This window comes from Lissotriton helveticus, chromosome 11 (assembly GCF_964261635.1).
Source record: "Lissotriton helveticus chromosome 11, aLisHel1.1, whole genome shotgun sequence".
Classification (NCBI taxonomy): domain Eukaryota; kingdom Metazoa; phylum Chordata; class Amphibia; order Caudata; family Salamandridae; genus Lissotriton; species Lissotriton helveticus.
Genome location: NC_136072.1, coordinates 508593433 through 508737611, shown reverse-complemented (window position 1 = coordinate 508737611; position 144179 = coordinate 508593433).

Genomic DNA, 144179 nt, shown 5'->3' with positions numbered 1-144179 from the left:
AATTCATCACAAACAAAATGTGGCGCACAGTATAAAAAAAAAGGAGGTCAGAACCAGAAATACAGAGGAAATCACACTAAACAAGCCGCGTCTAACATACCCATTTCTAAATTCCAGCACCGGATTTCATTTAATGATTTCACAAAACTCTTATCTTTGACTTCAGGACCTCCCTCATTGTTGTTGGGGCATCCTTCTCTGAGGTAACCAGTTCAAAGCTTTCCTCAAATTCTTCAATGAGTCCGCTCACAATGGCAGTTGTTTCTGTTTGGTATCTCGGCCCTAGAGCTTTAGTGGTACCAATGCTTGGAGTAATGGGGACTGTGGTAACTGTGGATGCTGCTACCGGGGCAATAGCAGTAGCACTTGGAACTACAAATAGTGGAACTGGTGTAACAATGGGTAAACCTCCCTCAGGAAGATCTTGATCAACAGGTGCAAATACGCTTATTTAACCAATGGGTAGCGGCCCTATAGATTCCTGGTTATCTCCTGCCTGTTGGTTCTCTCCAGCGATTTGTACAACATTGTACAAATGTGATTGGTAAGATAGCAGATTATCTAAAAAGTCATCACTGGAGTCACTGTCACTATTCTCACTCTTTCTTTCTTTCTTTCTTTCCATCTGCTCTAATGTTTTTTATCTCTCTGTTCTATCTCTTGATCATGTCCGATACATTCTTAGACCCCTGACTACATCTCTCCCTCCATTCTTTCTGTTTTCCATCTACTCTTGCTTCAATTCAACTACAGACCATATTCTTTGTTTTGGTCTGATATTTCTCCTTCATTTTCGCATGTGTGTCATGCTCCCACACATTCAGAGACTCCTATTGTGCAGGTCTGGGTAGGGGTTTCACTCATTCAACACGCCTCAAATTCTCAATTATTTTCAGATTAAAGGTACCATGTGCAGGAAACTACAAGGACCCTTCATTCACCGTTATTTTATTCCAGTGTTTTATCCAGATACACATTCATAACCCAATTTTGGTTAACATGTAATTTGTGGGCGTGTCTTGGGGAGGGTCCTCCTTACCCTCACAGACAGGTATTCTAATATCTTTAAGCAAAGCTCTTAATTTCTTAAAAATTTTATTTTTATTTTACATGCAATGCAACACAGATTCAATAACTTCAATTGAAATAACCATCAGTTCTCAGTAAATCACAATGAAACACACAATGGCCCTAACATCCAACCACAGTACGGCACATCCTGATTTGACCATCCACAGTGCAGCACTCTCTGATCTAATGAGCAATCCAAGCATGACACACCGACCAACACCTGCTTGGCGCTACACAGGACCTTTTACTCAACAGATATCAGCTTCTCAATAAAAAATGATTGAAACCACTAAATGAAAATTCCAAGGGCCTCAATTATGAAAAGTGACACATCCCTGCGTGAAAACAGGGATGCACCACTTTTCATTGCGCCCTCCTTGCGACACCAATGATGCATCATATTTACAGAATGACGCATCATTGCGCAAGGAATTACAGATTTGTCAGTATTTCTGACGTATCTGTATGGCGCAAAAGTGACGCATTGCTGGAGTGTGTCACAAAAGTGACGCAACTCCAGCAATGTGTCCTTTCACTTGGGGCAAGCCACATGTGAATGGCCTGCATCAATCTTACGCCTGCTGTGAGGCAGGCGTAAGAAATTGATGCATTTGCATCCTAGAAGTGGCGCAGTGAAATCTTATAGATTTCACTGCGTCACTTCTATGACCTTTTCTTGCGTCAGAATGCCCCCTGCATACATTATACCTTGCACAGGTATAATGTAGCGCAGGGGTTTACAAAGTGACGCATCTACCGAGATGCGTCACTTTATAAATATGGTGCAACAAGGCATATTTTTTACGCTGCTGGTGCATCACAAAAAGTGACGCACCGGCGGCGTAAAAGTGACGCACGGCCTCATAAATGAGGCCCCAAATCTTTTCTGTTCTACTAAAGGAGACTTCAAAGTCACCAATCACTCTAGGGGGACAGGGAATAACACTCTCTAGGTGCTATCACACACACAAAGTGACATCTCGACCACAGGAAAATCACCCTAAGTAGAGCAGTGTAGTACTTTGAGCAAATGATTTACCAAACACCATTCTCAGTTAGTACACATTTACAGCAAAAGTTTAATAAGTTCTTATCCATGTGCAGCCGACAGCACTTCACAGTCTGACACCACAGATCTTAACATATAATTTACAACTTAGTATGCCCAATGTTTATCCTGGTATCTAAGACTTAAGAGTCCAATAACAAACTTCAACTCTTGCAGCAAGCATGTTTCTCTTCATAAGCAAAATCAATACACATAAAGCAGCTTTGAAAATCACAGCTTCAAAAAAGAGGTCTTCTAAACCCAAATGGACATCATACCATGAGACATACTGACTTGTTCAAACCTGCACGCGACAATGCTCAACAACACACAATAAACAACATAATCTTAATCTTAGAGGTGGGTGGAACTCACAGAGTTTCACAATGTGGAATTCCGCAGAGTTACAAAAAACTCCACGAGGTAATGGGTCATTGTCTGAAATATGATTGCCACACTGTAGGCTGTAATTTTGAGCCAGGAGCAACACTGTAAAATCAGCACAAACTGCACCTTGCGTGCGTGAGAGCACACAGCTATTCAAGTTGATTTTGCTGCAGCTCGAATAGAAAATATACTCTAGCGGCAGAAAATCTACTGGAGGACCAGCCCTTTGACCACAAACCCCCAAGACCTCCTGCATTAGAAAATGGAACCAGGGGATCGCATTTCTAAAAGTTTGCTGGAAAAATTTCCATCATACAGCGATAGGTGGGATTTGGCCGGAACTTTGTGTTACAAATCACCAAATTGCACCATCCTTTGTTCCTCTTATTTCCCCTGTTCCAACCACTCAATCCCACATGCTACCTTTATATAACTACAAATCTATCCCTCACACTAGTTTCAAATTGGTGCTAATGAGAGTATCTGGAACACTCCTATCATGCTCCTCCTGGCCTATATATTTCATACTATACCCACAGCATTTACCTCTTCCTCTGCAGAGTGATCATCTTACAAAAACTTAAATCACGTTGTTTAATGAGAGCAATAGGTTTTACAGGAAATGTCTTCAGCCTCACAGCAATGCATTTGCACATCTAACATGGGCTTCAATTGGAATTCATAGAGCATATTATCAAGGCCATTATCGCCGCTTCATCTGCAGTTTCCTGCTGATAAAAGCGGCGATAATGTATCGCCTGTCCTTGATAATATGCCCCAATATTGCTGGTGGTCGCAGCTCTGGACTAAAACGCGATATCACGCATTAGAGGGATTTTCAGCTCCAGCCAGTTTTAGTGCGAACCAGCACAGGTCACGGAGAGGAGTCTGGTCGCCATGGATCTTTGAACCTGCGCCCGACTGAGCTGTTCACTTTAGCAACAATTAGAAACACTGTAACAGCTAGCTGCTTCAGGCCCATGCGTGGCTGAGTGTGCAAGATGTTTTAGAGTTCTTAGCTGCTAATGAAGTAGGAGATGTTGTGTTCCCAGTCCTTATATTTTCTGAAAAGAAGGAACCTTCTTATGCCCACGGCCCTCTGCACAGGACCTACGCATGGTGACCGTGGTGCTACAGTACTCGCATTAGCCCTCTAAGCCATCTAAGTGCTGCAGCACCACATCCTCTTGCAGCTTTTCTCTGTCCAGGCAAAAGGCACACAGATTATGGATGGAATGCAAAGCAAATCAAACAGTCCCCCCCAGTCAAGAGATCTTGGTTAAATCTATTATTTTTTTGCTCACCCTGCCTCCCTAGTTTAGACATAGCCATATGCAAATCAGTCTTGACCCTGTGCCTCATGGGAACAGTCCATCCCGAACTGCCAAGCCATGTCCTCCCTGGACCAGAAACAAGCATCCTGGGACCGTTCAGGCTGGACTGTTCCCATGGTGAACAGGGGCAAGACTGATTTGCAAATGGCTGGTCTAAACTGAAATGGTGTGGCGTGCAAAAAAACAATGGAATTAACCCAGATCTGTGACTGGGCATGAATGTTCAATTGATTCAGCATTCCATCCATCCTCTGTTCTTTTTGCAGTTCTCTGTCCAGGACCATTCCCTCTTTCTGCTGCAATGCAGAACTGGGCCCAAGACAACTTCTTGACTCTAGCATACCTAATTAGTGTAGTCCGGGCACATTTTGTTTTGGGACTACGCATGACCCATGTTAGCAAGATCTTTGGGGCATATTACCAAGCAATAGCGATAATTATCGCTATTGCTTGGTTAGAGACAAAATTTTACCGCTGAGCTGCGGCGATTTTTATCGCAGATAAACCTTGGTATTACCAAGGTTTATCGCAAATGCGATAAAATACGACCGCAATGCATGAAAAGTCAGCGATATTCCTGCATTACCGAGCTAATGCTCTTAGCCATGTTATCCACCTCTCATTGGATAACATGGCTAAGAACTGCTCAGGGCAGGTGTTAGCTTTTGGAGATATTCGCGCTTAGCGCGAATATCTCCAAAAGTTGGTAATAGGAGATAGCGATGTTAGCGACTGTTTCCAGTCGCTAACATCTTGGCACGCCCACTTTGCATGTCATTAGTGATAAATATCACTGAATGCAAAGTGGGGCCCAAGATGGTCGCTATCTCCTGCTAGCTGTCGCTAACTGGTGTTAGCGACAGCTAGGTAATAGGGAGATAATTTTATCTCCGCTTTCTTGGCTTTTAAAGCCAAAAAAGCGGAGATAAACCCCCTTGATAATATGCCCCTTTGTTTTAGCATTTGACAAAAAAGGTCAACAAATTTAGGTACAGCGTTCACAAACTCAAACTCGACTCTGAAAGAGAGACACACACTGATCTCTACCCCCAGTCTTCAAACCAAAGAGATTATTTCTCAAGTTCCACAGTGGTGGCTGGTGGGCATCAGTGCCATAAATTGTGCTACGGGGTTCAGGTACCAGACCTCAACCCTGTAAGCTATTTTGCAACACATTTTGATAGGGGAGCCGGTGGCAATTGACACTAGTCCCTTGTGGGTTTGCAGAAAATCAGGAGCGTTCTTCATAATCAGGTTATTGTGTTTCTATTTCAGTTTTTTTTGCAGAAGTTTCAATGCCTATTTGGATCCTCTCATTGCTTAAATGTGGGCAATTTCTAATATTTCTATCTTTACCTGGACGTCATCTCTAGGTTTTACTTGCAAAAAAGTATCACTCAAAATGTCACACATTTGACAGTAGAATGTTACTCACATGCACGCTGCAGCAATGGAAATGCCACACATAAACAATTTGAGAACTTGGTAGCTATGCCAGTCTGTAAGTGTGAACTTAATAATTACCTACTAATAATTTATCTCTATTACCTTCCCCAGAACTACTCTCAGGTTGTCATACCTGCTAGCGGTATTTGTGAGCGTGTGGATAACAGCTGCTGGATTTGTGCACCTGGTAGGTAACCAACTACACTCGTTCTTGCTTTCATCGCTGAGGTTTTGTTTTCCGGAATTAAAAAAAAGCATTTGCATTTTGTATCCTATGAGGCAGTTAACTAATAAAACCACTAGATGTCACCATAACACCACGTAAAATTGACTTCGTAAGCATCTTTGCGTCATGCCTTCAAAGCTTATATTTTTATTTAGAAACTGTAGTTAGTCTGTGACTTCTAAAGGTTATACTTTTAAAATTCTATATAGGAGCTTTGCGGTGGCCTGTTTAAAACTGCACCCCATACACATTCACGGCCACGTTTATCATTATTTCACGCAATTCAAAGCAGCAAGACACCTTTCTGCGCTGCTTGAAAGGGAGAGCGCAGAAATGCACAATATCTATCAACATATGGGGGCAGATTTACAATTACTAGCGCATTCCTGCATATCAGCAGGGATGCGCCAGTAATTGTGCGCCGCAGCTCCGTCACCCATGATGCGCCGCGTTTACAATGCGGCGCACCATAGGGCAAAAATGGCACAGATGCATGACGCATCTGTGCCGTAAAGGCTGCGCATTGCTGATGTTGCGTCGCAAGCTCGACGCGGCTCCAGCAATTCTCTGGCGGGCCTAGTCTTCCAATGCTGCGTCAAGCCTTACGCCTACTTCAAGCAGGCGCATGGTTTTGACGCAGCATTGGCCTAAAAGTGACTGAGTGAAATCTTGTAGATTTCACTCAGCCACTTTTAGGAGGTGTTCCTGCGCCGGAACACCCCGCTCTGCGCAGGAAGGCCTATATGTGGCGCAGGGCTTTACAATGTGATGCATCTCCCAGATGCGTCACGTTGTAAGTACCTCGCACCATGCCGCTGCGGCACAAAAGTGACGCAACGGTGGCGTAAATGAGGCGCAAGGGATTTGTAAATCTGCCCCATGGTACATTTCTGCTCTCTGCCTGTACTAGTGCAAAACCTGCAGCCTCAGGCACCCTTGCACCATGGTGCAAGCATGCCTGCGTCCATCATTTGTTTGCTGTAACGCTTTTCGCCCTAAGTGGGATGGGTATGCCCAGACATGGGTTCCTTGCTCACTGTGCCACTGGATTCAAGCTAGCCTGGCTGAAGAAGTGTGACATACCCTGAAACCAGTCCCAGCATGCTTGTTTCTGGTCCATGAAGGACCTGGCCTGGGAGTTCGGTCTGGACTTTTCCCGTGGGGCACAGGGTCAAGACTGATTTGCATATGGCTGGGTCCAAATAGGAGTGGCGTAGTGGGAAAAGAACATAAGATTTAACCCAGATCTTTTGACTGGGTGAGAATGTTTACATTGTCAGCATTCCATCCATCACTCGTTTGCTGAAACACTTTTCGCCCTAAGTGGGATGGGTATGCCCAGACGAGGGTCCCTTGCTCACAGTACAACCAGAGGCTTCAGGTTAGCCTGGCTGAAGAAGGGTGACATACCCTGATATTAGTCCTGGATGCTTGTTTCTGGTCCAGGGAGGAACTGGCTTGGCAGTTCGGTCTGGACTGTTCCCATGGGGCACAGGGTCAAGACCGATTTGCATATGGCTTGGTCCAAACTGGGGTGGCGTAGTGGGCAAAAGAATGATGCATTTAACCCAGATCTTTTGACTGGGTGAGAATGTTTGCATTGCCAGCATTCCGTCCATCATTTGTTTGCTGTAACGATGTCCATGGTGGGGCGATATAGCCAAACTCCTTAGCATCAAGCCCAGCGCTTTATCAAATTATAAGCTTAATCCTGTTTCTGAGCAATTAAAGACCAGTGAGCTTAAGTTGGGCATTTTGCTGGGAACCATATCTGGGTCCTGTTCCGGGTTTGGGGGTGGCTTGTGATGCAGCCCTAAGTTCAGACTTAGTGGCTCTAGCGGCTATTCATTGATTAGGGCTTGCTAAGGCTTGAATTATAGCCAAACCTATCCTCATGTGTCCTTCATCCCTGCTTATTAGGAAAGTATTGGGGGTGCCAGAAGGGTTTCATTGCTCTGTGGTATCCCATTTTACTAAGGAGGGGCCTTGCAATACGGATGTTAAATCAGGGGTAATCCTGCAGCTTCTACCAGCATGTATTCCGAATGACATTGTGTTAGAGTCTGTCCTCTCGATTTCCCATTCAAAGTGGGAGGAAGGGAGGGAGTTAAAACACAAGACGGTGCACTGTTTAAAATCAAACTCCAGTGGAAAGCTGATTTGTTTGAGGAGATAATTTATGTGAAAAGGATGGACTGGGCAGGATACGATCATAAACATTCAAAAGGATACTGTGTTGAGATCAACTTTAAAAATCCTGAGGTCCGGAGATGGGAGATGTTGGCGCCATTGTGAACACCAGGGCACACCCACACATATACTCCGGCACTGTCCCAAATTGGCAACCTTTTGGTCAGAAGTTTTGACTCCGGTCAATACTATATTTCAAACAAACAGCCCGAAATTCTCAGGTTATATACTCTTAGGTCTCCCTAACCCACTCACATATCCGCTGCACTCGCATAGATGCAGGGCGATCAGATTGCTGCTGGGTGCAGCGAAACAACTCCTGCTGGCCAGATGGGGCACAGACTCACTTCCAACACACTTGGATTGGCTACACATGATCTGTGATATACTGGGCATGGAAAAGCGGACGACTGTGGCCACGCAGCAACTACCTCGTTTTGATAAAATGTGGCAACCCTGTATACAATTTTTGTCAGATGAATTCCGAGAATTGTCATGCCCCTAATACCTAAAAATTCTATGCCTAATGACAAGCCATTAGTTGTTCTCTTTCCCCTGCGGTGTCCCCTTTCTCCCCTCCATATATCCTCTCCGGTTCTGATCTTTACTTATCTTAATCTTGTATTTGTTTCTCTTAAATGACGCCCATCGTATGTGCAATGTTCTATTGCCATCGGCCTGTGGATGTAGGTGGCTAGTATTGTGAGCAATGTATCAAATAATAATAATAAAGAGATGTTAATCCAAAAATCGTGAGGGGCCTGTTAACTTATTTGCATTATTAGCCAATCAATCAATCAATCATGGTTTCTTAAAGTGCAACTACTCACTCGTGAGGATCTCAAGGCGCTGGGAGGAGAGGGGGGCAGCTCAGTTGATTGCTGGGGACAACCGAAAAGCCAGGTCTTGAGGTCCTTCCTGAACTGGGGCAATGTGGGAGATTGCCGGAGGTGGTGGCGGAGGGTATTCCAGACTTTGGCTGCGAGGTAGGAGAAGGACTTTCCTCCCGTTCTTGTGTTTCTGATATGCAGTACGATGGCCATTGAGAGCTGGGCTGGGCGGAGGTGTCTTTTGGGAGCCAGATGTTAGGTATGCAGGTACGATGTTGTGAAGGACCTTGTATGTGTGGATGACGAGATTAAAATTCTTCTTCTTTCGACTGGAAGCCAGTGGAGATTGTGGAGGTGTTGGGTGATGTGACTGCGATGAGAGATGTAGAAGGTCAGTCTGGCTGCGGCATTCTGGGCAGTCTGGAGTTTGCAAAGGAGTTTCTTGACTGCAAGGGAGGATTAAGGCCCACCCACTGGGTTTTTTCTACTGCCTCTAATCATTTCAGTTCCCCAATCCCAGGACAATACATTTAATGTTCTGGTCACATATCACTTTGCTCCATTGGGCTCCCTAACAAACATAGATAGACTTTTCCACAGTACTCGGATGGGGGGCTAAAAAATACAATTTAATTTACTCTTAAGCTGTAACTCTACTTCCTCTTACTTCCCCCAGTTAAGTATTGAGTTCAAACGCCACATCCTGGGCTGTAATTCCTATAAATCCTGTTTGATCCCGTCATACCTATGGCAATTGGAGGCTTAAAAATATGTTGTGGAACATTGCAGGTGCTTGATCTAAGCTAAACTACCCAGATTAGATTAGTTTAGTCTCTGAATACGACATTGTCCTTTGCAGGAAACCTGGTCAGAGGATGTAGGAAAGTGGGTTTCTCTTGCAGTACCCACCACTTTTTGCCTGGATATTGATGCAACTTTGACTGAGGTGTACTGGGTCCCTGCTGTCCAGGTTACCAGTACCAGTGTTCTTTCCCTAGAACGATTCCAAAATTGGCACCACTTTAGCTCATATACAAGTCCTTGGTACCAAGGGCCGTGTGGTTAAAGAGGGTGCCTAATGGCTGCGGCACAAATTGTGCCACCTTAAATGACCCCTCACCAAGCACATGCACACTGCCACTACAGCATGCGTGAATTGGGGTAGACAAACCTGAAGAGTCGACATGGCACACATCCCTGTGTGGCATGCCCACAGACACTGCATGGGATATGGGTAAGACACCCTTCTAGTGGGCCTTAGCCCTAAGGCAGGGTGCACTATATCGCCTGTGAGGGCATATCAGCATGAGCAGATTTACCCAGAAATATCCTTGTTGATTCCTGGATATTTGTCACTGATATCGATGTTTAAAATATCGGGAAAAAAATATAGACTACAGAAATATCGACTCCCATACCTAAACAGGTAAGTACAGAAATATTGAATCAAAAGTTTTTGATGTAAAAAATATAGATGTCAAAATATTGATTTAAATATATATATAAAATAAAATTATAAATATGAAATATATTAAATATTAATATTCATTTTACCAAAACAAATTAAATGTAATATACATTTTAGCAAAATATAACACAAACTTAATTAAAGAAAAGATAAACACACAAACATAATAATTTATACATATACATATATATATAGGAGGAGCACCACCTCATTGTTGTTCCAAGAGGGGCCGTTCCACGGAACTGATCGGCGGCAGTATGGCACTGGAAGCCAAACACGGAGACTTTCCGACATGTCCCAAATCCTACAAAGGAGAAATAATGCTTTCAATAAAAACATTTCCGATAGAAACCCACTTAGGGAATACATTATGGCTCAGGAGTGGACTTCACCTCCCAGCATGCAATACAACCCTAGCACTATGCGGACCATGCATGCTCTTAATAGAAATAAAAGAGAGCCTATTCGAGGGAAATGCAACAAGCAAGCCTCTGATGAGTTGCTGAAGGCATCCAAACGCGTCAGGCAACAACGGATAACTGAGGCGCATTGCTGAGAGCCGTAATTTCAGACCGGATGGTGGGCTTCCAGCTGTGTGCCTTCCTGAAAGCTTCTGGGCATTTGGGGATTCATTTTCTGACGGCGGCCTCCGTCGTAGGAGGAGCACCACCTCATTGTTGTTCCGAGAGGGGCTGCGCCGCGGAACTGCTCGGCGGCAGTACGGCACTGGAAGCCAAACACGGAGACTTTCCGACATGTGCCAAATCCTACAAAGGAGAACTAATGCTTTCAATAAAAACATTTCCGATAGAAACCCACTTAGGGAATACATTATGGCTCAGGAGTGGACTTCACCTCCCAGCATGCAATACAACCCTAGCACTATGCGGACCATGCATGCTCTTAATAGAAATAAAAGAGAGCCTATTCGAGGGAAATGCAACAAGCAAGCCTCTGATGAGTTGCTGAAGGCATCGAAACGCGTCAGGCAACAACTGATAACTGAGGCGCATTGCTGAGAGCCGTAATTTCAGACCGGATGGTGGGCTTCCAGCTGTGTGCCTTCCTGAAAGCTTCTGGGCATTTGGGGATTCATTTTCTGACGGCGGCCTCCGTCGTAGGAGGAGCACCACCTCATTGTTGTTCCGAGAGGGGCTGTGCCGCGGAACTGATCGGCGGCAGTACGGCACTGGAAGCCAAACACGGAGACTTTCCGACATGTGCCAAATCCTACAAAGGAGAACTAATGCTTTCAATAAAAACATTTCCGATAGAAACCCACTTAGGGAATACATTATGGCTCAGGAGTGGACTTCACCTCCCAGCATGCAATACAACCCTAGCACTATGCGGACCATGCATGCTCTTAATAGAAATAAAAGAGAGCCTATTCGAGGGGAATGCAACAAGCAAGCCTCTGATGAGATGCTGAAGGCATCGAAACGCGTCAGACAACAACGGATAACTGAGGCGCATTGCAGAGAGCCCTAATTTCAGACCGGATGGTGGGCTTCCAGCTGTGTGCCTTCCTGAAAGCTTCTGGGCATTTGGTGATTCATATATATATATATATATATATATATATATATATATATATATATATATATATATATATATATATATATATATATACACACATTTTAGAGCACTTATGTTCAATTTTATATGGTCTTTTATTGTTTATTTATTTAGCATGTTTGATAATACATCAAAGGTACAACAATCAAAAAAGCCCCCCCAACTCAGGGAATTACTTCCCTGCCATACACAGTAACATCATTGTCAATAATACAGGTAGTATCATATGTGATTGCATTGTACAAAATGTAATATACATAGTGAGAACTCACCCTGAACTAATAAGCATATATACCAAAGTTGTACCGGGCACAGGATAAATACTTGCAGACATTCGTGACAGGTGATATGTGGATTGTTACATCCGTCTCCATTTGCCTATATCTATTACCATTTAGGGTGTTGGAATGTTTATTGGTCAGTATTAGGGGTCTGCGCCTCAACATTGTGTGCCCCTCCCCCCTCAGCAACATTCTCAGGTGCATCTGGGCTGGTTGCCGCATCCCTTGTCGGGGAAAGGAGATATGACTTCAAATCAGCCCATATGTCCCGGGGTATGGAGCTTAAACTTGCGGAGTTTGACCGCGGTGTAGTATAATCTCTGCAAAAATTTATAATGGATCAGACTCAACCTGCTATTTGCTGTGAGGGCCTATGTCTGTGTGCAGCAGAACTGCCTTTGTTTGTCTGTCAGCTGTATCCCCAGGTCGGCCTCCCAGTCTTAGCGGGCAGTCAGCACACACATCTTAGCTGCCTTTTGTGTATGATGATAAATAAATGAGGTGACGTGTTGGGGTGGCTTGGGTTGTAGAAGCGCATGCAGCGGTGGGAGAGTGGGGGTTCCTCTGGGAACATCAGTGTTGCCACCCTCACGCTTTGTCGAAGTCGGACAAACATAAATAAATCCATAGTGGTAGGTGTGATAGACCAGAAGAAAGGCTCCCGGGTTCGGAAGCGTCCCTCTGCGTATAAGTGCCCCAGGTATGTATCTGGGCTTTCTCCAGCATTGATCGGCACTGCAGTTCATATGTGACCTAGAGCTTGGGATGAATAATCAGTTGTAATTTAGGCGAGTATAGAATTGATATTTCCAGTTTAGTGGCAATCTTCCTCCAAGCGGAATTGGTGCACGCAACTGTGGTGGAATCCCTTTCCCGCTTCTTGGTGGCGAACAGGAAGCCCGAAGGTGGGACTGGGACCATGTCCCCCTTCTCAACCGCCAAGTGAGGCATAAAGGGAGTGGGTGAAACCAGTATGGTTATTAGTTGTACTTATACACAGTAATAGTAAAGTTTAAAATCTGGTACAGCGTAACCACCTTGTCAGAAAGGCAGCGTCAGGGTATCCTATCAGAGCCTGGCTTGCTTACCACCCCATACCAGGTGGATGGTTTGTGTTTTTAGTGCACTGAAAAAGGACTTCCCAGGGTTGTATGGTATATTATGAAGAGGTAGAGGAACTTGGGCATCAGTATCATTGTTTCCAATGATATCCTCCCCACCATGGATAGGGACATAGCTACCCACTGTGTGATTGTGTCCATAACTGCGTCCAGAGTGGCCCCATAATTAGATAACATTAATTCTTCCCTGTCCCTGGTTATGTTTATCCCTACGTATTTACCCCCCTCCCTTCTCCATGTTAGTGGGTAGTCTAGTGCATATGGTGCCGTCACATCCGTCAAAGGAAAAATTGATGATTTGGCCCAGTTGATATTTATGCCTGAGTATTCACTGAATTTTACGATCTCATGCAGTAATGGGTTAATATTTTCCTGTGGATCCCTCAGATAGAGCGTGATGTCATCCGCGTAAAGCGAATTCAAAAGTTGTCTGGACTGGTATATCAGCGCTCAGTCTTTGTGATGTTGCATTATTTTAGCCACTAGTGGCGCTATAGCTAGGGCGAATAATATGGGGTACCGGGTACAGCCCAGGCGTGTACCCCTGGTGATGGCGAAGTGGGGGGAACATGCCCCATTGAGAAGGACAGTGGCAGTAGGATGGTGGTACAATAAATTTACCCATCCTAGAAATTCAGGTGACATGCCTTTGTATCTCAGGGTGCCCAGGAGGTAATCCAACTCTACATAATCAAATGCCTTAGTGGCGTCAAGAAATACCACCACTGCAGCGCTGTCGGGATCTATATGCTGTAGGACTGCAAAGAGGGTCCTAAGATATTGGGACATTGCACGGCTGGGGATAAACCCAGACTGGTCTGGCAGGACCAATCTGTCCATTAAAACTTTCAACCTGTTAGATAGCACATTGGCAAGGATTTTTGTATCACAATTGATCAGTGAGAGCGGACGGTATGAGTCACATTAGTTGGGAGGTTTGCCTAGTTTCAACAGGGATGTAATCTTGGCCTCTCTCATCATGGGGGGGAGGCTACCTCTTCTCTCGCCTCATAAAAAACTACTTTTAGTATGGGGACCAGCTGTGTTAAATATGTTTTATAAAATTCAATTGGCAGTCCATTAGACCCTGGTGCACGGCCCGATTTCATAGGCATGATTTCCGCCGTGATCTCGTCAGTTTCTTGTTCTGCCCCCAGGAATTCCCTTTGGGAATCACCTAGTGATGCCAAAGCAGTATCTTCAGAGTATGCTTGGAGATTGAGTGGGCGTTATCTGTGAGTGGGGTATAGGGTCTTATAGTATGTCGTAAAGGCATGCATCTGAATGGAGATGTTCCTACATGTCTCACCCTCTCAGTTCTGGATTTCTGCAACAAAATTGGAGAATTTAGGTTGCCGGATCATGTCTGCAATCACCTTCCCCGGGCGGTTCCCCTCCCCGTATTGTTGAGCTATGCGATATTTACCTCGACATTTACACTCCCAGTCAGCTGTGTCATTGAATTCTGTCAATTTTTCCCGTAATGTGATTCTGACTGAATCTTCATCTGAGGCGCCACAGACCTCCTGTTCCAGTGCTTTAATATCTACTTCCAGCCAGGGGAGATGGTTATGAACGTCTTTTAGTATGCCTCCTCCTTTGGATATACATGATCCCCTGATGGTGACTTTAAACGCTCCCACACAGTGGTAAGATGGGAGACAGAGTTTTTATTACGTTCAAATAAATCTTGAATCTCCTGCTCAATGTCAGTTTTAAAAACATTGTCTAATAGGTGCAATGGATTCAGTCTCCACCTTGCATAGGGAAGTTGGCTCAGAGGCGGAGACAACATCATCTTCACAGGGTAATGGTCTGAGTATGTCCTCGCCAAGAGAATTACTTTGTCAACTCAGCCCCCCATGCCTGCTGACACAATCCAATAGCCTGGACCACGAGGAATGTACCGCTGAGTAATGTGTGCGCTCTCTAGCAAGGGGATGTAAGTATCACCACGCATCAAGGAGAAAGTTGTCTCTGACTATACCTAAGTGCTTTTGCATGGTAGTATATTGTTGCGCTAAATAGTGGGACCTATCCAATGCAGGGGACATTGTTTTGTTGAAGTCTCCTCCCCAGAGAAGATATGTGGAGCCCATGGAAAGTATATTTCCCCATAAAATGGGAAAGAAGAGGGGGTCATCAACGTTGGGGCCTTAACAATTTCTGTGATGCTAGTCTTTCCCACATTAGACAATAGCCACCATGAGGGTCCTGTAGTGTACCACCTAATTCAAAAGGCGTATGTCGCTTAATGAGAACGGTTACACCCCTGGAGCATGTAGAATAGGATGAGAAACACCGATCTGACGCCCATTTGGCAGCAAAGTTGGGGTCAGTAGCCGGATCTAGATGAGTTTCTTGCAATATGGCGATATGCACGTGGTGTCTGTCAAGATACTGTAACACCTGCCGTTGTTTTGTGTGGATTATTTAACAACCGGACATTCCATGTTACACAATTAGGTGTAGTCTGCATCTGGTGATCTGTGAGTACTCGACCAGTTGGTGATCTTCGGGCGAGTTACTATGTCTCAAGAAACTGAGCAGTGAACATCTATCGGGTAAGAGCATTTGTCTATGAGTAGTTGACACAGTGTTAGGCAATATCCCCCTCCCACCTCCCGATCCACTATCCCCAACTCATCGGGCTTACATTCCCATCATAACTTAACTCCTGCTGATATACACATCAGCACATGCAGCGTGTTGTAAGACATCTGTACTTTCAGAGGAACAACTAATATCAAGATTCAAAGGGGGATCACCCGTGGGGGTAGAGCCAGGTGGCCCACATGTCGTCTACACCCCTTAAGGTCCCACCAACCCATAGTCCAGCACTGGTTGATCAGCACTGGAGGGGGGGAGGGAGGGGTGGGTTTCCGGTCTACCGTAGACTTTCGTCTCCAGGGAATTTAAGACTATAAGCCGGGATACCCTCCGTTCAATGCAGTCCCATACCTCAGCCTGTAGAAGTGCAATTGTTCTTTCTGGGTCATATATCTGTGCATGCATCTGGCTCATCCGACAGTTATCATTACCCACCCACACAGAACATAGTGACTCGGGCTAAGTTAGACACTTCTATTCTATACAGAGTAATACAATAGCTTCTCACAGTTAGTTCAGTTTATAAAGTAGAGACATGGATATAGATCGAGATCTGGATGGAGAGGTCGAGGAGGTATGCCTTTGGATTATTTTGAGGAAGTCGTCACCCTGTTGAGGGTCCTGGAGGATATATTGCTTTCCCTGATGTGTGACTCGGAGGCGTGCCGGGTATAACATGGTCTAAGGGATGCCCAATGTTTGTAGCGTCTGTTTCACTGTCGTGAATTTTCATCTTGCATCTTGTACATTTTGGGTAAAGTCAGGATAGAAGGCCAGGGAGGTGTTTCGCATTCCACTACTTTCTTTTTGCGTGCTAGATGAAGCAGGTTATCCCCGTTGCGATAGTTAAGAAATCGAAATTTTACTGGGTGGGCGTGTTGCACTCAGGGACCTGTGCGCTCTCATAATGACGAGATGTTGGGAAATGCATAGGTTCCCAACAGGTGTCAAATCAATTTCTTGATGAAGTCTTCCATGCACCCAATGTTGAGTGTCTCATCAAGGACAAACACACTTACATTGTTCTGACGGAAACGTACCTCTAAATCATCATTTTTAGCTGCGATGATTTTCAGCAAACGATCCATCTGGGATATTTGCTCTGTATTACTGGAGGAGCCATCTTCTAGCTCTGAGATCCTGTTTTCTGCTTCTGTTATCCTCTGGTCATGTTTTTCCATATTGTGCTTGATAGCATCCATACGAGAGTTCATGCAGTCCATTTTAGTGTCAATGGAGGTGAGGCTGTTTCTCATGGTCAGCAGAATTGTTTTCCAGTCCTCATCATGATTGTCGGGGAACTCTGACTCCTGGTTGTCCTCCGTTTGGGTGCGGGATGATTTTCGCGCCTCAAAAAGGATCTTAGTTAACTTCCCATCCATTCTGCCTATGGCGACCAGGAAGGGAAGATAGCGCTGTTATGTGAAATAATCAGTAGGGGAGTCAGGTGAGGCAAAATATCGTTAGGATGGTTCTATATCTCGCCCGCAAGAGGACGTTCTTTTTGGGTTTTTGATCAGTAATGGGCACCTTGAGGCGGTCTCAGCTATAGAGATGTGAGGGGTATATACTGTGGTACCAGCTTCCAGATTGTGGGGACTCCATGTGTGTCTCGGACAGTGGAACCGTACCAACGAAAAAAGGCGGTCAAGCCCCTAATGTGTCCTGAAGGCCTGGGTTGCTGATTACCATCTAGAGGGACCACACTGTTTGGCAAAGTCTGGCTATTTCATCAAGGGAGCTGGGGGGACTGGACATGGACTCTACATTCAGTCTCTGCCACGAGTTTGGCAATCAAACAGGGCCTGCACTATCTCCCAGGCCAGCAGACTTGAAGGTTTCAGAACCCTGCTTTTGTTCCGGCCAGGGGTTTGGTGGCTCTCAGGACTTTCTCCCATCGCAACCAGCCATCAAGCTTACTCTGGGCGCTGTGCCAGGAGGGGCCAGAGTCTTGCAGTGGGGGCCCAGCTCTCATATAGCTCGGCGTCCCTGGGAGCGGGCCCAACCTGTCACCCTGAGGGCTCCCATTGGCGCCCCCCCCACCAAGCTGCTCACCTTCGCAGCCGAAGCTGCTGAGCAGTCGTGGCAGCCTCACAGCATTCGCGCCCTTTCCACAGACGCAGGGCGATGCCACGATGTCCCCCGCAGGGCAGCCCATGAACTAGACTGAAGCCTTGGGCTCTGCTATGGGTAGGTGCTGGCCCCGCCTCCTCCTCCTCTCGCAGCTGCCGCCTCCACCATCGCAGTCCTATTGGGCTATAGGGACTGCCAGGAGGCTCCGGAAAACTCCGGGGCATCCCAGTGATGATCTGTACGGGTAGGGTTGAAATCAGGAGACGAAGAATGGGGATGAAGTATAGTTTAGTGCCTGGATGGCACAAGTCTCACTGGTGTGCGGCCATCACTATCGCGCGCCATCTAGCGCCCCTCATACATATATATATTTACTTTAAAATAATTAATAAACTATTATCTTTAATTTATTTTAAAACTTTTAAATTATATAAAAGTAAAATATATATATTCAATAATTTAAAATATAAAAAAACATTCTTTAATAAATTAAAACATGAAACTATTAGAAAATATTTAAACTTACATTTCCCGATACAATCTGTGCAACAGTAGGGAAAGTGTTGGATAGCAAAATAATAAAATTTACTATTCCAACTCCAGTGAGTACAACACTAGGGTAAGTGTTGGATAGCGGAGGGGTAAAAAATTACTATTCCCACTCCAGTGAGAGCAACAGTAGGAAAAGTGTTGGATAGCAGAGGGGAAAAAATGACTATTACCACTCCACTGAATGTAACAGTAGAATAAATGTTGGATAGTGGAGGAGTAAAGCATGTTATTCCCACATTAATGAATGTAACAGTAGAATAAATGTTAGATAGTGGAGGAGTAAAGCATGTTATTCCCACTCCAATTAATGCAACATTAGGGAAAGTGTTAGATAGCGAAGAGACACAAATTATTATTCGCACTCAAACAGTTACAACAAAAATAAAAAACATTAAAATTATAAAAAATCATAAAAATAAATAAACAATATATAGAAATGAAAAATCTAATATATTGAATATAGAAACAGAAAAAATATTATACTATTATTTATATATAAAAAAAACTTTAAATAATGTATAATATTAAATAATCAATACATTTAGAAAATATATATTTTGAACTAGAAGATATTTACAAACAAATAAATTAATTAATAAAAAAATGTACCCTATAACCCCACACCAATAACAAAACACTTCAACATTTTTAATTATTTTTGCCACAAAATTTACATAATTAATATTCAATTAAAAAAATATTATGAATTTTAAAAAAAACAAATAAACATTAATTGACAAGACACACTTTAACACTGTAGACCTGTTTCTGATGTAGTTTGGAAACTTCCTGGTTGAATGGGTTTGGGAATTATTTCCGACCAAGGGCCGATTACGATGCGGTTAGGAAAGAATTCCCATCTAGGGCCTGATTATGATGCAGTTAGGAAGGCCTCCTAATGGCATTTGCTCCTTCTGAATCGGATTGGGAATGTGTCTTCCCGACCAAGGACCCGATTACGATGCGGTTACGAACATATGCTCAAATTGATGTCAATGGGAGTCCAACCAAATCGTATCTGGAAGCATCCGGATGCATCGTACTCTGTCGGTCAGACTTTCCCGATCTGAGTGGGTCGGAAACCATTTCCAAACCAATTCAGTCAGGAAGAAACCTAACTGCTTCGTAATCGGGCCCCAAATCGGGTTGGGAGAGTCCAACCAACTGCGTACAATGCAGATGGATGCTTCTAGATATGATTTGGTTGGACTCCCATTGACTTCAAAGGGAGCCTTTGAGCCAACCAAATGCATAGGCTCCCATTGTAGAAAGGGGCAGCTGGGGAACATTGGGCACCCTATTGCTGGCACCCCCTAGTGTCTGCCACACTGTGCATGGCTGGTGAAGGGGGAACCATGGGTACCCCCACTGGCCGATTGGGAAGGCTCTGGGCTCAGGCGCGCCCACTGCTCGCCCCCAAAGTCTGATTCCGACTGCCGATTCGAGTCAGACAGCACGATTCGGAAAGGCTGTCCAAATCCATCATCGTACTCGGTCGTTCGGAAACGCAGTCCCTAGAAATGTATGAGTCTGCTCCGTATGGCTCGGTCATTCCAAATGCCGTTAGGTTAGGATTGGGATATTACTAACACCTAACTCACATCATACTCGGTCAGTCGGAAACCTTTCTGAGTCAGTCGGAAAGACACATTCCCGATCTGATTTGGACTGAGCAAATGCCGTAAGGAACCTTCCTAACTGCATCAGAATCAGGCCCTATGATATTCACAACACAAACCTAAATTAAACTGTAAAATAATAAAACACATGTAAACTATTGCTATTAACAACTAATAATAAAGTAAATAAAATGTATTTAATACCCACGTTTAACCACTTTAAAAGTAAAAACAACAGAGAAAAAATAAACAATTACCCATAATACATATCAAATAATTAACATTAATTAACAAATATATATTACGAACTTAAATACAAATTACTTCCCACCCTTTACACCTTTGAACACCAAAACAAACACCTAAAATGAATTACACAATTACCATAATTAATTACCAGTTAATTAATTACAATTAATTAACAACCAATTAATTCATCAATTAAAAATACATTACTTCCCACCCTTAACACCTATAAACAACACACCACACACCTAAAATTAATTACACAATTACCATAATGAATTACCAATTAATTAATTAAAATTAATAAACATCCAATTATTAAAAAGATATTACTTCACATCCTTAACACCTATAAACACCACATTACACACCTAAATTCTTAACGCAAATACCATAATATGTTACCAGTGAATTTAAATTATTAATTGACAACCAACTATTAATTAATTAATAATAAACTACTTTATACATGTAACACTATAACATCTCAATTAAACAAATATTACTAAATAAAAAACAATCAATACATTAAATATAATTAAATTACTTCCCACCCTATTCCCCTATGAACCCACAACCCGCTTCAGAACTAAAAATGCAAAATTCAAATAAAAACAAAATTAATAACTACTAAAAATGTAACACATATATTAAAAATATAAAAAATTCTTATACAAAACACATACAGCACAAACATATAAAATATATACTAAACTACATAACATTAATAAACAAAGTATATTTTTAACACTATATTTTTGCAAACAATATTTTTAAAATCAATATTACTTACCTTAAGTTGAAATTCTTGACCACGATATTCTTCCTGACAATATTTCTGACCCACAATATTTGCAACTCGATATTTGTGCAACTTGTTATTTGTGATTCGATATTCTGTCTCTGCACCCCTGGATATTGTAAGTGATCAGGGAAGCCATCGTAAGTACATGGGCTGGACACTCGTCATTAAGAGCTCCCCAGTTCCATGATGGCTTAACTGAAACATGGGATGTTTGGTACCAAATATCTCAGCATAATAAACCTGCACTGATTCCAGTGTCAGACGTCTTAAAAATTGCACACAGAGGACCCCATAAGAGGGGTCCCCTGAACCCTACCAATCCTTAGTGTGGTCACTGACTGGCCTGAGCCAGACTGCCACCACCAGACCGTGTTCTGACCTCATGGGGAGAGTGCCTGCGCAATCTGTGGTCGAGAAAAATGCCTTTTCTGTGTGGAGGTGTTCACACCTCCCCCTGGTCAAGAACAGCTATCTGTGGCACGGAGCTTCAAAGGCCTTGCCACCTTTGTAATGTGACGTTAGCCTCTCCTGTTAGAAGCAGTGGACCCCCTTCCTGTCCTCATTCCCTTTTTGGTGGGAGGAAAGGTGGGAAAATGTAGGATGATTAGAAGATGTGCCTCCCTCACCCAACCCCACCCCTCACGTGCTGGAGGCAAGGTGAATAACACACTTCACTTCAGAAATACCTTGTAGTGGTGGGACTTATCCAATCAGGGCCAGGTCTATGTCCCCCTCCCACAGGAGGTGGGCATGATAGAGGGCACAGACAACACAGGTAGGTGGCCCATTGGCCATTACCTGTCACTCCCTTGTAACGCCCCTAAATCTAGTATTTAGGTACCATCCCCAGACCCTGCACTTCATGACTATTGAACCTAAGAGCCAGACACCATAGTGCCGCACCAGCAGAGAAGACTGCAGAGAACTACTGACTTGGCCTCAGCCCTACTAGCCTGTCTACAGCCTTCGATGATCCTGCACTGAAAAATGATTTGCCTTGCAGCCCAGCAACCTCCATAACCTTGGGAGGACTGCCTGCCTTTAATGAAGACCAAGGTTTCCCAAGAACAGCCGACGTATTCGCAAAGCAACCATCTTCAAAGTAAGACTCTGTGACCTGATGACCCGTGAAGCCTGCCCTCAGTTCCACCTCTGCCGCTGACGCCTCCTGCCTGAGTCCAAGTGTCCCACCAGTGGCCCACCAACAAGGTTCCCAAGCACTCCGTAACCCGAGTCCACTGTGAACTGACCTCTCGCGGACTCCTCAACGTTGCCTGCAGCATCTGCGTGGAGACCCCCCCAACCACGACCTGCTCTGGTAAGCCGTTCCCAGCGCCAAAAGACACCCCTGCACAGCGCCTCCCTGGGTGGACCTTGTTAAAGAAGCCCAAAGGTGTCTCTACATCACCGAGCATCACAACTTACCTCTACAGCTTCTGGTTACCCACCTGCTGCCCTTTTCCGATTTGGCCTTTCTTCATTACTTTTCATTGGGCACCCAATGCTGTGTTGGCACCCTGCACCTGGTTTCCCCTGTGCACAATTGAGTATAGCACAGAGCACACCCACAATGCCTCTGGATCATGTCCCTGATCCCCTTGGTACACTGCAGCACATCTAGAAACAGTACGTAGGCCCCGTCGACTATGTGCCCAGAGGGGGGCCTTCCCCACACATCAACAATCTCAAAACCAACCCATGCACATGTGCCAAACCCAGCAAAATGGCATGTCTGTGAGCCACACTGACAATGCAAGTGACACTGCATGACGAATAGCATGGCTACAGTCAATATATCATGACACGTTGCATGCCACAAAACTGAGTGTGGACCACATCTGTTAAGGAGCAGGTCCCACTCTGACATATCCACATGCACAAACAACCCCTGACGTAAACAACACATCTGTGGACAAACCATGCCCCATAGTCCTAACTCCCACCAAGAGCCCAATTTACCCAAGTATGCAACATCTCAGCACTGTATAAGCACAGAAGTCAAAGGCACACCACCTGAAAGAGATAAGGGGCAGCAAATCAGAGCTGCAGGGGTGACTCTCCCAAAATGCAGCATACACACTCAGAGCACATTAACACTGACAACAATGTGGTACAAATTGCAACACGTTCCCAAAAGAAAAGAGGACACAACTGGTGCCGCTTGTGTGTAGAAACACACATCCGTGATGTTGTCGAAATGTCCACTGTCCCGCATCAAATAGGTAGCTCCTCCCAAAGAGTCACAATGTATATTGTAATGCAGTCTGTAAGTAAAATTGTACAATGCATCAACATACATGTGAAAACAAAGATAAACTGCATCTCCTCTTCACATTGCAGAAGGAAAATCAGCACCTCCTGCAGAGCAGACCAAACATCTCTTCACTGATGACGAAGAGGACCTCCACACCTTCGACACTGATGCCCTCCAAGAGCTCATGGACAACTTCGGAACTTCATCTCCAGGAGCAGTGCAGCCCAGCTCCATTGAGAAGACCTCACCCCCTGCACAGACCACACAGCAGGAAGCACCCACCACCACGACTGTCTCCCAGGACCCCCCGAACAACACATGGCCTTCCAACGCCGTGTGTTGGCGTGTCAGGAGAAGATGGCTGATCGGGTGCAGGTGGGGTTCAAACTCATGCAAGCCAAACTAGATGTCATTGATGGGTGACTAAGCCCTGCGGGGACCACTTACAGTCCCTAACAGATATCCATTGTGCACTCCATGCTCTTCAACGATCCATGGCTGACATCGCTGGAGTCCTGATTCTGAGACAAGAACAACTGTCTAGTCAGAGTGGCTCCAGCGATGTCAGCTGGGAGTTGGGACACATGCGGAGGATCATTGAGAACATGGAGCAGATGCAGGCGGAAAGAATGGCTGCCATGGCTGCACACCAGCGAGATGTAGCTGGGCTCTTCCAGGCCCTGCAGACCCTCATCATGGCATTGCTGCCACAAGGCCTGGCGTGGATTAATGCTGCTGCTACTACTACAACCACATCTCCGCCTCCTGAAAGTCAGTGACACACAGTACTGCAGACAATCCACCTCCAGCCACTGATATGTCACTGCCACACAGTGATGCGGACAAAACAACACCACCCACATGTGATGCACATGAAACATCAGAGAACAAAGATGCAGATGATTCTGCCTTTGTGGTAAGAAGGAAGCAGTAGTATTCATCTCCACCATATGGCCTGTTTCTGCTTGGTTCTGCCCTCTGCTTCATCGCCTTCCACTGTCCCCCGATACACTCTGCAACACTCACCTTGGACCTTGACATGGACTGAAATATTCTGTTTGGGTACCAACGACACAGCAATCAGACTGCGGACTGAACTCTTCCTCTACCGATGAACTTGTCAATCCCTAAAGGACTCTGGCTGGCCCTTCATGGGGCAACGATGTAAAGTGGGGTTTGCATGGCTGTGTACTGCTCCAGCTTCAACACTCCACCGAATGTGAATAAAACATTCTAAGATGTGACTTGTCTAAGATCAATCAAGTATGAAAGTATGGATGAATGTAGGGGTGGTGATTCCCCCTCACGTCCATGTTGCTAATGTTGTGGGACTTGAGTCACAGGGTGCAACTCTCTGCATCATGGTGGTACATATTTGACCACAAAAGACGCTCTGTTTTCTTTTCTTGGTCACAAATGACAGCCTTTATGTCATGAATTTGGACACATGTGATACGCTGCTGAGTGGGATTACGTACTATCTTTGACACCCTGAAATGGCATTTTGAATACGTGACACCATAAACAGCCTCTCTGTCCAGAGGTGACACGTCTAATTGCCATTTGTGAGATTGTTAGCACTAAATGTTGCACTTACACTTGTCAGAGTGATGTGTTTATGCAGAGGAGTGACATGCACACAGGGAATGTGTGTTGGAATGAATTTATTTGCACATGCTGTGCCTGTGGTCATTTTGTCCTGTCACATGATTGCTAAGGACAGTCACAATGTGATGTGCTCATGTCAAGAAATTGTTAATAATTGTGTTCCTTCAGGCTATTCCTGCTGCAGCTGCACTGGGGTATGGTCCACCTGCCTCCTCTTTATCATCATCGTCCGGTGCATCTGGCACTTGGATCCATGGGGCATTGGTGCGTACTCATATGTTGTGCAACACACAACATGCAATGCTCATCTTGCACATTATTTCCGGGCTGTATAGTATTCCACATGTGATGTCTGAAACGTGACTTTAACACACCAAATGAGCGTTCCACAATGCCCCTAGTGTGTTGGTGGGCTGCATTGTACTGCCTCTCTGCCTGGGTGTGACAGGGAAGAGAGATATGTGTCAATCTGTGGTTCTGCATTCTCTGTTGGCAGGCTTATTAGTTTAGTGGTGTGTAATGTGTGTGACTTTGGTATTCATGTTTGACATGTATTGCTTGTGGTAAGTGAGCGGCATCCATGTGTATTATGTAGTCTCACAGCTGCTCCTCACTCCCCTGAGCATATTTACTTGTGTGCACTGCACGGTTGCATCACTTGCACTCCCAAGACACACCATTGTCATGACTGCGCATGTCCACAAGTCTGACAACAACACTGTGATATTGGCCATTGAAGGTGGTCGGCCACGTGTGTATAGGCCTATGGTCAGGATATGGCAGACACAGAGACACACGCAGTATTTACCTTGGTTGCCATCCCGGAACTGAACCACGACCAGACCCTTGGGCTATTTATTCTGACTCCTCCACTGGACCGGCATTCACCAGCCCAGCCCACTCCGCTTACGCTTACAGGGGGGATGAAATAGCTACATGTCCAAGGTCTTCCCCATTGCCTGAGGTAACATGGTTGCGTCCACTGTCCACAACACTAGAAACACCAGCAGTATATATCCACATGGACATGTCTGTGCTCTGCATCCTGAAGTCTGTCCCGCATATCACCGCTACTCTTGGCATTGTGTTCATTCTTATTCATGGGTCACTAGCCTCCTTTGCATAGACTTGGTTCCCACCTCTCCCACATTCTGCAATTGTGTGGCAGAGGTGCCATGATGTGAATGGTTTGTCTACATGGCTGGCCACGGTTACCACAGTTACATGTGTTGTCATTTCTGGTAGTTGGGCATGTTGTTTGGCATGTTGTCTGTGATTTTGTAAAGTGTGCATTCCACAGTTGTGAGTTGCATGATTGTGGAATTGAGGTGTGTGGTGTGTTCATTCGGTACTTACCTACCAGCAGGGCATTTCCATAAGTGCCATCCTGGAAGCGCTGGTTGATGATGGACTGTAATGCACACAGCCTAGGTAGGTGGTGACAACGTTGATGAAGAGTCCAAGGTGGTCCACTATTGCCTGCAAATCGATGGAATGCGTGTCTGCTGGAGGCACAAGTACGACATGTGTGCAGTCAATTGCCCCCCCCCCACGTGTGGAAGGCCAGCTATGGCGTATAAGCCTTGCTTGGTCTCCAGCTGTTCCTGCACATTATGGAGGAAGTGAAGGTGCTGGGGTACCAAGCTGATGATGGCATCCAAGACAGGTGTGAGGAACTTTGATGGGGCTGGCTGTGAGACTCCTCCGACTCTGGTACCTTCCAGTTGGTTGGAAGGTACCAGAGGCCAACAGGTGCAGCACAGCCAGCAGCTTTTTCTGCGGAGGGATGTTGGTTCTCGCCTGTGTTGGTACCGTCAGCCTGTGTGCAATATGGGTCAGGATGCAGAGGATGGTTGTCCTTTTGAGCCTGTATTGGGCAATGAGTCTGTGAGGCTTGTGCGTTTTCGGAAGGTCCGCTGTCTTGTTCTGCGCTGCCTCTGTGGTAGTTCGGGGAGGTGGCCCAGGCATGGGCCAGGGGGCGGTGGCAGTGGGTGTTGTGGCCCTCTTGGGCCTCCGAACTGCATGATCAGTAGCTCCATTACATGTGTTGGTCTTCAGATGTGGCTCTGGGCTGGGCTCCCTTTTATACTGCAGGTTGTCGTCCTGCTTAACACCAGTAGAAGGCAGGTGTTAAATCCCTGCTGCTAACGTGCCTTATCGTCTGTTTTTGGATCGCATCGCTGATCTGGCTGATCTTTGAGAATATCGTGTAGTGGCGTTTTGGTGTGTTTTGGCACGGGAACGCCTACTCTGCATATCATTAGCGTAAGTTGTCGCTCTCATCCATGGCAATGTTTTATGCGGCAGCTATCGCCGGACAACTGGCGATATCGGCAGTTTGCACCAGCTTGAGAACAGGGCGATAAATCTATCGCCACTTTTGCGGCGCTAAAGTGCCGATAAATCGGCGATAAGTCCTTGAGAATATGCCCTCAAATCTCTTAGGCTTATCAGAGGGATAAGCCTAAGAGAACGCCAACACTACCACAAAAGGGAACGTTAGTGTTATCTATTTTAGCATCAGTAAAGCCTCTGAGAATCCATTGGCCTCTCTGCACATGATAACTCTTTATGGTATAGTTTATAGAGAGCCAGCTTCCGACAGTGGAGAACTTTGTAGTTGATGGTTTTACCACACTTTGCTCAATGTCTCCATCTGGGAGGGCAAAGTGTGGCCTGGCTCTACTTATCTCGGTTAAAGCATTCTTTGCAAAGGAAGAGGTTATTAGTAACTCAAATGGTACCAAGTTGTTATTTTATCTTGTTGAAGTTCATATCATCTTTTGCTTATTAACTTTTATTATAACATTTTGAATCAGAGGATAATATCAGTGGTGAAGTTCGAGTATTTCATCACATTTTTTTGTAATCCTCTACAATTTATCCTCCCATTATTTGAGCAGAAGATTTTAATAACTCTCCATGCAATTCAAATAATCTGTGGGCCTGTGGTCTATCCCTGGGAAATGAGCATATTACCCATTTCAACCATTTCCCCCATGGATATATGCTGAATAATTTGATTTTAATATATAATATGTTTTTTGCATGGGGCATGGGTGCTTCTCACAATCTCCATGTACCAACTTTTCACAAGAACAGGGCTAGCAGTACAGTCAATTTTATCTTCTTCGGAAAGTTTAGGTCCTTCGTTCTCTGAGTTTATAATTCACACTATATGTACTGATGACCATAACCCACTTGTTTTAAAATTGACACATTTGACAAATGTTAAATGGGCCTGTATCAAACCTGCAGTATTTCTTCATGATATAATTAAATATTGTGCTTCTGGGGGAGGAGCCAAGATGGCGATGTGAACGGACGTGAAGTCTCTCGGCTCCCCGATCCTTTGTTCCTCTCGCCGAAATCCTGACGTTATCCTGCTGCGAAACGCTGACGAGGGGACGGAGACGGTGTGCGGAATTGACTGGTGCTCTCCCGCTGTTCCTGCCTGCCTGGAACCCACTGCACGGCCGAGAGAACTGCGGAGCTCATCTCTACCCTGAGACCGAGACCCAGACGGACGCGCTGACATGGCGGCTGCCGGAGCTGCCGAGGCTATGGAGGCGGAGTGCCTATAGCGCCCTGACTGGCGCCTCTACCTGCGATTATCTGCGCCTGCCCTTCACTTATGCACGGAGTGCCTGCCGACCGGGAACATCCTCGGGCGCCTCCACTGCCGAGCTCTGCAAGTGAGGTACGCAGCGTCACCCCCATGATGGCGGACACTTAATCACCGCAGCTCTCCCTCAAGCCTGATCCCGACCACCGTGAGCCTTTCATCGCGGGTCGCCCACTGATTGTATGTCTGCGTTCGGACAGCGACCTACATCCCTGTGTTCTCTGTGGCACTTGCGCCCCTGCGCCCCTTTGCTCCCCCGGCGGGGCTCTTGCACTGGCTAACCTGGCTGCATCTCCTGCTAACGCTGCCTCGGATAAGCCCTGGACTCTGTTAAGGTCCCCTGGACGCTGTCTTGTCTGGGGTCCGGCGCCTGTGATCGAGACGCATATGGAACCCCCGGCGGCCCCAACTTATGGCTCCATTCTTGCTGCTATCCGTGACTTGTGGGCAGAGATGCGTGTAGGCTTTTTATCACTGTATGGGAGGCTCGGGGCTGCTGCGCCCGTGGTGACCTGCACATCACCGATCTGCCTCTCTCACTGGGAAGCTGTGTCTGTCGTTACTCCTGTCCAGGCTACTTTGTTGCCGAACAATTGCTCTCTCCTTCAGCTTCCCGGCAGTGTTGGCGGACGCAAATTGATGCCTATTTATTTCACCGGCGCTACAATGTTGCTACCTCCACCAGTGCTCACAATTTCCTTCGAGACTTTGCTACCTTTGGTGTTGCCGTCGCGGGCGCGGCAGCTAGCAGATCTGCTTGCCCATGTTCATCTGGCCCTGTTGCTGCTATTCATTCTCTCGCTGACCAGTGAGCAACCATTGGCGCTGTCTAGTGGGATACATGGAATTGATCGTGGACGGACCCGTCCATTTTGTTGTGGAACACCATCTTCCTGCCGAGAGCGGCCATCTTGTCCCTTTGTTCAGCCCGTCTGGACTGCCATGCGAGGGTTTTGGCTGTGGGGGCGAATACTTACTGGTCAGGGTTAGCGGACTTTCTTGGTGGACTTTGTCTTCCTGGCTGACTACATCTCGGTTTGCGATGATTCATGCATTATGCGACTGTAACTCTCCTTGCGTTGTTCTTGTTGGTACACATGGGGGATGGGACGACTAGACTTGTTAGGCGGGTGGGGCCTCGGGATGAGACGCCCTTTATGTGCGTACTACTATGTTGCGTGTGATCTCTCCCTATTTTGTTTCATACTGCACAAATTATACTCCTTAGGTGATATATAGGATGGGAGTTGCTACATGGATGGGGTGTCCGAGAGACTCGGTGTTTAATGGGCTCCTCCCCACACTTTTTTCTTTCTTGGGAGTTATAGATTAGGATTTTCTATTCTTTCTCCCTAATTCCAAAAAGTGACCTTTTTCTTTTTTCTTTTCTTAGGGTTTTCCCTCTCATTTTTCTTTGTCTATATTTCGGGTTCTTTAGCGGGCGATAGACACACTGCGGGGGGGGGGTAGGCCGTAGCCTCTGCGATGGTGTAGGGTGGGGGGTAGGTTTTAGTTCTCATGTTGGTTTCTATGGGCCTTATTTTTATTATTTCTCTGCGCTTTTCTTATCTAATTTCTGCTCTGGTCCAGGATAGGGCCGTGTAGGGAGTGGGCTGCTCTGTACATGGCGTGGAATTGCTATACTGGCGACTTTGTTGTTTTATTCGTACCCGCCATATTGCCTGGAATTGCTTTAACGCTTGGTTTCCTGATACGCTCTTGCCTGCTCACGCTGTGATGTAATTGTATGGGCTCAGCTTTCCTGGATCTCTACTCTCTCCTCCTTTTCTTATTCCTCTCTCTTCTCGTTATTATTCTTTTTCTTTTTCTATATTTCGGGTGAATCTGGGCGACAGGCACGCTGTTCAATGGGGTAGACCGTAGCCATTACAGTGATGTAGGGTGGGGGGGGTGTTTGTTGTTTTAGTTTGTTTTGTTCTATGGTCCCTTTTTTGCCTTCTTTAGGGGGTGGGCTGTATCCCTTGTTGTTCGCTCCTTTATTCGTTAGCGTCTGCACCTTCTCCTTTTCGGGGCGGGTGGGCTGTACGTATGGCGTCCACTTTATTTGTTTGTTGGTATTCTTTGTCTATTTTGCTCCTGATGTGGGCGTGTGTGGTCTTTGGGCTCTGCCCTACTGTGTCATCTGCTTGCGTGGGGGGCTGCTTCCTCCCGCCCCCCCCGTTTTTCTTTTCGATATATGTTGCATGACGCGCTAGTAGATATGGTTGCTACCTCCTTTAAGTAATGTAAAATGAAACCTCTATATCCTGGCGCTGGCGATGTCGTGATTTTTGTATTCATCCTGTATTCATCCTGTCGTATACATTGCTATGTTTCTTTTTTTGACTCTCCTGACTTTGCGGCCGGCCCCTGTGGTTGTAGGCCAGCGCTTGTACGTCTACCCTTCTTTTTCAATAAAGGTTTTTAAAAAAAATAAATAAAAAAAAAATATTGTGCTTCTGAGTTCAGTGTACGTTTGGCTTCAAACACTAACCCAGGCTTTATTTTAAACTCTTTTGATACTTTGTGCAAGACTATCTTGTGTAAACTTGTGTGAAAAAAGGAGCCAGTAGGTGCCCATTTGTGTATATGGTTTAATAATTTTGTTCTGCTGCTCATAAATCTCTAAAAAATGCACAGAAGGCAAGCACTGGCGTTCTGAGGAAGTGAAGTCTGTCCGGAATGCTTACAAACTAGCTTGAGAATCTCCGAACGATGAAATCAGATGCAAAGCATGGGTGGATCTTGAAGCTGCCAGGTCTACGCTAGAAAGTAAGGGCCTCATTTATGAGGCCGTGCGTCACTTTTACTCCGCCGGTACGTCATTTTTTGTGCCGCACCAGCAGCGTAAAAAATGTGCCTTGTTGCACCAAATTTACAAAGTGAAGCATCTAGGTATAATGTATGCAGGGGGGGCGTTCCGACGCAGAAAAAGGTCATAGAAGTGACGCAGTGAAATCTATAAGATTTCACTGCGCCACTTCTAGGACTCAAATGCGTCAATTTCTTACGCCTGCCTCACAGCAGGCGTAAGACTGACGCAGGCCCTTTCACATGGGGCTTGCCCCATGTGAAAGGACACATTGCTGGAGTTGCGTCACTTTTGTGACACACTCCAGCAATGCGTAACTTTTGCGCCTACAGATACGTCAGAAATACTGACGTATCTGTAACTCCTTGCACAATGATGCGTCAATTTTCATAAATGAGGCCCTAAGAGTTTTTGCGATGCTGTGAACAGGCCCTTGTTCTGAAATTCAGAGATGCTGAAACCAGGGTCCCAAAGCAGTGGCAATAGTTGTGAAATTAATTTTAGAAAGGTCTTTTTGACCCTGTTAAATGTTCAGAAGATGGTGAGGAGAAAACCTTTACCCAGGACACCAGAGCTGCTTTTGCTCTATCCCACTTTAATAATATCTACAAGCTAATCCAAGCTTTTCATAATAGCGCCACGGATAAAGCCCCGGAACCAGATAGAGTTCCGATTGATATCTTTAAATGTTACATTAAGCTCTGGGGGCCACCAGTGAAGAATTTACTTTGAGATATCATTAAAGGGCTGCTAGTGGATTCTTGGAGAGACCATTATTGTACCAATCTTTAAAACGGGACACACACAGCAACCTTCCTTCTCCCACTCCATCTCGTTGATTGACTCTAGGTCAAGAATATTAGATTGGGTCTTACCGTCCAGGGTCAAAAGCCTGGACTATGGAGAAAAACATCGTTTTGGATGTCAAATTTGGCTTTTGTCATGTTGTGGGATGGTTGAACAGTGCCTTAAACTTTCCCTTATTATAGGAAAGTATGTTAAGTCCAAGAGAGGTGTCATCCACTTGGCTTTTATGGACCTCACTTGTGCCTTAAACACTGTCAACTGAACAAAGCTATGGTGCATGCTGAGCAGTTTGGGGGTTGAGCAGGTTTTGGTTGATCTTCTTTTTCATCTCCAGTGGGATACCTTTGTCAAAATATAATGTACTCAAGATGGAGAGTGTACCTCCTGTATCAGGTCTTTTAAAGGGGTACATCAAGGGTGCATTTACATTTACATCAATGGCTTAGAGCCCATTTTAGCAGTCCAATTACCTTACTAGTGGACAGCTCCTTTCACTGTTCAGCTCTGCCTGGTAGCTGCTGCCTGTTGCTGCTCCTGACCCTCTTGTCAGGAGGTAAAGGACCTCCTCCACCTGCAAGCTCCCACTTGTGCCTCATCTCTGGTGGTCGAGTGGTAGATTGTCACTGCTGTGCTACTGGGCTGTGCTTTCTTATCTCTTTATTTCTGCTTTTTCTGCCTCTTTTTGCCTTTTTTCTCTCCATCTGCTTTATATCTGCTTTTTGCCTTTTTTCCCCTCATTTCCTGCCTCCCAAATGTCCAGCCCCCCCACACTTCTTAATGGCAGCTACTGCACGGCCACGCACAGTGCCACCGACCCTACTTCTCGGACATCCCACTGATACAAATACAACACACTCAACACAGGACTCCACAGCGCCTGCCGCCTCGCATCACCGCAGGACATCCAAGGATCCCTCACCTACTGAAACTGCAGCTACACCCTCAACCACCTCTACACGCTAGCTCCTCTCACTGCCTAGCTGACCAACAGCACACCTGACTGGTTCAGCTGCATCCTTCTCAACACACGCTCCCTCCACAAACATCTGGGACCTCCTTGACATCAACTCAACTGACATTGCCTTCCTCATGGAAACCTGTACTAACCCCAGCTCTGGCCTGGACATCGCCACTGCCATCGCCGACAGCTACAAAATCACCCACAGGGACCACATGGACTGACCAGCCTGACTGACCCAATGACAACCATGGAACACCATGAAACACCTTCAATTCCAGATCCAAACCAATCCCAACACCACCCTCCACGTCATCCTCATCTAGAGGCCCCCTGCCCACCCTTCACCAAAGCCATTGTCAACCTCATCGCACCCCAGGCTCTCACATCCACAGGTTACATCCTAATCAGCAACCTCAACTTTCTTCTAGACAACCCCTATGACCAGAACACTGCATCCGTTTTTGAAGTCCTTGCCAACGTCGGACTCAAGCAGCTAGTCACCGCTCTGACCAATGCAGCAGGACACATGTTCAACCCCGTCTTCTTCGCCAGCGCAAACATCACCTATAGCCACACCACTGAACTCCTCTGGACCGGCCACCACTGCGTGCATTTACCTTTACCACATCCACCGTACACCACCACCCTCACTGCCTCCCCCATTGTAGCTGAAACAAGGTCACCAAAGAACATCTCAATGCCTTCCTCAGCACTACCAAAAAGCCTACATCAGCAGATGCTCACACCTCAGGACGCAACCTCCGCCATTCGATCTTCAACAGCGTCGACACTATGGCATCCCTAAAGTAGGCCCCCGAAAAACACTACAAGAAAGTCAACTGGTTTACTCCTGCCCATCATGAGTTCAAACACACCTGTAGATGACCTGAGAAGAGATGGAGGAACAAAAAATCGCCGACCGTGAAGTTACCCATGCGGTCGTACATGGGCGCGGCCATCTTGTTTGCGATGCGTATTTCCGTTTCCGAGCGCTAGTGCATTCTCGCATTGTGCGCGGGCGCGATTACGTGGTCGCAAGCGTTTTTGCATGCTCGCGGGGGAAATATCGCGCGAAGTTACCCACGCGGTCCTCAACTGGCGCGGCCATCTTGTTTTTCATTCATTGCTATGGTTCTGGGCATGTTTTTTCAATCCTCCACTAAGCTTTGCAATCCTTTGTTTCTTTGAACTTTTTTTTAATCTATTTTATTCATTATCTATCCCCCTCTTTTTCTACATCTATATTTTGAGTTTTTTCTACTTTTGGTTACTTTAAAACTACTTTTTTAAACTCTTTTCTTTTCTTTACTTTTTCCCTATTGTTTCCTATTTTTTATTCAGCTGTCCAGGACTATGGCAAAGGGAGCCGGGAAGAGCAAGGGGAAGGGTCCCGCACCCGGCTCCCTTGCGGGTGATTAAGGGGGGAGGATGTACTGGCCAGGGAGATCTTCAGCGCGGTGGAGGTGGTCGCACTGATTTTTTACGAGTAGCGCCACCTCCCGAAGACCGTGGCAGCAGGGGGCAGGCCCGGTTTAGGCTATTGCCTCTGGGAGCATTGCCAGCTGTGGGATAAGGTGTGCTAGGCCATGCGAAGGGAGTCGGGGGTCCAGGGCACCTACAACCAAGCGACACACCAGTGGTCGGACGTCCCGGACCGGGAGCAGGACCTGCTCCACCTGCTAGGCGTGGAGATCCCTGGCCTTGTTCAGTAGCTATTTAATAACTACTTTGTTTTCTTCTGCTCTGTGTTATATTGCTAATATATGCTGCCGATTCGATTACATTGCAGGTAAATTAATGTTTAAATAGCTTCTGTGATTGCAGGTGCTCACTGCTCGCCTGCTCAGTGGTGTTGCTACTATGCTTACTTGTTTGCACCTTTGTGCTCATTTGAGAAGAACTGCGTAATGCTAGAGAGACTAGAGACTCAAGTCTAGAACTTCCTTTGTACTCCTGCTGCCACTAAGAAGAGATAGTGGTGGATTGATAGGTTGAGTATATTATGACTTGGTATAATATCATACCGATTCGGTATTTAAGAACTGGCAATCGGGATTTAGGTAATTTTACCGATTTCATTACCAAATCGGTATGATTCGGTAATTACAGAATCGGTATTTACCGATTCGGTAATTGCCATTCATTCCTATGGGCCTGTTGAGACATTAAGAAGAATGATAGATGTTAACTTTGGAAGCCTGGATGGTATCTTCTTCCTCATAGATAGCAGAGGTGTATGTAGAGCAGACGCTCTGTGGATGAAGAGTGTTACTTTGTTTGCACAGCATGTCCGTGCCAGAGTAGCAAAGCAGAGGAAATCCAAATACTAGAAGTTGTGATTGTTCAGAAATTCTCCCTTGACTAACAGTACAGTAGTTTACTTTGCAAGCACAGCATATATTGTGTATGTATTCATGTATAGTTGACATTATATCAAGTCAAGTCCCTTCCTCTGGCAATTATGGGTACCTCACTCACTCCCTATGTTAGTAATTTTCTTTCTGCTGTGTCAATCATGGGTGGACTATCACTGTTATTCACTCAATCTATCACAACAAAACACCTAAAGTCATCCATCATATAAGCAAAGATCATGTGATCGGCTGGATACATTATCAGAAATAAATAATCTTCATTTTCCTTTTGTAGTACTGAAGGCCCGGGGGGAGGGGGAGTGCAAAATATAAATTACATTGAGCAGTAGCCCTTGATGTAACCGAGCATGGCCAGTGCCACCCCTATAGAAAAGTAAGAGCTTCCCTATCCCCATCTGCATGTACTGCTTAAAGTAATGCGAGTCTGCGTCACCATGGCTTGTGTCTGTTTTTCTTGGGTGCAAGCTGACTGAGCTGGCATTATGCCGGCTACCACAAGTTCACGTACAAGTAATTTCTTTCGAAAAACTAGAGAAAAAAAGAAGAAGACTGGTGTACTCTCTGACTCTTTGACTATGTAGTGAGTCCATAGTGCTGCTAGTAGAATTCCTAAAACTCCCACTAATGTTACAGGCCTACAAAGATGGCAGAAAGATACATGCCAAAATGTTATACTGTGCTTGCAAGTTGCTAGTGTTACTGTGAGACAACTTCCTGTTGAATTATTTCGTGTTATTGTTAAAGAGATATTGGTTACAATATTTTTCTTTCTTTCTTCATATAGATGATCCACAAAACCTCACCCGAAAGGAGATGGCTGTCCGGGCCAGTGCCCGGAAGCTGGAGGCCATTGTTGCAGAATATCGCCGGCTGTGGGCTCGGGAACAGGAGGAGGAAGCGGCAACAGCTGCATCCTCCTCCAGTGCCTCCAGCAGCCTCCAGCACGGCGCCGTGGTCCGACAACCTCCCGCCGTCGCCGCTAAGCTACAACAACAAAACCAGCAGCTGCCCCGCCCCCAGAGCCTGGATGGCATGCCTGCGCCGGCTACGCCACCGAGTGGACCACCTGGAGCGCATGGTGGAGAAGTAGAAGCACTAGCTCCGGGACCTCCACAAAGAGCTGCGGGACAACCTGTCCACAGGACACTGCCGGAAGTGACTGTGTCCGTTGCCCCTTTTTTAAAGACTGTTAGGGGGGGGGAATTGGGAGTTGGGGATTTCTGAGGGACTTTTTGCAGGACATTTGAAATGGACATTTGTTGGGGTTAGGGAGGGGGGTGGGTCTGTGGACTAGTTTATTTTTGTTAGGGCAAATAATATATAATTATTTATTTTACATACTCAACATAGTGTATGTGTTTATATTACTTTGTGGGGTGTTGGGCGGAGGTAACTGCACGTTTGGTTCCTCAAACTTACCAGCATGAATTATCTAAAACGTCCACAAATGTACAAAAGTGCCACTAACAGAGTTAGTGAATTCAATTGGCCTACTAGTACTTTATTAGTACTACTGTCAGTCTTTCCTCTCCTCCAAATACTATCCCATTATTCTACCTCCCCAAAATGCTTATCTTACCTGTGATTCGTGTTTGAGAATAGGGCTAGACACAGGGCTGGCTGCATGGCAAATGCCGATTAAGGTTGGGTATGGATGGAAACCTGGACGGATGAAATGTCATCGCTGTGATGGTAGCAGTAGTGGTACACACTGGCAGTAGCAGCATATGAAAAAGAAGGAAATGAAACATTGAGTGGCCTGAGCGTAGCATTAGAACAGTACGATAGATATTACAGTAGACAGTAAGAACATATCCTCAGATTCCTTCACCATCCTTGAAATTTATTTTCTGTTGCTTTGACCTTATCCTCCCCAGCAAGTGTGTGGAATTATTGTTGTAATTTAGTCACACCTCAAAGAAAACCATACAGCCCGGGGGAAGAGGGTTAGGGTTTGAAAATTGGATGGGAATGTTTTTTTTGGGAAGGTTTTGTGGAGAGAGGAAAAAAAACACAGCATGGACAAACAACAAATGAAGAAAAACAAATCTTTGGATACGAAGATATCCATAAATCTTTTAAGGGACATAAAGGAAGTGCATGCATGAAGTTGTTTGCTAAATGGATGGTTCGGTTACTGAAAAGTAGTGCTAACTACAACTTACTAAGTAGTACTAAACTATTAGACAGTACAGGGCTGCTGTAATTACGCAATTTCACTCAGAGAGAATGACTTAGTAGTACATTAAATTAGTTTTAAAAATAGCAAAGAAAGTTATGAAATAGCTGTAGGGATGAATGTGAAGCAGAGAGTCACACTCATAGAAGTTCACAACAATAAGTTATTTAAAAGATAAAGAGAAGTGAAGAGGATACTGAAACTGTATGTTGTTGTTGTCCTGTTCAATTTGGGAAGTTGCATGCATCCAGCCATTCCTCTTCTTCGCGGTACTCCTCCATTCCATCTGACGCTCCAGTGATCAATCTTGGTGACCAGACACACTGTCCACTGCCTGCCTGGCGGATGCCGAATTGCGGATTGATGTTGTTCCCATGCCACAAGGTAAAAAGCCGTGGTATAAACAACAAGGGAACCCGTCTAGGTAATTGAGGACCTCGGGTAGTTAATGATTATTCAAGAAGACAAAGGTCCTGAACTTATACAAATAAGGTTGAGAGGAATGAACATAGACTTAAATAAGAACTATGTTTTTAATCCAATGTCCAGCCGGACAGAGGAATTTTTATTTTTTGGAATAAAGTCAAAGATCCGCTAATAAAAGAGAGGCTCAACACAGATCAAAAACTGGGCACAAGCCTGTACCAAGTAAGGAAGGGGTGAAGACAATACATGGGGAAAATGACAGGCAAACAGAGTGGAGCAAAAGTCTGCTTACAAAACAATGCAATTCTTGTGTAAGCTAAACCTAACAGTAACTGCAATAAATAATACAGAAGGAACAATGCAGTACTGTTAAAACAGTCACTGTGACGTTTCGATCCCTATCTCCAATAATAAACCGGGATCATCTTCAGGACTACATAAATTACTATTGCCTGAGTGGAGGCCTGCGGGAATAAACAGGAAAATTGGAAGGAAGGGGGAAAGAGGACAATTATACCTCATGAACTATTCACTTTTTCATAAAGCATGTCTCACATTTTAGAGCATTTTAAATTCGGTGACATAGTGCTCTGGAACCACCGTTACCAGTGACATATTACCAAACATTCAATAATACCAAAAGGTGCAAGGTGCCGTCAGGGTGACTGGTTCCTGAGCAATGTGACTGGGCCGTTAGCTGAGTGACTGCTAGAAAGGGCATAGGCGTGATTGTGCTCATTTTTCTGGCAGCATTGACAGTATGTGGAGTGCCTATGTGGATAATGCCGGGCAACGAAAAAACGGGTGACTAGAGTGCCGTGTATGTGAGGCACTGTGCGGGTAAACTACCGTGACGAAGGGGAGGTGGCAGGCTATTGGAAGGGAGAGGTGATGCCCTTCTTTCCAAGGAAGTTATGGTCCATCGGCATCAGTTACGAAGCCTTGTGGAAGGTTGGGTGTACCTAGGGGCATAAGTGACTTGGTTAGGCAATCCAACGAATCTATAGCGAATTGGGGAGGTAAACCAAGGAGTCAAGTTTACCTGATGTGGTACACAGAAAGCCTATGAGGCTTCTGTGAAGGCAAGATTGCGCGGCAGGACATCTATGGAGTGTTCCTGTCACGTTATGATTGACCTGCGGGAAGGGGACAATCTTTTATTAGGAGGTGGCCGGTATTCTTGAAAACCAGAGAGGCCAACGCGCATGGTGGTATACCTATAATAGTTGCAGAGTGCCCCGTAAAAGGGGGAGAATACAAGCCTGGGCGGCGGGCGGCACGGTTCGGCTGCTAAATGAAGCAGTCCGGGTACTTGTTGGTCCTGTGTGGGATAAAAACAGGGATCAGGGCCATTGAAAACCCTCGGGGGGATTTTTCACGGCCGGTGTGTGGAGGCAGCCTTACCTCAATGGGAAGTCGGAGACGGGCTGCACAGAGTCCCGTCCGATGTAGCAGGATAACTGGTAATGAGTGGCTCTCTGGAGGGCACCATATACGGCGTGCATTGTGAATGGTGAACACAGAAGAAGGACTACCGCCAGGTTTCGGTCGGTCACCAAGACTGTGGGGGCCATTTTGGATTGATTAAAGGGTGAAGCCCAAACGGCAGACATATTGGAGTGGGTGAAAGTGGGTGAAAAAGTGCTCGAAGTGACATTTTACCATTTTAACATTGGTCACAACACTTGTTCAAGAACAATTCAAACGAGGAATCAGAGTGAGGTCCAAGAACAATTCAATCGGAAATCAGAGTAAGGTTCAGGTCCAAAGGATGACCCATGGGTTTCAGTGTCTTTTTCACTTCAAGTCCGAGAACCAAGGTAAATTACATGGTTTTACAAGAGATTGGTCCAATCCTCTGATCTGTTCAGGCCATCCTGTATGGAGTTAAATTGGATGATGGATTTAAGTTCCTCTTTGTTCAACAATTGTCCCATGTTACCACCTCTCGGAGGTAGTTTTAGTACTTTCAGAACTGTCCACTTTAACTCATCTTCAGAGTGTTTATAAAATGAGTAGTGGTCAACCAGTGGGGCGTTCAAGGTGCCGCATCGGAAGCGGCTCCTATGTTGCCCCATTCGGGTCTTCACTTTTGGGTTGTTTGCCCTATGTATACTTTCTGACAAGGGCATTGGATCAAATATATGACATTAGATGTATTGCAGTTTGAAAATGCATGGCTATACACAGTAATCTTGTTGAATGTGAAACTTTTTCCTTCTATTGTCAAATCACAATTGTTACAACCCCCACATTTCGAATGACCAATAATGGGGGACAGACCCCATACAGTATCAAGAGTAGAGGCAGAAGGTAAGTATGGTAGGGCCGCCCTCACAAGGTGGTCTTTTAGTTGTTTGCTCTTTTTGAAAGCAAAAAGAGGTTTGTCAATGTTTAGGACACCTGAGTTAATGATGGGCCATTGTTGCAATATGGATTTCCTCAATTTGTGTGAGACGGGTGAAAAAGTGGTCACGCATGCAATGCGTTTCAATTCCTTTTTGGGTTTGGGGGAGAGCAGAACATCTCTGGGGCAGTACCAAGCTCTCTTGGATGCAGTTTTTACGATTTTTTTTAGGGTAGCCCCGTTCTTTAAGTTTAGATGCCAGAACTGCGGCTTCCTTGAAATAATCCTGCTTGCACGAGCAATTACGCCTGATCCTTAGAAATTGGGAATATGGCAAAGAATCCCTTAAGGCCCTGGGATGATTGCTGTTGTAGGCCAGAAGTGTGTTTTTCTCAGTGGGTTTGCGGTAGAGACGTGTGAGGAGGTGCCCTTCACTATGAAAAATAGTGAGATCTAGAAATGCAATGGAATCGTTATTGGTGGTGATGGTAAATGACAGCCCTAGGGAGTTGTTGTTCATCCAATGGAGGAATTGGCGCAGGCAATCAACATCTTGTTTCCAAATAATGAAAATGTCGTCAATATACCTGCGCCAAAAACCTATCCCTGTGTAAAAAGGATTAGATGGACTAAGGATTACATTGGTCTCCAATTGGTCCATGAAAAGCACGGCCAGATTTGGAGCAAAAATGGCCCCCATGGACGTGCCTTTGATTTGTTCAAAGAAGTTATTATTGAACATGAAGTAATTCTTCGTTAAGCAGACTTCAAGAAGTTGCAGGATGAATGTACTCGGGACTGGGTGTGGACGGGGGCGTGATTCTAGAATTCTCTGAATGACTAATAGTGCTGATGTCTGTGGTATGTTTGTGTAGAGAGACTCTACGTCCATGGTGACTAGAGTCTCCGAAGTGGGATTAAAAGGATGATATTTAATCAAGTTTATCATGTTCATGGAGTCTCTAACATAGCACTGGGTTTCTGGGACAAATTCCTTAATGAAGTAGTCAACGTATGAGCCTAGTGGTTCCAGAATTGACCCACACGCTGAGACTATAGGTCTCCCTGGAAGTTTGATTGCATCTTTGTGTACTTTCGGTAAAGTGTAAATAACCGGGGTTCTGGGGGTCTTCACATTCAGGAAATGGAATTCCTTTTTTGAGAGAAAACCTGCCTCTAATCCTTCTGTGGTAATCTTGAGGATTAGTGCCTGGATCTCTTTAGTGGGGTTATGGGCAAACCGTTTGTAGTGGTCTTTATTATCAAGTTGGCGCTGGATCTCTGTAATGTAGGCTGTCTTTTCTTAAAGTACTATTCCACCCCCTTTATCAGCGCTTTTGATTATTAGAGCGTCATTAGTTTTTACTTTCCCAATTGCCTGTTTCTCTTTTAACGAGATGTTATATGGGATGAATTTTTTCTTATTCTGAAGATTAGAAAGTTCTTTCAGAATTACTTTCTCGAAGGTTAGAATTTCCATTGGAATCATTCCAGCCGAGGGCAGGAAGGTCGAGGGTGGACGAAAAGGGGTGTTAGTATTTTTTTCAGGTGTAGGGTGCAGCTGAAAAAAAGCCTGAAGGCGTATGCGCCTAAAAAATCTCATGAGCTCAGTCTGTAGTTCCATAAAGTTTGTTGGAACAGTAGGGACAAAAGAGAGACCCTTTTTGAGCTGTGAAAGCTCATCTTCCGCCAATATGTGGGTTGATAGATTAAAGATCGGGATTGAATCAATGTTTTGCATGGTACTAGATACAGGAACTACCACTGGTAGTAATTGTTGCGGGTCTTCCGCTCTCCAGGTGGATTGTACCACCTTTGAGTTTTCTTTACTCTGCCACGTTGTGGTGGTTCTTGAGCTCCTCTGGCTAAAAAAGTATTCTGATGTGCTCCCCCTCTTCTAGCTGCACTGCTACCTTCACCTGGGTCTGAACTATCGGATGAGTCGGCAGACATATCTGAAAAACCTACAAGGTTTTGACGTTTGTTATAGCGGCCCCAAGGGCGACTATTTTGGTATCGTGGGTAAGATTTATTTGTGTAGAAGTCTTTCTGCAAGTACGGGTACGTATTCTCTACGTTATATGAATTGACGTCCTTCTTAATTTTGTTCGATTTCTTGTTTTGTTCTATCCGGTGAAAGTCTGCGACAGTTTTGTCAATCTGTTCCAGCAATTTTTTGGCATCTGTTGTGGGACTGGAATCAGATATTTGTTTGAGAATATCAGCAATTTCTACTTCTAGGGATTTCAAAGTTTCTGTCGCGATATCGATGCCAAGGACTAGCCAATGGCGTGAACAGGTTGTCCCTATGTAACTGAAATTTTGGATGTATTTGGGGTTATCTGTGAAAATCCCTGGGACGTTGCGAACCTGTAGGCCTAAAGGAATAACTTCTGCTTTTAAGTAGTCAGTCAGCATCAGAATCATAAGCTCTAAGCGAACCTGTTTTTTCTTAAGCTTTTCTAGCTGATCTGGGATTGAAGTATTCGCTGGAGTGGTAAAAGCCGGCCTGCAATTGTTGATGGAAAAACAGGAAGGGATATTAAAGCAGCACTGAGAAAAAATATAAGGTACGGTGTGTAGTGCAAAAATAACACTTTCAGAGGCGACAGTATTACATACAGGCATCATTACTAAAGTGCGTACTCTGAGTCTCCTTTTCAAGGATAGTAATTGCACACTGCAGGCCAGGGCCATGCAGACGGTCAAGGCAGGCACCACTGAGTGAACCAACCTGATGATGTAGCATACCTCTTTGACACAGACAGACAAAGCATATCTATTTTTATGCAGCAAGCCACATAGCCACAATTTTACATGAACTGCTGTCTGGTCTGTGGCATACACTACACTGGCTCGACCACTCCCATACCACGACTAGACAGACATGTAGGTCTGCTGTGGTTGTTGTTGACTTGTTTACCTGTTGTTTGCCTTGCCACTCACGAAACGGCCATATTTCGTTTGCAAACCGACAATGATAATGATCCATCCATCCGACTGTGTAAAGAATAAAGATATTATGTAACTTTAATCATCAAGATTCATCATCATCATGGTATGTTATTGGCAAACTCAATGTTATCTACACACTGAGCCCAAAGACATTTTCCATATTGAAAAATGCAACGTAGTGGCTTGCCCCTGCAGTAGAAGTACAATTTGTATTAAACAAGGTAACAGAGTACACTTGAGTTACATTTAGTGTGTAAAAGATTAAGTAATATTAACAGAACACATAGATAGGATTTATTCCATGCACAACAAACAACAATTGCTTTCATCAGAGCCAGACTGCCAGTGTCACCACTGCAAGCCATCTCATCATTCATTACCTGTTCCACTTGTCATCATCTTATTCTTAAGTGAAGGGCCACAGGGCAGCACCTCGTGTCAATTTCAGAAGGTGCAGTCAGCATAGTGAGTCATTCCAGTCCCACTTCTTTTGAGGGGACTTGTGTACGGACTGAAGCGACAGTTTATAGATTCTGTGTAATCCGGCCATCTGCCTTGAGGGAAATGGATAGGGGGAGTCTGGAGGAGGAAGATAGAGGAACGTGACTGAGTTGTGAACTTGTGAACTTAAGGAATGCAGACAGCGGCACCTTCAATATGGAAAATAAGACGAAGACAGTGCTGCTGATGGATTTGTTGTGATTAAAATTTTGTTGTGCTAAAAGTTGCAAATCAAAGAAAGACACACAGAAATAAAAGTAAAAAAGGACGGAAGAAAACAAAAAGTACGTTTTTCAAGCCTAGTTGTCAGGGAAGTAGAGCTCGTCCTCAAACTCTGTGAATTCTTGAACATGGAGTAGGACAGCTAACAGAGAAGGGCTTCCGTCACCTAAGTCGGTGTCCTCTTCTTCCTGCGTGGATTCACTTATTTTGTAATCTGGTGGTGTTAAGTGCTGATTCATCTTGATCATTGTTCACCACTCCACATTTTCGAAGTGACAATGGCACCAGCAGCACTGAAAACTCGTTCCGAAGACACGTTTGTGAGTGAGCAAGACAAATAATTTATAGCCAGCCTGCTGAGCAGTGGCCAGTGAGGCCTTTTCCCATGCCAATACACCAATGGGTCACAATCAATGTAGACCTCTGTTGGGTCATCCAGATAGGCCTGCACCATCCACTCAAGGGCCTCCCTGGGTGGTACTCCACTTAGCATACCAAGTGTTGCCTTTGCATCAACACTGGAGCGAGCAAACCCTTTCTGAGTTATCCAATCCGCTTCCGACAATATTAGGACTGGGCCTGGTGCAGGTGATGATGACGAGGATACTGTTGCTGCTGTCGAAAATGGCTGTGAGGGAAAGTGACTGCCTTCGGCCACAGAAGTGGACCTTGATGCCGGATGGCCTGCTGCTTCAGTAGTACTTGTGGTGTTTCCTTAAATTTCCTGCCGCTCTTTTTCGAACGAGTAGCTGACACAGCTAGCCAATGTTTGTACTTTGAAACATCTTCTTCATCACATGGAATGAATACTTTGCTGGTCAGTGCCTTTTTGTACCATGGATCCAGAATAGTGGCACAAATGTAATGTTGTTCTGAATGTATTTTTTTAAGTCTTTCATTGACAAGTAGGCAGCTCTCCGCCAACCGATATGCGTCTTGTTTGTGAACATCAGCTCGGAACGTTGAAGACACCGCCTTCAGTTGTTGCTCTAGCATGAACAACAATGGGATAGCTTTGCCCAAACTACAGTCCTCCCTGCTGACTTCACGGGTGAAGACCTCAAAAGGACGAAGCATGTATGTCAGGCTTTTAACTAGGTCCCATTCCTCCGGCTCTAGCCTCACGTCTTTCACAGCAGCAGACCATATGTTAATGCTATTGACATACTCATTGTTTACCAAGTACTGCTCAAACAGACGTTCAAGCATGTAGAAGGTTGAGTTCCAACGTGTTGCCACCTCCTGGATGAGTCATTGACTGGCACTCCACGACTACGTTGAATGATCCTCATCTCCTTCCAGGTCTTAAAAGAATGGCTGAAATGTGTGTAGATTCTTTGGCAGATGGTCAGTAACTTGCTGACTGTGTCTTCTCTGTTCAAGAAATCTTGAACAATAATGTTAATGCTGTGCGCCAAACACGGCACTCTGAAGTAGCCACCATCTTGCATGGCCTTAACTATATTACTACCATTATCCGTGGAAACATAACCAATCATGCTACTTCTTGGCACCAGCCATTTAGAGACTCGTACAAAATATTTAATGCAGTATGAGATTTCTCCATGGCAAACATGGCTACTGTTGCATGTGTCAGACTCGCTTTAAAAATTGTGGCATGGTCAACACCTGCAGATAGCTTCTCTTTAACCCCTGCAAAAGAGACCTAGTGTGCAGTGATGCACACTGGTAATCCACAGCTTGGCAGCTGGTCCACATATCTGTTGTCAGGTGGATAGTGTGAACAACACTCTTCTGCAAAGCTGACCCAATCACTTCCAGCACATCTTCATGTAGTGCTGGAACCGCAACTCTGGCAAAATAGGACCAGCTAGGAACCTTCCATTTAGGGCAGACTGTTGCCACAAATTCTAGAAAACCCACCCTTTCCACGAAAGAAAAAAGGAGAAGGTCCAGCGCTAGCAGTTTAGCTAGCTTTGCGTTATACAAACGTGCCGTTGGGTGGTTGCGTTCAAATGGCGCCTCCGACCAAAACATGCTTTTAATGGTGGTCTGGACCGTTTTCATATGTGATGATGATGATCCAGACTTCTTCAACCCAGTTAGGCTCATTGATGTACTTTTACGCATTGGTGTCCTTCCCAGACTCTTAGTGCGCCTCATACATGTTGCTGGGGTAGAGGGTTGGGCGCTACCACTGCAGTGCTGCTGCGTGGGGTACTGGGTGTACCAGAAAAAAATGTCTGTCGCTTCTTCATTGTTGTACTTTTGGCTTCCCGGATCTTCCTTATGTGCGCCTCCCAAATGATAGTGTGGTGTTTTTGGAGATGACCTCTCTGGCCTCCGGTACCATAGTTGGTACCAAGCTTACCCTGACTAACTACAGTTTTTGAAATTGAACAAACGACCATGTTTTCCGCCTTTTTGCTAAAGAAGTCCCAAACTGGGGACTGAAGATGTCTGCTGGTGGTGGAGGTGCTACTTTCAATGCCGGATGAATTGGAGGATGCACGTGGCTGAATTTGACTCTGTTGTGCAATTACAGCACCACTACTTGAGGTAATGGAGGTCGAGCTGAATGGAGGTCCCTTCCGACCCTTCTGACAAGAAAATATGAAAGCTGTAGGTCGTGTTGGTGTAGTAGTTAACTGCATTGGTGTTGGTGGTGGTACCAGTGCCACGCCGCCCACATCACGCTCAGCAGCAATTCAGCATAGGGTCAAAATGTCTGTCTGCTGCATGCCCGCTGGGGCTGGAGTGACGACTGTGATGACTGGGTCATCGTCAGACTGTTCATCAGCAGCAGAATACACCACTTCTTCTTAGTCGTCAACATCAGCCATAAGTGAAAGCCTTGCGGGAACCTTCCTTTTAGGCTTAGCTACCTTTGTCGGCTCATGGCGTGCCTCACTCTCAGAATGCATTGGTGGGTTCCAATCAACATCAAGATCATCAGAAGGAAGGGTGCTTGAAGAAAAACTTGCAGTAGTAGCCCTCCTTGACCTTTTTCTTTCTGGGGATCTGGAAGACAATGGATCATTATCAGGAGGAGTGGCTTCCTCAGATGATACCTCCGCTTGAATCTCAATTTCCTGATGTGCCCCTATTTCTGGAGGAACAAGCATTGTGGGCAGTTGTGCGCTCCATGCGCCTCTAGTTGCGCCTCTCCATGCGCCTCTCCATGCGCCTCTCCATGCACCTCTCCTTGCGCCTCTCCTTGCGCCTCTCCTTGCGCCTCTCCTTGCGCTTCTCCTTGCGCATGTACTTGCGCTTGTACTAGTTGCACCTGTGGTTGTCGTTGCGGCTGTGGTTGTTGAACACTCGTCAGATGAGTTACACCCTGCGTTGATTGGATGCTACTTTCTTGCGATGAGCCAACATCACTGGTCGATGGTGATTGAGAAACTAAAGTGTCTGCCTCTGCAACACTCATGGCCTTGGACCTAACTCGGCGTGGTGGCACTGAGCCCAATGAAGCGGAGGTGCTGCTCCCAGCTTGGTCCCTGGCGGACACCGCTGGTGCTGCAGGCGTCATTTTTTTCTCCCAAAAAAAGTGTCTGTGGGCACACCAGTCTCCTTAGTAAGTGGAGCCACTTGCTTCTTCTGCTTCTTCTTAGTGGCACTCGCAACTTTTTTGCTAGAGGAGATACGGCCACTTTTCTTTGGGTCCATCTTATTCAGATGTCAGAACAGCTGGCCGCAGTTGCACGAGTTGCAGAGTTGTCTGTGGCCACACGTGAAGTCAAATGACGTTGTGCTACACACAGCGCTGCAGGACTTCTTCCTGGCACGGATGATGATGAACGATGACTGATGTGATTCTCTGTGCACCTAAAAGGAAAAGAAGCCGTCATCTTTATCAGGTACCTGCCCATAGAATGGTTCTAATAACTCAAGGCTGCTTGATGATGGAAACATGGCGGCCGTAGGCTAACGCGGCTTGCACGTCGGAAAGCAGTCTCCCGAGACCATTCACCGCTACCCTGATGAACGACTGTAATTGAGCGCAGATTCCTTTTCATTTACCGTCTGTGGCTTGGATGCCGCTTTCTCTGCTCTAACTTTTCAGAAACGCTGAAGAACGGTGTTTCCATCTATGTGCCCGCCACACACGCTATCGCTCTCCGCCTTCCTCCCATCTTGGGGGTGGGCAGCCGTGGAGATCAGGCGCGGCCGAGCGGCCGCCGTCCGGAATACACACACAGCAGCAGCGGCAGGAATAGGCGGGTGGAAAAGAGAAGAATTTCCGAGACCAGCGCCACTGATCAGCATCAATATCGAGGAGAAGAGCGACACAACGACAAAGACAACGATAGTTGCAGCAGAGAGGGGGAGTGACGTGCTGAGTAAGCATAACTTGGTGTCTCATGATTCAAGTAAGGTTTTTAACCTTTTTAAGGGTGTAGATGCTGTGGAGGATAAAGAGGTGTGTACAACCCCAATATATTCGCATACAAGAGTAACCAGGAGTAAAACAAAAGACAAGGGGAGTGTGTTAGGCTTGGAGGGGGGCAAACTACAGATCCCAGAAGGCACCTGGGGAGAGTTCCAAAAGAAGGCACGGGGAAGAAAGAAGCTAGATACAACAAAAGAAAAAAGCACAACCCCAAAGCAAACCCAAACCCAAAGTAAAAATCAGAATCAGAATAAAAAAAGTAAAAGCCCCTGGGGATATAGCTCCATCTTTGCGAACATATTTTAAGGCATTACCTCAAGTGCTAAGAATCACGCAGGACATGGCTGCTGCTCTGGAAAAAACTAAATCAACGCAGCGCGAGAATGAACTGTAGGAAAATGAATCAGCTGTGTCGGTCCTAGATTCAAGCTCACCTCTGGTTACCTCATTAGAAAAGGCGGCACTGGAAGTGGTAGAAACACATACTGTGCCCGATTTGCCTCTATCAGAAACAAATACAGCGACTCCTAGCAATAATTTTGTCCCTGTTCAATCAAAGGAAACCTCAGGAAATCAGGTTTTGAGAGCTGAAGCAGGGACTGGTCAAAACTCAGACTTGGTTTTTGGCAACGCACTTGAGGCAATAGTATCTTCTATTGCAGCAATGAGGGAAGAGATCAGGCAAGATTTTGCGATCTCCAAAACCAATCAAGCTGAGATAAGGGTAACCTGTGAGGAGCTGGGTCAGAAAGTTGATAGCCTTGGTGGAAGAACGGAAATATTGGAAAGCTCAGTAAACGTTTTGACTACAAACCTGGAGTCAGTAAGATCTAAGGTACGCACTCTCCAAGGTGAAAACATGAGAGAAAGGATTGAAGTCTTGGAAAATTATTCTAGACGAAACAATATCCGACTACTAAAAATTCCAGAGGGGAAAGAAGGAAGTGACCTCAAATCTTTTATAGTCCATTTGTTGAAAAGCTCTCTTACATTGGAAGAATCTGCTGAAGAGCTTGATAGAGATATCCAGCGAATTCACAGAGATCCGTTCCGTCTGAATCCGGCAAGGACCAAACCAAGGAAAATCTTAATTAATTTTTTGACCTATACTCTCAAAGAAAAAATCCTAAACCTCGCTTTGAAAGCAGGCACAATGAAGAGTCTTGACTTCTCCTTCGAAATACGATCAGATTTATCAAAAACCACACTGGACAGGCAGTGGGAGCTTGGAAGGCGTATGGACTCTTTTAGATCATTTGGAGCAACAGTACAGATGAGATTCCCTGCGTTTCTCAGAGTCATGTATAATAATAAGATGCACAATGTAAGGTCTATACATGACGCTGATGATCTATTAAGCTCCATTAAAGATCACGCTCAAACCCAAGTTCAAGTTCAAGTTCAAGGATTTATATAGCGCACTACTCACCCAGAGGGTCTCAAGGCGCTTGGGGAGGGGGATTATTATTTATCGAATAGCCAGGTTTTGAGTTCTTTTCTGAAGGGGATGTGGTTCTGTGTAAGGCGGAGGTGAGTGGGGAGTGAGTTCCAGGTCTTGGCCGCCAAGTAGGAGAAGGATCTACCTCCCATGGAGGATCTTTGGATACGCGGAACTGCGGCGAGGCCTAGGTTGGAGGATCTTAGTTGGCGGGTGGGTGTGTAGAAGGATAGTCGAGTGTTGAGGCATTCGGGTCCTAGTTTGTAGAGGGCCTTGTGTGCGTGGGTGAGGAGACGGAATGTTATTCTCTTGTTGACGGGAAGCCAATGGAGGTCTTTCAGGTGGCCGGTGATGTGATCTTGGCGAGGGATGTCCAGAATGAGTCTCGCTGAAGCGTTTTGGATGCGTTGGAGTTTTTTCTGTAATTTGGCTGTAATTCCGGCGTAGAGGGTGTTTCCGTAGTCTAGTCGACTCGCAACCAGTGCGTGGGTGACAGTCTTTCTTGTTTCGGTGGGGATCCAATGGAAGATTTTTTTGAGCATACGAAGTACGTAGAAGCAGGAGGATGAGACTGCGTTGACTTGTTTGTTCATCGAGAGTGAGGAGTCTAGGATGAAGCCAAGGTTACGTGCGTGGTCTGTGGGTATGGGTGCTGAGCCCAGATCCGCAGGCCACCATGAGTCGTCCCAGGCAGAGGGGGATGATCCTAGGATGAGCACTTCCGTTTTGTCTGAGTTGAGTTTTAGGCGGCTGTTTTTCATCCAGACGGCTACTTCTTTCATGCCTTCGTGAAGATTGGTTTTGGCGGTGTTGGGGTCTTTGGTAAGGGAAAGGATCAGCTGGGTGTCGTCAGCGTAGGATATGATGTTAAGGTTGTTTTGACGCGCGATGGAAGCGAGTGGACTCATGTAAACGTTGAAGAGGGTGGGACTGAGTGATGATCCTTGTGGTACACCGCAGATGACTTCTGTTGCCTCTGATCTGAACGGGGGAAGTCGGACTTTCTGAGTTCTCCCCGCTAGGAACGAGGTGATCCAGTCCAAGGCTTTTCCTTGAATGCCGATGTTGTTGAGACGTTGTATGAGGATGCTGTGGCATACTGTGTCGAAGGCGGCGGAGAGGTCGAATAGAATGAGGGCCACTGTTTCTCCGTTGTCCAGTAGTTTTCGGATGTCGTCTGTTGCAGCGATGAGGGCGGTTTCGGTGCTGTGTTTGGCTCGAAAGCCGGACTGTGAGGGGTCGAGGGAGTTGTTGGATTCGAGGAAGGCGGCGAGTTGGCTGTTGACGGCTTTCTCAATGACTTTGGCCGGGAATGGGAGGAGGGATATGGGGCGGTAGTTTTTAAGTTCGGAGGGGTCTGCAGTTGGTTTTTTCAGGAGGGCGCTGACTTCGGCATGTTTCCAGCTTTCTGGGAAGGTAGCAGAGTTGAAGGAGCAGTTGATGACATCACGGAGATGGGGTGCGATGATGGAATCAGCTTTGTTGAAGATGTGGTGGGGGCATGGGTCGGTTGGCGAGCCAGAATGGATGGAGTTCATCAGGCGGATGGTGTCTTCAGTGGAAATTGGGTTCCAGGTGCTGAGGTTGTTAGAGGGCGGTTTGGGTTCTGAGGGGGGTGGAGAGTATTGTTCGTTGGAGCTGTTTCCGAAACTTTTATGAATGTCAGCAATTTTGTTGTAGAAGAAGGAGGATAACGAGTCGCAGAGGTTTTGGGAGGGAGTGATGTCGTTTGAGGCTGCGGTGGGGTTGGTGAATTCTTTGACGATGTTGAATAGTTCCTTGCTGTTATGGGCGTTGTTGTCGAGTCGATTCTTGAATGCAGATTTCTTGGTGGATCGAATCAACTGGTGGTGCTTGCGGGTGGCTGCCTTGAGGGTGAACATGTTGTTGGTGGTTGGGTTTTTTCTCCATGTTTTCTCGAGAGTACGGCATAGCTTTTTGGATTTCTTGAGGTCATCGTTGAACCAAGGGGCCTTTTTGCTGTCTTGTTTGGTGCGATGGATTTTCAAGGGTGCTAATTCGTCAGCGCTGTGAGTGATCCATTGTTTGAGTTTGATGGCCGCTTCGTTTGGGTCCGATGAGAGGGCGGGTGGGTTTTAGTTGAGCGATGTGAGGAGTTGGTCGGTGGTGATTTTGTTCCATTTCCTTCTGGGAATAGGTTGTGGGGGGTTGTGGGTCAGGGTGGTTTTGTAGCTGAAGTGAACACAACTGTGGTCCGTCCAATGGAGGGCTGTGGTGTGATCGAAGGAGATATGTTTGCTGGAGGAGAAGATTGGGTCGAGCGTATGTCCGGCTATGTGGGTGGGGGTGTCGACAAGTTGTTTGAGGCCGAGATTGGCCAGGTTGTCAAGAAGGGTGGTGGTGTTGCTGTCGTTCTTCTTTTCCAGGTGGAAGTTGAGGTCTCCTAGTAGGATGTAGTTCTCAGATGCGAGGGCATGTGGACTAATGAAGTCAGTGATGTCTTCGCTGAATTGTTTACGGGTTCCTGGGGGTCTGTAGATGAGGGTGCCTCTAAGTGTGGTCCTAGGGTCGGTGTGGATCTGGAAGTGGAGGTGTTTGGCGGTTGTGAGGTTATCGTCTGAGTTGGTCGTGATTTTGATGGTGTTCTTATGGACGATGGCGATGCCTCCTCCTGTTTGGATGGTGCGGTCTTTTCGGAAGATTTTGTAGTTGTCCGGGATGGCTATGGCGATGTCGGGTGTTGATGACGCGTTCATCCATGTTTCGGTAAGGAAGGCGATGTCCGGTGATGTAGTGTTCAGTAGATCCCAGAGTTCAGTGGTGTTTCTGTGGATCGAGCGGGTGTTTAGCAGAATGCACTTCAGGTGATAAGAGTCGGATCTGTCGGATCTGATCCAGGATCAGGCTCATAAATAATAAAAACAAGCTAATATAGCCAACACAGCCAACTTTCAGAACGAATAGACACTATTAAACAGGGAGTGAGGACAGAAAAGTTAAGCCAAAAAAAAAAAGCTTAGAAGAACCTAAGAAATTAGTAAAATAAACCAAAGCAAACAAATCACTAAATAAATTAAAAAGAAAAACAAAAAAAATTAGATGGGTTTTCACCCAAATTCACAAAAGGGTTATTAAAGGGGTATTAAAAGGTGAAGTTGCATGGAAAAAAAATTAAAACAAAATATATATATATATATATATATATATATATATATATATATATATATATATATATATATATAAAATCTCTTTTTAGAAGGTGATATTGAAAGAATCTACAGACCAAAAATGTTGGTTTAAACATTATGATATCCTATTTGCACTGTTAGAGCTACAGCCTTTGATCTTTCCCACTTTTTGCGCTTACTTAGGGGAAGGTAGCAATGGAAGGTTAAAGGAGGCTGCGGAGCGGCGTACATCTGGCTTAACACCAAGCCAGAATAAATAAGGGAGGGTTTCCAAGGGGGTGGGTGGGGGGACGGATGGTAAAAAATTGAAAAGTCCTCATTTGAAACTTCACTTTGATGTTCCAACCTTTACTTATACTTACAATCAAATAACTGACAGGTTCAAAACAAAAAATAATAAAAACAATAAAGTTAAAGAAATTAATGGAAAGATGATGTCACAAGGGAACAAAAATAAAACATGACAACAGTTAATTATATGTCCTGGAATGTAAATGGCCTGCGCGTGAGAGGGAGGAGAGAGCGCATTTTACAGTATCTGAGAGACTCACAGGCGCAGGTCATTGCATTGCAGGAAACACACCTTCTTAAATCAGAGGCAGTTAATATATTGAAAAAACAAAGGTGGATAGACAAATTTTGCTCCACAGACCATAATGCAAACATAAGAGGGGTAATTTTTATATTTAAAAAATCAGCAAAAGCGCAGATACAGGAATATAAAGAAGACAACACAGGGAGGTGGTTAATAGTCAGAGTTTCTCTTGATGGTCAAATGAGAACACTGATAGGATGCTATGGCCCTAACTCGGATGATCCATCACACTTGGACGCGGTAAGAGATCAACTAATATCAGTCCAGGAACCAATAATTTGGATGGGAGATTTTAATATTGTCCTAGATCCTAAATTAGATAAGTCAACCAAATCTAGAATTTGCAGTTCTGTCAAATCGAGAGAAACTCTCAAAAACATCTTGACACATTTGGGCCTGGCAGACCTATGGAGAGAACGAGTCGGCAATAAACCAGGCGTCTCCTTGAGGAACAGTAGATTTAAACATAAATCTAGAATTGACTATGTTTTCTTTAGTTATGGTCTAAAGGACGCACTGGAGTCAATCGACTATATACCATCACATCTCTCAGATCATTCTGCAATAAAATACGCTTTAAAATCTAATAATTTGGTTAACCACCCGTCCTGGTCTTTTGACCGGACATTGTTGCTTGAGGAGGAAGAGGTCAATTTTTTGTCAACTGAATCTCTAGCCTTCTTCGACATAAACAGGGACTCCGCAGGTCCAATAATTGTCTGGGAAGCCTTCAAAGCCTTCCTAAGGGGGCAGATTACAAGTAGAGCCTCTTATAGGCGGAAATTATATTCTCAAAAAATTAAAAATCTAGAACAAGAAATGAGACTTTTGGAATCTAAGATCGATTCGTCTTTTGGAACATCCAGCGATCAGGAGAAAATGGCTGAATTAAAATCCCAATTGGAAAACACCTTACAGGAGAGAATAAACAAAAGATGGGAAGTGAGCAAATCCTCCCATTTTGAATTTGGAGAAGCTGCAGGGAAGGTACTCGCGTGGAAAATAAGAGCAGAAAATACCCTCAACTATATCAGAGAAATCAAAATACCTGGAGAGTCAGAAATAAGATCCACTAACTCAGAGATAGGGAATGCTTTCTTTGATTTTTTTGAGGAGATATATAAAGAGAACCTCCCCAATGACCAGCAAGCAAGGGACAGATGGCTAGAGGCCTTAACCCTCCCAACTTTATCAATAAGTGAGAGCAATCTCTTGGAGGCCGAGATCACTGAAGACGAGGTTAAGAAAGCAATTCGCCACTCCAAAAAAGGAAAGGCGGCGGGTCCGGACGGTCTGCCTGGAGAAATATATAGATCTCTTGAGGATATAGTTACCCCCGTGCTTACGATACTCTTTAATGGTATTTTAGTACACGGGAATCAACCCCCAAAAACTTGGGGAGAAGCTACAATTGTGCTCATCCCGAAACCTGGGAAACCATTACTGGACTGTGGGTCATACAGACCAATATCATTGCTCAACAATGATTATAAACTTTTTACAACAATTATGTCTACAAGACTGGCTAGTGTCATTGGAAAAATTGTTCACCCCGATCAAAAAGGTTTCATCAAGGGTAGACAACTAGCAGAGTTAACATATGAAGCAGTTATTATTATTATTATTATTATTATTAAAACTTATATAGCGCACAGCTACCCTGAGGCATCCCGGCGCTATGAACAGTACATCAACCGTGGGATCATGGGATAATGATAACGACTCACAAGGGAAACAGATGTGTTTTCACGCCTCTGCGAAAACGCAGGGTACAGGTCTCAGCACGGAGTTTTAGGGGGAGGGAGTTCCAGAGCATTGCTGTCTGCACAGAGAATCAGAGAAGCAGTGGGGGCTATAGACATCGCTACGGCCTTTTCTGTACCTTTGGCCATCTTGACTCTGGACGCAACTAAAGCGTTTGACAGAGTCAACTGGTTATATCTTAACGATGTCTTGAAAAAATTCAACTGCGGGGAGAACTTCTGTAGGACTATCAAACAGCTATATAGTGCTCCTTCTGCAAGGTTAATGGTCAACGGATCTCTAACTGAAACGTTTGATATAACTAGAGGCACAAGACAGGGCTGCCCGCTTTCCCCTCTCCTATTTAATTTATACATCGAACCGTTCGCTCAACTTTTAAGGGACGAGGCTAATATTCCATCTTTTAGCTTTGGAGAGTGGGAAAGGCGAGTAGCAATGTATGCAGATGACATTCTGATTTTCACATCTGACCCAGTAAGAGTATACCCTGTAATCATTCAACGGGCGGAGGAATTTGGCCACATATCGGGGTATGACATTAACTCAAGTAAAAGTGAGATAATGGCCTGGAATCTACCTAACATTCAGCTGGGGGTAAAAATTTCCTCATCGATGGGCTACTTGGGAATTAGAATAACCCAAGAAGTGACTAGCATTGGGCAAATCAATTTGGAAAGGGTACACACTGTGAGTAAAAAACTTTGAAAATCTTGGTCACATCTACCACTTTCAACTATAGGTAGGGTGAATTTGGTTAAAATGTGTATCCTTCCAAAATTCACCTTTGTTTTCAATACCATTCCGATTGCATTTGATCCAAAAATGATTGAAAAATCTCAAAGAGAAATTAACTCATTCATATGGAACTACAAAACCACAAGAATTGCGTGGAAAAAGTTAGGAAGAAGAAGAGAGAAAGGGGGCCTGGCGCTGCCAGATTTATTGTATTACTCATGGGCCTTCCAGCTGTCGCATTCAAGAATGCTTCTTAAGATGCCGTCTAATCTTGCAACTGATTCTATGTATAAGGCAATGTTAGTGGGGGCTAATCTAACATCAGATAGCTTTATGTTTAAGTTTGGGTGTCAGAAATTCTTTAAAAATATTAAACTAAAGATTGCACAATCATGGGCTAAAAATTGGTTTAACATCAGAAAGAAACTGGGTCTATCATACTATTCCAACTACTCTCCAATCTGGGACTCACCAGGGTTACCATTATGTCTGCGGGACAGCCTTTCCACTATAATAGAACAAGCAGGCATTATAAGATGGGGTCAACTACTTAAAGACGGTAACCTTATAGCATGGGATGAGTTACAAGAATTGGTTGGTGCAGGGCTGTCAAGATTTAAATACATTCAACTAAAAAGCTGGGTGAGATCTCAGATTTGTATTGACATCAACCTAGGGAACATAAGCGAAATAGAACAAAAATTGGTGGAAAGAGCTACGGGGGGAAGGAGGTAACTACTTGGTATTGGCAGCTCTTCGAGGAAATTGATGGGGAATTCCAACTCCCAGACGAATTATGGAGAACGACAATTGGCATCTCATGTAAGGAGAGATGGCAAAACTCTTTTACCCTATTATACAAAACCGTAAAGCCTTCATGGCTAAGACGAAACAACCTTTTCTCCGCACATCGTGCATACATAACCCCGTTGAAACTATCTAAATTCCTACCAAACAAAAAATGCAATAAATGTAATCTAGCAGACGCCTGTGACATACATATGTTTTTTGAATGCCCTGACATCCAAAAATTCTGGACAGATGTGAAGGAAACTTTAAATTCTATCCTAAATACATCTCTAGAAATAAATCTTTCTCTTCTCATCTTTGGGTTGGAAGATAAAATAAAAGGCAAGGCAGAATCCTTTCTCTTCTACACAATACTACTGGCGAGAAGACAAATTTGCATAAACTGGGTAGAAAAAACACCACCATTACATTCTCGGTGGCTCTCCTCCTTATATGAAATATCAAAAATGGACCTTAAAAGAACAGCTAGCAAGAGGAAATTGGCTTTTTGGGACCTCTTAATCAACTGGAGATGAACCCGGGGTTTTTTTTTTTTCCCGGGTCCAATGATTATGCCTTACTTACTCCTGGACCAGGGTCAGCCAAGTATCGATAAAGGTCCTACAGGTTGAAATATACCTTGATGGAGCAAAAAGCAACTGTATCTCTTCTTATGGGACATTTCTACTACCAATATGTCAAATCACGTCTATAAGTCGTGCCAGGTGGTTGGTATGGACCTTATTGAAGAAAAGGCAAATGAGGACAAAAAAAAATAAAAAAAATAAATAAGGAAAGGAAGCCAGAGGAACATTAGTTAAATAAATGTTGCATATGTCGTGCTTCAAATAAATAAATATTTGCAACTAAGCATTGCACTGAGTACCCATGGGCATAATGGATGAAAGCAAGGTAAACTGGGTGCAGGCCTGAGCACACTGCCTGGCTTCAAAAAGGCCCCTTGACCCCCACCACATGGCCAGGCCCTGCCTGGACCAGGCCTCAAAATGGCCCCCAGCCACATGGCCAGGCCCCAAAAACACCCCGAAAAGTCGAAAAACACAAAAAAAATCACCCCAATCCAATACCATCTATGCCCTCAATGATGTTTAAATTCAAGAGACCCCACAGAAATACTTGGCCCATGCACCACTGAGTACCCCTGGGCATAATGGATGAAAGCAAGGCAAACTGGGTGCAGGCCTGAGCACACTGCCTGGCTTCAAAATGGCCCCTTGACCCCCACTACATGGCCAGGCCCAGCCTGGACCAGGCCTCAAAATGGCCCCCACCCACATGGCCAGGCCCCAACAACACCCCAAAACGTCGAAAAACACATAAAAATCAGCACAATCCAATGCCATCCTTGCCCTCAATGATGTTTAAATTCAAGAGACCCCACAGAAAGACTTGGGCCATGCACCACTGAGTACCCCTGGGCATAATGGATGAAAGCAAGGCAAACTGGGTGCAGGCCTGAGCACACTGCCTGGCTTCAAAATGGCCCCTTGACCCCCACCACATGGCCAGGACCTGCCTGGACCAGGCCTTAAAATGGCCCCCACCCACATGGCCAGGTCCCAACAACACCCCAAAAAGTCAAAAACCACATAAAAATCACCACAATCCAATGCCATCCATGCCCTCAATGATGTTTAAATTCAAGAGACCCCACAGAAAGACTCGGCCCATGCACCACTGAGTACCCCGGGGCATAATGGATAAAAGCAAGGCAAACTGGGTGCAGGCCTGAGCACACTGCCTTGCTTCAAAATGGCCCCTTGACCCCCACCACATGGCCAGGCCCTGCCTGGACCAGGCCTCAAAATGGCCCCCACCCACATGGCCAGCCCCCAACAACTTCCAAAAAAGTTAGAAAACACATAGAAATCAGCACAATCCAATGCCATCCATGCCCTCAATTATGTTTAAATTCAAGAAACCCCACAGAAAGACTCGGCCCATGCGCCACTGAGTACCCCTGGGCATAATTGATGAAAGCAAGGCAAACTGGGTGCAGGCCTGAGCACACTGCCTGACTTCAAAATGGCCCCTCGACCCCCACCACATGGCCAGGACCTGCCTGGACCAGGCCTCAAAAAGGCCCCCACCCACATGGCCAGGCCCCAACAACACCCCAAAAAGTCAAAAAACGCACAAAAATCCCCACAATCCAATACCATCCATGCCCTCAATGATGTTTAAATTCAAGAGACCCCACAGAAAGACATGGTCCATGCACCACTGAGTACATTTGGGCATAATGGATGAAAGCAAGGCAAACTGGGTGCAGGCCTGAGCACACTGCCTGGCTTCAAAAAGGCCCCTTGACCCCCACTACATGGCCAGGCACTGCCTGGGCCAGGCCTCAAAATGGCCCCCACCCACATGGCCAAGCCCCAACAACACCCCAAAAAGTCGAAAAACACATAAAAATCAGCACAATCCAATGCCATCCTTGCCCTCAATGATGTTTAAATTCAAGAGACCCCACAGAAAGACTTGGCCCATGCACCACTGAGTACCCCTGGGCATAATGGATGAAAGCAAGGCAAACTGGGTGCAGGCCTGAGCACACTGCCTGGCTTCAATATGGCCCCTTGACCCCCACCACATGGCCAGGACCTGCCTGGACCAGGCCTCAAAATGGCCCCCACCCACATGGCCAGGTCCCAACAACACCCCAAAAAGTCAAAAACCACATAAAAATCACCACAATCCAATGCCATCCATGCCCTCAATGATGTTTAAATTCAAGAGACCCCACAGAAAGACTCGGCCCATGCACCACTGAGTACCCCTTGGCATAATGGATGAAAGCAAGGCAAACTGGGTGCAGGCCTGAGCACACTGCCTGGCTTCAAAATGGCCCCTTGACCCCCACCACATGGCCAGGCCCTGCCTGGACCAGGCCTCAAAATGGCGCACACCCACATGGCCAGGCCCCAACAGCACCCCAAAAAGTCGACAAAACACACAAAAATCACCACAATCCAATACCATCCATGCCCTCAATGATGTTTAAATTCCAGAGACCCCACAGAAAGACTTGGCCCATGCACCACTGAGTACCCCTGGGCATAATGGATGAAAGCAAGGCAAACTGGGTGCAGGCCTGAGCACACTGCCTGGCTTCAAAATGGCCCCTTGACCCCCACCAAATGGCCAGGCCCTGCCTGGACCAGGCCTCAAAATGGATCCCATCCACATGGCCAGCACCCAACAACTTCCCAAAAAGTCAGAAAACACATAAAAATCAGCACAATCCAATGCCATCCATGCCCTCAATTATGTTTAAATTCAAGAGACCCCACAGAAAGAGTCGGCCCATGCACCACTGAGTACCCCTGGGCATAATTGATGAAAGCAAGGCAAACTGGGTGCAGGCCTGAGCACACTGCCTGGCTTCAAAATGGCCCCTCGACCCCCACCACATGGCCAGGACCTGCCTGGACCAGGCCTCAAAATGGCCCCCACCCACATGGCCAGGCCCCAACAACACCCCAAAAAGTAAAAAAACGCGAAAAAATAACACCACAATCCAATACCATCCATGCCCTCAATAATATTTAAATTCAAGAGACCCCACAGAAAGACTTGGTCCATGCACCACTGAGTACCTTTGGGCATAACGGATGAAAGCAAGGCAAACTGGGTGCAGGCCTGAGCACACTGTCTGGCTTCAAAATGGCCCCTTGACCCACCACATGGTCAGGCCCTGCCTGGACCAGGCCTCAAAATGGCCCCCACCCACATGGCCAGGCCCCAACAACACCCCAAAAAGTAAAAAAAACACAAAAAAATCACCATAATCCAATACCATCCATGCCCTCAATGATGTTTAAATTCAAGAGACCCCACAGAAAGACTCGGCCCATGCACCACTGAGTACCCCTTGGCATAATGGATGAAAGCAAGGCAAACTGGGTGCAGGCCTGAGCACACTGCCTGGCTTCAAAATGGCCCCTTGACCCCCACCACATGGCCAGGCCCTGCCTGGACCAGGCCTCAAAATGGCGCACACCCACATGGCCAGGCCCCAACAGCACCCCAAAAAGTCGAAAAACACACAAAAATCACCACAATCCAATACCATCCATGCCCTCAATGATGTTTAAATTCAAAAGACACAACAGAAATACTTGGCCCATGCACCACTGAGTACCCCTGGGCTTAATGGATGAAAGCAACGCAAACTGGGTGCAGGCCTGAGCACACTGCCTGGCTTCAAAATGGCCCCTTGACCCCCACTACATGGCCAGGCCCTGCCTGGACCAGGCCTCAAAATGACCCCCACCCATATGGCCAGGCCCCAACAACACCCCAAAAAGTCAAAAAACACATAAAAATCAGCACAATACAATGCCATCCTTACCCTCAATGATGTTTAAATTCAAGAGACCCCACAGAAAGACTTGGCCCATGCACCACTGAGTACCCCTGGGCATAATGGATGAAAGCAAGGCAAACTGGGTGCAGGCCTGAGCACACTGCCTGACTTCAAAATGGCCCCTTGACCCCCACCACATGGCCAGGACCTTCCTGGACCAGTCCTCAAAATGGCCCCCACCCACATGGCCAGGTCCCAACAACACCCCAAAAAGTCAAAAACCACATAAAAATCACCACAATCCAATGCCATCCATGCCCTCAATGATGTTTAAATTCAAGAGACCCCACAGAAAGACTCGGCCCATGCACCACTGAGTACCCCTTGGCATAATGGATGAAAGCAAGGCAAACTGGGTGCAGGCCTGAGCACACTGCCTGGCTTCAAAATGGCCCCTTGACCCCCACCACATGGCCAGGCCCTGCCTGGACCAGGCCTCAAAATGGCGCACACCCACATGGCCAGGCCCCAACAGCACCCCAAAAAGTCGAAAAACACACAAAAATCACCACAATCCAATACCATCCATGCCCTCAATGATGTTTAAATTCCAGAGACCCCACAGAAAGACTTGGCCCATGCACCACTGAGTACCCCTGGGCATAATGGATGAAAGCAAGGCAAACTGGGTGCAGGCCTGAGCACACTGCCTGGCTTCAAAATGGCCCTTTGACCCCCACCAAATGGCCAGGCCCTGCCTGGACCAGGCCTCAAAATGGATCCCATCCACATGGCCAGCACCCAACAACTTCCCAAAAAGTCAGAAAACACATAAAAATCAGCACAATCCAATGCCATCCATGCCCTCAATTATGTTTAAATTCAAGAGACCCCACAGAAAGAGTCGGCCCATGCACCACTGAGTACCCCTGGGCATAATTGATGAAAGCAAGGCAAACTGGGTGCAGGCCTGAGCACACTGCCTGGCTTCAAAATGGCCCCTCGACCCCCACCACATGGCCAGGACCTGCCTGGACCAGGCCTCAAAATGGCCCCCACCCACATGGCCAGGCCCCAACAACACCCCAAAAAGTAAAAAAACGCGAAAAAACTACACCACAATCCAATACCATCCATGCCCTCAATGATATTTAAATTCAAGAGACCCCACAGAAAGACTTGGTCCATGCACCACTGAGTACCTTTGGGCATAACGGATGAAAGCAAGGCAAACTGGGTGCAGGCCTGAGCACACTGTCTGGCTTCAAAATGGCCCCTTGACCCACCACATGGTCAGGCCCTGCCTGGACCAGGCCTCAAAATGGCCCCCACCCACATGGCCAGGCCCCAACAACACCCCAAAAAGTTAAAAAAACACAAAAAAATCACCACAATCCAATACCATCCATGCCCTCAATGATGTTTAAATTCAAAAGACACAACAGAAATACTTGGCCCATGCACCACTGAGTACCCCTGGGCTTAATGGATGAAAGCAACGCAAACTGGGTGCAGGCCTGAGCACACTGCCTGGCTTCAAAATGGCCCCTTGACCCCCACTACATGGCCAGGCCCTGCCTGGACCAGGCCTCAAAATGACCCCCACCCATATGGCCAGGCCCCAACAACACCCCAAAAAGTCAAAAAACACATAAAAATCAGCACAATCCAATGCCATCCTTGCCCTCAATGATGTTTAAATTCAAGAGACCCCACAGAAAGACTTGGCCCATGCACCACTGAGTACCCCTGGACATAATGGATGAAAGCAAGGCAAACTGGGTGCAGGCCTGAGCACACTGCCTGACTTCAAAATGGCCCCTTGACCCCCACCACATGGCCAGGACCTTCCTGGACCAGTCCTCAAAATGGCCCCCACCCACATGGCCAGGTCCCAACAACACCCCAAAAAGTCAAAAACCACATAAAAATCACCACAATCCAATGCCATCCATGCCCTCAATGATGTTTAAATTCAAGAGACCCCACAGAAAGACTTGGCCCATGCACCACTGAGTACCCCTTGGCATAATGGATGAAAGGAAGGCAAACTGGGTGCAGGCCCGAGCACACTGCCTGGCTTCAAAATGGCCCCTTGACCCCCACCACATGGCCAGGCCCTGCCTGGACCAGGCCTCAAAATGGCGCACACCCACATGGCCAGGCCCCAACAGCACCCCAAAAAGTCGAAAAACACACAAAAATCACCACAATCCAATACCATCCATGCTCTCAATGATGTTTAAATTCCAGAGACCCCACAGAAAGACTTGGCCCATGCACCACTGAGTACCCCTGGGCATAATGAATGAAAGCAAGGCAAACTGGGTGCAGGCCTGAGCACACTGCCTGGCTTCAAAATGGCCCCTCGACCCCCACCACATGGCCAGGACCTGCCTGGACCAGGCCTCAAAATGGCCCCCACCCACATGGCCAGGCCCCAACAACACCCCAAAAAGTAAAAAAAATGCACAAAAATCACCACAATCCAATACCATCCATGCCCTCAATGATATTTAAATTCAAGAGACCCCACAGAAAGACTCGGCCCATGCACCACTGAGTACCTTTGGGCATAACGGATGAAAGCAAGGCAAACTGGGTGCAGGCCTGAGCACACTGCCTGGCTTCAAAATGGCCCCTCGACCCCCACCACATGGCCAGGACCTGCCTGGACCAGGCCTCAAAATGGCTCCCACCCACATTGCGAGGCCACAACAATACCCCAAAAAGTAAAAAAACGCACAAAAATCACCACAATCCAATACCATCCATGCCCTCAATGATGTTTAAATTCAGGAGACCCCACTGAAAGACTCGTCCCATGCACCACTGAGTACCCCTGGGCATAACGGATGAAAGCAGGGCAAACTGGGTGCAGGCCTGAATACACTGCCTGGCTTCAAAATGGCCCCTTGACCCCCACCACATGGCCAGGCCCTGCCTGGACCAGGCTTCAAAATGGCCCCCATCCATATGGCCAGACCCTAACAACACCCCAAAAAGTCGAAAAACACACAAAAATCACCCCAGTCCAATGCCATCCATACCCTCAATGATGTTTAAATTCAAGATACCCTACAGAAAGACTTGGTCCATGCACCCCTCACTACCCCTGGGCCTACTGGCTAGTGTGGCTTTACAGGCACCCCAAAATTTAAAAAAAATCCACATATAACAGTGAGCTAAAATTCCATGACATAAATGAGATTTAAGTTCAACAAAAGTCACAGAAACAATTGTATCATGCACCCATGACTAACCCTGGGCCTACTGGCCACTGTTGCTACCCACAATATATTTTTTTTAAAGTTGTGAAAAAGTTTTAAAATTGTAGTTGCAGCAACTGCAATGCCCGAAATAAACGACACCAACTTACTTGTAAAATCTCAAATCCAAAACTGATCCAAAAACGCCAAAGTCCAAAAAGTCCTCAAACACAAAAACTAATCCTTCCAGCTCCAGATCCAAATGAAAACTGACCAGGACATGGACAAAGCACTGGGAGGAGCCTGCTGGACAGGAACAGGAAAGTTGGAGACTCTGGGGCACTTCCCTCCTCCCACCCCCCTCCAAAAATGGACTCCTTGCACAAAAAAGTGCAGCCAAATGTCAATCTGAGGAGTTATTCTGACCAAAATCATCATTTTCAGAAGGTTTATGCTGCCTGCGGTGGATTTCTTGTACAGAATTGCAATTTTTGCAAGGTCGGGAAAGCGAGCTGTTCAAATCTCCTGCATCTATGTGTCCGCAATTGTTTACTCCCTAAATTCGTGATAGCGGGCCCATATGACGTACTCGCGTTGTCAAACTCTCGCTGTGCAAGATGACTGGCCATGATGACGTACTCGCGGTCGAAAAACTCTTGCGCGATCACCGAGCAAGATCCAAAATGGTGCAGCACACGCAAACCGGGAGATAAACAACTCGTCGAACTGAGAATCACGGTAAATCAACGCAGCGGGAGCGATATTGTTTATCAAGCGCGACCAAGCAAAATAATCCGCCAGCTTGCGAATTGTGGATTTTTTGACAAATTTGCGTGATTTGCAGAACGCGAAATTGCCAAAAATCCGCAAATTCCGCTAGCGGAACGGATTTTACGCCCATACTTAAAGGACATGAACACCCAACTCTCTGAGTTCATTGAAGGGAACCATGTCCTGGACATCTCCAAATCCAGCTTCCGAAGCAACCACAGCACGGAGACCACACTCCTCGCCACCACCGATGACAGCTCTCAACTCGACAAAGGCGTAACCACAGCCCTCATCCTACTGGACCTCTTGGCCAATTTCAGTACCGTCTCCCACCATGCCCAAATCATGAGAATCCACGACACTGGCATCCAGGACAAGACCCTGTACTGGATTCACTCCTTTCTTACCAGCCGAACACAGTGATTTCGACTACCTCCGTTCCTCTCAGAACTGACAGAGATCAGTTGTGGAGTGCCCCACGGCTCCTCCCTGAGCTCCACCCTCTTCAACATCTACATGGCCCCTCTCACTCCCATGATCAGGAACCATGGACTGAACATCATCTCCTACGCCTACGACACCCAGCTGATCCACTCCCTCACCAATGAACTCACAGCCGCCAGAATCAACTTCCACAGCGGGATGAAGGCCGTTGCCAACTAGATGAAAGATAGCTGCCTCATGCTCAACTTGGACAAGACGAAAGTATTCATCCTGGGACTCACCCCCTCAGCCTTGGACGATTGCTGGTGGCACGCCGCACTGGGACCACCCCCCACCCCCATGGACCACACACGTACCCTCAGCATCAAACCGCCAGATCAACACCGTATCCTCATCTTGCTTCAACAGGCTCCACCTGTTTTGAAAGACATTCAGATGGTTCCCCACAGAATCCAGAACGACGTTCACCCACGCACGCATCACCAGCAAACTAGACTACAGCAATGCATTCCATGCCAGCATTACCCAGAAACTCCTCAGGAAACAACAGAACATTCAAAACGCTGCAGCAAGACTGGTCTTCAACATCTCCCGCCACAGTCACATCACTGAACACCTGTGAAAACTCCGCTGGCTCCCAGTCAACAAAAGAATCACCATCAAGTTCCTCAGACATGTCTACAAAGCTCTCCATGACGCAGGACCAGCATATCTAAACCAACGCCTCTCATTTTACACACCCGCCAACTCCTTTGCTCTACCCCACATTGGCCCTGGCCACTGCCCCACGGATACACAAGTCCAAAACCAAAAGGAGATCCTTCTCCCACCTCACCCCCAAGACCTGGCTCTTCGACTGAGCCCCTGCTCCCACATGAATAAGCATCTCCCCCACTCAGCGCTTTGAGACCCTTACAGGTGAGTAGCTGCACTATATAAACCCCTACTTGATTGATGGATTTATGACATGTCGCCCATTGCAACGCATGCAATTCCAGGCCTCCTATACATGGTGATGCTGTACTCATTGCAACAGCAGCAAATGGGTTACAAATATCGTTGGACCTCTCCGTCCATTTCAGGAACGATCTGGATCTTGCTGTTAACTGACGAATTCCTTTACCATGGTCTGTGGTCCTTCTAAATCTGAAAATAAAATACATAAGATTGGGAAAGTCAAGATTGACAGGGTAAAGCATTTTAGTTATTTGGGGATTCATTTTGATGAATGTTTGCACTGGGGACATCTACTAATGCTGATGTGCATGAAGTTTAGAACCTCGATCAAGGCAGTGTTTAGGTTTGCCTCTAGGCTTTGTCATAAGCCGGTGAAAGAACTAACACACATTTATAAATCCAAATGTCTTCAGTCCCTCTATACGGAGCTGAGGTATGGGGTTATTTAAATGGCACAGCACCCCAGAAGGTTGAAAACTGTTTACACACCCTCTTGGCCATACCGAATAGCACTGCGAACATCATCTGTCATGATAAAATCGGGATGATCCATCTCAAGGTCTATGTTAGTTTTGCCCCACTGCATTTGTGGCTTAAAATCTGACTTTGTCCGGAGCCCAATTCTCAAAGTCACTGATCACTGATGTGTTAACACTTGATCATGTGGCCAATATCCAATGGATGGTGTATCTGAAACAGACTTTTACTGAAATGGGCGTTCCAGGCTTATATAATTCCCCTGAATTGCTTGCATGCATGTCTAAGAAGACATTTAAATAACTGTGAAGAGACAAACGCCGGAGACAGATGGAGCAGTCTATGCTTGTTGTTGGGACACATTCTGCTCTCCATACTTTTAGTGGTATTGCATGTTATTTGACGCTTGTTGCAAATACACAGTACAGATTCTACCTAAACCATCTTCAATTAAATACCCTGCATTTTCTGTTAGCCATCCCCTTTCAGGACTCCTGGGGGCATATTTACAATAAGTGGCACATCCCTGCATTTCAGCAGGGATGCGCCACTTATTGTGCGCCATGCCTCCGCCACCATGGATGTGCCGCATTTACAATGCGGCGCACCATGGGGCAAAAACGGCAGAGATGCGTCACGCATCTGTGCCGTAAAAGTAACTCATTGCTGGAGTTGCGTCACAAGCGTGACACAGCTCCAGCAATGCTCTGGGGGCCCTATCTTGTTAATGCTGCGTCAATCCTTACGCCTGCTTCAAGCCAAAGTGACTGAGTGCCAAAGTGACTGAGTGAAATCTTGTAGATTTCACTCAGCCACTTTCAGAAGGCGTTCCTGCGCCGGAACGCCCCCCCCCCCGCCCAGGAATGCCTCCTTCTGGCGCAAGGCTTTACAACGTGACGCATCTCCCAGATGCGTCACGTCGTAAATACCTTGCACCATGGCGCATCATTTGTTTGTACAGCTTCCTATCTGCTCTTGCGGCTTAGAGTATCATCAGAGCAATTGTCACTTTATGCTTTTCTGCACCTTTTAAAAATATTCCTATAGGCGCTTCTTAGTACCCTGTCTATGTGCTGCTAACGTTAGGCATTACCATGCTACTTTTCTCTTTTAACAACAATTAGCAATGCCTTACCATGTTTTTTTTGGTTTTAAATTGTATTAGTTGCTTTAAGCATTGGGAAACAATACTGTTCATGACAGTAATCCCTTGAATGTAGTTGAGCTAATATTTCAGTGGATTATTTGTCACTCTGTCATTATTTATGTTACCTGTAACAAATGATGCTATGAGGACTTATTGTACTGTATGTTCATGATTTTTATGGTCGAATGTCTGCTTTTATGGTGTGGTCGCTAAATGAAGAATTTGTATTGATTGATTATCTTTTACTGAGCACCATTAGGATGAATGTCATATTTAAAATGTGATCATTCATTTCTGTGAGGTAGTGGTGGGTTAAAGATCTCATAACTCACTGTTGCTTCCTCTTTAAGGAACTAAGGTTGCTCTGGCTGGGGTATGTGAGAGTCTGCCAGAGTCTTCATCACTGACATGAAGGGAGCCCTGCTTCTGAGAAAGAGGGAAGAAAAAGTACAGATAGTGGAGGGGGTGGGTGACAGGAGGTCAGGTATTTTTTTTATTTTGGACAGGGAGGAAGGGGCATGTTATGTATTGCTCCCCGGATCACTGAAACAATATCGAGGTCAAGAATATCGAATTACAAAAACATCGAGGTCAAAATATAGAATACCAAAATATCGACCTCCTATCTCCAAACAGGTAAGTACAAAAATATCGAATCAAAAATATCGATGTAAAAAATATAGTTAGTCAAAATATCGAATTGTTTAAAATGCTTTAAATTAATTTAAAAATAATGAAATAATAAATATAATTAACTTAAACATACTTAAAATACTTAAATAACCTTCAAATTAATAAATAATTATTGTAAGTAAAAAAAAACATACAAATTGATTTGTTAATGCATATATATATAAACGTAATATTAATAAACAAATTACAATATTTTTATCCTAGAACAGCGGAAAGGGTAAAATGTACTATTACCAATCCAGTGAGTGCAACAGTAGGGAAAGCGTTGGATAGCGTAGGGGTAAAAGTTACTATTCCCACTCCAGAGAGTGCATCAGTAGGGAAAGCATTGGATAGCGTATGTGAGAGTCTGCCAGAGTCTTCATCACTGACATGAAGGGAACCCTGCTTCTGAGAAAGAGGGAAGAAAAAGCACAGATAGTGGAGGGGGTGGGTGACAGGAGGTCAGGTATTTTTTTTATTTTGGACAGGGAGGAAGGGGCATGTTATGTATTGCTCCCCGGATCACTGAAACAATATCGAGGGCAAGAATATCGAATTACAAAAACATCGAGGTAAAAATATAGAATACCAAAATATCGACCTCCTATCTCCAAACAGGTAAGTACAAAAATATCGAATCAAAAATATCGATGTAAAAAATATAGTTAGTCAAAATATTGAATTGTTTAAAATGCTTTAAATTAATTAATAAATAATGAAATAATAAATATAATTAACTTAAACATACTTAAAATACTTAAATAACCTTCAAATTAATAAATAATTATTGTAAGTAAAAAAAAACATACAAATTGATTTGTTAATGCATATATATATAAACGTAATATTAATAAACAAATTACAATATTTTTATCCTAGAACAGCGGAAAGGGTAAAATGTACTATTACCAATCCAGTGAGTGCAACAGTAGGGAAAGCGTTGGATAGCGTAGGGGTAAAAATTACTATTCCCACTCCAGAGAGTGCATCAGTAGGGAAAGCATTGGATAGCGTATGTGAGAGTCTGCCAGAGTCTTCATCACTGACATGAAGGGAACCCTGCTTCTGAGAAAGAGGGAAGAAAAAGCACAGATAGTGGAGGGGGTGGGTGACAGGAGGTCAGGTATTTTTTTTATTTTGGACAGGGAGGAAGGGGCATGTTATGTATTGCTCCCCGGATCACTGAAACAATATCGAGGGCAAGAATATCGAATTACAAAAACATCGAGGTAAAAATATAGAATACCAAAATATCGACCTCCTATCTCCAAACAGGTAAGTACAAAAATATCGAATCAAAAATATCGATGTAAAAAATATAGTTAGTCAAAATATTGAATTGTTTAAAATGCTTTAAATTAATTAATAAATAATGAAATAATAAATATAATTAACTTAAACATACTTAAAATACTTAAATAACCTTCAAATTAATAAATAATTATTGTAAGTAAAAAAAACATACAAATTGATTTGTTAATACATATATATATAAACGTAATATTAATAAAAGATTTACAATATTTTTATCCTAGAACAGCGGAAAGGGTAACATTTACTATTACCAATCCAGTGAGTGCAACAGTAGGGAAAGCGTTGGATAGCGTAGGGGTAAAAATTACTATTCCCACTCCAGAGAGTGCAACAGTAGGGAAAGCATTGGATAGCGTAGGGGTAAAAATTACTATTCCAACTCCAGAGAGAGCAACAGTAGGGAAAGCGTTGGATAGCGTAGGGGTAAACATTACTATTCCCACTCCAGAGAGTGCAACAGTAGGGAAAGCGTTGGATAGCGTAGGGGTAAAAATTACTATTCCCACTCCAGAGAGTGCAACAGTAGGGAAAGCGTTGGATAGCGTAAGGGTAAAAATTACTATTCCCACTCCAGAGAGTGCAACAGTAGGGAAAGCGTTGGATAGCAGGAGGGTAAAAATTACTATTCCAACTCCAAAGAGTGCAACAGTAGGGAAAGTATTGGATAGCGTAGGGGTAAAAATTACTTTTCCCACTCCAGAGAGTGCAACAGTAGAGAAAGCGTTGGATAGCGTAGGGGTAAAAATTACTATTCCAACTCCAGAGAGTGCAACATTAGGGAAAGTGTTGGATAGCGGGAGGGTAAAAATTACTATTTCAACTCCAGAGAGTGCAACAGTAGGGAAAGCTTTGGATAACTTAGGGGTAAAAATTACTATTCGAACTCCAAAGAGTGCAACAGTAGGGAAAGCATTGGATAGCGTAGGGGTAAAAATTACTATTCCCACTCCAGAGAGTGCAACAGTAGGGAAAGTAAATACTTCATATAAAAATAAAAATGAATTAAATATTAATACCAATTACAAATTAATTAAAAAATAATTAACAATTTTATATAACACTAGCAGCCCGTCCCGATGTTGTCCGGGTATGAAATAGAATGTGTGTAATGTGTGTATTTGGCAAGGGCAATTTATTTTAAAATCTCGCGGTAGACAACATTTTTTGTTTTATTAGAATAGGTACGGAGAAGGCCCAGCTGCAGACTTGGTTGATGTTAGCAGGCGCGTGTAATTGGTGTAGTGATCCACCGCCTGAGCCCGGCTACAACCCTGGTTGATATTAGCAGGCACGTGTAATGTCGTTGAATGAGAGAGTTATCAGCCGCGGGTAAATCCATTTAATGAGAGAGTTGAGTGACAGCGAGTAGGAGAGACTGCAGTAATTGTCCCCGCAGACACGCTCATTTGCATGTTCCCCCGCTTGAGGCCCAGATGCAGGCTTGGTTGATGTTATCAGGCGCGTGTCATTAGTGTGCTGGTCCGCCGCCTGAGCCCGGCTAGAGCCCTGGTTGATGGTAGCAGGCGCGTGTAATTTCGCCGAATGAGAGAGTTCAGTAACAGCGCGCAGGAGAGGCTGCAGTAACGTTACTTACCAGGCCTCCAGGTGAACGCGTTTGTCACGCCCCCAGCACACGGCCACAGGAGACGATCTTTTGATTAATGTACGACCCACATGGCATGAAGGGCGGAACGTAGCACACGCCCCCAGTGTTTTTCACGCCCCCAGCGTGCCCCTTGATGCGGCGCAATTGCGTTCACATGGCATGAAGGCCGGACACACGCCCCCAGCGTTTCTCATGCCTCCAGCGTGTCACACCCCCAGCATGCCCCTTGATGCTGCGCAGCAACGTAATTGGCGCTTGTATGTACGACTCACATGGCATGAAGGGCGGACACACGCCCCCAGCGTTTGTCACTCCCCCAGCATTTGTCACGCCCCAGCACACGCCCACAGCCCACGATGTGATGGCCGTACCACACGTCCCCAGCGTTAGTCACGCCCCCAGCCCACGTCCACAGCACAACGCAGACACGCCCACTAGGGACTACTTTGCTAGCACGGTTCTTTTACCTTTTAAATGTATAGAGGAGTTAGCCTAACGGCTAAGGCGCTCGACCTCGGACCTGGGGATCTGAGTTCGAGTCTTGGTAACGACGCCAAACATCCTGTGATTCTGGGCAAATCACTTAATCTCCCCGTGCCTAACAAAAATGAATGTGTGTCCTCATGTAACGTAACTGGTGCTATGTAAAGCGCTCTGATACCTGATTCAGTTTGGGTCAAGTTCGCGCTATATAAAATCTGCACAAAAAAAAATATATATGGTGGCCGTCTGCATAGCCTATGTCCTTCTGCTGCAACTGCAATTTCCAACGCTGTATTGGGTGTTGTGATTGGTGCTGTGGTTACTGAGATTACCCGCCTCAAAGGTTTGGGATCTCTCTTTATAATATTAGTATGGATAATAACTAATCAATTAGAAATACAAATACAAATTAATTATTATAAATAATTACCTATTAATACAATTTATTTACCAATTATCAATTAATTAATTAACAATTAAAAAATTATTAAAAATAATAATAATAATAATAAATATTTAATGAATTACAATTAAATTACTTCCCACCCTATTCCCCTATAAACACACAACCCAAAACAGAAAATAAATTAATAACATTAACATAATTATCAATTAATCAATTAACTAAAATTATTTACCAATTATATTTTAATTAATTACCAATTAAAAAAGTAAATAACAATTAATTCAAAATAAATACCAATAAATAAAATAAAAAATTACATTATTTATAATTAAATTACTTCCCACCCTATTTCTCTATTAACCCACAACCCCCTACAGAAAATAAATTAATAAATTTAACATAATTATCAATTAATCAATTAATTAAAATTAATCACCAATTATATTTTAGTTACCAATTAACAATTAATGAAGAAATAATTCAAAATAAATACCAATAAATACATTTAAAAATTTAATTAATTATAATTAAATTACTTCCCACCCTATTCCCCTATAAACCCACAACCCGCTACAGAAAATAAATTAATAAAATTAACATAATTATCAATTAATCAATCAATTCAAATTATTCACCAATTATATTTTAATTAATTACCAATTAACAATTAAATCAAATTAAATACCAATAAATAAATTAAAACATTCAATTAATTATAATTAAATTACTTCCCACACTATTCCCCTATTAAACCACAACCCGCTACAGAATTATATTACGCAAAAATGAAATACCATAAAATTAATTAATTAAAATAAATTATAAAATAAATATACACTTTTCACACATATACTAACATAAAAAATGACTTAAACAAATTGGATATTATTAAAAAATTGAAATTAACTTACCTTAAATTCGATATTTTTGTTGTTCATATTCTGTCCATTCAATATTTTTGCTGTCTATATTCTGTCCATTCGATATTTTTGTTGTCTATATTCTGTCCATTCGATATTTTGTCTATTCTGTTTTTGCATTCGATATTATTGCTATTCTATTCGATATTTTTGTAGTCTATATTCTGTCCATTCGATATTGGGTCCATTCTATATTTTTAATTCGATATTAATGCTATTCGATATTAAAAACTCGATATTTTGAGTATATACCTCGCTCCCCCATGATTTCTCTGCCACTGTGTGACATTTGAAAACAGGTTTAGATGATTTGGAAGGACATAGGGAACAAAAATGTATAGATGGGTAAGAAGAGAATTAGGGTATGTTCACCTCGGTGCTTTAAGTGACATCACAGAAAACGTAAGCTTTGCTCTTATTTTATATTTCATGTCACTCAAAACCCTGAGGTGACAAACATTCCCATAATCTACTGTTACCCATCTATAATTCTATGTTTTGTATGGTGTGAGAAAGTGCCTCTCTGACATGGTTAGCCCCCCCACTTATTGTCTGGAAAATTATGTGATTTAATTTGAAAGTGAACAGGGTTCATGCCAACCAGATGCCCTGTGCCAAAGCTACTTCCTTAAAATTGCAGCAATATTGGCAGCTTCATACCCCCTATAAGTCCCGAGGAGTAAATGGTGTCCCTGGTACCTAGTGCATTGGGACTGAAGAGTCTCCCCTGGGGACTGCTCATCAAGTCCATACAAAAGGCCAACGCAGCCTACATACCGTAGTGCTGAGAAAAATGACAAAGTTGACATGGTGCACTCTCTGTGTCATGTCAAGAAGCACTGCCTAAGGTATGGTTAAGCCACACCCTCCATCATGCCTTAAACTTAAAAGCCATAAGGTAGGGTGCACTATATCTCAGGTGTGGACATATCTGTATGAGAAGATATGCACCTACGAAATTTAAGTCTGTTCTTAATATAGTAAGTGCCAGGGACACCAAAGACATGGGCTGGAAACCCATCAACTCTAGTTCTCCATCACCATGATGGCTTTACTGAACCCAGGAGTGTTTGGTACCAAACAACACCTCCAAATAAAACCACACTGATGCCAGTGTCCGATCTATTGAAATGTACCCAGAGGGCATCTCAGAGGTGACCCCTGAAAGCCTACCAACCCTGGTGTGGGCTATGATTGGCTTTAGGCAGCCTTCCACCGCCAGACATGTTTCTGGACCCCTGGGCCCAGAGCCCTTGCTCTCTGAGACCAGAAACAAAGCCCCTTCTCGGCGGAGGTGTCATACCTCCTCCCCCAGGCAGGCACAATGCACAATAGGGAAGCTTCAAAGGACTGGCCACCTTTGTGATGCTATCCCCAGCCTCTGATGCTAGCAGCAGAAGGCAGCCCCCAGTTCAAACACCCACCTTTAGTGGGAGAAATCTAAGTGAAAATAGGAGGTGTGCCACCATTCCGCAACTCCACCCCTTATATGCTGGAGGTGAAGTGAAGCACATTTGTCAGTACCCACCATCTTGAAGATGGTGTAACTTATCCAATCAAGGCTAGGACTATGCCCCGTCACAAAGGAGGGTGGCATATTAGAGGATGTAGACACCCCAGGTAAGGAACTCATTAGTCCCTACCTGTCAGCTCCTGTACTGCCCCTAAATCTAGTATTTAGGTGACACCCCCAGACCCTGAAATCAGATTCCTAATGAGACCGAAGAGCCACAACAGCAAGAAAGACAAAGGACCAGCGACTGACACGGAGCCAGCCCTGCTAGCCTGTCTGCTGCCTTTCGCACCTGCTACAAAAGTTGACACGTCCTGCAGACCCAACAACCTCCAAAATCCTGAGACGACTGCCTGCCTTCAATAAAGATCATGATCTACTGTGGACAGTGGGCCTGTCCAGAAGGAAAGTATCTTTAAAGAACAAAAGCTCTGCCCAGAGGAACCGCAAGACCGTCCATGGGACCCACCTCTGCACCCGACGCCCATGGTCTGAGTCCAAGTGGCCCACTGGGCCTGCAAAGGTTCCCCTGCAATTATGTGCAACAGTCTATCATGGGTTGAACCCTGCTGGACTACACGTTGACACCTGCAACCCTCCTAACCGCGACCTGCTCTGGTAAGCCCTGCACTCAAAGCCCCTGGTCCTTGGGGAGCTTAACCAATGGTGTCCCTACATTCCCTAGCATCACAACTTACATGGGCAGCTGTGGGTTTCCTTCATCCAGCCTCCTAGCCAGAGCCTTCAACTTATTTGCAAAACCAATCTTCCCCCATTGATTTGCACTTGGTGTCCAATTCTGCACCCTGCCACCTCTGTGCCGCTGAGGGTGGACGTTTGGTGCTGCCTTGTGCCCTACTTGTTTACCTTAACCCCCATAGATTGACCCCAGACACTCCTTTACTTATCTGTGAACATTGCATCTTCAATCACCCCCAGTCAACATTGGTTAACATTGGGTGCCTGACTCCGAATTTGACTTCTACACCCGGCCGCCCCTGTGCCGCTGGTGGTGCAGTCTTGGTACTAACTTGAACCTTGCCTAGTGTTGATCTGAAACCCTGAAGGCTAAATGTGTAAGAAGTGTAGTTACCTCGAAAACTGCACTTTTGTTATCCTCTCATAGGTTAACATTGCTGATTGAAAAATTGCACTGTGTCCACTTTTTAAAGTGAAAAGTATTTTCATTTAAAAACGTGCTCACCTTTTAACGTACATCTTGGTCTTAAAATAAATCTAGAAAGAAAGATATTTTCTAAAATTGGTGTGGCTCTCCTTTTTGAGTTGTGTGTTATTTCCTAATCCCTGTGCATAACAAATGTCTTACATTCCTCTGTGTTAGGCCTAAGGCTGCTCGACCACACTACCACAAATAGAGACTTTGGATTTACAAAGAGCTCTGTACACTTCTGGCAGGAATTTCTGGACCTTTTACATGATATAATCAATTATTGCTAAATCACATAAATAGCCAGCTTCCTACATGTGGCTTCCATTGGAAGCCTCTATTGTAAATTGCAGATTCTATATCTGTTTATTCACTGCATTACCAAAGCAACTGTGGGAAACAAATGCTGTTTGCCATTGTTGCCTTATTATAAAGGATTACCTGCTGCTCTGACAGGACTGTCTGAGAGTCTGTCAGCACATTGATGGCTGTAGGGACCTGTAGTCAGCTTTGAGGTAGGAGAGATTGGGAGAGCACAAAGGGTGATGGGGGTGATGGCTGTAGGCCAATATTTAAATTTTGAACAGGTAGGAGAGCCCATGTTATGTATTGCTCCCATGTTGCTCCTCTGCCCCGCGTACCCATTGAAAGTAAGGACTGATGAATCTGGGGGCCTTACATGATATAAAATTGTAGAAAGAAAGTAATTGACAGGCAGTTCTTTACCTCTGGCTCTTGATTAACATTATGGACAACTCTGACTTCATTTTTGCAGTTTATCTAATGTCACTCCAATCACCTTGGTGAAAAATTCTTCAATATTCACAACTATCCATCTATAATCCTATATATTATCTCCAGCAGACTGGGCAACTATGAAAGAGAGATTCATGCAAGTTTTTGTGTAGTGGGTGGAGTTTAAAACAGTTACAGAGCTTAGCTAATCCTCTGCCCAGTTAGGGCCATAGGTATGACCCCAGTTGCATCACACTTGCACCACGCAATGTGGTGCATGCACAACGCAACTGAAAAATTCAATTTATGAAGCATGCAAGGCCACTTTGCATGGCCCGGAGTGGTTTATAAATCTCTATTAAAATAATGCAGCACAAATCACTGCATTGCCTTACTGTGCATTAGGGAGGAGTTCAATGGGCCTTGGGTGGGTGTTTCCATACACCTCCCCTGGTTTTTGATGCATTCCCAGATTTACCTAAACTGGTATACCTCAGACTGCGTCAAAAAGAAACGCCTTGACTTTTGTGTTGAACTGACAATTCTCATAAATATGACCCTTAATTTAGAACATTTATCAGAAAGCGGTTGTACTGTTCTACATGTGCCACGGGCATAGTCACATCATGGCGACAGGACCCCCCGCCCCGCAACATACCCAAACATCCCGCAAATAACACACAAGACACCAGTGTTAGATTGGGGAAAGTTGTTACAGGTTTATTACATACAACGGTATGCTAATCATGGTGGGTTATCTTACGGGCGATCCAAGGGCAGGCCGCATTCTCGCCACCTGCCCACCTGATGAGCCAAGCAGCACCGTGGCGAACCACCCATATGCTGCACCATTATGGTAATAAATATACTCACGCCCCTTGCGGGGCGTATCTAGGCAAACCCCCGGTTGCACAGGCCCACAACCGCCCGAAGGACGACTGGGGCGCCGACACAGGTTCCCGGACCTCCCTTGAGGTTCCAGGTTTTAGGCTCTGGCACCCCTACGTGCCCGCTGAAGTACAGTGCTGCACCTCTCTGCTTCCGGGTCGCCCTGTAACTCCGCCTGCAACAAAAAAGAGTACACATTAAAAATTCCAACAGTTGCCCCACCAGCTGACACACAGGGTAAGAGGTAGGGAGGGAAATGAGTGTCCCTGTTGCACGTCGTGCGGCGTCCGGAGCGGCAAAGAGGCTTCTAAGGTGGCGAGGGGAAGTTAAATACCCCTCGCCCTGCCTGCCACCCCGGACGTGCTTCACTGGCCCGCCCACCCTCCCGCCGAGGCTCACCTTGCCCGGGGAGGAGTGGATGACCGCAAGGCAGAGGCGGGGGAGGCCCTCTGTGACTACGGGCCGACCTCCTGATGGCCACCGGGTTGCCTCGGGCAGCCGCACAGACTCATTAATGGCCTTCTTCTTTCATTCTAACTGTGCAAATGCAACATGTAATATCAAGTTCAAATGAACTGATAAATCAGTTTGATGCATATTTTTATTAAATACACTTCTGGACATATTCCATAATCCATATTCCATTTCTAGAATCATATGAAATTCGCAAAAAATAAGCAAAATTATACAAAACCCAAATCTAAACTTTTGTGTTAATTTATAGTGCAAAGTGCTTCATTGTGTCCAAAATTGACATCAGAGGGCACTTGCCCTAAAAAATAGAGCAAAAAAAATAGGGGCCACAAAGAAGAGTTGCTTGCTTTCTGTCCCTTTAATTTCATTGTTCCCAATTACCACATGCTGCATAATGGCAGAATTTTTTGTAATTCTGTGTAAAGTGCGTATTGCGAAATTTCCAGAAATTACACAAATTATGCAGACATAATTTACATTTTTCACAGGGCTACTTAATACACTTAACTGATGTAGTATTGTATATTCTTCTCTACATAAATTGCTTGTGAATGGTATATGTAATTTATTGCATCGCAGTTAGAGTATGATCCAACCTGAGTCATCTCTCCTCCTTCTTTCCACTGACCTTCTCGTTATCTTCCAGTATGTTCTTCTTCGTAATATTGTTGTACTTTTATTGGAGGTTTTTACAGAAGAGCAGTTAATCCTGTAGCAAGGTCTTTAGCAGGTGTTGATGGTGCTGTGTGACAAAGAAGTCATCTTTTTATCATCTGCAAACTATATTGGCATTGAACTCTTCAAAGTAATTGCAATACAAGATAATATATTATTTAAGGTTCCTGTATATTACCGATCAAGGCTCTGATCTCCATTAAACACATTTATTCTCTGAAAATCAGGCCAGTCCACCTCCTGGATTTGCCAGTCAGTAATATTTCCAACATGGCCGGTATTCTCCGGTCACACTGGTAAAATAAACTTTGGCCATTGCTCCCATGATCAACCACTGTTAGTTTTAGTCCGGTATATTGAGGATAGAATATCGAGTTTCCACAATTTTGTAACCAATATGGCAAAATCTAATATATTGAGGGCATAACTTCATATAGGTAAGTGGAGATTTTCAATTCTTAACTCCACATCTATGTCGCTTGAAGATGTATATTGTCAAGGTATAGAGATGAGGAGCTAGGTATAGAAAATCTATATATACTTACCTGTCGATATTTTAGTCTTCAGAATTTTGGTCACAATTTTATAGTCACTTGATATTTCATCCTTGATATTCCAGATCTGTACCATCATTGTTACACTTTTGACCTAAATTAAGAGGTTTTTACTTTGAAAAGCAGCATAATCCTCAAGGCACCCATGTGTACATAACTAAAAACTCCTGCATGATGCTGCAAAGATAGTTATGTTTGCTAGCATTTGTTCACGTGCTAAAGTAGATGTCAGGAAGCAGGCCTACACTGTACTGTGTAACTTTTGCAGAACTTCATTTCTTCACTTTTTGTCTTTTGCAAGACAAGAAAATTACCTATTTAGGTCAGCTGCTCTATCAAGGAACAAAGAGAACAGGAAGTAGCTTTCAGAACAAGTACTGAATAGTAGCAAGATGTTGGACATGGCCCCGTATGCAGTGTAATTCCCAACATTTTTACCTCAAACCCTCCTGTTTCCTGAACCAGTTTCTATTGGCTTTTGAGTCTCCACACCTGCCCACTGCTATCCAGTGGTAAAATGATTGTACTCTCATCTTTAAACATGGTAAATTAGCTTACACCTATTTGGCACATTTAATTTACTTATATGTCCCTATTAAAGTGGTACTATAGGTACCTAAGGCCTGTAAATTAAATGTTACTCATGGAACTGTAGCACTGATTGCACCGCCCACTTAAGTAGCCCTTTTGAACATGACTCAGGCCTGCCATTGCAGCCTGTGTGTGGGGTTTAAAACTGTCATTTTGAGCTGGAAAAAAAAATCTTATAAGGCACCCCTAGAGTAGACTCTAAACAGCTCGCCCTGCAGAGTGCAGTGTATTTAAAAACTTGGACATGTCTTTTTTACTCTTACATGCCCTGGTAGTGAAAACTCATAAAAACATTTCTCACTACTGCAAGGCCACTTCTCTCGTAGGATGACATTGGGCTACCATATAACATTTAATAAGTGATAACTTTTAATTGGAAGCAAGTAGAAAAGTCAAGTTTGGAGTCTATCAAATTGTAATTTAAAACCCTCTTAAACACTTTGGGTGCTCATGACGAGCTCAGCTCATCATGCAACACAGTGGCGCTGTGCTCATGACGAGCTGAGCTCGTCATGACTGCCGTGGAATGCCCACGCGGAGATAATTCCCCTCCTGTGCAGGGCGTTTCATTGAGTGGGCGTAGTCATGATGAGCTCAGCTCGTCATGAGCACAGCGCCACCGTGCTGCATGATGAGCTGAGCTCGTCACAAGCACCGCGGCACCACATGCGGCTCCCCTCCCCACCACGCATCGTAGGGGAATTAGCCCCGCGGCGAAGGGGTTAATTGAAAAGTTGGATTTCATTGCCACTTTCAGAAAGTAGGAATTTTCTTGTCCCAACCATTTGGTGCCTGCAGTCCATATTCTGTGTCACATGACTAGGTGTCGCTGGCAGTTGGTGTTTGTGTATTACTGCTAGACATTGAGACAATGGTCGGAAAGGTGTTTGCAGGATGAGCCATCTCTGACTTGATGGGGGGGAGCCGTCACCTTCCACATTTGCACATCACAAAGCCTCTACCCCAGCACACTCACAAAGGTTTTAACACTAGTCTTTTGTGCCCCAGACAGCCGCGGCCCGTGGAGGGAGTTACGGTGGGGCAGGGAAGCGGGGAGGTGGGGGGGCAGGGTGGAGGGTGCTAAAAACCGGCATATGGATAATTGCAGGTAAGTAACCAATTTAATTAATAAAACAAATTTAGTAGCGCGCACTGCATTGCATTTTGCGATGCAGGGCACGGAACGAAATTCGTTTTATTAATTAAATTGGTTACTTACCTGCAATTATCCATATGCTGGTTTTTAGCACCCTCCACCCTGCCCCTCCCCCTCCCCACCTCCCTGCCCCACCGTAACTCCCTCCACGGGCCACGGATGCCCCCAGACAACCTAGGGCCAGAGCATGAAGGCATGAAATTCCAAGCACCTCTGTGAGTGGAAACCCCCAGAACCATATCTTACTTCAAAGGTGGCACCAGGTAAAAACAATTGGATCCTCTGACCCTACTCGTTAGGACACCTCTGGAGCTTTGGAAGACTCAGAAGGACTCTTTGCTGCCCTGCTGAAAGAAGGACTGCTACTCTGCTGACTGAATGAAAATGACTGGACCTGCATCTTGAACCCAGGACCACCATAGCGACTTCAAGGGCTTGTTATTTGGTTTCCTCATCAGAGCCTCAGCAACAAAAATGGCTCCACACTTGGTTGCAAGCACCTGGACTCTGTCTGATGTGAGTCTTGCACCCACAAGTAGTGCCACTGCAGTTCTGAGCACTCTGCACTACTCTGCACTACCACTCTGCACTCTGCACTACCAATCTGCACTCTGCACTCTCAATCTGCACTCTGCACTCTCAATCTGCACTTTGCACTACCAATCTGCACTCTGCACTACCACTCTGCACTACCACTCTGCACTACCACTCTGCACTACCACTCTGCACTATCACTCTGCACTACCACTCTGCACTACCACTCTGCACTACCACTCTGCACTACCACTCTGCACTCTGCACTCTGCACTACCACTCTGCACTACTACTCTGCACTACCACTCTGCACTCTGCACTACCACTCTGCACTACCACTCTGCACTCTGCACTACCACTCTGCACTCTGCACTACCACTCGCACTCTCAATCTGCACTCTGCACTACCACTCTGCACTCTCACTCTGCACTCTGCACTACCACTCTGCACTCTCACTCTGCACTCTGCACTCTGCACTACCACTCTGCACTCTCACTCTGCCCTCTGCACTACCACTCTGCACTCTGCACTACCACTCTGCACTCTGCACTACCACTCTGCACTCTGCACTACCACTCTGCACTACCACTCTGCACTACCACTCTGCACTCTGCACTACCACTCTGCACTCTGCACTACCACTCTGCAATACCACTCTGCACTCTGCACTACCACTCTGCAGTACCACTCTGCACTACCACTCTGCACTCTGCACTCTGCACTACCACTCTGCACTACCACTCTGCACTACCACTCTGCACTCTGCACTACCACTCTGCACTCTGCACTACCACTCTGCACTCTGCACTACCACTCTGCACTCTGCACTACCACTCTGCACTCTGCACTACCACTCTGCACTCTGCACTACCACTCTGCACTACCACTCTGCACACTGCACTACCAATCTGCACTACCACTCTGCACTCTGCACTACCACTCTGCACTACCACTCTGCACTACCGCTCTGCACTACCGCTCTGCACTGTGCACTACCACTCTGCACTCTGCACTCTGCACTACCAAACTGCACTACCACTCTGCACTACCACTCTGCACTACCACTCTGCACTACCACTCTGCACTACCACTCTGCACTCTGCACTACCAATCTGCACTCGCCAACAGACACGGCGGACTCGTGGAAAATTAATGAAGTGACCTAGAGGGTGAGGATGGGATACTCCGCTACCATCGAGTTCGTAGAAGAACAAGATTACATACGAAAAACAAGCAGCACAGAAAGCATCACTTTCGCGATCGCAATTGTTTAAACAAGCAGCACAGAAAGCATCACTTTTGCGATCGCAATTGTTTAAACAAGCAGCACAGAAAGAGATCACTTTCGCGATCGCAATTGTTTAAAAAAAACAGATCTGATGCATGTGATTCTCTACATTGCTGGTCGGCTGTTCATGCGCGCACACAGAGCTGAAGGGAAAAAAAACACAGCAGTGCACACGCTCCCAGCACCATCTGCCTTCAATTACCGGCACCTCGGACAGCTGGTAATTGAGGATTTATGTATTCTTCTGCGCGTGTCCGAACACTTTATGCAGGAAGTGGACATTGACAAATTCCTAAGTCCTATGGCGTGCTGCCTTACTTAAACACAGCCTTGCCTGGACCAATTACCATGCACATGGCAAAATACCACACGCAAAAAACGCGAGCTTTCTGGAATGTGGCAGCCTGGACCCCTTTCAGAATTCTTTTTTTTTTTAATACATAAGAGCTCGGAAACTCCGCCCCCACTTCGTGGTGACGTAGGCCCGAGCCCTAAAAAGGGAGAAGGTCCAGGGCTAGCATTTTAGCCAGCTTTGCGTTATACAGACGTGCCGTTGGCAGGTTGCGTTCAAATGCCGCCTCAGACCAAAACATGCTTTCAATGGTGGTCTGGACCGTTTTCATATGTGATGATGATGATCCAGACTTCTTCATCCCAGTTAGGCTCATTGATGTACTTTTACGCATTGGTGTCTTTCCCAGACTCTTAGTGTGCTTCATAAATGTTGCTGGGGTAGAGGGTATGGGCACTACCACTGCAGTGCTGCTGTGTGGGGTACTGGGTGTACCAGAAAAAAATGTCTATCGCTTCTTCATTGTTGTACTTTTGGCTTCCCGGATCTTCCTTATGTGCGCCTCCCAAATGATAGTGTGGTGTTTTTGGAGATGACCTCTCTGGCCTCCGGTACCATAGTTGGTACCAAGCTTACCCCGACTAACTACAGTTTTACAAATCGATCAAACGACCATGTTTTCCGCCTTTTTGCTAACACTAAAGAAGTCCCAAACTGGGGACTGAAGATGTCTGCTGGTGGTGGAGGTGCTACTTTCAATGCCAGATGAAGTGGAGGATGGGCGTGGCTGAATTTGACTCTGTTGTGCAATTACAGCACCACTACTTGAGGTAATGGAGGTCGAGCTGAATGGAGGTCCCTTCCGACCCTTCTGACGAGAAAATATGGAAGCTGTAGGTCGTGTTGGTGTAGTAGTTAACTGCATTGGTGTCGGTGGTGGTACCAGTGCCACGCCGCCCACATCACGCTCAGCAGCAATTCAGCATAGGGTCAAAATGTCTGTCTGCTGAATGCCCGCTGGGGCTGGAGTGACGACTGTGATGACTGGGTCATCGTCAGACTGTTCATCAGCAGCAGAATACACCACTTCTTCTTAGACGTCATCATCAGCCATAAGTGAAAGCCTGGCGGGAACCTTCCTTTTAGGCTTAGCTACCTTTGTCGGCTCATGGCGTGCCTCACTCTCAGGATGCATTGGTAGGTTCCAATCAACATCAAGATCATCAGAAGGAAGGGTGCTTGAAGAAGAATTTGCAGTAGTAGCCCTCCTTGACCTTTTTCTTGCTGGGGATCTGGAAGACAATGGATCATCATCAGGAGGAGTGGCTTCCTCGGATGATACCTCTGCTTGAATCTCAATTTCCTGATGTGCCCCTACTTCTGGAGGAACAAGCATTGTGGGCAGTTGTGCCGCTCCATGCGCCTCTAGTTGCGCCTCTCCTTGCGCCTCTCCTTGCGCCTTTCCATGCACCTCTCCTTGCGCCTCTCCTTGCGCCTCTCCTTGCGCCTCTCCTTGCGCCTCTCCTTGCGCTTCTCCTTGCGCATGTACTTGCGCTTGTACTAGTTGCACCTGTGGTTGTCGTTGCGGCTGTGATTGTGGAACACTCGTCAGATGAGTTACACCCTGCGTTGATTGGATGCTACTTTCTTGCGATGAGCCAACATCACTGGTCGATGGTGATTGAGAAACTAAAGTGGCTGCCTCTGCAGCACTCATGGCCTTGGACCTAACTTGGCATGGTGGCACTGAGCCCAATGAAGCGGAGGTGCTGCTCCCAGCTTGGTCCCCAAGCGGACACCGCTGCTGCTGCAGGCGTAGTTTTTTTCCCCAAAAAAAGTGTCTGTGGGCAAACCAGTCTCCTTGGTAAGTGGCGCCACTTGCTTCTTCTGCTCCTTCTTACTGGCAGTGGCACTCGCAACTTTTTTGCTAGAGGAGCTACGGCCACTTTTCGTTGGGCCCATCTTCTTCAGATGTCAGAACAACTGGCCGCAGTTGCACGAGTTGCAGAGTTGTCTGTCGCCACACGTGACGTCACATGACGTTGTGCTACACACACCGCTGAAGGACTTCTTCCTGGCACGGATGATGATGAGCGATGACTGATGTGATTCTTTGTGCACCTAAAAGGAAAGGAAGCCAGAGGAACATCAGTTAAATAAATGTTGCATATGTCGTTCTTCAAATAAATATCTGCAACTAGGCATTGCACTGAGTACACCTGGGCATAATGGATGAAAGCAAGGCAAACTGGGTGCAGGCCTGAGCACACTGCCTGGCTTCAAAATGGCCCCTTGACCCCCACCACATGGCCAGGCCCTGCCTGTACCAGGCCTCAAAATGGCCCCCACCCACATGGCCAGGCCCCAACAACACCCCAAAAAGTAGAAAAACACACAAAAATCACCCCAATCAAATACCATCCATGCCCTCAATGATGTTTAAATTCAAGAGACCCCTCAGAAAGACTTGGCCCATGCACCACTGAGTACCCCTGGGCATAATGGATGAAAGCAAGGCAAACTGGGTGCAGACCTGAGCACACTGCCTGGCTTCAAAATGGCCCCTTGACCCCCACTACATGGCCAGGCCCTGCCTGGACCAGGCCTCAAAATGGCCCCCACCCACATGGCCAGGCCCCAACAACACCCCAAAAGGTCGAAAAACACATAAAATTCACCACAATCCAATGCCATTCATGCCCTCAATGATGTTTAAATTCAAGAGACCCCTCAGAAAGACTTGGCCCATGCACCACTAAGTACCTCTGGGCATAATGGATGAAAGCAAGGCAACTGGGTGAAGGCCTGAGCACACTGCCTGGCTTCAAAATGGCCCCTTGACCGCCACCACATGGCCAGGACCTGCCTGGAACAGGCCTCAACAAGGCCCCCACCCACAAGGCCAGGGCCCAACAACACCCCAAAAAGTAAAAAAACACATACAAATCACCACAATCCAATGCCATCCATGCCCTCAATCATGTTTAAATTCAAGAGACCCCACAGAAAGACTTGGCCCATGCACCACTGAGTACCCCTGGGCATAATGGATGAAAGCAAGGCAAACTGGGTGCAGGCCTGAGCACACTGCCTGGCTTCAAAATGGCCCCTTGACCCCCACCACATGGCCAGGCCCTGCCTGGACCAGGCCTCAAAATGGCGCCCACCCACATGGCCAGGCCCCAACAACACCCCAAGAAGTCGAAAAACACACACAAATCACCACAATCCAATACCATCCATGCCCTCAATGATGTTTAAATTCAAGACACCCCACAGAAAGACTTGGCCCATGCACCACTGAGTACCCCTGGGCATAATGTATGAAAGCAAGGCAAACTGGGTTCAGGCCTGAGCACACTGCCTGGCTTCAAAATGCCCCCTTGACCCCCACCACATGGCCAGGCCCTGTCTGGACCAAGCCTCAAAATGGCCCCCACCCACATTGCCAGGCCCCAACAACACCCCAAAAAGTCGAAAACCACACAAAAATCACCCCATCCAATACCATCCATGCCCTCAATGATGTTTAAATTCAAGAGACCCCTCAGAAAGACTTGGCCCATGCACCACTGAATACCCCTTGGTCTACTGGCTAGTTTGGCTTTACAGGTACCCCAAAATTAAAAAAAAATCTACATATAACAGTGAGCTAAAATTCCATGATATAAATGAGATTTAATTTCAACAAAAGTCACAGAAACAGTTGTATCATGCACCCATGACTAACCCTGGGCCTACTGGATACTGTGGCTACCCACAATATATATTTTTTTTAAGTTGTGAAAAAGTTTTTAAATTGTAGTTGCAGCAACTGCAATGCCCCAAACAAACAACACCAACTTACTTGTAAGATCTCAAATCCAAAACTGATCCAAAAACTCCAAAGTCCCAAAAGTCCTCAAATACAAATATCCAGCAGCAGCCACAAAAAGTAATCCTTCCAGCTCCACATACAAATGAAAAGTGACCAGGACATGGACAAAGCACTGGAAGGAGCCTGCTGGACAGGAACAGGAAGTTGGAGATTCTGGGGCACTTCGCTCCTCCCACCCCCCCCCCAAAAATGGACTCCTTGCACAAAAAAGTGCAGCCAAATGTCAATCTGAGGAGTTATTCTGATCAAAATCATCATTTTCAGAAGGTTTATGCTGCCTGCGGTGGATTTCTTGTACAGAATTGCAATTTTTGCAAGTTCGGGAAAGCGAGCTGTTCAAATCTCCCGCTGGAAGTCAGCTGCGCGATGCATCTACGTGTCCGCAATTGTTTACTCCCGCAATGCGTGATCGCGGGCCCTTATGACGTACTCGCGTTGTCAAACTCTCGCTGTGCAAGATGGCGGGCCGCGATAACGTACTCGCGGTGGAAAACTCTCGCGCTGCCACCGAGCAAGATCCCAAATGGCGCAGCACACGCAAACCGGGAGATAAACAACTCGTTGAACTGAGAATCACGCTAAGTCAACGCCGCGGGTGCGATATTGTATTTTTCAAGCGCGACCAAGCAAAATAATCCGCCAGCTTGCGAATTGCGGATGTTTTGACAAATTTGCGCGATTTGCGGAACGCGAAATTGCCAAAAATCTGCAAATTCCGCAAGCGGAACGGATTTTAAGCCCATACTTAAAGGACATGAACACCCAACTCTCTGAGTTAATTGTAGGGAACCATGTTCTGGATATCTCCAAATCCAGCTTCCGAAGCAACCACAGCAGAGACACCACACTCCTCGCCACCACCGATGACATCAGCTCTTATCCCGACAAAGGCGTAACCACAGCCCTCATCCTACTGGACCTCTTGTCCAACTTCAGTACCGTCTCCCACCATGCCCAAATCATGAGAATCCATGACACTGGCATCCAGGAAAAGACCCTGGACTGGATTCACTCCTTTCTTACCAGCCGAACACAGTGAGTTCGACTACCTCCGTTCCTCTCAAAACTGACAGAGATAAGTTGTGGAGTGCCCCAGGGCTCCTCCCTGAGATCCACCCTCTTCAACATCTACATGGCCCCTCTCACTCCCATGATCAGAAACCATGGACTGAACATCATCTCCTACGCCTATGACACCCAGCTGATCCACTCCCTCACCAATGAACTCACAGCCACCAGAATCATCTTCCACAGCGGGATGAAGGCCGTTGCCAACTAGATGAAAGACAGCTGCTTAATGCTCAACTTGGACAAGACTAAAGTATTCATCCTGGGACCCACCCCCTCAGCTTTCGACGATTGCTGGTGGCACGCCGCACTGGGACCTCCCCCCACCCCCATGGACCACGCACGTACCCTCAGCATCATACTGGACACTTCGCTCACAATGAACCGCCAGATCAACACCGTATCCTCATATTGCTTCAACAGACTCCACCTGTTTTGAAAGACATTCAGATGGTTCCCCACAGAATCCAGAACGACGTTCACCCACGCACTCATCACCAGCAAACTGGACTACGGCAATGTACTCTATCCCAGCATCACCCAGAAACTCCTCAGGAAACAACAGAACATTCAAAACGCTGCAGCAAGACTGGTCTACAACATCTCCCGCCACAGCCACATCACTGAACACCTGTGAAAACTCCGCTGGCTCCCAGTCAACAAAAGAATCACCATCAAGTTCCTCAGACATGCCTACAAAGCTCTCCATGACACAGGACCAGCATATCTGAACAAACGCCTCTCATTTTACACACCCGCCAACTCCTTTGCTCTACCCCACATTGGCCCTGGCCACTGCCCCACGGATACACAAGTCCAAACCAAAAGGAGATCCTTCTCCCACCTCGCCCCCAAGACCTGGAACGCCCTGTCTCTCACGACCTGGCTCTTCGACTGAGTCCCTGCTCCCAGATGGATAAGCATCCCCCCAACTCAGCGCTTTGAGACCCTTACAGGTGAGTAGCTGCACCATATAAACCCCTAATTGATTGATGGATTTATGATATGTCGCACATTGCAACGCATGCACTTCCAGTCCTCCTATACATGGTGATGCTGTACTCATTGCAACAGCAGCAAATGGGTTACAAATATTGTTGGACCTCTCCGTCCATTTCAGGAACCATCTGGATCTTGCTGTTAACTGGCTAATTCCTTTACCGTGGTCTGTGGTCCTTCTAAATCTGAAACTAAAATACATAAGATTGGGAAAGTCAAGATTGACAGGGTAAAGCATTTTAGTTATTTGGGGATTCATTTTGATGAATGTTTGCACTGGGGACATCTACTAATGCTGATGTGCATGAAGTTTAGAACCTCGATCAAGGCAGTGTTTAGGTTTGCCTCTAGGCTTTGTCATAAGCCGGTGAAAGAATTAACACACATTTATAAATCCAAATGTCTTCAGTCCCTCTATACGGAGCTGAGGTCTGGGGTTATTTAAATGGCACAGCACCCCAGAAGGTTGAAAACTGTTTTACACACCCTCTTGGCCATACCGAATAGCACTGCGAACATCATCTGTCATGATAAAATCGGGATGATCCATCTCAAGGTCTATGTTAGTTTTGCCCCACTGCATTTGTGGCTTAAAATCTGACTTTGTCCGGAGCCCAATTCTCAAAGTCACTGATCACTGATGTGTTAACACTTGATCATGTGGCCAATATCCAATGGATGGTGTATCTGAAACAGACTTTTACTGAAATGGGCCTTCCAGGCTAATATAATTCCCCTGAATTGCTTGCATGCATGTCTAAGAAGAAATTTAAATAACTTTGAAGAGACAAACGCCGGAGACAGATGGAGCAATATATGCTTGTTGTTGGGACACATTCTGCTCTCCATACTTTTAGTGGTATTGCATGTTATTTGACGCTTGTTGCAAATACACAGTACAGATTCTACCTAAACCATCTTCAATTAAATACCCTGCATTTTCTGTTAGCCATCCCCTTTCAGGACTCCTGGGGGCATATTTACAATAAGTGGCACATCCCTGCATTTCAGCAGGGATGCGCCACTTATTGTGCGCCATGCCTCCGCCACCATGGATGTGCCGCATTTACAATGCGGCGCACCATGGGGCAAAAACAGCACAGATGCGTCACGCATCTGTGCCGTAAAAGTGACGCATTGCTGGAGTTGCGTCGCAAGCGCGACGCAGCTCCAGCAATGCTCTGGGGGGGCCCTATCTTGTTAATGCTGCGTCAATCCTTACGCCTGCTTCAAGCAGGCGCAGGGTTTTGATGCAGCATGGGCCCCAAAGTGACTGAGTGAAATCTTGTAGATTTAACTCAGCCACTTTTAGAAGGCGTTCCTGCGCCCGAACGCCCCCCCCCCCCTGCACAGGAAAGCCTCCTTCTGGCGCAAGGCTTTAGAACGTGCCGCATCTCCCAGATGCGTCACGTTGTAAATACCCCGCACCATGGCGCATCTTTTGCGCCGCAGCTGCGTCACAAAAGTGAAGCAACGGCAGCATAAAAGTGGCATAAGGGGCTTGTAAATCTGCCCCTTTGTTTGTACAGCTTCCTATCTGCTCTTGCGGCCTAGAGTAGCATCAGAGCAATTGTCACTTTATGCTTTTCTGCACCTTTAACAAATATTCCTGTAGGCGCTTCTTAGTACCCTGTCTATGTGCTGCTAACGTTAGGCATTACCATGCTACTTTTCTCTTTTAACAACAATTAGCAATGCCGGACCATGTTTTTTTTGGTTTTAAATTGTATTAGTTGCTTTAAGCATTGGGAAACAATACCGTTCATGACAGTAATCCCTTGAATGTAGTTGATCTAATATTTCAGTGGATTATTTGTCACTCTGTCATTATTTAAGTTACCTGTAACAAATGATGCTATGAGGACTTATTGTACTGTATGTTCATGATTTTTATGGTCGAATGTCTGCTTTTATGGTGTGGTCGCTAAATGAAGAATTTGGATTGATTGATTATTTTTACTGAGCACCATTAGGATGAATGTCATATTCAAAATGTGATAATTTATTTCTGTGAGGTAGTGGTGGGTTAAAGATCTCATAACTCACTGTTGCTTCCTCTTTAAGGAACTAAGGTTGCTCTGGCTGGGGTATGTGAGAGCCTGCCAGAGTCTTCATCACTGACATGAAGGGAGCCCTGCTTCTGAGAAAGAGGGAAGGAAAGGCACAGATAGTGGAGGGGTGGGTGACAGGAGGTCAGGTATTTTTTTTTATTTGGGACAGGGAGGAAGGGGCATGTTATGTATTGCTCCCCCATTATTCCTCTGCCACTGTGTAACATTTGAAAACAGGTTTAGATGATTTGGAATGACATAGGTAACAAAAATGTATAGATGGGTAAGAAGAGAATTACGGGTATGTTCACCTCGGTGCTTTGAGTGACATCATGGAAAACTTAAGCTTTGCTCTTATTGTATATCTCATGTCACTCAAAACCCTGAGGTGACAAACATTCCCATAATCTACTGTTACCCATCTATAATTCTATGTTTTGTATGGTGTGAGAAAGTGCCTCTCTGACATGGTTAGCCCCCCCACTTATTGTCTGGAAAATTATGTGATTTCATTTGAAAGTGCAAAGGGTCCATGCCTACCAGATGCCCTGTGCCAAAGCTCCTTCCTTAAAATTGGAGCAAGATTGTCAGCTTCATACCCCCTATAAGTCCTGCGGAGTAAATTATGCCCCTGGTACCTAGTGCATTGGGACTGAAGAGCCTCCACTGGGGACTGCTCATCAAGGCCATACAAACGGCCAACGTAGCCTGCATACCGTAGTGCAGAGAAAAATGACAAAGTTGACATGGCGCACTCTCTATGTGTCATGTCAAGAAGCACAGCCTAAGGTATGGTTAAGCCACACCCTCCATCATGCCTTAAACTTAAAAGCCATAAGGCAGGGTGCACTATATCTCAGGATTGGACATATCTGTATGAAAAGATATGCACCTACGATATTTAAGTCTATTCTTAATATAGTAAGTGCCAGGGAAACCAAAGACATGGGCTGGAAACCCATCAACTCGAGTTCTCCATCACCATGATGGCTTTACTAAACCCAGGAGTGTTTGGTACCAAACAACACCTCCAAATAAAACCACACTGATGCCAGTGTCCGATCTATTGAAATGTACCCAGAGGGCACCTCAGAGGGGACCCCTGAAAGCCTACCAACCCTAGTGTGGGCTATGATTGGCTTTAGGCAGCCTTCCACCGCCAGACATGTTTCTGGACCCCTGGGCCCACAGCCCTTGCTCTCTGAGACCAGAAACAAAGCCCCTACTCGGCGGAGGTGTCACACCTCCTCCCCCAGGCAGGCACAGTGCAGGATAGGTTAGCTTCAAAGGACTGGCCACCTTTGTGATGCTATCTCCAGCCTCTGCTGCTAGCAGCAGAAGGCAGCCCCCAGTTCAAACACCCACCTTTAGTGGGAGAAACCTAAGTGAAAATAGGAGGTGTGCCACCATTCTGCAACTCCACCCCTTACATGCTGGAGGCGAAGTGAAGCACATTTGTCAGTACCCACCATCTTGAAGATGATGGAACTTATCCAATCAAGGCTAGGACTATGCCCCCGTCACAAAGGAGGGTGGCATAATAGAGGATGTAGACACCCCAGGTAAGGAACTCATTGGTCCCTACCTGTCAGCTCCTGTACTGCCCCTAAATCTAGTATTTAGGTGACACCCCCAGACCCTGAAATCAGATTCCTAATGAGACCGAAGAGCCACAACAGCAAGAAAGACAAAGGACCAGCGACTGACAGGGAGCCAGCCCTGCTAGCCTGTCTGCTGTCTTTCGCACCTGCTACAAAAGTTGACACGTCCTGCAGACCCAACAACCTCCAAAATCGTGAGAGGACTGCCTGCCTTCAATAAAGATCATGATCTACTGTGGACAGTGGGCCTGTCCAGAAGGAAAGTATCTTTAAAGAACAAAAGCTCTGCCCAGAGGAACCGCAAGACCGTCCATGGGACCCACCTCTGCACCCGACGCCCATGGTCTGAGTCCCAGTGGCCCACTGGACCTGCAAAGGTTCCCCTGCAATTATGTGCAACAGTCTATCATGGGTTGAACCCTGTTGGACTACATGTCGACACCTGCGACCCCCCTAACCACCTGCTCTGGTAAGCCCTGAACTCGAAGCCCCTGGTCCTTGGGGAGCTTAACCAATGGTGTCCCTACATTCCCTAGCATCACAACTTACATGGGCAGCTGTGGGTTTCCTTCATCCAGCCTCCTAGCCAGAGCCTGCAACTTTTTTTCAAAACCAATCTTCCCCCATTGATTTGCACTTGGTGTCCAACTCTGCACCCTGCCACCCCTGTGCCGCTGAGGGTCTAAGTTTGGTGCTGCCTTGTGCCCCACTTGTTTACCTAAATCCCCATAGATTGACCCCAGACACTCCTTTACTTATCTGTGAACATCGCATCTTCAATCACCCCGTCGACATTGGTTAACATTGGGCGCCCGACTCCGAATTTGACTTCTACACCCGGCCGCACCTGTGCCGCTGGTGGTGCAGTCTTGGTACTAACTTGAACCTTGCCCAGTGTTGATCTGAAACCCTGAAGGCTAAATTTGTAAGAAGTGTAGCTACCTCGAAAACTGCATTTTTGTTATCCTCTCATAGGTTAACATTGCTGATTGAAAAATTGCACTGTGTCCACTTTTTAAAGTGAAAAGTATTTTCATTTAAAAACGTACTCACCTTTTAACGTACATCTTGGTCTTAAAATAAATCTAGAAAGAAAGATATTTTTTAAAATTGGTGTGGCTCTCCTTTTTGAGTTGTGTGTTATTTCCTAATCCCTGTGCATAACAAATGTCTTACATTCCTCTGTGTTAGGCCTAAGGTTGCTCGACCACACTACCACGGATGTATGATGTTACAACGCATACTTTTACATCGCATGCCTTTACAACACGGTTTTTACATTGCATACCTTGACAACGCATAGCGCTTTGGGGTGCTGGATAGTGAATAGTTTAATTTACTATTCCAACTCCAGTCCCCGTGGACACTAGGGAAGGTGTTGGACAGTAAATTAAACTTATTCCCTATCCTAGAGCGCCCCAGCGCAATGCGTTGTAATGGTTTGCATTGTAAAAGTTGCGTCGTAAAGGCACTGTGTGGTAAAAGTTGCGTTGTAAAGGATGTTTCCCCACTACCACAAATAGAGACTTTGGATTTACAAAGAGCTCTGTACACTTCTGGCAGGAATTTCTGGATCTTTTACATGATATAATCAATTATTGCTAAATCGCATAAATAGCCAGCTTCCTACATGTGGCTTCCATTGGAAGTCTCTATTGTAAATTGCAGATTCTATATCTGCCTATTCACTGCATTACCAAAGCAACTGTGGGAAACAAATGCTGTTTCCCATTGTTGCCTTATTATAAAGGATTTCCTGCTGCTCTGACAGGACTGTCTGAGAGTCTGTCAGCACATTGATGGCTGTAGGGAGCTGTAGTCAGCTTTGGGGTAGGAGAGATTGGGAGAGCACAAAGGGTGACGGGGGTGATGGCAGTAGGCCATTATTTAAATTTTGAACAGGTAGGAGAGCCCATGTTATGTATTGCTCCCATGTTGCTCCTCTGCCCCGCGTACCCATTGAAAGTAAGGACTGATGAATCTTGGGGCCTTACATGATATAAAATTGTAGAAAGAAAGTAATTGACAGGCAGTTCTTCACCTCTGGCTCTTGAGTAACATTATGGACAACTCTGACTTCATTTTTGTAGTTTATCTAATGTCACTCCAATCACCTTGGTGAAAAATTCTTCATTATTCACAACTATCCATCTATAATCCTATATATTATCTCCAGCAGCCTGTGCAACTATGAAAGAGAGATTCATGCAAGTTTGAGTGTAGTGGGTGGAGTTTAAAACTGTTACAGAGCCTAGCTAATCCTCTGCCCTGTTAGGGCCATAGGTATGACCCCAGTTACATCACACTTGCACCACGCAATGTGGTGCATGCACAACGCAACTGAAAAATTCAAATTATGAAGCATGCAAGGCCACTTTGCATGGCCCGGAGTGGTTTTATAAATCACTATTAAAATAATGCAGCACAAATCACTGCATTGCCTTACTGTGCATTAGGGAGGAGTTCAATAGGCCTTGCGTGGGTGTTTCCACGCACCTACCCTGGTTTTTTATGCTTTCCCAGATTTACCAGAACTGGCAAACCTCAGACTGCGTCAAAAAGATACGCCTTGACTTTTGTGTTGCACTGACAATTCTCATAAATATGACCCTTAGTTTAGAACATGTATCAGAAAGCGTCTATACTGTTCTACATGTGCCACGGGCACAGACTCATTAATGGCCTTCTTCTTTCATTCTAACTGTGCAAATGCAACATGTAATATCAAGTTCAAATTAACTGATCAATCAGTTTGATGCATATTTTTATTAAATAAACTTCTGAGCATATTCCATAATCCATATTCCATTTCTAGTATCATATGAAATTCGCAAAAAATCAGCAAAATTATACAAAACCCAAATCTAAACTTTTGTCTTATTTTATAGTGCAAAGTGCTTCATTGTGTCCAAAATTGACATCAGAGGGCACTTGCCCTAATAAAATAGAGCAAAAAAAAAAAAATAAGGGCCACAAAAAAGAGTTGCTTGCTTTCTGTCCCTTTCATTTCATTTGTCCCAATTACCACATGCTGAATAATGGCAGAATTTTTTGTAATTCTGTGTAAAGTGCGTATTGCGAAATTTCCAGAAATTACACAAATTATGCAGACATAATTTACATTTTGCACAGGGCTACTTAAAACACTTTCCTGATGTAGTATTGTATATTCTTCTCTACATCAATTGCTTGTGAATAGTATATGCAATTTATTGCATCGCAGTTAGAGTATGATCCAATCTGAGTCATCTCTCTTCCTTCTTTCCACTGACCTTTTCGTTATCTTCCAGTATGTTCTTCTTCGTAAGATTGTCTTACTTTTATTTGAGGTTTTTACAGAAGAGCAGTTAATCCTGTAGCAAGGTCTTTAGCAGGTGTTGATGGCGCTGTGTGACAAAGAAGTCATCTTTTTATCATCTGCAAACTATATTGGCATTGAACTCTTCAAAGTAATTGCAATACAAGATAATATGTTATTTAAGGTTCCTGTATATTACCGATCAAGGCTTTGATCTCCATTAAAAACATTTATTCTCTGAAAATCAGGCCAGTCCACCTCCTGGGTTTTCCAGTCAGTAATATTTCCAACATGGCCGGTATACTCAGGTCACACTGGTAAAACAAACTTTGGCCATTGCTCCCATGATCAACAACTGTTAGTTTTAGTCCGGTAAATTGAGGATAGAATATCGAGTTTCCACAATTTTGTAACCAAAATGTCAAAATGTAAAATATTGAGGGCATAACTTCATACAGGTAAGTGGAGATTTTCTATTCTTAACTCCACATCTATGTCGTATGAAGATGTATATTGTCAAGGTACAGAGATGAGGAGCTAGGTATAGAAAATCTATATATACTTACCTGTTGATATTTTAGTCTTCAGAATTTTGGTCACAATTTTATAGTCACTTGATATTCCATCCTTGATATTCCAGATCTGTACCATCATTGTTACACTTTTGACCTAAATTAAGAGGTTTTTACTTTGAAAAGCAGCATAATCCTCAAGGCACCCATGTGTACATAACTAAAAACGCCTGCATGATGCTGCAAAGATAGTTACGCTTGCTAGCCTTTGTTCATGTGCTAAACTAGATGTCAGGAAGCAGGCCTACACTGTACTGTGTAACTTTTGCAGATCTTCATTTCTTCACTTTTTGTCTTTTGAAAGACAAGAAAATTACCTATTTTGGTCAGCTGCTCTATCAAGGAACAAAGAGTACAGAAAGTAGCTTTAAGAACAAGTACTGGATAGAAGCAAGATGTTGGACGTGGCCCTCTATGCAGTGTAATTCCCAAACTTTTTACCTCAAACCATCCGTTTCCTGAACCAGTTTCTATTGGCTTTTGAGACTCTGCACACCTGCCTACTGCAATCCAGTGGTAAAATGCGTGTGCTCTCATCTTTAAACATGGTAAATTAGCTTACACCCATTTGGCACATTTAATTTACTTATATGTTCCTAGTAAAGTGGTACAATAGGTACCTAAGGTCTGTAAATTAAATGTTACTCATGGACCAGTAGCACTGATTGCACCACCCACTGAAGTAGCCCTTTTGACATGACTCAGGCCTGCCATTGCAGCCTGTGTGTGGAGTTCAAAACTGTCATTTTGAGCTGTAAAAAAAAATCTTATAAGGCACCCCTAGAGTAGCCTCTAAAGAGCTCGCCCTGCAGGGTGCAGTGTATTTAAAAACTTGGACATGTATTTTTTCCTTTTACATGTCCTGGTATTGAAAACTCAAAATCATTTCTCACTACTGCAAGGCCACCTCTCTCATAGGATGACATTTGGCTACCTTATTCCATTTAATAAGTGATAACTTTTAATTGGAAGCAAGTAGAAACATCAACTTTGGAGTCTATCAAATTGTAATTTAAAACCCTCTTAAACATTTTGGGTGCTCATGATGAGGGGCAGTGCTCATGACGAGCTGAGCTCGTCATGACTGAGGCGGAATGCCCACGCAGGGATAATTCCCCTCCTGTGCGGGGGGTTTCATTGAGTGGGCAGAGTCATGATGAGCTCAGCTCATCATGAGCACTGCGCCACCGTGCTGCATGACGATCCGAGCTCGTCACAAGCACCGCGGCACCGCACGCGGCTCCCCACCCCGCGTCGCAGGGGAATTAGCCCCGCGGTGAAGGGGTTAATTGAAAAGTTGGATTTTTTTGCCACTTTCAGAAAGTAGGAATTTTCTTGTCCCAACCATTTGGTGCCTGCAGTCCGTATTCTGTGTCACATGACTAGGTGTCGCTGGCAGTTGGTGTTTGTGTATTGCTGCTAGACATTGAGACAATGGGGGGAAAGGTGTTTGCAGGATGAACCATCTCTGACTTGATGGGGGGGAGCCGTCACCTTCCACATTTGCACATCACAAAGCCTCTACCCCAGCACACTCACAAAGGATTTAACACTAGTCTTTTGTGCCCCCAGACAACCTATGGCCAGAGCATGGAGGCAGGAAATTCCAAGCACCTCTGTGAGTGGAAACCTCCAGAACCATATCCTACTTCAAAGGTGGCACCAGGTAAAAACAATTGGATCCTCTGACCCTACTCGTTAGGACACCTCTGGAGCTGTGGAAGACTCAGAAGGACTCTTAGCCGCCCTGCTACAAGAAGGACTGCTACTCTGCTGCCTGAATGAAAATGACTGGACCTGCATCTTGAACCCAGGACCACCAGAGCGACTTTAAGGGATTGTTTGTTGGTTTCCTCATCAGAGCCTCAGCAACAAAAATGGCTCCACACTTGGTTCCAAGCACCTGGACTCTGTCTGATGTGAGCCTTGTACCCATAAGTAGTGCCACCGCAGTTCTGGGCCCTTGAAAATGTGCCAGAAGTTCTCTTCCAGCCAAGCTGTTGTCCAAGCAGACCCGCCGCACTGCACTGCATTACAGCTATGCATCAGAATCGCTGTAGTGTGATGCATCCCCAGTACAGGACCTGGCAGCTCTTCAAAACCATCGCTGCATGATGCCTCCTTGACGCAGAACCTCGCATCGCCACCCCACAACTCCTCTGCACCATCCACTATGTGATGCATCCTCAACTCAGGACCTTGCATGACAGCCCCGTAGCTCCCTGGAACTGCTGCTGCGTGATGCATCCTCGACGCAAAACCTCTCATCAAAGCTTGTAGCCCATTGGAACTTCTGCTGCATGACATAGTCTTCAAGCGGGATCTCACAACACTCTGCAACTCAGATTCAAGGTACTTTATTCAACAATCCTAGGTTGGTCTCTGTATCCAGCCCGAATTCCATTGTGGTTGGTCTGAACTTGTGACTTTGTCCCAGTCCGGTGCGACCAGATAACCACAGCTGGCGCTTTTTGTTTTCATCCACTATTTCTATTTAAATGTTTAAAATTGCTTATCTCAATTTTGCTGATTGGATTATTGTTGTTGTAATCTCAAATAGTTTAATAGATTTTACTCTATTTTTGTCAAATTTGGTAAGTGATTTTTATTGTGTTCGTTTTTCACCTTATTACTGTTTGAAGTGCTACATACATACTTTACATATTGCCTCTAAGTAAAGCCTGACTACTTTCTTGCCAAGCAACCAAAGGGCTAAGTACCCGGTGAATTTGGGGTTTGCTTGCGACTTCTTCCTGACAGGAATTGTGGTTGCTGCTTGAGTAGGGTTTCACTCCCTCAACCATTATCCCAATTTCTCTATTTCCTACAGTAGAAAAGGACCCAAAAAAAAGCCAAAAGCTGGCTGAAATTCAGGAAAACTGCTTAACTCGCATGCAGGAAACTGGAATATTATGTGATATGGCTGGGTAGCCTTACCATGTAACATTTTCACAATACCCCAAGGATGGCTCTTGTTTTCACACTAATGATTCTTTAGTCCCGTCCCAGTAGAGTGGCAAAGAGCAGTCAGGCTTTACTAGAGGAACATGCTAAGCATTTCAGAGTACCAACATGGAGGATAAGTAACTGATACACACTCAAGAGAAATCGGACACCAGTTTATAAAAATAGAGTATATTTTTATCTTAATTTAGACACCAAACTAAACCGAATTGCATACATATAATCAGAATTATAGATTTTAGAAGCAATAATAAATCAGTGCAGTAAAATAAACAAAATAAGATTGCGGTCAATGGCAGAATCCACCAGTGTTTGCTCCTCCGTTGGACCAGAGGAGCGTTGCCCCACTTAATTTACCACCAAAGCCCCAGAGATGAAAAATAAAATGGTAATTCATTACCATTTTACTTTTATTCAGTCCCAAACAGAGCATCAGGAGGGGGCGTGACCTGCTGAGGGACAGCAGCAGGGAGGATTGTGGGCTTTATGTGCACTGTTTAAAGAACACATGTCTTTTTGACCGGCCATCTTGAAATGGCCAGCCACACAAGTTTACTTTAAATGTCTCTATCCAAGCTGTCTTAAGACACCAGGATTGGAGCAAGTGCAGGCCTCCAGAGTGCTGTGGAGCATTGAGTGAGGCCGCACTCTACAATCAGGACTCTGCTCTCTGTCATGAGAGCAGAACCAGGATTGGTCAAGGGAGTTTCCTGCTGGCCAGGCTGCTGTTGCAGAGAGAAGAGATCCTGTGTGGAAGCTAGGTAAGTGTTTGATTAAATTGGTCTTTGAAAAATTTCTTTTGCTTGCGCACCTGATCCCCCTCCATGTAGATGCCAGCTGCCACTGCAATCCACAGGTTGCAGGTTGAGTTACTTGGGACCCTTATAGGGTTATGCTCATGCAAGCCCAAGGACCAGGCCACAGCAGTCAGATCAATTTTACCTAGCCTGTGGAGTTCAGATGTAGATTTGATCTGGCTGTCCTTGGTGCCGAACGGGAGCTGCAGGTGGTGCTGAATTTACTTCTTACACAGTGCAAGAAACAGAATGCAAGAAAACAACAGATACACAGCTGCTGATGTCGGATGGTGGTTGCACGGTGTTCTCTCTAGATGCAGCGTCAAGTGGGGGTCAGTTACCGGATTGGTGACCGACAAGCCCTGGCAGCGGTAATCACAATGAAAATCTTCTGGAACTTTACTGGGAGTGAGGTAGAGGATTTAAACTTTGGGATAGGTGGGACCACAACACCCACAATGCACTGGACCACCTGGATTTGGGCAATCCCTCAGAGGGACGGATGGCCAGTGTTCTTTGGATTCGGTGAGTGTTTTTCCCCTCAGTTTGCAGGGGAGTAGTGCCACTAGTCCAGTGGAGAGTGAGGGTGCTTCTGACTTCCACTAGGGTCCCTCTCTTTGAGAATGTTGAGTTTTAGCCAAGGATAAGGGTCGTTCACTCAGTTCCAAGTCTGTTGCTTCAGGGACAAAGTATCCCTCTTTTGCTGTGATGCTGTGGGCAAAGTCCTCTAGGCCCTTCCTTGAAGTAAGTTCTTCAGATCTGAGGTTCTGATGTTAGAGGAACTCCTAAAACCTAGATTTAGGGGATATAGGGGTGCAGGAACTAGTAGCCAATGGGCAGCTAGTATCTGCAGCTAATCCTCCCCTGAGTTGATCATATCTGGTGGTGTAGGTCACCTTTTCTATCCAGAACCCATTGTTTCTGCCCTCTTAAAGATGGCAGAATTCCATTTTAGGTTTAATGATCAGGCTGCCCATCCTTCCTGGCGGTGTACACCTTCTGCATACCTAATTTCCCCCTTGCCTGGGTGCAAGCCCACATGAATCCAGGGGAGGCTGTGCCTTCCTCGGGGGGACAGGCCAGATGCATATCAAAGGTGGTGCGGTATTTGAAGCTCACGGCTCTGTGTCACCTCTCTATCCTACTGGGGAGGAGGGAGTTGTGACCTCCATCCTGCCATGCCTTTGTTGCTGACTCATGGGAGTGATCACACTACCTGGCAGGAGGTCAGAATCCTTTCTTGGTGACAGCCCGTGCAGGAAAGTGTGAGCTGGTTAGAGCACAGTGAAGCTGGGGGCAACCGGGTGGGCAACCTCTAAAGTGCCACCAGGGGGCATGCCAGCCTTCCATTGACACCAGATGTGTGTCAGGGGAGAGAAAGCACGTTGTTTGACACCAAACTTGATATATCTAGGTGGTACCATCATGAAGCTAGCAAACCAGGTCTACCTGGGTGTAAGTCCCATTTTATCCTAAGGACAGTCAATCACATATAATGTACTTTAATGGAAAAGTCACTATAGAGACATATAAGTTTGCACTTACATGTCTACACTGTTAATATACTACACCCTGTCCCCTGGGCACAGGAGGTCTCTTCTAAGGGTGACTGACATATACCAAAAACAGTGCATTTGACTGTGCCACATATAATGAGGGCACAGTCAAGTTTGAGCAGTTTACACTGCCCCTGTAGTCTGGCAGGCCTGCTATCAGCAGTTTGCTTGGGTCACCGAGGGTGGCACAAATTGTGCTGCAGCCCTGGGGACCCCTTTACCATCTATGCCCTGGATACCCCTGGTGCCATATATTTGGGACTTATATGGTGGTAAAGTCTCGGTCAATTGGGATTGCCAATTCACACTTAACAGTTTTAGGGAAAGGGCACTGGCACTGGAGCCTGGATTGCAGCCTTCAGACTAGTCAGAGTCGAAAAGCAGCATCTAGTTGTCCAAATGGGGGGAGAATTCTGCAAGAAGCCCTGTTTTCTTACATCTCAAAATTTTAAAATAGAACAGCATCTTAGAGAAAATCCTCTCAAACTATAATTTGGAGAGTAGAAACAAAGCCAGATTCATCTTCACATTAAAGAGGAAACCCTGATACACAAGGAGTTGCAAAGAATCATCCTTTTTACTTTGAACATCATTAAAAGTGAGGACCAACAATGGAGTGTTTGGGGAGGACTGATGGAGTGTGATTGTGAGGATTCTGGATTGACCTCACACCACGCATCTGGTAGCCCAGTCTAATAATATAGCATGAGGCAGAGAAGCCCGGTGTAACAAGCTTAAAAATTACATATCTTTTAAGCTGTTCTGGCTCTCGGATCACAGGGTGCACTTTTAATGGGCAGTACTTCCAATAAGTGAGAAATATATTTAGGGCCCGCTAGAGCCAGCATACCACAATGTCTGAGTTTGCTTTTAAATAAAGTAAATGTCTTTTTTTTTAAACGAAGCACATTTTCCTCTGTCCCACTGCTTATTCACCAACAAACTTTTTTCGCAAAGTAGATATTGTTCCAAGGGTATCAGTTCCCGTTTGTCAATGGCTTTACATCCCAACTCAGGAGCCGGTTATTTTTCAATGTTTCGCAACAAGAATACTTTCACAAAGTAGTGAATGTCCCAAGGAGATCCCTTCCCGTTTGCTGATGGTTTCACACCCCAACTCTGGAGTCTGTAATTTTTCAATGATTTGCAACTGGATCACGGGGCACAAAATTGACATGACAAATAGATTCTCAATTTGGAATGGACGTCTACAATATGCCGACTCCTAAACTGACTTTAGTATATTCTAAAATAATTTTTGCAGTCACAAATGGTGAATTGAACTGCTTGTGACCAGAAACACGTTTAGTACATCTGGCCCATAAATCTGTCACAGCCCAATTTCTTGAAAAAAATGCACTATAGCCCTGAGGAGCCAGTCACTATCTTGGGGATTTCTCAAATGTGCTTGCTTTTTCTTTACCACCATCTTGTGTAGAACAATATGTCTGCCATTTACAGCTGTGGCCCTTTGGGGATTGATCCAATGGCAGACTGTGTATAAATATATGTAGGAGAAATCTGCATGTGCCTATCTATAACCCAATTACACTGTGTAAGAACCAAGCATGCAGGGCCATGAACTTCACAAATCTATGAAACCCACTCCCAAAACAGAGTACAGATAACACCACACCCCCATCCACTGGTATCTACAATCTAACACGTTTCTTATTCACTGAGAATCTCCAGAAAGTATATCCATCATCTGCATACCCCTCAGACAATTGATATGCCATATTGGGTTGAATTGTGACTTGGCAAATAGCAGGGTAAAAGCTTTCACAAGGGGAAGAATCTTTAGCCAGTTCTCTAAATAGAGCAAAGAATACCCGGGTAGTGAAAGAGGGCACAATAAAGAAAATATAAATAGTTGCTTTGAAAAAGTTCAGAAATGGTCAGTTTCCAAAAACGTAGGCTTTGGCTGCATTTTGAATATGCTAGCATGACCTTGTGCAATTTCTGGCATTTAGCCTTACATCGGGGTAAGAAAGACCCACGATTACTCCTTTCACCATGTTGCATAAATGAGATTTCATTTGTGTAAAATTCCTATTCCTGAGGCACAGCAAGAGCACAACTGAAACAAATACAAGTAACTGTCACATTTGATCTTGCACTCGTTTTTTAGTGTAAAATTTTCTCTTGCATCCAAGGTGGATGCAAGGATGCATTACATGCTATAAAATAACAACATTCTGGTGGCATTTTTCCTAAAAGCACCCCATTTCATGTAATTTTGGGGAGGAGAATATATTTGATTGATTTTACAAACAAACAAAAGGACATGTGCAATAAGCTAAGACAGGCCCCCTCTACATCACATCACAATCTTTACCCCCCCCTTTAACCCGGTTGATGGCCATCAGCACTCCAGCAGAACACCGCAAGTGTCTAAGCCCAGGGTCCATGAGTGGGTACACCTTGTTGAGGTCAGTATCAAGTTTGAGTCTCATCATCTGGTATCGCTTTCAAGTCATCCGTGAGGCCATGGTAGAACTTCCAGCTCCCCTAGATTTTCTTAAACTTTTTAGAGCAGCCCCTGCTGTCATACGCTACCCTCTCCACCTCCATGCAATGATCATGCCTTTCTTCTACATGTTTCGCTTGGAACACTCCCTCTTCCCCCAAAAGCTGACCAGATCTCTTTTGGCAATATTAAAGCCCAGCACACAAAACTGCAATTGCTTCCTGAGGATGTCCATGTTGTTATGTATGCCTAGCACAATAAATTGAGATGTCTTAGGAACAGCAATCCCCCCCCACCTCCTCCAGTTCTGCAACAATGGATTCCCAATATAGTGCTACCCCTGAACAACCCCAGATCAAGTGAAGGAAGATCCCCTCTTCTGTAGCACAGCAAAGGCACAATGGGCTCTCTGCCCAAGTTATTTTATGGAGGCGGGACCTGTGGTAGTAGGACCTATGAAGTATTTTGCAGTGGATCAGGCTGAACCTGGACCTGATGGCCACCTCTCTAAGGTGCATTAACGCAGTCTTCCAGTCCACATCTTGTAGAGGCCCACATCTGCCTCCTACCTCTCCTGCATCCTCCCCAGTGTATCATTTGTATTGTTTATGATGGTGCAATACAGGTGGGAAACCGTCTGCTTAGTAAGTTTGACTCCCAGCACCAACTCTCCAATGGGACATAGTCATAAGGGACGCCTCTAACACTCAGTCTCTCCTCAGGATATTTGTCAAATTTGAGGTATAAGAACCACTGTGTCTCAGCCAGTGCATACTCCTGCTGTAATGTCTCAAAAATGTTCTGTCATTTTTTAGCTTTACTCATAATTTCCCCTAAAGGAATTTATGTGAATTTTGCTGAGGCCTACTAATGGCTTTTTTACGATGTAAATTGGTAATCCTCACACCACAGGTCAGAGGCTTTCCGACTTACATCGTTGGTTTCAAATCCGACAGCCTTACTACGATGACGGCTGTTGGATTTGAAATCGGCAGATCTGACAGACTGGCTTCCGATGGGCTCAAAGAGCTCGTTGGCTAATCGGGGTCGCTCACAATCCCCCATGTACGGCGTTTGGGCCATTTGAATTATTATACGGTTTCCAGCAGGCTTTTCATGCCGTGCTTTCCGACATGAAAAGCCTGTCTGGAAGTGACTTTGGGGCGCTGGGCCCCCTTGCCACAGCGACCTCCGGTTAAATGCCTGGGGGGAGCTCCTATGGTGCCCCCCTGTTAATCCCTCCACCGCGTGGCAGGCACCGTCAAGTGCCTTTCAAGCAGTGCAGGGATTAACAAAAACAACCATTTCTCTATGGGAGCTTGTGCTACAGCCGGTTTACCGCCACAGAAAAAGCTCCCATAGAGAAATGGGAGTGTGCCACAACACCATGTCCGGTGGCATCCTAATAATGCAGTCGGGACCAATGACCAGAGGTCGGTCAGTATTGATTCCGCAACTGCGTCTGCCCGACATCATAATGAGGGCCTAAATCTCTCAGTCCTAACTGTAGTGACATTTTAAAGAAAACTTTGAAAAGAGATGTTAAAATGGAACTAACTGCTAATGCCTTCTTTATTACACAACCTGTTTCAAATAATTTGTGATTTGCTGCTAGCAATGAAGATAGCAAATAATCATATATAATTTTGTAACAAAGAGCGCACTTCGCATAAAAAATCTCACAAGGTACCGGCTGGTTAGAGCAGAAATTGTGTTAGTGAGACATTTCGTGTACAAACCAATCTATTGCTGGTATCTCACAAGACTTTTTTTTATCAGAAGTGCACACTAAGGTAACACAGCAAAAAAGACTAGCATAATGAGAATCTTCGAAAAAACTCATTCATTTTGCATAGGCAAAATATTTTTACATTTCACATATTTTGCTGGTGTAATTAAAATTTCACCCAAACGTACGGGAAATACACTCACAGATGACATGTTTATCATTTTTCAAAGTCATTTACAAAGCTCTACCAAGACCCATTCATTATGTATTCTCCACCTTTTCAGACTTGTGAAATAAATAAATATATATGTATCTATAAATATATCTACATATTCTGTTCTATTTTCACAGTTTGAGAACTCAGGTGATCCTTGGGAGGTTGATCCACAGGCGCAGCAGTTGTCCTACTTGGAATGCATATACTTTACACTGGTGACAATGGGAACAATTGGCTACGGGGATATATCTACCCAGACGACTCTGGGACAAACTTTCCTGATCTTCTTCATCATTGGTGGTTTGGTAACAATAGCTTTTTCTTTTCTTTTCGTTTCTTTACTTTTTTTTCAAGTCAAGTCAAAAAGTACTTTATTCGGTTCATAAAAGAAAAACCATAAAAGTATATTGAACATCAAAAGTCAGTGCCATGGCTAAATACAAAAGACTTGTGCAAATTAGCAATCCATACAGTGCTTTAACATGATTAAAAACATTCATTAAAAATATTCATTAAAAACTATAGGTCTAGAGATATCATATACAAAAATTTTTAAAAACAAGATCATCCAATACAATTCATTTATTCATCGCTATGTGCAGTGGGTCCATTTAATCTTTCTCTTTAATCTCATAGCTATGGTAAAAAAATTTGCTACGTTAAAGATTTCCCAAATATTAGACAACATCTGTAAATACAGGAGGGACGGTTTTACTTGTTTAAACCCCTTAGGATAATAAACCTTTTGCGAATAGGACGGAAATGTTCACAAAAAAAGATAAAATGCGCGGTGTCCATAATAGAAAATCCGTCGCAAGAGCAGATCTCCAGATCGATCTCCTTGGTCCAACCAGGACGTTCTGTGAGGAGGAGATGAAATGTATTTACTTTTTTTTCATTTCTCCACAAAATTGCAACAATGAAAATTCTAAAATTATGCATTACTTAATACACGTTGTCAAGTGGTGATATTTTCTGGTCTATGATTAAACAGAAAAGCAAATATAGGTGGTACTGTACAACAAAGTGTGTTGGCAGGTGATGAAATGAAAAATTAAGGCAGGAAGCAAGGCACATCATGCTAAGCATTAGTTGCACCCTGCCCTCTACCTTGCCTATACAGGAGCCACTGCCATTCAACTCCATGGGACATATATGCTAGTGAAGTGAAAGCAGGTATTGTGCAAAAAAGAGAGCATAAGACGCAAAAAAGGACAAGAAGAATGAGATTGGGGAACATGCGGCCAGATATATGACCCTCAGATTTTGTGACTTGCAAATTGCATTTTTTCTGGCTCACAATTATCGACTCACAAAATGCGATGTACCACAGTGTCTCAGAAACTGTTTGTGGTTCTCAACGGGGTCGCAATTGACATGCCTCATTAATATTGGTGAGTCAGGTCGCAATTTGCAACCCATTGGGAATGGCCTGTAATCACAGGGATGGTGGGTGGCCTGCTGGGGTCAGCAGACGACCATGTCTGTTATTGCTTTTTAAATAAAGCTATTTTTTTTTACAAAAATGCGGCCTATTTTCCGTAGTGGAAAACAGGATACATTTAAAAAATAAAAAGGAAAAGCTACCTTTCTATTTTTTACGAATAGGCAGTGGTCCTTGAACCACTGCTTACTCTTAAAAAAAGTTGGCTACTACATTCACAAAGGGGAAGGGGTCATGCTAAGTGCTCATGTCTGTTTGGCCGGCTCAAGACGTCTAGCCAAACCATCATGCACACTTAGAATGTGTAATTATGGTGGTATGCAGTTCCTTGAAGTGAGGGAAAATACAGGTTGTTCTAAAAAGTGCCCTCACACACCCCGAAGGATGTCATGCTTTATCATTGGGACTGCTCCTCGTCGGGCCGGGACTACAATGCCTGACAGGCACCCATGAAGGGGCCCTTTGGTGGAGATCTTTTTTTGATGAAGCTGTATGGTGTGTACGGGTGTGTGGGCTAGGTAGTGCGGTGAGTATGAGTGATTTTAAAATAGGTCTAGGACAACCCTTTCTAACATTTTATTCCTAGGGGGCACTAGCTTAATTAAAACAGAATGACCCTGAGTGGATGTGATGATCCTATAGGGCCCATGTGATGTATATGGTCAACATGTTTCATGCCAGTGGTTGCCCCTAGCAGATCTAGTGGAACTTCATTAGGACCTTATTTAGGAAAATTATTCAACTCTAGCACTACCGCAAGGCTGGTTAAAAGTTTGTGTGATGTGATAGTAACCAGCCTTGAAGTGAAGATCCAGGTCCTAGTTGGCCTGGCGATCTGAGACCTGAAAAAAGGGGGGAAGGGGGCATGGATAGGAAATAAAAACAAGGTCAACTGTAGACCTGAATTAGGAGATTATTTAACAACAAGGTTATGACAGTGTGATTACTTCATGAGTGTCTAGGCTTATCTTTCACCCAGAGTGAGCTAGACCAGGAGCATCTGATTATTATGGTGTCTCTGGTGCGTGAAACACACGTCATGCTTATTTTAGTGATTGACAGATTGTGATAATGTCGAATGGTGAGTCCACATAGTTAGGAAAGTCACACCAGCATAGAATGCAACCATAAGGGTGCTTAAGACATCTGATGTTATCATAAAGGCGAGGGCCACTCACAAGTCAGTGGACTCTCCCTTTCATAGGTGCTACCCATTGTAAGTGGCATTTTGTTAAGGTAGTGCTGGGGATCGTGCCAGCAATCAACCGACCGAGAATACTGACAAACAACATATAGAGTTTGTTGTAAATTGCCCAGAGTTGAGATATTATCTCTGTGTGACCAGGTATAGGCATTTAACCATTTGCAATAAACAGTACCCTAGGTTATTCTTATACAGGTCCATACCCAGAGCAACCCGAGTGGGGGGATGGTACTAACTGTATTCATCGTGGTGATCATAGACAAAAACAAATATGGCAAAGCGCGCGTAATCATGACCTAAGTTAGTGCGCAGGATCGAATAATAAGCTCACCCCTAGAGAAATGGGTCTGAGCTGACGGGGGCGTGTGACAAAGCACTTCATTGCTTTGACCTGTAGCAGCATAAATACACAGAGCATATGATCAAGAACGTGTCACAGAGTATATTTTACCGGCAGAGTTGCTTGCGAGCCGGCGATGATTTCATGAGAAAGGAAGGTATACTCACAATTGGGGGGTGCGGCAACTAGCTCTAATCCTACCCATGCTCTGGTCTCATGAGGGGTACTTTAGTGGACGTGTTACTTGTTGTAATGCATGATCAGACTAAAGCAATAGAACTGTAGGTGGTGTGTCAGTCTAAGCAAGCCAATGATGTGCATGCAGTGCAGTAAGGGGTATTGGTTGGGCTGACATAGGTGCTACAGGTTGCTCGTAGCAAAAAGGGCCAATGCTAAAAGAGGGGTTTGGGCCCAACGTGGTTATGGAAAAGATGCTTATCTTGGTTGGTTTATTTCTGCCCATGGTATATCATCATTTAGACCCCTGGTATGTGTGGAGACCCAGTTTTGTTCTTTTCTGAACAGAGCATCTTTTGATATTTGGGGGTGAGGTTCCAGTATGGTCCAGTGTAGATCATTGATCGAATGTTTGAATTCAAAGAAATAGACACACATTTTGTGTTTGTCTTCTTGCATCTTATATTGCTCCCATGCTAGGTGATCCTGGTTTTGGGAGGACGGGTGGTCATGCCCACATATTGAAGCTGGGAAAAAAAAAAAGGATTGCGTCCTGTCACTATTAGGCCTGAACCACTCAAATATTATAAAACAAAACATTGACCGAATAGGTTATTTACTGAATCTTTAAATGTGAGCTTAGACCAAAGATTCCAAGTTCATGTGATTTATTTGACATCACTTATGACTCATTTCAAACATATATACATCAACAGTCAATAATGTCATAAGCTAGAAAACACTTCTTTCAGTATACCATACTTATGAGAATGTGCCACAGTTCAACATTACAAGTGAAAGACAAACATATTGTACATGTGGAAAAGCAAATAAAAAATCATAAACGCCAATCCAATCAAAAGTGTCCTACAATTCTTTTACACATAACCATTCCTTATTCAAACATAAAAGAACATAGGCGAAATATGTAACAGTTCCAATTGTCCTGCCTGTGTATGGGGCAAAGAGCTATGCAATTAACACAATGGTTGTCTGTCCATTGGGAAAGGATTCACTTGTAACCAATTCCCATTCAGCAACCCGAGGCTCATTCGCCTTTGCCCAGATGTCAACGCGTTTCAAACCTAGATTTATTTGCGGGTTTTCCTCAGGACTTGGACTGGGGATCAGTGATTAGAAAATAACAAAAGTGTGAGACGTGGCGTCAATACAGATGGAGACTCCTTGAGGTATTGGTTACATTATTACAGTTCTTGCCCATTCAAAGGTATCTGTTGAAGTAGGTGCCCAGACGTTTACTTATTGTATGTTGTAGCGCCAGTGTAACAATTCTCCATTCTTTTGGGAACTGTTGGGACAGAAATTATAAATAGAGACTCAGTCGTGTAGGGGTATAATACATGTGGAAGTAGCTCAGGTTACTAGAGGAACCATTAAAAACATTTGTAAATTCTCCACTTGTCAAAGATTGTACATATTAATTTTCAATCCATGATTGCATGTGCTGGGAAGGATTCTGTAACTTCAAAGGAGCAAGGTTCCTCTGTAGAAAAAAAGGTTGTTTTTTAAGGTGTTCGAAAGTTTCAAACATGAGCGTGCTGCTGTTAGAGAACACGTTTGTGCGGAAACTTAAGACTTATTGTAAAGTCAATTTTGAGTGCGAGCCCTGAAGTTTTATCTTAAGTGCTACATGATTAAATGCCTCACTCTTTGTAACAGCGCGATGCCTGCTCACACTCGCACCGCGTGTTTCACTTGCCTTGTATTTGTGAAACTGAGATATCCTTCAGCGTCTCGGCATGCTGCGTGCCTCCGCAGCTCTAACGAAGAGGAGCCTAACGGTTGTGTTGTTGAATGCAAAAAGACCCAAACTGGAGTTTACACCCCACTGCATTATGGGATATGTAGTTCTTTTCCCTATAGATGTATGATTTATGTGAGTTTGTTAAGCCCCTGGATGGCAGTGTCAAACTTAATTATTAAAAATGCTACCTTTCTTGCTGATTGAATCGCCAAATCACCACCCCTAGAGGAAATTTTAATAACTGCCAATACAGTCCATGTGTAATCATGTTGGGTGTGGCTCATTCAAACAAAGTGGTCTATCAATGGGGCAGCAGCAGTCTTATTTTTTATTCTGGAGCCGCGTTGCACAATGCGTTTGCACACCTCCTGGCTCGTTTTTCCAACATATACTTTCATGCAAGGACAAGTGATGGCATATACGACATTCTTTGATTTGCAATTTGTGAAATCATTGTGTCGCCAAAATCTTTTTCCATCAGTGAATTGTGTTCCTTCCATCGTAGACCCACATGCGGAGCATGTACCGCATTTGTGATGTCCTCGTATTGGCTGGAGACTGAGCATGGTACGTAAATTGTCTTTTTTTATTACAGGTAAGGCAAAGCTGGTGATTTGCTGTCCGATGTTGCGGTTCTTCTTGAGAGCAAACAGTGGCGGGCCAATATCTGGGATGGCACCCTCAATAAAATGCCAGTTGTTGCGTATGATTTTCTTCATTGGCTGACAGAAATCATACATCTCTAAGGAAAAGAACTACAATGCAGTGGGGTGTAAACTCCAGTTCGGGTCTTTTTGCATTCAACAACACAAACGTTATGCTCCTCGCCGTTAGAGCTGCGGAGGCGAGCAACATGCCGAGATGTTGAAGGATATCTCCGTTTCACATATACAAGGCAAGTGAAACACGCGGTGCGAGTATGAGCAGGCATTGTGCTGTTACAAAGAGTGAGGCATTTAATTATGTAGCGCTAAAGATAAAACGTCAGGGCTCGCGTTTGAAATTGACTTTACAATACGCCTTAAGCTTCCGCACAAATGCAATCTCTAGCGGCAGCACGCTCATGTTTGAATCTTTCTAACACCATAAAAATAACCCCTTTTTTCTACAGAGGAACCTTGCTCCTTTGAAGTTACAGAATCCTACCCAGCACTTTTGGATTTGAGATTTTACAAGTAAGTTGGTGTTGTTTGTTTGGGGCATTGCAGTTGCTGCAACTACAATTTTAAAACTTTTTCACAATTTAAAAAAAATATATTGTGGGTAGCCACAGTATCCAGTAGGCCCAGGGTTAGTCATGGGTGCATGATACAACTGTTTCTGTGCGTTTTGTTGAACTTAAATCTCATTTATGTCATTGAATTTTAGCTCACTATATGTGGAATTTTTTATTTTATTTTGGGGTGCCTGTAAAGCCACACTTGCCAGTAGGCCCAGGGGTAGTGAGTGGTGCATGGACCAAGTCTTTCTGTGGAGTGTCTTGAATTTAAACATCATTGAGGGCATGGAAGGCTTTGGATTGTGGTGGTTTTTGTGTGTTTTTCAACTTTTTGGGGTGTTGTTGGGGCATGGCCATGTGGGTGGGGGGCATTTTGAGGCCTCGTCCAGGCAGGGCCTGGCAATGTGGCTGGGGATCAAGGGGCCATTTTGAAGCCAGGAAGTGTGCTCAGGCCTGCACCCAGTTTGCCTTGCTTTCATCCATTAGGCCCAGGGGTATTCAGTGGTGCATGGACCAAGTCTTTCTGTGGGGTGTCTTGAAATTAAACATCATTGAGGGCATGGATGGCATTTGAATGTGGTGATTTTTGTGTGTTTCTTCGACATTTTGGGGTGGTGTTGGGCCTGGCCATGTGGGTGGGGGGCATTTTGAGGCCTGGTCCAGGCAGGGCCTGGCCATGTGGCTGGGGATCAAGGGGCCATTTTGAAGCCAGGCAGGGTGCTCAGGCCTGCACTCAGTTTGCCTTGCTTTCATCCATTAGGCCCAGGGGTACTCAGTGGTGCATGGACCAATTCTTTCTTTGGGGTGTCTTGAATTTAAACATCATTGAGGGCATGGATGGCATTGGATTGTGGGGATTTCTGTGTGTTTTTCGACTTCTTGGGTGTTGTTGGGGCCTGGCCATGTGGGTGGGGGCCATTTTGAGGCCTGGTCCAGGCAGAACCTGGCCATGTGGCTCGGGGACAAGGGGCCATTTTGAAGCCAGTCAGTGTGCTCTGAGCCATAGGCCTGCACCCAGCCTGCCTTGCTTTCACCCATTATGCCCAGGGGTAGTGAGTGGTGCATGGACCAAGGCTTTGTGTGGGGCCTCTAGAATTTAAACATCATTGAGGGCATGGATGGCATTGGATTGTGTTGATTTTTCTGTGTTTTTCGACTTTGTGGGGTGTTGTTGGGGCCTGGCCATGTGGGTGGGGGCCATTTTGAGGCCTGGTCCAGGCAGGGCCTGGCCATGTGGCTGTGGGACAAGGGGGCATTTTGAAGCCAGGCTTTGTGCTCTGAGCCATAGGCCTGCACACAGCCTGCCCTGCTTTCACCCATTATGCCCAGGGGTAGTGAGTGGTGCATGGACCAAGGCTTTGTGTGGGGCCTCTTGAATTTAAACATAATTGAGGGCATGGATGGCATTGGAATGTGTTGATGTTTCTGTGTTTTTCGACTTTGTGGGGTGTTGTTGGGGCCTGGCCATGTGGGTGGGGGCCATTTTGAGGCCTGGACCAGGCAGGGCCTGGCCATGTGGCTGAGGGACAAGGGGCCATTTTAAAGCCAGGCACCGTGCTCTGAGCCATAGGCCTGCACCCAGCCTGCCCTGCTTTCACCCATTATGCCCAGGAGTAGTGAGTGGTGCATGGACCAAGGCTTTGTGTGGGACCTCTTGAATTTAAACATCATTGAGGGCATGGATGGCATTGGATTGTGGTGATTTTTGTGTGTTTTTCGACTTTTTGGGGTGTTTAACTGATGTTCCTCTGGCTTCCTTTGCTTTTAGGTGCACAAGAGAACCACCAGTGCCAGGAAGAAGTCCTGCAGGGGTGTGTGCAGCACAACATCATGTGACGTCATGTGTGGCCACAGACAAGACAACTCTGCAACTCCTGGAGGAGGAGCCAAGATGGCGACCTGACCGGACGTGTTGATTCCCGGCTCCGCGAGCCTGTGCACCCAGCACCGACATCCTGCCTTTTATCCTGACTTTTGACCGCTGTGTGGCGATGCTATGACCGCGCTGCTTCTACCTGTGATCTTCCGAGGTCCCTGCGTGCCGTACTGGGAGAGTTATCGTCGTGCTGCCTGGACGACCGCCGTAGACCTGGCTCTGGGACCCGTTTGCCTCCTCTCCGCCGGCGGTCACTGACCCGGCAACGGCCTGCTGCACCCGAGGTGCGCCGGTGCGCTCATCCACGTTGCTGTCACACGGGGGAATCTGATGGACCCTTTACCACCCGAGTGCCTCGCTCCATAAGGACGACTCGTCGTGCAGCCGTTTACCCGCTGTGGCTACCTTCCCTGGGTGGCACTGCGACTCTTCGCAGCCGCTCCATCTTAGTGGTCGCACCTGTGCTCGCCTTCGCCTAGATACGGAGCGGCAGTGGCATCCTCCGTGCGGCGCTCCAAGGCCGTGTATTGTGCTTGCAGCGGCGACCCGGAGTGCGCTCACTTGAAACCGCGCTCGCCCCCTTCTCCGTGTACACATCCCGGGGCGGAAGCAATGGCGGCTGCCTTCCCTGTGATGGTGAGGGCTGTCTCGTGTTGCCACTATACCACCCTGCCCGTTGGCGAGCCGGCTACTGCACCTAGAGAACCATTCCCTACTGTGGAGCTGGAGTGCCTGCAATCGATGCCAACATACGGGGCCATCCTGGCCGAACTTGCCGGGCTCCGCCGTGTTTGGCGTGCCTTCTTCGGTGAACTGGGTGAGCGGCTCGACGGTATCCCTCTCTTGAATCGGGGGAGTTCGACCACCTATCAGGACTGTACTGGCTCGCTTTTGTCTGTCTCTGTTGGGGACGCCGGGATGCGGAATGAGCGCGGGGAGGTGTTGACTTTCCCTGTTTGCCGTGATGCCTGTGAACGGCCGTCCAACTGCTTCAGTGGCGCTACAATGTTTCCCCTTTTGTCGGAGTCTGAGACTTTGTCTATGGAGAGGTTAGTGTTTCAAACTTTGACTTTGCTAACATCGGTCCCCTTTGAACCTGCAGCTTTGCAAACATTTTATTTCTGGCGACGGATTGGATGTCTCTTCATGAGTTCGGGGGTGATTTTCCTGTGTGCCTGCAGCTCGGCAAGTGACTGGTGGTGCCCATTTTGTCTCTGCCTCCTTTCTTTTCATCGGTGGTGGCCATTTTGTCCTCCGGCTTTGTTTGAGTTGGACCTCCCCCGGAGGCCATGTTTGAAGAAACGCTCAAGATCTGGCCAGGGCTGAGGGAATCTTCATCAATGCTCGTTATGGACTGGCTGACAGAGGCTCGACTCGGACTGCTCTTCTGATATGTTCCTTGTAATTCTGTGTGCCTACTGTGCCAAATTGTCTGAGTCGCGCTGCTTCTTTCTTCCTTTGTCTATGTTCCCCCAAACTGCATAATATTGCGCTGCTTTTATCTCTTGGCTGGCGTAGACCTGAATGGAGCTGATATCCTGGTACATTTCTACGCGCTATTTGCAATGGTCCTTTTCCATTTTAGGTTGCAATGGATGTGTCCGATTTTTGATCCTTTCTCATGGGGTGGATGTTTTGGCGGGCTGGGGGTCTGGGGGTGAGTATTGTTGTTTGTGATATTGAAATTTGTGTTGATCGGCTGGCGGGGACCCGGACTGTAACGCTATTTCGGTATACTTAGGGGCGCTATTTGTGATATCCCTTTTCACATATGGTTATAATGACTGTCTTCTTTTGACCTTGTGTAAGGGGTGGAAGTTTTGTGCGGGCGGTGGAGTCCGGGAATCCGTGATTGTGGCCCTCCTCCGGGGTTAGGTGTTTTATGGGAGTTTTAGATTAGGTTGTTCTTTTCTTGCTCCCTATATCTTCGGTGTTATGATACTTTTCTCCTTTTCTTTTCTTATTCTCTTATTCTATATTTCGGGTTTATTGGGCGACAGACACACTGCAGGGGGGGGGGTAGGCCGTAGCCTCTGCATGCTTGTAGGGTGGGGGGTTGGGGGTGGGGTTTTTTGGTTTCTTCTGTTTCTATGGTGCCTTGTTTTTCTTCTTTCTTTTAGTTCTTCTTTTCTTTCTACCTTGGGCCCATGTCGATGTTGCTGGTGGGCGGGTGGCGGTAGTTATTTGTTACGATATTGGCTCTGATACCCTTGCTGCACATTTTCTGGGCCGCCATGCCGCCGGAGGGGACTTGACACTGGGCTGCTGGCTATGTGTGATTCTGTGGCTATTGTTATATCACGCCTACATGGACCCTTTTTTTCTTAGTTTATAGTTGCTATCTTCAATTAAAACGGAACAGTTGGACTTTAATAGTTGCTACAGAAAACTTTTAAAATTAACCTTCAATGCTCCTGAGGCGCGATAACACGTGATTTACAGTGTACCTCCTGACTGCTCGATTATTGGTATTGCTGTGCTATTGCGTCACCATGTTGCATGCGCTCATGCTCAAACGATATTTGTGGCCGGCCGGAGGGTTGTAGGCCTGTATTTGTACTTTTTATATGCACCAATAAAGGTTTTCTGAAAAAAAAAAAACAAAAAAAAAAAACTCTGCAACTCCTGATACTGCGGCCTACTGTTCTGACATCTGTAGAAGATGGGCTCAAAGAAAGGTGGCCGTAGCGCCTCAGCGAAAAAAGTTGCCACTGCCAGTAAGAAGGAGCAGAAGAAGCAAGTGGCACCACCTACCAAGGAGACTGGTGGGCCCACCGGCACCTTTTTTGGGAGAAAAAAAACTACGCCTGCAGCAGTAGCGATGTCCGCCGGTGACCAAGCTGGAAGCAGCACCTCCGCTTCATTGGGCTCAGTGCCACCAAGCCAAGTTAGGTCCAAGACCATGAGTGCTACTGAGGCAGCCACTTTAGTTTCTCAATCACCATCGACCAGTGATGTTGGCTCATCACAAGAAAGTGCAATCCAATCAACGCCGGGTGTAACTCAGCTGACGAGTGTTCAACAACCACAGCCGCAACGACAACCACAGGGCAACTAGTACAAGCGCAAGTACATGCGCAAGGAGAGGTGCAAGTACATCAGCAAGGAGAGGCGCAAGTAGAGGCGCAAGTAGAGGCGCATGGAGAGGTGCATGGAGAGATGCAACTAGAGGTTCATGGAGCGGCACAACTGCCTACAACGCTTGTTCCTCCAGAAGTAGGGACACATCAGGAAATTGAGATTCAAGCGGAGGTATCATCCGAGGAAGCCACTCCTCCTGATGATGATCCATTGTCTTCCAGATCCCCAGCAAGAAAAAGATCAAGGAGGGCTACTACTACTACACGTTCTTCTTCAAGCCCCCTTCATTCTGATGACCTTGATGTTGATTGGAACCCAGCAATGCAGTCTGAGAGTGAGGCACACCATGAGCCGACAAAGGTACCTAAGCCTAAAAGGAAGGTTCCCGCAAGGCTTCGACTTATGGGTGATGACGACGAACAAGAAGTGGTGTCCTCTGCTGCTGATAAACAGTCTGACGACGACCCTGTCATCACAGTCGTCACTCCAGCCCCAGCGGGCATGCAGCAGACAGACATTTTCACCCTATCCCGAATAGCTGCTGAGTGGGATGTGGGCGACGTGGCACTGGTACCACCACCAACGCAGTTAACTACAACACCAACATGACCTACAGCTTCCATATTTTTTTGTCAGAAGGGCCGGCAGGGACCTCCATCCAGCTCGACCTCCATTACCTCAAGTAGTGGTGCTGTAAGTGAACAACAGAGTTGAATTCAGCCACGTCCATCCTCCACTTCATCTGGCATTGAAACTGAAAGTAGCACCTCCACCACCAGCAGACATCTCCAGTCCCCAGTTTGGGACTTCTTTAGTGTTAGCAAAAAGGCGGAAAACATGGTTGTTTGTTCGATTTGTAAAATAGTAGTTAGTCGGGGTAAGCCTGGTACCAACTATGGTACCGGAGGCCAGAGAGGTCATCTCCAAAAACACCATCCTATCCGGTGGGAGGCGCACCTAAGGAAGATCCGGGAAGCCAAAAGTAGAACTGATCCAAATGTATCCATTCACATTGCATCTGATGATGAGGAGGGGCTGATCGTGCAGGGGGGAAGTCAAGAACCGACTGACATTTTTTTCTGGTACACCCAGTACCCTTGGCAGCAGCACTGCAGTGGTAACACCCACACCCTCTACCCCTGCAACATGTATGAGGCACACTAAGAGTCTGGGAGAGACACCAATGCGAAAAAGTACATCAATGAGCCTAACTGGTTTGAAGAAGTCTGCATCATCATCATCATCTTGTAAAACGGTCCAGACCACCATTAGCAGAATGTTTTGGTCGGATGCACCATTTGAACGCAACCACATGGGCGTCCGCAGGGGAGGGCAAGGGGGTGGGCTTGCCCCCCCTGGATCGCCGGTCCCATTCCTTTTGGTCCGTAATGTTCAAGATTACAGCAGGCTGTTCCCCTGCGAGAAGCCCCAGGAGTTTAAATGATCTCTCACTTGCGGCCTCTTGCACTTGTCTTTGAACTCTAGATGCTGCAGCAGCCCCTCCCCGACCTCGAGCAGTCTGTGGACAGGCCCATTGTCATTCTGTCTGCTGCTAATCATCACATAAAGAATGACAATTGGCCGTCTGCATTAAATGTGCCTTGAAGGCGAGTGATGAAGTTAACATTTTGCCTGTGAGTGAAATGTTGCCCCACCCCTGGAAACAACGCCCATGCGCAACCACCCAACGGCACGTCTGTATAACGCAAAGCTGGCTAAAATGCTAGCGCTGGACCTTCTCCCTTTTTCTTTCGTGGAAGGGGTGGGTTTTCTACAATTTGTTGCAACAGTCTGCCCTAAATGGAAGGTTCCTAGCAGGTCCTATTTTGCCAGGGTTGCTGTTCCAGCACTACATCAAGATGTGCTGGAGGTGATTGGCGCAGCTATTCTGAAGAGTGCTGTTCACACTATCCACCTGACAACAGACATGTGGACCAGTTGCCAATCCCTTGATTACATGTGCATCACTGCACACTGGGTCTCTTTTGCAGGGGTTAAAGAGAAGCTATCTGCAGGTGTTGATACGGACACAGTTTTTCAAGCTACTCGGAAACATGCAACAGTAGCCATGTTTGCCATGGAGAAATCTCACACTGCACCTAACCTTTTGGAGGAGTTTGACAGGAAGGTCTATGAATGGCTGCATCCAAGAAATTGCATAGTTGGTTATGTTTCCACGGATAATGGCAGTAATATAGTTAAGGCTATGCAAGATGGTAACTACTTCAGAGTGCCGTGTTTGGCGCACATTATTAACATCGTGGTGCAAGATTTCTTGAAAAAAGAAAACACAGTCAGCAAGTTACTGACCACCTGCCGAAGAATCTGCACAAATTTCAGCAATTTTTTTAATGCCCGGAAACAGCTGAGGAGCATTCAACATGAACGTAGACTGCCAGTCAAAGGACTCATCCAGGAGGTGGCAACACGTTGGAACTCAACCTTTTACATGCTTGAGCATCTGTCTGAGCAGTGGGGGGGGGGGTAATAAAGGATTATGTCTATAAAATGGGATCTACTATGAAAGACATGAGGCTGGAGTTGGAGGAATGGGAAGCTAGTTGCAAGCCTGACAGACATGATTCGTCATTTTGAGGTCTTCACGCGTGAAGTCAGCAGGGAGGACTGTTCTTTGGGCAAAGCTATCCCATTGTTGGTCATGCTAGAGCACCAACTGAAGACGGTGTCTTCAACGTTCCAAGATGATTCTGAAAATTAAGACGCATATCAGTTGGCGGAGAGGTTATTAAGCCACCTAGTTGACAATGAAAGGCTTAAAAACATACATACAGAACAACATTACATTTGTGCCACTATTCTGGATCCACGGTACAAAAAGGAAGTGGCCAGCAAAGCATTCATTACTTTTGATGAAGCAGATGTTTCAAAGTACAAACATTGGCTAGCTGTGTCAGCCACTCGGTTTGAAAAAGAGAGGCAGAAAATTCAAGGAGCCGGCAGAAGTACAACTGAATCAGCAGGCCATCCGGCGTCAAGTTCCACTTCTGAATCTGTGGCCGAAGGGAGTCACTTTCCCTCACAGCCGTTAACGACACCAGCAACCGTATCATCATCCTCATCTGCACCAGGCCCAGCCATAATATTGTCGGAAGCGGATTGGCTAACTCATCAAGGGTTTGCTCGTTCCAGTGATGCAAAGGCCACAGATGATACGCAAAGTGGAGCAACCCTGGAGAACGTTGAGTCGATGGTGCAGGACTATCTGGATGACCCAACAGAGGTCTTTGTTAATCATAACCCATTGCTGTATTGGTTTTATTAAAAGGCCTCTATGGCGACTGATCACCAACCTGGCTCTAAATTATTTGTCTTGCCCACTCGCAAGCGTGTCTTCTGAACGTGTTTTCAGTGCTGCTGGTGCCATTGTAACTTCTAAAAGGACCCGCCTCTCACCCAAAAATGTGGAGAGGTTAACACTGATCAAGATTATTCAGCACTTCATACCACCAGATTACAAAATACGTGAATGCACGCAGGAAGAAGAGGACACCGACTTAGGTGACGGAAGTTCTTCTCTGTTAGCTGACCTACTCCCGTCTCAATTCATAGAGTCTGAGGACAATCTCTACTTCCCTGACACCGAGGCCTGAAAATGACTTCCTTTTTTCATCCTTATTCACTTTTATTCCTGTGTGTTTTTCTTTGTTTTGCAACTTTTACCACAACAAAACTCTAATCACCTAATCACAACAAGTCCATCAGCAGCATTGTCTTCATCTTATTTTCCTTATTGATTTGAAGGTGCCGCAGTCTGCATTCATGAGGTTCACAAAATCACAACTCAATCATGCTCCTCTATCCTCCTCCTCCAGACTCCCCCTATCCATTTCCCTAAAGGCAGATGGATGGATTACGCAGAATAAATAAACCTTGTCTTCGTAGACGAGTCCCCTCAAGTGGGACTGAAATTACTGACTGACTACATGCTTGCTGATTGCTGACAGAGTTACTTCTGAAATTGACAGGAGAGGCTACCCTGTGGGCCCTCACTTTCCGAAGAAGATGCGGACAAAAAGTAGAACAGGTAATGAATAATGAGAAGATGGCATGCATTGGACAGCAATGGCTGTCTGGCTCTGATGAAACCAATTGCTGTTTGTTTTTTGTGCATGAAATTAATCATATGTCTTGTCTTAGTTATTATTTAATCTTTTACACAGTAATTGTAACTCATGTCTACTACTCTGTTTTTTTTACCTTGTTTAATTCAAATTTTACTTCAACTTCAGGGGCCACTATGTTGCATTTTCCAATATGCAAAATGTCCTTGGAGTGGACTCACTTGCCAATATACTATGATGATTGAATAAATAATATATCTTTTTTCTTTACAGTCACTCACTGGGATGGATGGATCATCAGCGTCGGTTTATGGAAGAGCTATGGCCAATTCGTGAGTGGCAAACAGGTAAACCTGTCTACAACAACTAATACAGCAGAACTACATGTCTGTCTATTCGTGGTATGTAGTGGTCGAGGGCGAGGCAGTGCACTGTTGTTGTTATGCCAGGCAGAGTCCACTCCACTCCAGACAGCAGTTCATGTAAAATTGGGGCTATGTGGCTTGCTGCATACACATGGCCCTGCCTCAAGCTTGGGCCAAACATCCGTTATGTTTGCGAAATTTGCTGTTTTTCGTTTTTTCTCAAATCTCGCGAAATTACCGAAAATTTGCAAATTCTTGAGCGGAACGGGTTTTTGGCCCATGCTTGCGGCAGGGCCATGCAGACGGTCAAGGCAGGCACCATTGAGTGAAGCATCCTGATGTAGCATACCTAGGCTCTTTGACACAGACAGACAAAGCATATCTAGGGTTCAGGGTTCAGTGGGATTTACTAGGGTTTTTGGGTTTAAGTTGGTGAGGTTCCCGCAGAGTTTAGGGCTCAGGGCCCAATGCAGGCTTGTTCATAATGATGTTGGCAAGTTTTTTGGGGGGTTTGGCGTTCTTTGGTCCAGAATTGGCAGAATTTTGGCCTTTTTTGGTGTTTTGCAGGCGCGTGTGTTTGGGTGAAAAGTGAAAACTAGTCGTAGACCTTCTTCTTCTTCTTCACAGAGCACAGTGGTTCGATTTTGTTCTGCCTTGCTGAGATTCTTGGGAATAGCTGGAACAAGTGTCCAGGTAAGTTTCAAGAGGATCGAAGTAGTGGAAGTGCTGAAAACAGCAATTTTTTGTGAACGGCTCAATTTACCATGTTTTGGATATACCAGTATTGCATGTTTTTGGGGGGCTTTTTGGGGGTGTTCTATATTTGTGGTGGTGGGTCTATGGGTCTGGGAGCACTGCTGGGAAGGTCTAATTTTGATTGCAAAGGTTTGAAGAAAATCCATGGTGGAAAAGGGGGGTTTGGGCCTAGTTGCCGACAGCATTTTGGCACAATTTAAACTGACCCCTAGCAGTATTGCATGTTTTTGGGGGCTGTTTGGGGGGTTCTAGGTTTTTGGGGGTGGGTTGGGGGGTCTGGGAGCACTGCTGGGAAAGTCTAATTTTCATTGCAAGTGGTTTGAAGAAAATCCATGGTGGAAAAGGGGAGTTAGGGCCTAGCTGCAGAGCGCGTTTGGAGTGATTTTGAGGTAGGCCTCACATTTTTTGTGTGGCATTTTCCATTTTTCCTTTAGGCCTGTTTGGGGTTGTTCGACTTTTTTGCTGGTGGGTTGAGGGGTCTGGGGGCAATGCTGGGAAGGTCTGATATCGGATGCAAGTGGTTTGGAGAAAATCCACTGTGAAAAAGTTTTTCTTTTTTAGCTCACTTGCGTGTTTTTGGGGGTGTGTTTGGGGGGGTTCTAAGTTTTTTGGGGGTGGGTTGGGGGGTCTGGGAGAACTGCTGGGAAAGTCTAATTTTGATTGCAAGTGGTTTGAAGAAAATCCATGGTGGAAAGGGGAGTTAGGGCCTAGCTGCAGAGCGCGTTTGGAGTGATTTTGAGGTAGGCCTCAAATTTTCTAAGTGTGACATTTTCCATTTTTGCTTTTGGCCTGTTTGGGAGTGTTTGACTTAGGCCTAGTAGTAGTATGGCATGTTTTTGGGGTGCTGCTTGGGGGGGTTCTAGATGTTTGGGGGTGGGTTGAGGGGTCTGGGGGCACTGCTGGGAAGGTCTAATATCGGATGCAAGTGGTTTGAAGAAAATCCATGGTGGAAAAGGGAGGTTTGGGCCTAACCCTAGTTGCAGAGAGCGTTTTGGCATGGTTGAAAGTTAGGCCTAGTAGTATCGCATGTTTTTGGGGGGCTACTTGGGGGGGGTTCTAGATGTTTGGGGATGGGTTGAGGGGTCTGGGAGCACTGCTGGGAAGGTCTAATTTTATTCTAAAATCGCACTTTACACTTTACACCTAGCTTGAGGGGAAATATCCGCAAATTTCGCCCACACTTATTTATCCTTGAAAAGGAGACTCAGAGTACGCACTTTCGAAATGATGCTTGTATGTATTATAATACTGTCGACTCTGAAACTGAAAGTGTTATTTTTGCACTACACAGCGTACCTTATATTTTTTTCTCTGTGGTGTTTTAATATCACTTTCTGTTTTTCAATCAACAATTACAGGCCGGCTATTACCCTGTGCAATGGCAAAAAGGATGAACACAGCTTACAATTAGCGACCCGCAATTCAGCATCCTCCAGGCAGGCAGTGGAGAAGGTGTCTTCTGGTCCCCAACATTGATCGACGGAGTGTCAGATGGAATGGAGGAGTACAGCGAAAAAGAGGAATGGCTGGATGCATGCAACTTCCTAAATTCAACAGGACAACTACAACAACATACAGTTACAGTATCCATCTTCATTTCTACTTATCTTTTAAGTAATGTTATTGCTGTCAACTTCTATGAGTGTGACTCTGTGCATATGTTTGCTCTCTGCTTCAATTCATCCCTCCAGCCATTGTATACTTTTTTCTTTGCTATTTTTAAACTAATTTAATGTACTAAGTGGTTCTTCTCTCTGAGGGCAGATATGCATGTGAAATTGCGTAATTACTGCAGCCCTGTACTGTGACATTGTTTCTTCAAAGATAGTACATTGTAGAAAGTACTACTTACTTTTCAGTAACCTATCCATTTAGCAAACAACTGCATGCATGCAGTAGTGCATGCACTTCCTTTATATCCCTTAAAAGATTTATGGATAGCTTCGTATCCAAAGATTTGTTTATTTTCATTTGTTGTTTGTCCATGCTGTGTTTTTTTTTTCCTCTCTCCACAAAACTTTCCCCACAAACCCCATTCCCATCCAAGTTTCAAACCCTAACCCTCTTCCCCCGGGCTGTGTAGTTTTCATTGAGGTGTGAGTAAATTACAACAATAATTCCACACACTTGCTGGGGAGGATAAGGTGCAAGCAACCTCCTCAAATCAATTTTAAGGCAGCTAGATGAATCTTAGGATATTGTAATTCTGGTTAAAAAAACAACAATGAGTATTTTCAAATAAATTTTGAATTTCATGCCCACCATCGATTGGATCCTTCATCAATATCATCCTCCTACATGTCAAGAAGACTTCTTGTTACGCTGCTGTGTCACTGTTCTTCTTGTAGCCATAATCATCCATGCAATTCTTTTTTCCCATTACTTATCTTCAGCATTGCTTAGGCTACTGTTCCTTCTAATACTCCTCTCAGGGCAACTCAACGTCTCATTTAATTTACTTTGTTTTTCATATGCTGCTACTGCTAGTGTGGTACCACTCCTTCTAACACCACAACAACGGAATTTCGGTCCGGGATGGCGTAATCGCCATTTGCCATGCAGCCAGCGCTGTGCCTAGCTCTATTCTCAAACACGAATCACAGGTAAGATAAGCATTTTGGGGAGGTAGAATAATGGGCTAGGACTCGGAGGAGTGACTGACAGTAGTACTAGTAGAGTACTAGTAGGCCAATTGAATTCACTAACTCTGTTAGTGGCACTTTTGAACATTTTTGGACGTTTTAGATAATTCATGCTGGTAAGTTTGAGGAAACCAAACGTGCCATAACCCCCGCCCACCACCCCACAAAATAAGATCAACACGTACACTATGTTGAAGTATCTAAAATGAATAATGATATATTTCCCCTAACAAAAATAAACTCTCCCTAACCCAAACAATTGTCCATTTCAAGTAGTCCACTAGTCCCAAATAATCCCCAACTCCTGATTCCCACTCCCCGAACATTCTTTAAAAAAGGGGCAAGGGACACAGTCACTGCCGGCGGTGTTTGGACAGGCGGTCCCGGCGCTCCTTGCGGAAGTCCTGGAGCTGTTTTTTAAGGTTGTCCACCTTGACCTCCAGGTAGTCCACTCTTAGGCATAGGCGGCGCATGCGTGCCTTCCAGGCTCTAGGGGGGCCAGCTGCTGGTGTTCTTGCAGCTGAGCGGCGGCGGGGGGCTGTCCGAGCACGGTGCCGTGCTGGAGGCTGATGGCTGCTGGACACAGGGTCAGTGCTGGAGGAGGTTGTTGACGCCCCCTCCTCCTGTTCCCGAGCCCACAGCCGGCAATATTCCACCCGAATGGCCTCCAGCTTCCGGGCCCTGGCCCAGACAGCCATATCCCTTCTGGTGAGCTTTTTGGGAGCATCTATATGAAGAAAGAAAGAAAAATGATGTAACCAATACTCTTTAACAATAACACAAAATAATTCAACAGAAAGTTGTCTCACAGTAACACTAGCAATTTGCAAGCACAGTATAACATTTTGGCGAGTATCTTTCCGCCATCTTTGTAGGCTGTAACAGTGGGAGTTTCAGGAATTCTACTACCAGGCAGCACTATGGACTCAATACATAGTCAGAGAGTACACCAGTATTCTTCTTTTTTTCTCTAGTTTTGCAAAAAAAATTACTTGTACGTGAATTTGTGGTAGCCGGCATAATGCCAGCTCAGTCAGCTTGCACCCAAGAAAAAGATACACAAACCGTGATGACGCAGACTTGCATGCATTACTTTAAGCAGTACATGCAGGTGGGGATAGGGAAGCTCTTACTTTTGTATAGGGGTGGCACTGGCCATACTCGGTTACAACAAGGGCTACTGCTCAATGTAATTTATATTTCGCACTGCCCCCCCTGGGCCTTCAGTACTACAAACGGAAAATGAAGATTATTCATTTCTGATCATGTATCCAGCCGATCACATGATCTCTTTGCTTATATGATGGATGACTTTAGGTGCTTTGTTGTGATAGATTGAGTGAACAACAGCAATAGTCCACCCATGATTAACACAGCAGAAAGAAAATTATGAACATAGGGAGTGAGTGTGGTAACCATAATTGCAAGAAGAAGGGACTTGACTTGATATAATGGTCAACTATACAATACATACACAATATATGCTGTGCTTGCAAAGTAAACTACTGTACTGTTACTTTAGGCAAGGGAGAGTGCCTGAACAATCACAACTTGTAGTATTTGGATTTCCTCTGCTTTGCTACTCTGGCACGGACATGCTGTTCGAACAAAGTAAACTCTTCATGCACTGAGCGTCTGCTCTACACATACACCTCTGCTATGTATGAGGAAGAAGATACCATCCAGGCTTCCAAAGTAAACGTCTATCAATCTTCTAAATGTCTCAACTGTAACAACTTTACGTTTTCTCAACAACCAAATAACACCCTTTTAATTTTATTTGGTAAACCACCGTCTTGACTTGCATTTCAGTTTCACCAAAATGATACATTGAAATGCACACCACACATGAATTTTCTGATTGATCCACATAGGCAGTCTTTTTTTCTTTCTCCTCCAACCATCCTTGCTTCAAGCAGCCATGCATCTGATTCCTTCCTATCAGCCACCTCTGTATGCATTCAAAAACGTGCATCATTCTTTAGTCATAAATGTTACGACTCGCTCGTCCTTCCATTGACCCTAAGTTCTTTCCCTTTTCGTTCATCACATCCCTCAAGTTCATCTGACATGACTTGGCTTCACGATAAAAGTTTCCCAGCTGATTTGAAGTCAAATAGAGGGGGCCATTGCTTACTCGAGAACTACCGCCGCTAATGCTATTGCTAAGTCAAGGGTCACTGTCTTCTCCGTGATTGGCTAAAAAAAATGTAGTTCTAAATCAGTAACTGGTCTTAACAGTACAGTGTACTTGTAGTAGTGTACTGTCTACTGTACAGTACATCATACACTCCTTTGCAAGCCTATTCTAAAATGTCAATAAGTAAGGAGTATAATAATACCTTTTCACCATCCGCCGCTGCTGAGCCACCCCCCTCAGCTCCTCCTGGTGGCGCCGCCGCATCCGCCGCTTGAGTGGACCCCTCCGCGCTGCTGGCCCCGGCACTGGTGGTGGCAAGTGCTGCATCCGATGTTGTGATGCCTAGAAAAAACATGTCATATTTTTAGATGCCATACACCACTCCTGCTTCGTCTCGTAATGGAAGAGAAAATGTTATACAATTTTTAATTATTGGGACTGAAACGAAGTCACGGTTTTGGGGAGGGTGTTAACTCATATGCTTAGCCATAACATGCAACTCTTTTTGGCACAACTGATGAATGCTTGCTCTTTAACGTGCAACATTTTTATAATTACAGACAGAACCAACTAATCCTCATCACCACCAGGAGGACTTGAAGTTCCAACAAGGTGAGGACTCCCGAGTCCAGCACAGTTACTTATGACTGAGGTATGTGGAAAGTCGAACTGCACCTATCATCAACAATGTCCTATTTCTCTTGTCCATACTTCTGTATGTGCAGAATAGTCCCTGAAACACTAGCGGTATGGTATGTGCTACTATCAAATCAGAAAGCCAACTACAAGCTTATTCTTGGTGGACATTGACATTTTGCTGTTGGAAATTGTCAAAGCACTAACATTAAGAAGACTGGCATAGACAGCAAGGGCAACCCAGAGGACTGCACTGAGTGCCTCTAGAGCTATTGCTGGATCAGAGTTTTGTTTAACACTGTTTGCCGACTGGGCAAGCTTAGCTACCCACACAGACCGACTCAGAAATAATAGTAAATAGTAGTAGCACAGAGAGTGATGGTAGAGAGACAGGATAAGAAAGTAGAAACAGTCAACAAGAAGATCAAAGACTATTTTGTAAAAAATAGAATTAGGAAACAGTTTGGAATAAATAGGAGCTGTAAAAGTTAGGAAAGTATAATTATATTAACAACAGAACAACTTACTGGGGCCAGCAGAAGAGCCTGCAGAGGACCGTTCCTGCCCACTCTGTTCCGCCGGAGTCTGGGATGTTGCTGCCTTGCCCCTGGGAGGTGCTGATGATCATGAAATAAACACAAACATGGATGATTGTTTTTTGGAAATATTTGATTTCTTTGACCACAATCTAAAATTATCTCGGGGAAACAAATTAGCAACAATTGCACTACATGTATTAACCTATCTGATCTGGTCAACTAGGAGGATACTAGTACAGTATTGCTGGATTCGCAGACCGTCTACTTGGAAAGTTATGTAAATCACTAACTAAACCAACAACAAAAAGGTTCCACTACGACTGCCAGCACTCAGCAGCACGCGACGTGACAGACACAGTCCGTCATCATGATTGCAGAGCACTAAAAAATGTCCTACTACTAATAACAAGTGATAATATACTCAACCTATTAATCCATCACTATCTCTTCTTCTTAGTGGCAGCAGGAGTACAAAGGAAGGACTAGACTTGAGTCTCTAGTCTCTCTAGCATTACACAGTTCTGTAAAGTACTACACTCATACATATTCAGGCCAAATAAGCACAAAATTGCAAACAAGTAAGCATAGTAGCAACGCCACTGAGGAGGCTAGCACCTGCAATCACAGAAGCTATTTAAACACTATTTTACCTGCAATGTAATCGAATAGGCAGCATTCTCGCTCTTCGGGAAAAACATATATTAGCAATATAACACAGAGCAGTAGAATACAAAGTAGTTATTAAATAGCTACTCACCAAGGCCAGGGATCTCCACGCCTAGCAGGTGGAGCAGGTCCTAGTCCCGGTCGAGGACGTCGGCCCACCGGTGCGTCGCTTGGTCATAGGTGCGCCGGACCCCGACTCCCTCCGCATGGCCCAGCACACCTTATCCCACCGCTGGCTACGCTCCCGGAGGCCATACCCTTGACCGGGCCTGCCCCCTGCTGCCACGGTCTTAGGGAGGTGGCGCAGAACAAAAAATATAAGGGCTGCCACCTGCATCGCAGTAAAAACCGCCCTGACCACTACATCCTCCCCCTCAATCGCCCGCATGGGAGTCGGGTACGGGGTGCGGGAACCTTCCCCTTGCTTTTCCCGGCTCCCTTTGCCATGGTCCTGGGCGAAAGAAGAAAAGAATAGGGGAAAAATAAGAAATAAAATAAAAGAGAGAGCTAAACAAAAAAATTAGTTATTAAAGTAACAAAAAGTTGAAAAAAACACAAAACATAGATGTAGACAAATAGAGAGATAGATAATGAGCAAAAAAGAGCAAAAAAAAGTTCAAAGAAACAAAGGATTGCAAAGATTAAAAGAGGATAGAAAAGCCATGCCCAGAACCATAGCAATAAATGAAAAACAAGATGGCCGCGCCCATTGAGTACCGCGTGGATAAGTTTGCGCGATATTTCTCCCGCAAGCACGCAAAAACACACGCGAACTCGTAATAGCGCGTTGCATACAACACAAGCTTGCCAATAGCGCCCGGAAACGGAAATACTCAATGCGCACAAGATGGCCGCACCCATGCATGACCGCATGGGTATCTTCGCGGTCGGTGCGCTGCAAGCGGCCCGCGAATATGCAAAAAAACCCACGTACACGCAAACAAAATCTGCAAATTCGCACGAATTCGCGGATTATGCGATCGCAAATTCGATTTCACGCGAATTCGCGGACCGTGAATTCGCAAATTTCGCCCATACTTAGTTAATTGCATAGCTCTTTGCCCCATACACAGGCAGGTCAATTGGAACTGTTGCATAGTCCGCCTATGTTCTTTTATATTCGAATAAGGACTGGTTATGTGTAAAAGATTTGTAGGACACTTTTGATTTGATTATTGTTTGTGATTTTTTATATGTTTTTCCACATGTATGTTTTGTTTCATTTGTAATGTTGAACATTCTCATAAATATGGTATACTGAAAAATGTGTTATCTAGCTTATGACATTATTGACTGTTGATGTACATATGTTTGAAATGAGCCATAAGTGCTGTGAAATAAATTACATAAACATAGAATTCTTGGTATAAGCTCACATTTAAAGATTCAGTAAATAACCTATTCGATCAATGTTTTGTTTTACATATATTAAAGCTGGCATGGACAAGTAGTAAGGTATATGCAATTCTTTGTGTTACTTTTGTGTCTACGTTAGGGTATTGGTTAGTGTGACTGTTTTTGTCACACTAGTCAGTGGACAGACTACACATTGTCCACAAGGGAAGTGGCTGGTAACAGGAGGTAGGTTCCACAGTGGATTTTGTGGTGGAGGCATCTTTTTTCTAGGCCTAGTGTTGATTAATAAGTCTTTTAGGTTGTCAGTTCTTTTGAACACAAACCTTGGAGGGCTTAGGCTGTGGCTGGCCGCCTTCCTCGAGACAAATGGATCCCTCGACCACTCGCAGTCCGGTTTCAGAGCCAACCACAGCACCGAGACCGCCCTCATCGCAGCCACTGACGACATCCAAAACCCTGCTCGACAACGGGGAAAGAGCGGCACTCATCCTCCTGGACCTCTCCGCAGCGTTCGACACGGTCTGCCACCATACCCTAGTGCAGCGCCTCAGCAACATCGGAATCCAGGAGAAGGCACTGGAGTGGATCATCTCCTTCCTCGCCGGAAGAACCCAGAGAGTTCGCCTCCCCCCGTTCAGATCAGAGGCCACCGAAGTCATCTGCGGCGTACCACAAGGATCATCGCTCAGCCCCACGCTGTTCAACGTCTACATGAGCCCCCTCGCGGCCATCGCACGCCAACACAACCTCAACATCATCTCCTACGCCGACAACACCCAGCTGATCCTCTCCCTCACCAACGACCCCGCAACCGCCAGAACCAACCTACACGAAGGGATGAAAGACGTAGCCGAGTGGATGATGAACAGCCGCCTGAAACTGAACTCGGATAAGATGGAAGTCCTCATCCTGGGATCATCATCCTCCGCCTGGGACGACTCCTGGTGGCCCCCTGCCCTGGGCAGCGCAACCAAACCAATGGACCACGCACGCAACCTGGGCTTCATCCTGGACTCCTCCCTCTCGATGACCAGACAAGTCAACGCTGTCTCCTAGTCATGCTTCAACATCCTACGCATGCTACGGAAGATCTTCCGGTGGATCCCCACCGAAACCAGGAAGACGGTCACCCAGGCGCTCGTCACCAGCCGACTGGACTACGGTAGCTCCCTCTATGCCGGAACCACAGCCAAACTTCAGAGAACACTCCAGCACATTCAGAATGCCTCAGCACGACTCATCCTGGACATCCCCCGACACAGCCACATCTTCGGACACCTGAGAGACCTGCACTGGCTCCCCATCAGCAAGAGAATCACGTTCCGACTCCTCACCCACACATTCAAAGCTCTCCACAACCAAGGCCCCAGATACCTCAACGACCGCCTGACCTTCTACACTCCCACCCGCCGGCTACGATCGACCAGCCACGCCCTCGCTGCCGTTCCCCGCATCCGAAGAGCCACAACGGGAGGAAGATCCTTCTCCTCCCTGGCGGCCAAGACATGGAACTCCCTCCCCATCCACCTCCGCCTGACCCAAGACCACCTCTCCTTCAGGAAGCAACTCAAGACCTGGCTGTTCGAGCAGTTGCGGACCCCCCCCCAAGCGCCTTGAGACCCTCTGGGTGAGTAGCGCGCTATACAAATGCTTTGATTGATTGATTGGTCACCAAAATTGAGAATTTTCCAATGTTTTCGAATGACCCGTCTAATCATGTTCGATTCGGGTATAAAGGTGGTTACAAATGTCATGTGTTCTGTTTTTGCTTTTGGTTGTGTATCAAGAAGTGATTCTCTATTGGTATTGCAGGTTCTCTTTTGAGCCTTTTTTATTTTGTTAACGGGGTAAATTCTTATGATAAAATGGTTGTTTAGTTCCGATGACTGTAATTTGAAATCATCCAGGTAATTACAGTTACGTCTAATCCATAGAAATTGCCCATATAGGAGTGTTGAAAAGACAAATTCCAAACGCAGGTGTGGGTAAGTACTGAACTTTATTCTGTCACCAGCTCTCCAGCACTGTCAGAGACATGCCAACACTCTAAGGCAAGCTCTGGCAGGGCAAACCAAGGGGAGGGGGAAACGGGAGGCGGAATATACCAAGGTGAAAAGGGAAAGGAGAGGAAGATTACAACACATCTCCCTTCGGCCAATAAAGGAAAAAAGGAGGGGAGAGCTAAGGACATAAACCTGCAGAACCAGCAGAAGGAGGGTAGGGAAGACAAAGAGCAGAGAGGAAGGAAAAATGCAGGGGAGAGAACCACTTGCAAAAGTGTTACAATTCCTATAGCAAACAGAAGACATAAAAAAAATGCCCATGAAGGAATATAAATTAACAAGGAGCAGTACAGTGCAGGTTGTTGTAAACTCTAGGAAAGAAAAGGGTGATATGTTCAAACCCTCAATGGGAGATGTGTGATAGGTCCAAACTCCATCTCTTGTAGTTTTGTCCACATCCAGATTGTTGTCAAGAGGAAATAGCATGTGTTTAATAATTATCTGCACCAAATGGCAATGAGCTCACTGGTTACAGAGGTCCACAATCAGTTTCTTCAAATTTGATTCCCAAATTTCCTATGAACTTTACAATTTCAACAGAGGAGAACATTACATTTTTTTCCTGTGATTAAGCTATCAGGGACACCTTCACAAGTGAATGATACTTTTAAAAACTCAATGAGGGGGTTGGTTGTTGCATAAGGTACAAACTGGTGCTTGATCCACTTGGAGGTGAAGTCAATGAGTAGGAACATGAATTTCTTTTTACTTTCTAACTGACCTTAGGGACCAATAACTTCTAAGGCAAGTTTAGTCCACGGAACACTTGATACAATGTCTGGCTTTCCGGGAACGCTCACCTTTACACCTTCAGAAGCACCAATCCTCAATTCCATCTCAGTTAAGTCAGGAACTGTATGTTTGGCTGTAGACAAACCCGATCTTTATTACTAGGGTCAAGCATGACCCCTAATTGCCTTTGATGGTGCCAACCTAACAGGTTTGACCCTTCGTTTACCACTTAGACATTACCAATAGTTGATCTATCCTTGAAATCAATAAACATCTCTACCCTGCCTACCAACGGACCCCAACGAAGCAGCCCGCAACTTCACACAGTGGCTGACCGCCTGCGCCGACGACCTCGCGCCACTAAAGAACCCTCCCAGCAGACCCAGAAGCAAGAAGGCATCCTGGTTCACCGACGACCTCAAGGACTCCAAGAAGACCTGCCGCACCCTCGAGAAAGCCTGGCTCCTCGACCGGACCACCGACAACATGACTGCCCTCAAACACGCTACCCGCAAGCACCACCAGCTCATCCGCACCACCAAGAAGAAATCCCTGAAGGAACGACTGGACAACAACGCCCACGACAGCAAAGAGCTCTTCACTATCGTCAAGGAGTTCTCCAACCCCAGCACCGGCACCAACGACATCACTCCGTCACAAGACCTCTGCGACTCCCTCGCCTCGTTCTTCCACCGCAAGATTGCCGACATCCACAACAGCTTCGGCGCCCCACCCACGCACCCAACCGTCGAACCAACGCCCCCCACTGCCACCCTTCGCAACTGGACCACGGTGACCACCGAAGACATAGCCCGCACGATGAACACCATCCACTCCGGATCACCGACCGACCCCTGCCCACACCACGTCTTCAACAAGGCCGACTCCACCATCGCACCCCAACTCTGAAACATCATCAACGCCTCCTTCAACACCGCCACCTTCCCGGAGAGCTGGAAGCTCGCCGAGATCAGCGCCCTCCTGAAGAAACCTACAGCGGACCCCACTGATCTCAAAAACTTCCGCCCCATCTCGCTCCTCCCTTTTCCTGCTAAAGTCATCGAGAAGATCGTCAACAGACAGCTGACCGCCTTCCTCGAGACGAACGGATCCCTCGACCCCTCGCAGTCCGGCTTCAGAGCCAACCACAGCACCGAGACCGCCCTCATCGCAGCCACCGACGACATCCGGACCCTGCTCGACAAGGGGGAAACAGTGGCCCTCATCCTCCTGGACCTCTCCGCTGCGTTCGACACGGTCTGCCACCGCACCCTAGTCCAGCGCCTCAGCAACATCGGTATCCAAGAGAAGGCACTGGAGTGGATCATCTCGTTCCTCGCCGGAAGAACACAAAGAGTCCGCCTCCCCCCGTTTCGCTCCGAGGCCACCAAAGTCATCTGCGGCGTCCCGCAAGGATCTTCACTCAGCCCCACTCTCTTCAACATCTACATGAAACCTCTCGCAGCCATCGCACGCCAGCACAACCTCAACATCATCTCTTACGCCGACGACACCCAGCTGATCCTCTCCCTCACCAGAGACCCCGACACCGCCAGAACCTGCCTACACGAAGGGATGAAAGACGTCGCCGAGTGGATGAAGGACAGCCGCCTGAAACTGAACTCGGACAAGATGGAAGTCCTCATCCTGGGATCTTCGCCCTCCGCCTGGGACGACTCCTGGTGGCCCCCAGCCCTGGGCACCGCACCCAAGCCAACCGACCACGCACGCAACCTGGGCTTAATCCTGGACCCCTCCCTCTCGATGACCAGACAAGTCAACGCCGTCTCCTCATCGTGCTTCAACACCCTGCGTATGCTTCGCAAGATCTTCCGCTGGATCCCGACCGAGACCAGGAAGACTGTCACCCAGGCACTCGTCACCAGCCGACTGGACTACGGAAACGCCCTCTACGCCGGAACCACAGCCAAGCTACAGAAAAGACTCCAGCGCATCCAGAACGCCTCCGCCCGACTCATCCTGGATGTGCCCCGACGCAGCCACATCTCCAGCCACCTGAGGAACCTGCACTGGCTCCCCGTCGACAAGAGGATCACGTTCCGGCTCCTCACCCACGCACACAAGTCTCTCCACGACCTGGGCCCCAAGTACCTCAACGACCGCCTGACCTTCTACACGCCCACCCGCCAGCTACGGTCCACCAGCCTCGCCCTCGCAGCCGTACCACGCATCCGAAGAGCCACCGCCGGAGGAAGATCCTTCTCTTACCTGGCTGCCAAGACTTGGAACTCCCTCCCCATCCACCTTCGGCTGACCCAGGACCATCTCGCCTTCAGGAAACAACTCAAGACCTGGCTGTTCGAGCAGTAGCATACCCCTCCCCCAAGCGCCTTGAGACCCTCCCGGGTGAGTAGTGTGCTATATAAATGGCATGATTGATTGATTGATTGAGCATAACTCATGGGGGCAATGTTAGGTTCTAACACATTAAGATTAGGAAAGCCAAATAGGTCATTCATATCCTTTTGGTTTATCATTGCAAATGGAGAACATGAGTCAACAAATACTGTCACAGGTTTTTTGTTCAATACAATGGTACATTCAGGATACTTATATTGCGCAGGATCTCTCATGGAAGTGGTATCCTCGGCATTCTTCACTTGAAACACGTACTTAGGAAAATGTTCTTCACCACTGCTAGCCATTTTTCCCTGGTTATTCTCCCCTTCTCTGCATACCCTAGCACAGTGGCTCTTCTTATTGCACTTCATGCATGTAGAATTGCGGGCGTTGCAGTGAACACTGTACGCTAAATGGTTGCTGCTGCCGCACCTGAAGCATTTTAATCCTTCTGAAACACTAACGGGTTTTTCAGCCTTAACTTCTCTGGGCCTGATCTTAAGAACTTCCATATCAGTGTTGATGTCAACAGTACATTTAGTATTAGATAGACAACAGACTGGTTCTTTGGGTGGGTTCATCTCTAAAATACACTTAGCAGTGTGTTCAATGGATTGAGCTATACTAATGGCTTCTTTTAATGAAGGGTTTTAAGCAAGAAGTTTTTCTTTAATACGCGGGTTGTGGGTACACCTTACTAGCTGGTCCCTAATGAGCGAATCATTTAGCTCGCCAAATTTGCATAGTTGAGTTAGGCCCCTAAGCGCAGCTATGTAATTAGTGACCAACTCTTGTTTGCCCTGAACACGAGTAAAGAACTTGTGCCGTTCTAGGACTACGTTAACCTTGTCCCCGAAATGTTTTTCTAATTTCAATAGTGTGATTTTAAATACATCCAAATCTATCTCATCATCCTCTAATTCAGAATCAGGTAGGGTATCATACATTTTCCTGCCCTGAACCCCTAGGTTGTGTAGCAGAACATGTTGTTTGCTAACAGCAGAGAATTCCCCCCCCCCACCCCCCAATAGCAATAAGGTAGGAATCAAACAAATTAATCCAATCTTTCCAATGGATTTCTGGGTCCCCAATTTCATTTAGAAAGGAGGGAGGTTGACTCATGGATGACGCTGCCATGGAGGATGAAATGGAGGAAATTACTTCTTCTTAACGTAAGGGGAGAAAATGAGGAGAAGGAACAATTAGAGAACCCCTCTAGATAGCAATCCACATGTTACACATGGCACTATAACAAAATAAAAAAACACCAACTGGGAATATACAGGTTACCCAGATAGCACACATGGAACTCCTATAAATAGAATTACCAAGGTAAACAGAATAACATAATGAGGAATACTCAACCTAACAGTTCACAATGCTGGCAATAGGAGACAGAAATGACAAAGTACAGGGTGAACTGGGAGTACCTGGTAAGCTAGAATACTATAATTCCAACAATGTCTTAAGGGAGAAGTAGAAATTTACAAATGTCAGTTAAAAATTAGGAATCAAAAAAAATAATATGCACCACAGGAAGGATGTTCTGAAAAGGAATGGTGTGTGTGTCACCGTTGAAGACAGGATACTATGCAGAGGGGTTTAGATAAGCTTGGTGTGTGTATCACCGTGAAACGCTGTGACACATGGGAGGAAATTGTACCCACGGTGGAATGAGTGAAACACCAAAGGGCAAGGCAATAGGCGCCGGAGGAAAAGGGAAAATAAATCAGTTCTGCCCAAAATTTTACAAGCGGTAGGGAGGGGAAAGAAAATGGATAATGTGACAGTCTTACTTGAAAGATACAGCCGAGTCTGAGGGTAACACTTCACTGGTTGCTGCTGTGAAAATATTGTCGACACAGCTTGAGGAACTCGAAGAACAGAACACTCCAGATCAGGCGTCACTGGGAAGCTGGAGCGCTAAACGTCGACAGGCTGACAGGGGAGAATGGGGCGCCGGGAGCGGTCACAGCACATCGATGAAGCTGACAGGCAATGCGGAGAAAGACTTCCACCGGCGGCCCTGAGGAGAGTGGAGCGCCGGGAGCGTACAAGTCACGTCGTCACCGCTGACAGGAACTTTGAAGGAGATTGATTAGAGGCGTCCCCGAGGAGAATGGCGTGCCGGGGGTCTCCAGAGGAAATCCGCAAGGCAGCTTGGCGAAGAGCACTCTCCTGGCAGGAATCACCACAAAGGTGAGAGACACTCGAGCACCGGAGCCCACAACAAGGAAATGGCCTCCGTCGCCAAGAAGAAAAAGGCTGGATGAGGCACCCCGACTCGACCACTGAAGGAGGACGTCGGAGGAAAGAGGAGCCTAGGGCAGAGAAAGTTCCATCTAGGCTCACCCCAAGGAGTCGACACAGGGATAATTGGACACTAGGATCTACCGATCCAGCTACGAAGGCAGCAGCACAGCACCCAACTCCAGTACCCCACGCAGGCAGCACCCGCCTTCAGCACCACACAGGCACCACAGGCAACACTGCGGGCAAGCGACAGTGGACCCAGGCATGAGAGTCCAATACACGTCCCGGCTATGAATCTCTCTCCTTCTTATGAACGAAAGAACCAAGGGACATCACTGGAGCAGCAATCACTGACAGCAATCCGCACCTTCCCAGGGGTTGGTCGAAGGACTAGGAAGATCCTTTCACACGTGAACTGTAATTTTGCACCCGACTTGAAGATGGAGAGATGATTCAGAAAAAGGGGTGGTGATGAACAGAGTGCCTGAATTAAGCAGACCACTCTTACCCAGTCCAAAGATCAGGGATTGATCCATCACCGTTTTTTAGCTCACTGCACCATCCCAGCTCAGAACTTGGCTATATGCAAATTAGTCTGTTCCTGTCCCAGTGCATGATGGGAACAGGGCAAACCAAACTACCAAGCCAATTCTTGTACTGGGAAGGAAACAAGCTTCCGGGGACCGGTTTCTGCCATTTCAGGCGTCGTCGGCCCGGCTTGCTTGAATCCTGATGGTGCAATGAGCAAGGGACTCACATCTGAGTATACCCTTCCACACTTATGGTGGACAAAATGATTCAGAAAAGGGGGTGGTGATGAACAGAGTGCCTGAATTAAGCAGACCACTCTTACCCAGTCCAAAGATCAGGGCTTGATCCATCACCGTTTTTTAGCTCACTGCACCATCCCAGCTCAGAACTTGGCTATATGCAAATTAGTCTGTTCCTGTCCCAGTGCATGATGGGAACAGGGCAAACCAAACTACCAAGCCAATTCTTGTACTGGGAAGGAAACAAGCTTCCGGGGACCGGTTTCTGCCATTTCAGGCGTCGTCGGCCCGGCTTGCTTGAATCCTGATGGTGCAATGAGCAAGGGACTCACATCTGAGTATACCCATCCACGCTTATGGTGAACAAAATGATTCAGAAAAGGGGGTGGTGATGAACAGAGTGCCTGAATTAAGCAGACCACTCTTACCCAGTCCAAAGATCAGGGCTTGATCCATCACCGTTTTTTAGCTCACTGCACCATCCCAGCTCAGAACTTGGCTATATTCAAATTAGTCTGTTCTTGTCCCAGTGCATGATGGGAACAGGGCAAACCAAACTACCAAGCCAATTCTTGTACTGGGAAGGAAACAAGCTTCCGGGGACCGGTTTCTGCCATTTCAGGCGTCGTCGGCCCGGCTTGCTTGAATCCTGATGGTGCAATGAGCAAGGGACTCACATCTGAGTATACCCTTCCACACTTATGGTGGACAAAATGATTCAGAAAAGGGGGTGGTGATGAACAGAGTGCCTGAATTAAGCAGACCACTCTTACCCAGTCCAAAGATCAGGGCTTGATCCATCACTGTTTTTTAGCTCACTGCACCATCCCAGCTCAGAACTTGGCTATATGCAAATTAGTCTGTTCCTGTCCCAGTCCATGATGGGAACAGGGCAAACCAAACTACCAAGCCAATTCTTGTACTGGGATAGAAACAAGCTTCCGGGGACCGGTTTCTGCCATTTCAGGCGTCGTCGACCCGGCTTGCTTGAATCCTGATGGTGCAATGAGCAAGGGACTCACATCTGAGTATACCCTTCCACGCTTATGGTGGACAAAATGATTCAGAAAAGGGGGTGGTGATGAACAGAGTGCCTGAATTAAGCAGACCACTCTTACCCAGTCCAAAGATCAGGGCTTGATCCATCACCGTTTTTTAGCTCACTGCACCATCCCAGCTCAGAACTTGGCTATATGCAAATTAGTCTGTTCCTGTCCCAGTGCATGATGGGAACAGGGCAAACCAAACTACCAAGCCAATTCTTGTACTGGGAAGGAAACAAGCTTCCGGGGACCGGTTTCTGCCATTTCAGGCGTCGTCGGCCCGGCTTGCTTGAATCCTGATGGTGCAATGAGCAAGGGACTCACATCTGAGTATACCCTTCCACGCTTATGGTGGACAAAATGATTCAGAAAAGGGGGTGGTGATGAACAGAGTGCCTGAATTAAGCAGACCACTCTTACCCAGTCCAAAGATCAGGGCTTGATCCATCACCGTTTTTTAGCTCACTGCACCATCCTAGCTCAGAACTTGGCTATATGCAAATTAGTCTGTTCCTGTCCCAGTGCATGATGGGAACAGGGCAAACCAAACTACCAAGCCAATTCTTATACTGGGAAGGAAACAAGCTTCCGGGGACCGGTTTCTGCCATTTCAGGCGTCGTCGGCCCGGCTTGCTTGAATCCTGATGGTGCAATGAGCAAGGGACTCACATCCGAGTATACCCTTCCACGCTTATGGTGGACAAAATGATTCAGAAAAGGGGGTGGTGATGAACAGAGTGCCTGAATTAAGCAGACCACTCTTACCAAGTCCAAAGATCAGGGCTTGATCCATCACCGTTTTTTAGCTCACTGCACCATCCCAGCTCAGAACTTGGCTATATGCAAATTAGTCTGTTCCTGTCCCAGTGCATGATGGGAACAGGGCAAACCAAACTACCAAGCCAATTCTTGTACTGGGAAGGAAACAAGCTTCCGGGGACTGGTTTCTGCCATTTCAGGCGTCGTCGGCCCGGCTTGCTTGAATCCTGATGGTGCAATGAGCAAGGGACTCACATCTGAGTATACCCTTCCACGCTTATGGTGGACAAAATGATTCAGAAAAGGGGGTGGTGATGAACAGAGTGCCTGAATTAAGCAGACTACTCTTACCCAGTCCAAAGATCAGGGCTTGATCCATCACCGTTTTTTAGCTCACTGCACCATCCCAGCTCAGAACTTGGCTATATGCAAATTAGTCTGTTCCTGTCCCAGTGCATGATGGGAACAGGGCAAACCAAACTAGCAAGCCAATTCTTGTACTGGGAAGGCAACAAGCTTCCGGGGACCGGTTTCTGCCATTTCAGGCGTCGTCGGCCCGGCTTGCTTGAATCCTGATGGTGCAATGAGCAAGGGACTCACATCTGAGTATACCCTTCCACGCTTATGGTGGACAAAATGATTCAGAAAAGGGGGTGGTGATGAACAGAGTGCCTGAATTAAGCAGACCACTCTTACCCAGTCCAAAGATCAGGGCTTGATCCATCACCGTTTTTTAGCTCACTGCACCATCCCAGCTCAGAACTTGGCTATATGCAAATTAGTCTGTTCCTGTCCCAGTGCATGATGGGAACAGGGCAAACCAAACTACCAAGCCAATTCTTGTACTGGGAAGGAAACAAGCTTCCGGGGACCGGTTTCTGCCATTTCAGGCGTCGTCGGCCCGGCTTGCTTGAATCCTGATGGTGCAATGAGCAAGGGACTCACATCTGAGTATACACTTCCACGCTTATGGTGGACAAAATGATTCAGAAAAGGGGGTGGTGATGAACAGAGTGCCTGAATTAAGCAGACCACTCTTACCCAGTCCAAAGATCAGGGCTTGATCCATCACCGTTTTTTAGCTCACTCACCATCCCAGCTCAGAACTTGGCTATATGCAAATTAGTCTGTTCCTGTCCCAGTGCATGATGGGAACAGGGCAAACCAAACTACCAAGCCAATTCTTGTACTGGGAAGGAAACAAGCTTCCGGGGACCGGTTTCTGCCATTTCAGGTGTCGTCGGCCCGGCTTGCTTGAATCCTGATGGTGCAATGAGCAAGGGACTCACATCTGAGTATACCCTTCCACGCTTATGGTGGACAAAATGATTCAGAAAAGGGGGTGGTGATGAACAGAGTGCCTGAATTAAGCAGACCACTCTTACCCAGTCCAAAGATCAGGGCTTGATCCATCACCGTTTTTTAGCTCACTGCACCATCCCAGCTCAGAACTTGGCTATATGCAAATTAGTCTGTTCCTGTCCCAGTGCATGATGGGAACAGGGCACACCAAACTACCAACCCAATTCTTGTACTGGGAAGGAAACAAGCTTCCGGGGACCGGTTTCTGCCATTTCAGGCGTCGTCGGCCCGGCTTGCTTGAATCCTGATGGTGCAATGAGCAAGGGACTCACATCTGAGTATACCCTTCCACGCTTATGGTGGACAAAATGATTCAGAAAAGGGGGTGGTGATGAACAGAGTGCCTGAATTAAGCAGACCACTCTTACTCAGTCCAAAGATCAGGGCTTGATCCATCACCGTTTTTTAGCTCACTGCACCATCCCAGCTCAGAACTTGGCTATATGCAAATTAGTCTGTTCCTGTCCCAGTGCATGATGGGAACAGGGCAAACCAAACTACCAAGCCAATTCTTGTACTGGGAAGGAAACAAGCTTCCGGGGACCGGTTTCTGCCATTTCAGGCGTCGTCGGCCCGGCTTGCTTGTATCCTGATGGTGCAATGAGCAAGGGACTCACATCTGAGTATACCCTTCCACACTTATGGTGGACAAAATGATTCAGAAAAGGGGGTGGTGATGAACAGAGTGCCTGAATTAAGCAGACCACTCTTACCCAGTCCAAAGATCAGGGCTTGATCCATCACCGTTTTTTAGCTCACTGCACCATCCCAGCTCAGAACTTGGCTATATGCAAATTAGTCTGTTCCTGTCCCAGTGCATGATGGGAACAGGGCAAACCAAACTACCAAGCCAATTCTTGTACTGGGAAGGAAACAAGCTTCCGGGGACCGGTTTCTGCCATTTCAGGCGTCGTCGGCCCGGCTTGCTTGAATCCTGATGGTGCAATGAGCAAGGGACTCACATCTGAGTATACCCTTCCACGCTTATGGTGGACAAAATGATTCAGAAAAGGGGTGGTGATGAACAGAGTGCCTGAATTAAGCAGACCACTCTTACCCAGTCCAAAGATCAGGGCTTGATCCATAACCGTTTTTTAGCTCACTGCACCATCCCAGCTCAGAACTTGGCTATATGCAAATTAGTCTGTTCCTGTCCCAGTGCATGATGGGAACAGGCAAACCAAACTACCAAGCCAATTCTTGTACTGGGAAGGAAACAAGCTTCCGGGGACCGGTTTCTGCCATTTCAGGCGTCGTCGGCCCGGCTTGCTTGAATCCTGATGGTGCAATGAGCAAGGGACTCACATCTGAGTATACCCTTCCACACTTATGGTGGACAAAATGATTCAGAAAAGGGGGTGGTGATGAACAGAGTGCCTGATTTAAGCAGACCACTCTTACCCAGTCCAAAGATCAGGGCTTGATCCATCACCGTTTTTTAGCTCACTGCACCATCCCAGCTCAGAACTTGGCTATATGCAAATTAGTCTGTTCCTGTCCCAGTGCATGATGGGAACAGGGCAAACCAAACTACCAAGCCAAATCTTGTACTGGGAAGGAAACAAGCTTCAGAGGACCGGTTTCTGCCATTTCAGGCGTCGTCGACCCGGCTTGCTTGAATCCTGATGGTGCAATGAGCAAGGGACTCACATCTGAGTATACCCTTCCACGCTTATGGTGGACAAAATGATTCAGAAAAGGGGGTGGTGATGAACAGAGTGCCTGAATTAAGCAGACCACTCTTACCCAGTCCAAAGATCAGGGCTTGATCCATCACCGTTTTTTAGCTCACTGCACCATCCCAGCTCAGAACTTGTCTATATGCAAATTAGTCTGTTCCTGTCCCAGTGCATGATGGGAACAGGGCAAACCAAACTACCAAGCCAATTCTTGTACTGGGAAGGAAACAAGCTTCCGGGGACCGGTTTCTGCCATTTCAGGCGTCGTCGGCCCGGCT